Here is a 144,179-nt window from a genome sequence, read left to right on the forward strand (position 1 = left end):
GTTCTGCTGCGCTGAGAGCCCCTCATTCCACTGGCTATTTGTGGCATGAAAGGATACAGCCTACCTGTGGGAGATGTAGGGAGATATATTTTAGGATGACAATAAGACCCATAACAATAACAGGCCATTTTTTTTCTCCCACAAGTAAAGCATCCCTGCTTTCATTTGCTGACAGCATGCTGGCCAGTTCTTGAGGACAAGCTACTGTGCAACATAATACTCCCATTTCAAAAGAAGGTGATGGTGAATAGCAGGTGCAGAAAGGTTGTACTCAGAGAGCCGCTTAGTTCTAAATGCTACGATGCCCCCGTGGCCTCGGGAGCAGCACTGCCAGGGCAGCTACATACAGCTGGAGCTGCCCTCGCCTGTTTCTTCCTGCCCCACAGTTGGGGGCAAGGTCAGTTCCCCAAATCTGGCCCATTACCTATAGAAAATTCAAAAGGGAACAAAAATAATTGATTTTTTAAAATAATTCCTTCATAGGATGACCAGCTGGGGCTCTGAATTTTGATATTTGGAATAGGCAAATACATGGAAAGAGAGAGACAGAGGGAGGGAGGGAGGGAGGGAGGGAGGGAGGGAGGGAGGGAGGGAGGAAGGGAGGCAGGGAAGGAGGAAGGGAAGTAAATTCTTTAATCTTCCTTCAGAATCGAGAGCAGGTTTGACCACTTCTACAATCTAAAAGATCTGCAATTTTATGCAACATGTATTTTGACATTTTTAACCACCTTCCCAAATCCAGAGCATCTTTATAATAGTTTCTTCACGTATCCAAGTGGACTCTAAGAGCGAACAGCATACCTACCACGCTCATCAACATCAAAAGTATAAACGGTTTCTGTTTTCACTCTAGAGGCAAAGCTGGATTTTGAAGCTTCAAGCAAAAGTGTATGGGGAGATAACTCTGCACCCTGTCCTTCGAGATACCAACACATACACACACGCTAACCACGGTGGAAACAGTCCCCAGGAAAGCAGTGTGTCGTCCAGCTGCCCAGGGGCTAGAGTTTGCGGCCACACTGCCAGCACTTGAATCCTGTGCCTTGCCCTCACGAACCCTGTGACCTCCGCTTACTTTCCTTCCTGGGACTGCACTGCCTCCTTTGAAAGTGGGGATAAGCATTATATCCACTTGGTAGGGTTGTGAGCATGGAGGAAAGGCATTCACGTAAAAGTGCCCAGCTAACACCGGCCATGTCATACATGCTCAATAAATCACACCATTGACATTTTTTAGCAAGTCTTGGATTTCGGAGGCTTTCTAGGTCATCTGCCTCAATAAATAGAATAGAAGAAATTACCTGTAGAAATAACCTTGAGTCAGAGTGAGTCAATGGCTACACTGGAACCCTTGGCTTTTGCCAGGCTCTTCTCACATTGAGGCGTCACTCAATATCGCTTTGAGAGAGATCCTCCACAGCCCCTTTCCTCATTTCATTCACATCTTGGCTTAAGGGTCACCTCTACAGGGAGACCCATTCGACCCTTCCCCCCAATCCTCTATCATATTACTCTGTTTTAAATTTCTGTATGGCACATGACTCACACTTTTCTTCTGTATCATTATCTGACTTTTCCCCCGACCCAGGCCTTGCCTGTCTTTTGGTCTTCTTTTTCCCTAGTGCCCAAAACACTATCTGGCCTTGGTTAAGTCCTAGAAAAATCCCTGTTGGCTGAATGAGTAAGTGCTTACACAAGTGCATGATGAATGTGGGCACTGGGTTGTTGGCTTGATAGCAAGGGCATATAACAATATGATGGCCTAGTCCACAAAGTACCCAGCAGGGGAACTAAAGTAGGTAACCCAGGCCAAGGCTTTAAACCATTGTCTCCAGAACTGTTTCTAGGGACAACCAAAAGAAATACTATTGTCTGACTTCTCATTACTTTCTAGCCATACCACCTCTCCTCCAGATACTGAAAGCTAACGTCTACCACAGTCATCATCAGTCCTTCTTCCAGGGAATCCTCTCCTATCAAACCCTCAATGACTGCTGGCTCCGGCCCATCACTCGGCGACCCAACTCAGAGTTGCTCTGCTCACCATAAAACAACATCCTCCTGACCGCTATTGTTACTTTTCAGCTTAGCTCCTTCGCTGGGTCTTTGATGGCCGTTGTCACAACTCGTAATTATTCAACCTGTTTGCTTTCTTTTATTCTAGTTTGCCCATCAGAATATATGCCTCATGAGAGCAAGCCCAATTTTGTGCTATTCAGTATGGCAGCCCTAGCACCTTATATAATTCCTGGTACATAACTTGAGTTTGATAAATAAATATGAGAGGAAGAGAGAAGAAAGGGAGCCAGGATGAAGAAGAAATACTTGGAGCAATCCATCTTATCTTATGAAAGTCGTCCCTAATTCCACTCAGTATTCCTTTGCTGAGCAGCTACTGTTGTCTGCAGGAAGAGAAGCCACCGTATCCTGTGGAACTGAACACCATTCTCTCCATGAAGAAATTATAGATACTGTAACTGTTACATGAGTAGCACTGTACCTCATTGTTCTAGCAAAATCCTAAAAGCAATAGCCACAGCCTCATTTCTTGACCACCGATCCACAGCTCTTTGTCCTCCAGCCCAGGAACGACAGGAAATGGCAATGAATCACCTACCCACCAACTTCTGTTTCTCATTTTCTTGCCACTGGCTCTATTCACCCACTTCAAGAGTCTCAAGTCAATCAAACGTTTATAACCAAATCTCCTTAACAAATGCAAAACTCACTTCCCACCAAACAACCCTAATTTAGCACAAACTTTAAATTTCAAAGGAAATTTGAACGTGCTCTGCTTTAAATGTCAGGACTGGATATTCAGATGGAATAATTAAGGGGGAGGAAACATTTCCTTCCAATAAAAACAGATTGCTAGTTTGTGCAAAGTACTAAGAATATTACGTTTTAAATATGTCTGCCTCCGTCCAGGTACTGCTAATGGGCATCCTGATGATTCGCATAAAGCAAGCGTCTTTGTCCTGATTGCCACAAAGACGGAAAGGCTGGCAATGAAGTTCAAACAGACACCGCCTCTTAAAAGGCAGATCCACCAACCTCCACCTCATGATATACCTGCAATTTTCCATTTTCATTACTCACGTTCACAACAATCTAGAACCTCTTCCCCATGTGCATGGTGCCAAAGGATTCAGATTTTTCTTGCTGTTATAAAAGTAAGCAGTTCTTAACACATAATTCTGTATTATTTAGAAATGACTGAGATTCAGGCAGTTTTATAAATAATATTTTTATAGAGTTTAGAAATCCTACTCAACTTGATTATGATTTTCCAGATTTGCTGTTGAGAACCTGAAAATCGTGTCTATGAAAAGTTATGTGATATATTAATGTACACAGTATAATCTTCCAATTCACTGGACTGAAGTTAAACTCTAAAGATGCCAGAAAACAAATAAAAAAGCAGATCTTCAGAAATTATTTGCTCACAAAACTTTTCACCCAACACCTCATCTCACAAGCCTGCTTTCCAAAGGTCCTTCAATTTCTCTAATTTCAGGGAAGACTTCTCAGTTACTAAAATGTAGTTAAAAGGCCTCTTCAACACTTAATCTTAATGTATTCTTGCAAGGAAAGTAAGCCATGGGTTTGCTGCCAGAGTCAGAGAGACATAACCAGCTCCTATGAGGTGTGGACAACGGGATCTAATTAAAGCTTAGATCAAAATTGTGAATCCTGAATCCATGAATCCAAAGGTCTTCCAGAATGAACATTTTTATCATGATTTTTGTGTCTTACCAGGAGATGTAATATTAACTTCAAGTGCCTCTAAAGACTTACTGAAATATCAGTGATACACCAAGTGAAATAAATGTACCCCATACCTGTGCCAATCAATCAGGGCATGGAAAGAAATATATTTAGCTATTTTCTCTTGTCCTTTTTTTTATTTTCTAATATTTATAATGTTCATTATATTAAGAAAATTAAGGTAAATGTATAATAAGTGTTTTTGTTTTATAGAGTGTGAGTGCTCAAATGATTATGGTGTGGTGATGATCAAAACAGTTGAAGACATTCGAAAGACTAAAGTCACAGAATAAGGAAAATAGGCCAAAGCCCTAATTTTCCTTTTTTTTAATTTATTTTTATTTTTTTAGGAGTGGGGGGTGTGGGAGAGAGGAAGAGTGATAAAGAGAATCCCAAGTGTAGGGCTTGATCTCACAGTCCTGAGATCATGACCTGAGCTGAAATCAAGAGTCAAACGCCTAACTGAATGAGCCACCCAGGTGCCCCTGAAAGCTCTGATCTTTTTTTTTTTTTTTTTTTTTTAATGATAGGCACACAGTGAGAGAGAGAGAGAGAGAGGCAGAGACACAGGCAGAGGGAGAAGCAGGCTCCATGCACCGGGAGCCTGACATGGGATTCGATCCCGGGTCTCCAGGATCGCGCCCTGGGCCAAAGGCAGGCGCCAAACCGCTGCGCCACCCAGGGATCCCCGAAAGCCCTGATCTTAATCAGAGATATCCCAAGTAGCAAGCTACTGACATAACTGTCAGCTTCAGGACAAAGCCAAAGTAAAACATTCTTTTAACAAAGAGAAAACTCCTTTCTTGTGCAAAAATATAGACTCTAGAGATAAGCTACAAAGTAAATGCTATGTTAAGGATAGATGATAATTGCTGGGGACAGAGAATTTTACTTTGCAAAGATGCCACAGAGAGATTTTAAATGGTGGAGTGTCCCCTCCCTCCATTTACTTTACTAAATAGTTTCAGACGCAGACTTAGGGGGAAAAAATGAATATTCTCTTTTTTAGTGATTACCATGCTTAAGGAAATTATGCTAAATTCATTTGCATGTAGATGATTCAGTCCCTTGAATAATGATTTCCTTAACTAACATGGTTATTATTATAGATGAGGTTATATAATAGAAAAACTTAAAAGAGGCTGTACCCACCTTTGATATATTCTAACCGACAAAGAAAACGTTGCTGATGATCGAAACCACTTGATTTTGCATAGAACTTGCTTTTTGACTTTCAAATGTAAACTTCGAATAAAACACTCCTCTGCTGTTTCATTTTTAGTTGTTCACTCATGATAGCTCCTATTTCGATAGCACTTAATATGTGCCAGGTACCATTCCAACTGGTCCATGTTGATGATTGCGTTTTATTGCCATAACAACTCTATGGCTCATGTTACATTAGGTGTGATTATTATCACCACTTTGGAGAATGGCAATAATAGAAATAAGGCAGAGAGAAGTGACTTATCCAAGTTCTCAAAGATAGTATGACCCAGAACTAGGATTTAAAACGGAATCATCTGGCTCCAGGATCTTCACTCCTAACTCTACTATACCAAACTGACTGTGAATAAGGATAAATCAAAGATGGGTTTAATGCTGTGACTCATACACAGAATAAGTTAAGGAAAAAAGGGAGGAAATTCGGCCAGAATAATTACTTAGGAATATTCTCCGTGGAACTTTATGTGTGTTGGATAATTTTTATCTTTTAACAAAACAACAACAAAAATAGAACTGTTGACTAAATCCTCACTTCCCTTGCCTAGACTCATAGGGATTAGCTACAGTAAAGATGGGTGAAAACCTTAAGTCCATATTTCTGTAATAATTTTGTGACCAAGAGCCTGTGAGCCCAAGAGGAAGAGGAGAGAAAAGAAAATAAGAAAGATACACAAGGGACACCTGGGTGGCTCAGGGGTTGAGTATCTGCCTTTGGCTCAGGGCGTGATCCTGGGGTCCTGGGATCGAGTTCCACGTCGGGATCCTTGCAGGGAGCCTGCTTCTCCCTCTGTCTATGTCTCGGCCTCTCTCTGTGTCTCATTAATAAATAAATAAAAACTTAAAAAAAAAAGATCTATAAGACTACTTGAAAGCCCAGGTGAGGGATCCCTGGGTGGCGCAGCGGTTTGGCGCCTGCCTTTGGCCCAGGGCGCGATCCTGGAGACCCGGGATCGAATCCCACATCGGGCTCCCGGTGCATGGAGCCTGCTTCTCCCTCTGCCTGTGTCTCTGCCTCTCTCTCTCTCTCTCTATCATAAATAAATAAATAAATAATAATAGAAAAAAAAAAAGGAAACCTGTCGTAAGATGTTAGTTTCCTTAAAAAAAAAAAAAAAAAAAAAAGAAAGCCCAGGTGATCAAGAGCACTCTCATCTATGACTGTTTTCACCCTCAGTTGCAATCATACCAGAAATAGTTAATTACATGCCCTCTCCTTTGCTATTTTCATATTTTGTATGCTCTATCATATTGCACTAACTATACTATTATAATTATCCAGCTTCTCATAAAGGGCTTCTGTTCCTGCCTCAGAACTGGTCTAGAGCTTCACTCTTCGCGATTCATACAACTGCTCCAGGCTTTGCCTCCTAATCTCCAACTTGAAACTTCACTCTCTCCTGTGGGTCCTTCTAGTCTCCTAGGCTTTAGTTTTATATCCAGTTTGGTTCTTCATTTCCAGTCAAATGGATCACCCATGAGGTTTTACTCCTGTATGAATAATAACAGTTACCTGCAAGCCTCATGCTAGGCACTCAATATTCGTTTACCTCAAATATTGATCAACCATGAAAAGTAAGAACTGTTATCCCTACTGTCCTAATGTACAGGGAAGGCTAGACAAGATTTTTCTTAGGACAGTCACACTAAGAAATTAAGTGTAAGAATGGTTTCAACTTGGGGCCCCTGGGTAGCTCAGTTGGTTAAGCATCTGACTCTTGGTTTGGCTCAGGTTATGAACTCACAATGGGGGGATCAAGCCCCCAAGCCCTGTGCTGGGCTCCACGCTCAGCACAGAGTCTGCTTTGGATTCTTTCTCCCTTTCCCTCTTCCTACTCCTCTGCTTCTCCTTGCTTAAACTCATGGGCTTGCTCTCACTGTCTCTCTCTTTCTCTCAAATAAATAAATACTCTCCTTAGTGCCCGTCACCCAGGCACCACACTTGATAGGATGAGCACTGGGTGTTATACTATATGTTGGCAAACTGAATTTAAATTAAAAATTTTAAAAAGAAAAAAAATTAAAGATTTTTTAATTAAAAAAATTTTAAATGACTATCACAAGCACATAATATGTGCTCAATAAATCATCATTGCCAATATGACTGTGGCTACTACTTTGAACTCACACACACACACAAATAAAAATAAAAATAAATAAATAAACCACATCTTCTTTATGTAGACAATGGAATATCACTCAGCCATTAGAAACGACAAATACCCACCATTTGCTTCAACGTGGATGGAACTGGAGGGTGTTATGCTGAGTGAAGTAAGTCAATCGGAGAAGGACAGTGTATGTTCTCATTCATTTGGGGAATATGAATAATAGTGAAAGGGAACATAAGGGAAGGGAGAAGAAATGTGTGGGAAATATCAGAAAGGGAGACAGAACATAAAGACTCCTAACTCTGGGAAACGAACTAGGGGTGGTGGAAGGAGAGGAGGGCGGGGGGTGTGGGTGAATGGGTGACGGGCACTGAGGGGGGCACTTGATGGGATGGGCACTGGGTGTTATTCTGTATGTTGGTAAATTGAACACCAATAAAAATTAATTTATTAAAAAAATAAAAATAAAAAATAAAATAAAAATAAAATAAAATAAATAAATAAAATCTTTAAAAAAAGGATTTCGACTTCGGAGGCTCAGAGACAAAACTACTCTAGGCAGAGGGGTCAGCATATGCAAACATCTTTAAGTAGAAAAAAATCCTGGTACTTAGAACAAGTTAGAGTGGTTGGGCAAGGGGGGAAATGTGTGAGGGGTGTCTTAAGATAAAGGACCTGTGGGGCCACGTAGGCCTGGTAGGAAAGAACAATGCCAACTTCAGGGTATATTTTCCTCCACTGAACTATATACTCAGTAAACTCATGAACCATGTTTTGTGTGGACTCTGAGATCCTTAGCAGATTTGTTGATTCTCATCCGTTTGAAGATTCATTTTGGAATTGCTGGTGGTATCGGTGATGAAATTGCTGGTGATACAGGAATTGGTGGCGGGATTTGTGGTGCAACTAATGGTGGATTTATGGTAGAGTTATTGGTGCTCACTGTGGCAGAGTTGCTGGTGGTGGTCCTGTTCATTGTCGTAGAAGCACAGTCTGTTGCTGGTCACTTCCGAAACGAAGGCCGACATCCACTTTCCATACAGTTCAGACCATTCAGAGGAAGATTAACTCCTAACACAGAAGCCTATAGACTTGGAGGGCAAAATCAGTAAAAATGGTTCAGCTGCTTTTATTCACGCGTTTGACCTGAGGATTTGGAGAAAGCTGCATTTAAATATTTTTTGCTCCTTAATGATTACCTCAACATAATTTTTCTGTACTTCTAAAAATATACCTCAACTCTCATGCAAAACAGCCTGATTCTTTCTGAATCTCCTAGCTGTGATGCCGTTACCTGCGACAAGCAGCTTCCTCTCTCATGGGAATGCCATCCACCAGCCAGAAGGACTTAGGTAACTCACAAGGCCTCTTAAAAATTTACCAGGGCCACTAATATAGCACTGTATGTTAACTCACTAGAATTGAAATTAATTTTTTTTTAGAAATGTACCACTTTCCTCCCACCAGACATTATAGGGATAAATAAGACATAGTCCTCAACCTTTAGCAGCTACTAATGACACCATGTATTCAGTACCAGAAACTTACATGAGGCTCATAATTCTTTTAGGTTCATAATAGCTATTATATTATTTAATGTAATCGAAATGTTATTATTCCAATTTGCACTTAAGAAAAGTGATGCCTAGAGAAGTAATTATCTTCCCTATTGGAAAATGCATGCACATGCCATTAATCAATCATATTTCTCCTCCCCGGCTCCTTAAAGATGTCGGGAAATATTCAACATAACTTAATGACATCATTGAACTTTAAAGCTAAGGATCTAGGGTCCATGCAGGAAAATATGAGAGGAAAGGTCCACGGCGGCCTTAGGATCCACTGGAAAGGATTCTGGGGCAATCAAACACCTAAAGGATGGACACTGATGATATAACTGAAGTCATATGAACACACTCTCCAAGCAGGCTGACAAGGCTAACAAGTGCCACTTGGTGTAGAATGGGTCTAGGACCTACAGGGGTTAGTAAACCGCTCTAAGTACACATGGTCAAACAACAGTTACTAAACCAGTAGCCAATTAATTATTTTGCATCTCCTCATAACATTGCATCCCAAAGAACTCAAAACAAACTCTATGATGGAATAAGAGAAAACCATTTGGTTAGCTCTGCCTAGAATTCTCTTATGCTCCGAAATTCCACAATCAGAAAGTTGTCCCTTTAAAATCAAGGTACTATCCTTTGGAATAAATTAGGCATTACTAGACGTGGTATACCATAAATTAATTTTCCCTTCCTTTTCTTCAAGGAGGTTTTGATTAATAAAGTTGAGTGTGATGGTAAGAATTGTAATAAAGAAAAAGTTTTTGGAGGGAAAAGCTAGAGGTGATTTGGAATAAATTAGGCATTACTAGACGTGATATATCATAAATTAATTTTCCCTTCCTTTTTTCAAGGAGGTTTTGATTAATAAAGTTGAGAGTGATGGTAAGAATTGTAATAAAAAAAGAGAAAGTTTTTGGAGGGAAAAGCTAGAGGTGATTCCTGCCAACTTACAACTTCAAAATTATAATTTGACAAGCTCAGAGTTTTTTGAGAGATAAACCCAATATAAAGATATACATGTTCACCAAAGCTGTGCACTGGAATGTTGAGAGAGTGCTCTCAACAGTAGGTAAAAACTGGAACTATGGAAATTTCCACCAGGACCAGAATGGATAATAATCATCGAAACACAATAAGCAAGGAGGGCAAAATAATCATTACTGCACAAAACAGCATGGATGAATTTCACAGATGTAATGATCATTGAAAGAAGCCGTACATAGAAGAGTTCGTATTGGGTGATTCTATTTATCTAAATACAGAACAAACAGGTGAATCTAAGCAATGCAGGTATAAATCCAGAGAGTGGTTACTCTCATGAGGGCAAGGCAGTCAGGGGATGGGAACCACAGGAGGACATTGGTGGGGCTGGTTACATGGGTGTGTTCAGTTTGTGAAAATTCACTGGGTTGTACACAGGGACAGGGCCTTTTTTTTTTTCCCCTGTATGTATATCATGGCCAAAAAAAAAAAAAAACCTAAAAAACAAAACAAAACAAACAACTTGGGCCTCTGCATCAGAAGTCTAGATTTAAAGTCAGGTCCCTAACCACTAAAACAAAACAAAACAAACAAAAAACAATTCTAGGTAATCACTTAACCTCTCTTAAATCTTGAGTCCTTTGTCTAGAAAATAGGAGTGATGCCTATCATACCAGATTAAAGGAGATTAAAAACTGTGACCTGCTTTATAAATTATAAAGTTGTTTTTTTTTTAAATAAGTTCTGTACAACTGTTAATCACTTAGACCAGTGGTTTGCAACCCTAGCTGTGAGTGAGATTCACCTAAGGAGATTAACAGCAACTAAATAGATGCCTTAGTCCCACCAACCCTAGACATTTGGACGCCTTGAGTCTGGGGAGGGGCCAAATCATCTCTAGTTTCAGAAGCTCAACAAGTGATACAGCCATAATCTTGGACAAAGATTTAGAAAACTCCTCCTTATTTCAAAAGTTAATATGCCATTTCAGGCTCATTTCTGGGATCTGTGCCATGCATCTATATTTTGCCAATCACAAGTTACACAGAGATGTGAAGAATTTTCAGAAAGTCTAATACAGTTGATATAACAAACACCTGGGGGCACCTGACTGGCTCAGTTTGTTAAGCGTCTGCCTTGGGTTGAGTTCCTGGTCCCGGGGTCCTGGGATTGAGTCCTAGGTCGGGCTCCGCACTCTGTGGGGCGTCTGCTTCTCCTTCTCCCTCTGCTGCTCCCCCTGCTTGTGCTCTCTCATTCTCTCTCTCTCTCTCTCTCTCTCAAGTAAATAAATAAAATCTTTATATATTAGAAAAAAGATATAACAAACACCTGAAGAGTAGGCAAGGGCACTTACGAGCAAAAAGGCATCTCATATTAAACCAGGTGCCCTGAAGTGAAATATTTTTTTTTTACTTGTGAACAAATCACAAATGAATTCTAAGAGCAGAACATCTTCATAGTAATATCCAAAGTCTAAATATATGCCATCGCATATCCATGCCAGGAATCACGATCCAATTTATGCTTTGGTTTTGTTTTTCCTCCACTTATGAAACGAACACCAGATGTCAGAACAGTTTTTGATAACATTTCTTTTGACATGCTTTTTTTTTTGTTTTTAATAGTATGTTGTTTCAACATCAAAGCTCTTTAGACTTATAAAATTGCTAGACTCCAAGAAGTATATCAATTCCTATCCATAAAGTAAAACACGTAAAATCAGAACGGTTTGAAGTTTTTCTTTGAATTCTTACGGTATTCAAATTGCTTCTTTTCTCGTCCCCTCATTTCTAATTTTCTCCTTAGATACATTCATTACACACAAGAAAGGGCTCACGGCAAGGCATCCAACATTCGCATGTTGCGGGTGTGTGTGTTGTACCAACAGTTCCATCCAGTAGGTACTGAATAAATAATTGCTGAATTTAACAGATTAGTCATTTTGAGAGTAGATCATATTCTATAGCCAAAGATAAGACTGTAGATTTTATGTGGTCTCACTGTTAAAATGCAGTTAAAACTACAATTCTTCCTTGAATCTATAAAGCCCTATTTGCATGAGACTTGTATTGGCCAAAATACAGTGCTGTAGTGGGTTACATCTGAATTGAATTTCTAAGGCCTGTTAAGGGTTGCCTTTATTTCCTGTTTTAGGATCCTGGTTAGCATTATTCATAGCCTGAAAAGAATCTGTTCTAGTTAGTAGCATCCCACACTTTTATCCTATACACGTCTGCAAGAATTGCCACCTAGATGACAATTTGAATAACAATAACTTGCTGAATTTAATATGTTGTACTCAACCACTTCTCTACTGCTCCTTGAAGCCACCCAGAGGTCCTCTAGCCTGCCCCCCTCCATAACTTATTTCTTCAACTCTCATTGCCCTTTGTTGCTGTGTTTTCTTAGGTCTTCTCTCCTCTTGCCTTGACATTTTCCTATTATTTTCCATTTGAGGAGAGGACCACAACCTTTGTCTCCAATTCTAAACCATGAAATGAGCGGGTTGAAGAATTTAGTGGAAAGTCTTTGATATGGATGTCTTGCTAAACTGAATATTAACCCCCCTTTCCTTTTCTTTCCTTTGTTTCAATGAACAATTAATCTTGATTGAGCCAACATCCAGGAAGATTGGGGTCACTTTTGGTCAAACGGGGACAATTTATTTCACCATTTCTTTTTTTCTTGATATGTGGTAAGGAAAGAAGATAAAACTCTCTCGTGGCAGTTGGAATCCAGATTCCGCAGTGTTATAAACAACAGGTTGCCTTCAGAACCATTTCATCAGCACGGTGCAGTGGTAAAAGCATGAGCCACTCAGAGTTACACTTTGTAAATTCAAACCCCAGCTCTACCATATATTAGCTGAGTAACCAAGGCAACCACTCAAATGCCTCGGTATTAGGAAGGGTAATAATCCTATTTCATAAGATCACTCTGAGAATTAAATAAGTTCATACATTTAAGACACTTAGAATAGGGCCTACCATAACAAAAGTGCTCAAATGTTAACTATTATTAATAGCTTTTAGATTTCATTAGGTTAGTGAGAGTCAGAGAGTGAGAATCACAGTAAGATGAATGTGCTGTGCCATTCATGTATCAAGTAATACGCTTTTTATAAACAAAGAGAAGCTACTTAGGAAGTGGCCTGTAACTTCTGCCTTCAGATCAGAATGGGAATAGACCTGCACTCTGTACTCTTCCATAGGGTGTTCATCCAACAACATTCAATAAAGCCCAAACAGACTGATTGGTATCTCCCATCTTTGCATCAAAGCACCTTACCTTTCCTTATTAATAAATTATATGGTGTCGTCTCTGAATCATCCAGGCACCCTGAGAGAAATGGTGAGCAGGTGGAAAGGATGACTGTCTAGTATGTATTGCTGAAGCTTTGCCAATTCCACCAACAATCCAGGGCTCTAAGTATCTTAAAACAAGTCCTTTTGCTCTAATCTACACTAAGCCCTTTCCACAATTTGTCTCCCTTCCTCCATATGACTTTCCCATGCAACAGAGTCTACAATTTTCCCCCTTTTACACATGAGCATTTACTATTTGCCTGGCATTTAAAACTGAAGATCCAGACAGAAATCATCACTACCCCCCTAGGATTTACATTCTCAGGGAGAGGAAAAGACATCTAACTCTATTAACAAAATGATTTACTTACAGTTGTGATACATAATTGAAGGAACAGAGTGAGGTGCTAGAAGTTCATATTTCAGGGGCTCTGGTTCTAGAGAACCAGCCAAGAACAAGTGTATACTAACAGATACAGGTAGGTAGTGGCCAGGGGTGGGGTGGGAGGCTCTAGGAAAAAGATTTGTGTGTTTTGTTTGTTTTTGAAAGATTTTATTTATTATTTATTCATGAGAAACAGAGAGAGAGGCAGAAACACAGGCAGAGGGAGAAGCAGGCTCCCTATGGGGAGCCCGATGCAGAACTTGATCCCAGGACTTCAGGACCACGACCTGAGCCCAAGGCAGACACTCAACCACTGAGCCACGCAGGCGTCCCAGGACTTGTGTTTGAGTGAACCTCAGGTAAGAGGTAACATGGCCCATTCTAGGATATGAAAGAAGATCTGGCTGGCTAGAACCCAGAGAGGAGAGGAGAGAAGAGTGGCCGAGGTTAATGTGAGCAAGGCTCATTACTCATTGTGAGTAATGCGGGGCTTCATGACCATGTTAAGTATTTTGGGCTTGACTCAAAATACAATGGAGAGTCACTGCAAACTTTTAATAATGGGAATGACACGCCAATACTTATTTATATACCCTGGCTAGAGTATACAGATTGGATTGTGCCTCTCTTTTATATTTAACTCTTCAGCCCATCTCATGTGGTATTTCATGTAAAGCTCTATATAAAAGATTATTTAAATATATGCTTTACTTTCAAAATAATGAAAACAATATGCCTTTCAGCCACATTTTGTTTTTTTTTAAACTATATTTATAATCCTTAAGAAAAAAGAAACAATAAAGGCATTTGCCATAGAAATATGGATTTGGGGAATAAGGAGAGATTTGTTTCCCTTTTGCCAACATTCTAGTATTTCAGGAATTTTGATAAGACAGCAAAAGAATAGCTTACCTTTAAAAACAGGGTTCTAATTTACATACCAACTTAATTGGCCATGAGATCTTCAACTTCACTTTCTTCTAGCTCAGTGTCAAAGTTTTTTCCTTGCTGTAAAAACCCTCAAAGAGTAAAAAGATTTATATAATGCAAAGAAGCTCTTCAAACTTTATCCTAGTCATAATTCAGTGTTAACTCATTTATAAATAAGTTCTAGGGAACACGCAGCAGTGTGAAATATGAAAGTGAAAAAGACACATTTTCTGTCTTTTAGAGTTTGGAGGGCAAGAAAATTAAAAAAAAAAGGCACAAGAGAGAAACTGATGAGTCCTCCTTAGAATGGAAAATCTGTAGAACTTCCAGTAATCAAGCTAAAAGACTCAGAATTCTTTTGAGACCAGGAACATATATATCATCGTTGTTTTGCCCCATAAACTACAACATAGGTACTAAATCAATATTTAATCATGAATCCTTCAGCTGTGTTCCCAATAGCAACAGCTTTTTTAAGTGGTGTTTTGGAAAAAAATCTGAAGCTGACATTTCAAATGTGAAAAAGTATCAATAATTCTTATCATTTCTGAAAATTTGGACCCAGAAAATTAACACCAAGGAGGTCTGCTGATGGATCATGAAGATATGTCAGAATAAAAAATGATTGGAAAAATTTGAGGAATCTTAAAAAAAAAAAGTATTAGGGTCAGCAGAAAACCACAGTGTCCTAGCTAATAAGGCTGGTGTGAACCTACTAACAGTGGTTGAGGTTCTTGGTTGGCTGATTGGCTGATTCACTTCCTGAATGAGTAGCCATCACCTTTGTCTTCATGGTGGCCAAGTAAGAGGCATTCTCATTCTTGCATGGAAAAGAGAAAGCAGTACCAATCCACAGACATGGAGTAGACTTGGCCCCTTGCACTGAAACTGCCATAGTGTGTGTGTGTGTGTGTGTGTGTGTGTGTGTGTGTGTGTGTGTAGAATCGCAGAGGCCATCAAGAGACTGAGAACCAGAATTCTGCACATTTCACTCATTAATTGCATTTTATTATTTATAAATCATTCTTAAAACTTCTCTATAACCATCCTTTCTATATACTATACAATCATGATTAAGTAGTTTAATCCACTGTTCAACAATTAAGGTATGTCTCTACACCTTTACTATAATAATACTGGAATGAACACCATTTCCCACAAATTTTCATCTGCAATTCATGCTACCTTCAAGATAGAATCCCAAAAGAGAGATTGAAAGATCAGGAATACATTCAAGGCTATTTAGATATATCACTAGAAGTTGTCAAAGTGGTTAGCAGGAAACTGCTTATGACAAAGTATTACTTAAAATGCGTGGGATGAAGTTTGACATACTGTGTGCTCTTTATCTTTGGGGTTCCAGGTGGGCACATGGAACTGAGTCTGGCTAGGAGAGGACTATTTCATCACTGTCACCATTTAGAATTGCCCAAGCATCATAATAACAAAATGCAGACCCACTTTTAGTGGGTATTATTATTGTTATTATTATTGAACTCTCTACAAACAATGCACTACTTCCTTATGAGACAAGGCACCACCTCCTTATGTATACACCTTAAGCAGGAATGTATAAAATTGTTGACGCTGGCAACGTATGGGTTCTTTTTTCTTTTTTTTTTTTATAAATTAATTTTTATTGGTGTTCAATTTACCAACATACAGAATAACACCCAGTGCTCATCCCGTCAAGTGTCCCCCTCCGTGCCCGTCACCCATTCACCCCCACCCCCCGCCCTCCTCCCCTTCCACCACCCCTAGTTCATTTCCCAGAGTTAGAAGTCTTTATGTTCTGTGTCCCTTTCTGATATCTCCCACACATTTCTTCTCCCTTCCCTTATATTCCCCTTCACTATTATTCATATTCCCCAAATAAGTGAGAACATACACTGTTTGTCCTTCTCCGATTGACTTACTTCACTCAGCATAATACCCTCCAGTTCCATCCACGTTGAAGCAAATGGTGGGTATTTGTTGTTTCTAATGGCTGAGTAATATTCCATTGTATACATAAACCACATCTTCTTTATCCATTCATCTTTCGATGGGCACCGAGGCTCCTTCCACAGTTTGGCTATTGTGGACATGGCTGCTAGAAACATCGGGGTGCAGGTGCCCCGGCGTTTCATTGCATCTGAATCTTCGGGGTAAATCCCTAACAGTGCAATTGCTGGGTCGTAGGGCAGGTCTATTTTTAATTCTTTGAGGAACCTCCACACAGTTTTCCAGAGTGGCTGCACCAGTTCACATTCCCACCAACAGTGTAAGAGGGTTCCCTTTTCTCCGCATCCTCTCCAACATTTGTTGTTTCCTGCCTTGTTAATTTTCTTTATTCAACATTTATTATGTACTTGTCATGTGCCCACATCACACAAGTGCCAGAGAGAGAATGTTGAGGTTCATGCTCTCAAGAGGTAAAGTGGGGGTTGATAGGATGGGTGATTTTTCTTATTCCCTTCTACATACTTAAAGTGTCTGCATTTGGAAAATGAACAAAGTACCTTTATTATCTAAATGATGATAAATGCATTTATTACTAGAAGTTGCAACTGGTAAAATGAAATCTAGTGATACTCATGCTTTTTAATCTTGCAAACTTGATTCAATGCTCCTTCAACAAACTTGTTTTCATAAAAGGAGCTATTTGAAAAGCTCTAAGAGAGAGCATATGAAAAACACAAATTATAGAATGTAGGTTGAAAAATCCCAGGAAGTTGCTAGGTCCTCTTTCCTCTTCCTTTCCCAGGGCCCATTTATTTGCCTAAGGACATACATCAAAAAGTTCCATGATGGGACCCCTGGGTGGCTCAGTGGTTAAGCATCTGCCTTCAGCCCAGGGCTTGATCCTGAGGTCCTGGGATCAAGTCCCATAACAGGCTTCCTGCATGGAGCCTGCTTCTCTCTCTGTCTCTTTCTCTCTCTCTCTTGAATAAATAAATAAAATATTTTTAAAAAAGTCCTAGCCTCAGCAAAAAGACAACAAAAAGAAATAAAAAGCATTCAAATTGGCACAGAAGTCAAACTCTCCCTCTTCGCAGATGACATGATACTGTACACAGAAAGCCCAAAAGACTCCACCCCAAGGTTGCTAGAACTCATACAGCCACGCGGCAGTGTGGCAGGATACAAAATCAATGCCCAGAAGTCAGTGGCATTTCTATACACTAACCATGAGACTGAAGAAAGATAAATTAAGGAATCAATCCCATTTTAATTGCACCCAAAAAGCATAAGATACCTAGGAATAAACCTAACCAGAGAGGTAAACGATCCATACCCTAAAAACTACAGAACACTTCTGAAAGAAATTAAGGAAGACACAAAGAGGTGGAAAACATTCCATGCTCATGGATTGGAAGAATAAATATTGTGAAAATGTCTATGCTTCCCAGGACAATTTACACGCTCAATGCAATCCCTATCAAAATACCATGGACTTTCTACACAGAGTTGGAACAAATAATCTTAAGATTTGTGTGGAAGCAGAAAAGACTCCAAATAGCCAGGGGGGAATATTGGAAAAGAAAACCATATCTGGGGGCATCACAATGCCAGATTTCAGGTTGTACTACAAAGCTGTGGTCATCAAGACAGTGTGGTACTGGCACAAAAACAGACACAGAGATCAATGGAACAGAATAGAGAACCCAGAAGTGGGCCCTCAACTTTAGGGTCAACTAATATCGACAAAGCAGGAAAGACTCTCCACTGGAAAAAGAACAGTCTCTTCAATAAATGGTGCTGGGGAAATTGGACAGCCACATGCAGAAGAATGAAACTAGACCATTCTCTTATGCCAGACACAAAGATAAACTCAAAATGGATGGAAGATCTCAATGTGAGACAAGAATCCATCAAAATCCTAGAGGAGAACACAGGCAACACCCTTTTGAACTTGGCCACAGCAACTTCTTGCAAGATACATTCATGAAGGCAAGAGAAACAAAAGCAAAAATGAACTATTGGGACTTCATCAAGATAAAAAGCTTCTGCACAGCAAAAGAAAAGTCAACAAAACTAAAAGACAACCTACAGAATGGGAGAAGGTATTTGCAAATGACATAGCAGGTAAAGGGCTAGTATCCAAGATCTATAAAGAACTTATTAAATTCAACAGCAAAGAAACAAACAATCCAATCATGAAATGGGCAAAAGACATGAACAGAAATCTCACAAAGACATAGACATGGCCAACAAGCACATGAGAAAACGCTCTGCATCACTTGCCATCAGGGAAATACAAATCGAAACCACCATGAGAGCCCACCTCACACCAGTTAACAGGAAATTAACAAGACAGGAAACCACAAATGTTGGAGAGGATGCGGAGAAAAGGGAACCCTCTTGCACTGTTGGTGGGAATGTGCACTGGTGCAGCCACTCTGGAAAACTGTGTGGAGGCTCCTCAAGGGGTTAAAAATAGACCTGCCCTACACCCAGCAATTGCACTGCTGGGGATTTACCCCAAAGATGCAGATGCAGTGAAACGCTAGGACACCTGCACCCCGATGTTTATAGCAGGCATGTCCACAATGTCCAAACTGTGGAAGGAGACTCAGTGTCCATCAAAAGATGAACAGAGGGCAGCTCGGGTAGCTCAGAGGTTTAACATTGCCTTCAGCCCAGGGCGTGACCTTGGAGACTGGGGATAGAGCCTCACGTTGGGCTCCCTGCCTAGAGCCTGCTTCTCCCTATGCCTGTGTCTCTGACTCTCTCTCTCTCTTTCTCTGTGTGTGTGTCTCATGAATAAATAAATAAATAAAAATCTTTAAAAAAATAAAGATGAATAGATAAAGAAGATGTGGTCTATGTATACAATGGAATATTACTCAGCCATTAGAAACAACAAATACCCACTATTTGCTTCAATGTAGACAGAACTGGAGGGTATTATGCTGAGTGAAATAAGTCAATTGAAGGACAAACATTATATGGTCTCATTCATTTGGGGAATATAAAAAATAGTGAAAGGGAATGAAGGGGAAAGGAGAGGAAAATGAGTGGAGAATATCAGAGAGGGAGACAGGACATGAGAGACTTCTAACTCTGGGAAACGAACAAGGGGTGGTGGAAAGGGAGGTGGGCAGGGGGGGATGGGGTGACTGGGTGACGGGCACTGAGGGGGGCATTTGATGGGAGGAGCACTGGGTGATATGCTATATGTGAGCAAATTGAACTCCAATAAAAAGTATACAAAATAATTAAAAAATAAAAATAAAAATAAAAAAATAGTCTCATGGAATGCCTTAGATACAACTACTACAGATACTTTACAAATTTGATAGAACCACAATTACAACTCGCTTTTGGGTGACATTGCAATTTGTACTGGGTCATTGTAAACTCACCAGACATATTATTTGAAGCTCTTAAAATGCTTCAAAAGGATGTGCTTTCACAGGAGTCCAAATGAAGGAGTGGGATAAGGATCGTCTGAAAAAGTTAAGCAAGAAGGAAAAAACTAGAAGAAATGATAGCTGTTCAAGGGAGTGTAATTTAAGATCTGGGACTGACCCTTCACAAAAACAGGGGACTTCTTCCCATCATGCAGAGGATACCATCACCCACTTATTTATTTCACAAATACTTTTCAATGCTGGGCACACAGAAGCAAGTTAAGTAGGCAAAGTTTTGCCCTCATGGCCCTTATAGTTTAATAAAGTCCAGTAAACAAGGAAACAAAGTAAAAATTATGTATTTTCAAGTTTGTTGTAATGTAAAAGAACAGGGTGGTCTGAGAGAGGAGGATAGGAACTCCTGTGTTAGATGGAATATGCACAGAAGGCCTCTCTAGAAAGGTGACATTCCAGCTGAATCCTGGGAATTCAGACACAGAGTAAAGGAAGAGATTTCAGGGCAAGGAAATGGCAAGTAAGAGGCCGGTAAGCAAGACTGGTAGCAAGTGAGGCCCCGAGAGACCAGATGGCTGTAACGAAGTGAACAAACAGGAGAATGGTGCAAAATGAAGTTGGAAAGGTGGGCATGGACAAAGTTATCCATAGAGAGCGACTGAGACAGAGACACAATAATACGGTTGAGGCTTAGAAGGATTTGCAAAAGGTTAGGAGAGACTTAATAGAAGTAGGGCCACTGTGAGTTATTCCACATATGAGAAGCCACCTGATGTTCTCCTGCATGGGAAGGACACAAAGAGATGGTTTCACACGGAACCACACCATCACTGCTGCAGTGCATCCGTGGCATGTCCCAGGTACCAGGCACTGGGGGATGGTGGGGAACAACCAACTAGACTCTTGGCCGTCCCATCTAATGGCTAAACAAAATGGCGGTACATGGTTACCACATAAACCAGAGTGACAATTTTCACTTGGGTCTACTGTGTCACATCACGCAGCTACCAGTGCTGACAATTGGTTCTAATGCCCTTGAGGGGGGAAAGAAGTAAAAATGAAACTCAACATCTCTGATCTATGATTATGTCTGTGACATGCACAGTCTGCCTAAATCTGATAGAACTCTGGATGGAATGAGGGCTCATCTCTTTGTTCCTTCCAAAGTCGTCTACATCTCAACAGAGGACTGTTTTGCTACAGGTAATGCAGGTCAGAGAAGCAACGCACATCCCCTTTAGATATACTAGGTCTGGGGATACAATGACAAACAACTGAAGTTCAAGACCCTCTCAAGCAAAAAGGAGTATCATTAATTACATGGAAAAAAATGCTTTTTGTTGCTACGTGAGTTCTGTTACCAATAAGATTAGTACAGAAAGGATTGAATGTTGCCACTTCAATATTAATTGGTCTTTCAAAGCTCAAACAGAAATGGTTATTTAGAAGCAGTTTAGGGAGGCTGAAGGCACTGATTTTTTTTTAAATAGTGCTATGAAAAGGGAAAAAAGTAAGTGCTAAGAGGCTTGAGAACATTATTAAACTCATTTATTATCCATTTTTTAATATAAAGTAAATTACAGAAATCTTACCAAATCAATAGAGAGAAAGATAATAGGCCATAATGAAATATGCAATTTATTTTTTAAATGGGAAGAGAACTATTGAATCATAAATGGCAGACCCATTAGGACATTATGTAAACGCTTCCCTTTCGAGTAATATGAATTCCGTATCGCCCTAATGTCTACGCCCCGATAGTTTTACTCATTATCATAAATTTCGGAAGTCTCATTCTTTCACAATATATTTCAAAGAAAGACATTTTATTTTCATTTTAACAATTAAACAATTTTATTGTCTCGCATCTTCAAAATACATTCAGCAGTTTGTTCAAATAAATGTGACTTGCTTAAAAAGGAGAATGAGTTTTCTCCAAACCTTGCTTTGCTGTCATTGCTGTCTTATATATTAAGGAATCAAACGTGTGAGGCTAGAAACAGGAGTCCACAAGAATGGTTCACAACTGCAGACATCCTGCATACTTCTTAAAACCATCCTGTTGTAAGGATTTTTGCATTAAGAATGAACAGGAAAAATCAGAGAGGGAGACAAACCATGAGAGACTCCTAACTCTGGGAAACAAAGGGTTGTGGAAGGGGAGGTAGGCAGGGGGTTGGAGTGACTGGGTGACAGGCACTGAGGAGGGCGCTTGATGGGATGAGCACTGGATGTTATACAATATATTGGCAAATTGTATTTAAATTTTAAAAATGTAAAATAAAATCCTATTCAAAAAAAAAAAAAAGAACGAACAGGAAAAATAATTATTCAATTCCCCCTCTAGCTTTGGCTCTCGACAAGAGAACAGATTTGTGCCCTAACAGGTGACTAGGTTTAGAATCAGACACACCTAAATTCAAATTCTTGCTCCATTTACAACTAAGTCACTAAACAACTTCTAGACCTCTGTTTTCTACTCTGGAAAATGGACACGGGGATACTGCAAAGGAACCCTGAATGATCTGTGTAATGGGATCCAGATCCACACCTAAGGTAAATTAGATGTTCCATTAACATTTATTTAGCTTTCCTTAGAAGTCGGTTGGCATACATTTTCATAATCTGGCTCATTGAACCTCTGTATCACCAAATATCTTTGAAATCGAGCCATGCCTTTGTGTGTTCAGGAGGCTGTAACAAAATACCAGACGGAGTGGCTTATAAACAACAGAAATGCACGCTTCCGAAGGCTGTAAGGCCAAGATCCGGGTGCCAACACCGTCAGGTGAAGGCTGTCTTCCTGGTTCTTAGAAGGAGCCTTCTCACTGTGTCCTTGCATGGTGGGGGGGGGGGGGGGGCCTAGGTGGCCTCGTGGAATCTTCTATCAAGACCACTAATCCCATTAACAAGACTCCACTCTCACAACCTCGTCACTTCCCAAAGGACTTTCCTTCCAACGCCATCACTTCAGGGATTAGGATTCCAACCTGTGAGTTTTGGTGGGGTGGGGGAGGCGCAGGGGGACGGGGACACACAAATATCCAGACCTAGGCAACCAATCGCCTATAAAAACTAAGAGTCAAAATAGAAATCAGACTGAACTGTCTTGAACAGGCCACGTAAACTTCCTAAGCCTGTGTCCTCATCAGCAATATAGGGACACGGCTTAGCTCACCGGGTCAGAGGAGAGTTGCTCAGTCTTGGCGCTGCGCACGTTCAGTTCGGATCACTTTTCGTTGTGGGGGCTGTCCTGTGGGTTCTGGGTTGTTTAGCAGCGTGACCGGTGCCCACCCAGCAGTAACTCAACCCTCAAACTGGAACAACCAGAGAATATCCCCAGGCATCGCCAAGTGTCCTTTGGGGAATAATGTTGCCCCACCGCCCCCATTGCAAACCACTGACATAAGCACAATGAAGTAACTTGCAAGTTATTTAACAGTATGTGGAACAGTTATGCTCGATAAATGTAAGCTATTAATTGTTACCTACAAATGCTATTTAGGACTGCGTTTATGACCACTGGTTTATGTCTTCAGTAAAACACAGAAGCATTGGTCACAATGAAGAGACTACTTAAGGAGAAGCCACCTGTTTCCACAGTGGCCCCAAAGCTGCCAGAAATGATGTATAGGATTCTTTTCATGCCAGTCTTCATTTGAACCTTGGACTTAGAGCAATCCTGGCATCTCAGTCTGCCTGAACTCCTTCTAGGGGCCATCCTATCTTCCCTGGTTGGTGCCCTGCTGCATCCCTTAAAGCAAGGCAACATCATGCTGCTCAGGAAGCAGGAGCCCAGAAACGGGGATAAGTCTCAACTGTGCATTGAGTTGATCCCAGTCTTTTTGGTTCCATGTGGGTCTAACGAAGGTTCAGATGTGTTTGCAGTTTCCTTCAGGCTCTTTCTTTCAAAAAGTCTCCTGCCAAATTTATCGGGTCACCACAATCTTGTACATCTTCTGTATATGCTTCAAAGGCACAGTTGTCACAAAGTAATGATTTCAATATTTGGGATGGTTTGTAGATTCTTGAACGGCTTTCCCCGAAAACTAGAAATGTCTTATAACAACAGATACACGTGTGCATGCGGCTTCATAAGCTTCACCCCGTGGGCACCGGAGACCAGGCTTGGTAGTGAGTCATCGATTTTACCCCAATAGCTGCCACTAATGAGTCACATACAATACTCATTTGCACAGACCACTAGGACTACACACTGTAGCACCACACACAAACACAACCCCTCATCTGTTTTAGAAATAAAGTTTTATTGAAACACAACCAGTTTGGGGCCCCTGGGGAGCCCAGCAGCTGAGCATCTGCCTTCAGCTCGGGTTGTCATCCTGGGGTCCTGGGATCGAGTCCCACGTCGGGCTCCCTTGCACGGGGAACCTGCTTCTCCCTCTGCGTGTGTCTCTGCCTCTCTCTGTATGTCTCATGAATAAATATTTTTTTAAAAAAATTTTAAAAAAAAAGAAACAAAACCGGTTCACTGGGTCTTTTAAAAATCATCTACAGCTTTCAGGCAACCACAGCAGAATTGAGTAGTTCTGACAGATACCACTGAGGCCACAAATCCTAAAATATCTGCCCTCTGGCTGCAGTAGTCTGCTAATGACTCCCAGCGATGTACCCACATCCTGTCCTGTGACTAAAACCTTATTGGGGAAAAAAGAGTCTTTGCAGATGTAATTAAGAATCTTAAAAAAAAAAAATCTTAAAATGAGGAAACCATCCTGTTTTTTGTTTGTTTTTTGTTTTTGTTTTTTTCTGAGTGGGGCCTACAGGACATCCTCTGTGTCCTTATGTGAGTGAGGCAGAGGGTGACACACACAGAGGAGAAGGCAGTGTGAAGAGAGGCAGGGACTGGAATCATGCAGCTGCGGACCGAAGGATGCCAAGGGATGATGGCAGCCATCAGGAGCTGCAGGGGCCAATGGAGGGTCCTCCCCCAGAACCTCTGAAGGGAGCATCCTCCTGTCAATATCTTCATTTTAGACTTCTAGCCTCAAGAACCATGAGAAAAAAATTTTTTTTGAAAGCCACCAAGTTTGTGGTAACTTACTTCAGTGATTCCAGGAAACTAAGTCACTTGGCCTCATACAGAAAGAGCTCACTGACTTTGATGTGCTAGTGCCCCCCCCCCCCCCCCGCCCAGGAATCGTGCAGCATGCTGGCAGATGCAGCCCTGAGCTAAAGGCCTTGAAGGCCGTGGTGGATGTCTTCCAGCTGACGCTTGCATCCGTGTTCCTAGGTATTTGTTATGCACTGAGTGTGTGTGCGTCCCCAAAATGCATCTGATGTAGAAATCCTCACCCCCCGGGGTGACGGCATGGGGACGGGCCTTCGGGCCTTCGGGAGGTGCTCAGGGCATGTGGGTGAGAAGACAGCGCTCTATGAATCAGGACACCGGCTCTCCCCAGCCACCGAGTGTGCTAACAACTTGATCTTGCATTTCCAGCCCCCAGAACTGTGAGACGCACATGTCTACTGTTTAAGTCACCCGCTCTCGGGTATTTTTGCTACAGCAGCCCAAGCGGCCTAGACGGTATTGTCCTACCACTTTGGGAAAGTTTAGAAAAATACTGCGTAGAGCTGTGACAATCTTTTTATATTTCTATTTTATCCTTTCACTTTATGTAAAACCTTGCGTATGTGTATAGGTTCACGCACACACACCTAAGAACAGATACGTACCTACTTCCCAACTTAAGAAACATTAAAAATCAACATTACACATGTCTGTAAAGGCCATATCCATACCTTTCCTGGATAGCGACTCAATGTGATGCTTACCAAACCTGTCCACCTCTTTTCACATTTATTGGTAACGCAATTATCCAAAACCAGTGACCCAGTATTGTTTACAACACAATTTCACACGTCACATAACAGGTGTACTTTCCTGCATCCTTCTAAACCTTGCTTCTCTGGTGCACTCAACATAATATTTTTAGGATTAATTCACTTTGCTCCATGGTGCTCTAGTTCCTGCCAGCGTTGTCGGTACCACGGTGCCTGTAGCCACTCCCCTGCTGGTGGACACTGACACCGTGGGTCGGGTTTCATCGTGATAAAAGCACCGCCATAAATGTCCTTGGACATGTCTCTTGCCTACAGTCTTACTCAGGAACGGACCACCTTCTTGGAGCCGTATTTTTTTCAAAAGGGATAGAATGATTCACCCTGCAAGCAGCGGTGTTTAAGCGTTCCTATTTCACCGGTCCTCACCCAAACCTGACATGGAAAGGCCTTTTAGGTAGCTGCTAATTTCACGTAGATGAAGGGAGCATTTTCTCTTTCCTGTAAGGAAATGTCACTCCCCAACCCCATACTCAAAAGAGAGAAACAAGGGAGTCTTCCACAATAGGAGCACTGACATCGGCACACCTGCGTGACTCAGTGGTTGAGCATCTGCCTTTGGCTCAGCATGTGACCCCAGGGTCCCAGGATCGAGTCCTGCACCGGGCTCCCTGCAGGGAGCCTGCTTCTCCTCCCTCTGCCTGTGTCTCTGCCTCTCTGTGTGTGTCTCTCATGAATAAATAAATAAAATCTTAAAAAAAAAGGAACAGTGACATCGAAAATAATGAAAAGGAAAAGAAAATTTTCTGAACTATAAGCTGTCTGAAATGGTATCCGGTGTGTGTGTTTGCAGAACTGGGCAAACCCTGGGTTAAGAGAGTGGGACCTTAGGTATCATTCCAACTCCAGTGCAAAAGCTTTTTTGCTCATTAAACAGGTGGCTAAATTACACTCTCGGCAGCTCTTCCCTGCTCCAAAAGTCTCTCCTTGTATTAAGAGATAAAAAGAATCCCAAGCAAGGCTGGCAATTCTATTTAACGCCTCTTTTCTTCAGAACGTGTGAAAGCCTGCACCAAAGGGCCTTGCGTCCCTGGGGTGATTTTCTACTGCATCTGCCTACAGCATCCCCATCCAGTGGGAGCTAGTGCAACCCTCCCCGCCTTCCCGCGGCCCCAGCTGCTCTTTCATTCCCTCTTGCCCCAGGGACCCCCACATGCTGAGCCCTGTGCCTGGAACCCTCTCCCTTCCTGTCTGGGCTTAGTGAGGGCGTATCCTCCTCCTTCGGTCTGGTCTCAGTTCAGGTGTCACCTTTCTAAGGAGCTGTGCCCAGAGCTCCCCAAAGCAAGATCCTGGCCTCCTGGTCAACCAGCCTATCCTTTCAGCACTCAAGTCTTCCATCATTATAGAATAAATGAGGCTCAACACTCAATCCTACAAGATGTGGGGTCACGTGTGTATGAAGTCAGTGAAAAAAATAACAATACTTTTCAGTTTCTCTCGACAGTCACAGAATATAGAAGAATGAACAGTGAAAGGGGCCTAGCATACAACGGACCAAAGTGAGGGTCCCCAGGGGTCACACTGTGGTCATACCCTAACGAGGTTCCCTCTCAGAAATGAAGGGCCGAGTGCATAGGCTGAGCAAAGCACAGCGGCCAGTCGTGTCACACGATTCTGATTCTACCAAATTTGTTTAGTTCGGGATGGTTTTGGGGGGCTTAGTCCACATAAACTCGAGTCTGCATGCTATCAGATTCCTGTCCACCTCCTACCTGGAGTGTGGACCCCACGGGGGTGGAATTCTGTGAAATGCAGGGTAAACGCTCAGGAGTTATTTACTGAAAGGGAATGAAAAGAAAAATGTACCATTAAAGTACTTTGTGATGGGGAAAGACAAAGAATAAGAAACTACAGAAATGGTTTCTCGTTGAATCTAGAACAAGCTCCAGAGTCCTCACTAAGCCCTCAGAGGCACTAAACGTTCCTTATCGCCTCTCAACCTTGAATTGCCCTGCCCCTAACTCACTGACCTCCACGTAAATACCTCTGAGTTCCTAAGTCCCATCAAACTTCTTTCTCCTAGAATTTTCTTCCCCAGGTCTTTACCTGATTGGCTCTTTCCCATCTTTCAGACCCTTGGATGAACATCACCTCCCGAGAGAAACCCCATCTGAACAACCAATCGAAAGCCAGTCCCATCCCCCTCCAGTCCAGCTACTTTCTGGCCAATCCTCACCCTGGGCTGAAAATGTGTTGTTTGTTAACTTGCTTTGTGTTTCCTCTTGTGCTGACCTTGTTCTCAATAAGGCTTACCTCTCTGTATTCCCAGCCCCTATTGCCATGCGTGTGGCTCTGGGCACATACTCATCCATATTTGGGAAGTAGAGATGTAGAGATGACTCTACCCTAAAGCCTCAAGGAGAACTCAGAGGCACCACATCATTCCCCTCCAACACATCATGCACACAATGACCCATCCCATCCAGGGGGAGACCAAGGTGAGATGTGGGGTCTAAGCTCCCCTTTGACAAGCAGGGCAGGCCACTCTAGTCCTCAACATCAGTACAATCACAGTCTGTGTAAGGTCTAAAGGATATCAACTCTTCATCAAATGAAAACAAAAAATAACCTTTATTTTTTTTTTTTACAAGTGGGCTCCACATCCAGCATGGAGCCCAATGTGGGGCTTGAACTCATGACCCTGCGATCAAGATCTGAGCTGACATCAAGAGTTGGATGCCAAAAAAAAAAAAAAAGAGTTGGATGCCAAACAGACTGAGCCACCCTCAAAAAATAACTTTTTAAGAAAAAAAAAAAAAACACATAAGCAACACACACGAAAGTGTTTTATTTCAAGCGGCGTAAATGGTTTCTCGTGAAAGTCTGGATCTCTTTAAGATCATCCAAAAATAAAGCCAAGGCAGACTAGATGCTTCTACAAATCCAGTCTCCTGGTTTCATCATAGAATTAAATGTGTCTTATTTAGGAGCAGTTTGTGGAGCCCCAGAGATTCCCCAAAATTCATTCTGAAATTACAGATTTTATTTCTAAAAACAACCACGATTAAGCATGACATTTACAGATGCCTGCTCTTCAGTAAAGCTGCAATTTGGGAAAAACCAAAGCCATAAGGAACTAAATTACGTAAGGGAGGCTTTTCATTATGCTCAATCTAGCTCGCTCTGGGTTAAGAGCAAATGAAACTTGGTTATTCGGCCAGTTACTTTACAGCTTCTGCATCTAATTTACTTTTCCTCAGAAGATTAAAAAAAAGTCTTATGAACTATTATTAAATGTAGATTTGAACTTTTTTTTAAAGCTCATTTCATAAGTGATTAGAGTTTTTAAAGAGCAAAAGCTCTTCGTTTTGCTATGATTTACCCTAGCTCGGCCAATAAAATGCCTTAATTAAAGCCTAGCTGAAATCCACTATCCATTTTTTAAAAAGCTATTCAAAATAAAAGTGAAAAGAAACCTTATTATTTATTGACTGTTTAGAGTTTTCTTAGTGCATGCAATGAGTTGACAGTCTACACAAAGAACAGATTCTTCTTTAAAAAAAATCAGTTTTGGTAACTTCACATTGAAAAGGCTTCTATTAAAAAGTAGCTCAAAATGTAGTCTCTGCAAAGATGTTGCTGCCTTTTAAATTCAGATTTAAAATAAGGCAGGCTTATAAAAAGACAGCCAACCCCTAACATCTTCTGCAAACACTCCTGTACTTGTCAATTAGACAAGATGCTAGCTCTCTGTACATAGGGTGGCATCTATTTATACAATCTGCAAAAAGCTTTAATGGCTTAAAGGAGAAAAAGTTATTAGATTTTCTCATTTTAAACTGACCAGTACTTTCTAACATCTCACCCACGCAATGGAACCACCGGAACTTCAACGTAAAGAGAGGATTTTTTTTTTTTTTTTTTTTAGAGCTTTGATCCTGAGATGCACCTAGTGGACTTTTTGTGATGGACTTCCCAGAACTTTTCCTAAGCTCTGATAGCCATTAAAAGTGTGTATTCAAAGACACATACAGACACAGACACACATCTAAGTCTGGGATTTGTAGCACACTTGTACCTAAAACCGTAAGCAACATTGGGGGCCCTTGCAGCGCAATGCTGGGTTCCATCTTTTAACTCAACCATTAGCATTTTGCATGGTTCCCAATTCCATCACAGCGGGACAGTCCCCCTGAGTCATTGCCTGTTTGACCCAAGTGCTCTCTCTTCTTAATTCTCATGCTTCTACATAAAGATTCTCTTTCCATCTGCAGGTGCATACTTTCCCTAATTCCACAATTTCTGCCAAGCACCAATTCACCCACAAGGATCTCCTGGATTACATAAAAGCAAGGTGGTGACGTGTCTTTACCCTCCCTCCATCTAGCCACCGATCTATGCTCTAAGAATATTTATCGGGTCCTTACTTTGTGCTAAATATTGTTACGGACACAGGGGACACAAAAACGGTCATGGTATTGTCCCTGCAGTCTACCTGTTTGCTATGTCATTGGGGGTAACAGAGAATCGTATTATGGTTTATAATAGTGCGTGACCAATTCCACTCATTCATTTATTCAATGATATTTGAGCACTTCTTATGCACCAGTCACAGTACCAAGTATTAGCTACGCAACGGCAAAGAAATCGGTCCTATCCCTGTTCACGTGCTCCTGGAGTTTACAATCTGGTTGTAGGAAACAGATAATCAGTATGCAAGTGAACACAAGTTTAAAGTCAAATAGGAGAGCTGTGAGTGAAACACAGAAAATGAAGGAATAGAAGATACGGGGAGGAACAGGGCTGCACAGAAAGGGGGATCTGAGAAAGTGGGGTCGAACTCATCCTGGGAGCCCAGCAAGGGCCGGCCACGTCAAGGCCAGCCATGCACAGGCCAAAGGAGCTACGCGTGCAAAGATCCTGAGGCTGACAAGAGCCTGCCATAGGCAAGGACTGGCACGGCCAAGTCACACTGACTGTGTGACGAGAGCTTAGCAGAGAAAGCAGAGAGTGTAAGATGACAACGTGGCGAGGCATGCAGACCACGCAAAGATGACTTCAGAGACAGACGTGTACATTATACTAAGTTGCATGTGTTACATCCTACTGCATTATGACCTAACATGTACACACTCCGCTTCAACAAGAAATGCTGGCTTCTTTTAGGCGGTGGACTATCTCCTCCAGCTCATATACATATTTTTAATTCTCTTCTGAATGTCACGTAGGAAGTAGACCGGAGAAGACAGAAGCTGGTGGGGGGAGGTGGCATGCAGTAGTCCAGGGGGTGATGACAGATTAGACTATTCACTCATTTAGCAAGAAATTACGGAGTTATTTATTCTGCGAAGTACTGGGCCAGGGATGCAGCAGCGAAGAAAGCAAAGTCCTTGCTGTCAGAGAGCCCTCGTTCTAGTAAGAGAGATGGAAGATAATAGAAGTAATCAGGGAAACATAATGTGGCAATAAGGGCGAAATCAAGGCAGGGTAAGGGATCAGAGCGGTCAGCTCAGGATGTCACGGGGGCTCAGAGAATGGCCTACGTCAGCGAGAGAAGCCTTCTTGGAAGATAAAACACTTGAGCTAACACTGAAGCATGAGTAGGAACTGGCCAAATAATATTAGGAGGGGGAGAGGGATGGGTAGGGGGGTGGGGGGCAATGGATGAGGGAGGCAGTTCAAGGAACTGGAACCTGCAGGCCTGAGTGAAGGAAGAGAAGACCAGAGCCAGCACAGGTCAGAATGTGAAGCAGGGGTCCGTGCAAAGAACCATTTGGAAATTTATCCGAAGGGTGTGCGAAGGATTTTAAGCAGGGGAATGAATAACGACTATCACATACTCAGCACTGCGGAGGATGGTCGGGAGAGAGCCAACCAGGCTGGCCTGTCTGCAGACACTGAGCGTGGCCCGGGAGTAGGGCGGGGATGGCTGTGAGGATGGGTGGGGAAGGGTGGCTCTGGCCCATATTAGAGACGTGGAATGGACTGAACCTGATCGCTGCTTGGCAGTGTGCACAGGGCTAGAGGGAGAACAGGCCCGCGTGCCTGCGTGATATGCAAAATTCCTCGAAACGTGCCCTTCCATCCTCTCTGAGCTCATCTCTACCAGGACCCAAACACTGTGGCACGGCTGGCTTCCTTTCAGCCTTTGAAGGTGCCAACATCCTTCCCAGCTCTGGGTCTCTTTGCCCCCAGCGCCCCCTGCGACTTTTCCTTCTCCTTCCACCTCACCCCTACCCCCAACGCCCCTCGACCCCACCTCCTGTGCCTGGAATGCTCTTGCCCTAGGTCTTGGCTGGGTCTCTGCCAGGTCTCTGCTTGCATGTCCTCTGGAGAGGGCTCCCCTGATCTTCCCCAGACCAGCTTAATTCCACGTAGTCACCACACTCTTGTCTCTAAAACCATTTTCTTTTAGATATTCAGGTGTTAATTTTCTTGGAGTTTTGTTCATCCACACTTCCGTTGACATATTGTTTATACATATGGGCCTGCTAAGCTCCAGGACCTCAGGGGCTCCACTTTCCTTGTTCAGCACTCTGGCCCCAGGCCTTAGAGACCACTCAATACCTCTCAAGGAAGGAAGGATGGACAAATTGCACAGAGCTTAAAGCTTAGCAGTAAAGCTGCCATAAATTAAAAGTTCTTTTGGGAAAAACAACTAGAATACAGATTGAGAGGTACACATTTGAAAATAATACACAAGAAGAAAAGAAAGAAAATAAACCCACTTTAATCTTAACCTCTATTAAAATGTTGGCTTTAAACCAGAGGTGAGTAAACTTTTCCTGTAATGGGCCAGATAGTAAATATTTTAGGCTTTGTGAGTTGTAAGGACACTGTCACAACTGCTCCCCTCTGTCCCTGTAACATGAGAACAGCCATAGGCAATACATAAGCATGCATTGATGCGTTATGTAAATACATAGCATAAAATTTTATTTACGAAAGCAGTCTGAAATTGGCCAGAGAAGTTGCTGACTCTTGCTTTGGACTAATCCAGTCAAAGGAAGATAGGGCACCCACAGCTGAAACATATAAGGAAGAGGAACTGACTTTTACTGAGAATCAGACCTTTGTACAAGATGCTTTGCACACACATCTCACCCAATCTTTTTAACAACTCTGGTAGGTCAGCATTATTACACCTATTTGGCGATACTTAAGAGTTCCAAGAGGAGACATAACCCGCTCAGATTATATTAAGGAGCCGGAATTTAAATCCAGGGAGTCTTTCCAACTCTCGGATTTCTTGTTTATCATTTATCTTTTCATCGAGTTTCCTCTTAGAGCCACAAACCACCTCCCTACCCCATTTTTGGAAAGACGTATAAACATCTGTGCACATAATGTAAATACACGGATTCCAATTCCACAAACATTTACTGGGTACATATTATGTTCCAGGCATTGGGATGGGGCTGGGGGGATTTCAAAACTTTTTTCTCAGAACGTCTTTCTCCAAGATCTAAATTGTAGCTTGTTGCTATCAGATATTGAATTTCAAAGTCTACCACATGCCACTCCCACCTGATGTCCTTCATTTCCCTAGACTTGCAGATGGTGTCTTCCATCATATTAATGGTGTCTTTTCCATGGTCCTGTCTGCCTTCCGTGAACAAACCAAGGTGTGGATTTTGTTTTGCCCGTGTGCAAGGCCTGCTGCTGTCTGTTCCCTTGCAGAGGAGTTTCTCCAGCAGACTGCTGCCCACAGCACCGGCTGCTCTGTGCAGCTGATTCCCAGCTACACAGCTTCCCATTACTTCAGACAGTGTGATTCATGGTGTCCTTGAAGCATTGCTTCCATATGTTTGGGTTAAATACCCTTCCACCCTCACAGGGCCCACATAATAACCAGAGTGTTATGGCTGTGTTTTTGGATGGATTTAAGAGTAAAGATATGAATATTTATACTACTGGTGTCAAATCCTGAAAATATCTCCTTCCCCCCAGCATCTCCTGTGGGACTGCCAGTTTAACCAATAAAAATCCCCTAGATCTCCTATCTAGGGAGGAAAATTGTATCTTAGAAAAATGCTACAGCCTAGTTTTTGTTTTTCAACAAACTTCTATGTAATAGCATCAATACTGGAGAAAAAGGGTTGAAGGCAAGGAAAAAGTCTTTGTTTTCAGCTGTCTCAGACTGCTTCTCCCTACAACCATTCCCTTTACTTACTTGGCAGTCTGTACCTACCCAATTTAAGGTATGAGTTCATTTAGCAGAGATTCTTGATGAATACATGTTTCCCTAACCCATTACATTAAAAAAAAACAGAATCAATATCTCACATCATCTGTGTACTGGCCATCAACACCCTTATTCTATCTATAAGAGGAAAAATTCATTTGTGAAACTTAGTCTGTCACTTTCAAAGAACTACCACCTTTAAGTATTTGGCAGTGATCACAATGTCAGAAATCAAAAGAAATGCTATTCCAGGCAAAAGCTGGGCTTTGAGACTCCACAAATAACAACCCACATGACCTACTTGTTCCCCACCTTGTCTTGGCCAGAGTTCTGTCTTGAGCAGAACTGGGACCAATCAGGAATCAGGATTTTCTTTCTTGTTATCAATATCAAAGCTCTTCCCTCTGTTTCATCTTCTGAATCAAAACAGTCAACTGAATACTGTAGACTCTCTTTCCTGTAACCTGAATTGTTCTTATGTCATCTCGTCTGCCTCTTTCTGCCATCAGCCTGGCCTTTGACATTTTCTCAACTATGTGGATGCAGCAGACCCTTCAAATGGCTTCTTTCCCTCAGGCTTGGTCTCTTGATGTGCCTCCTCTACACACACAGACTAGAATGATTTGGCCTGGCCATTCATAATAGTAATAACTACTATTTATTGGGGCTTTATATGCATAACTCATTTAAGTAAAATGGGCACAGACACACACACACATGCCCCCAAACCAGTATCTCTCCCATTTTTCACATGAGAGAGCTAAGCTTTAATGAAGTTAAAAAACTGACCAACCCCATAAAGCTACTGAGGTATAGAGCTACGCTCTACACCTAGGCTTCTCTAACACATAATGTGACCTTGATTGTCTGTCATTCTATTGCAAATATCTTTTCCATAGATGCAACATCTATTAGAATAATTGAGGTCAGATGCCACCTTTTTTTCCAGGGAAGATGAAGCATCTTGAGGGATAGTTTTATTAACATTCTATCCAGTAAGAGAGAGAGAGAGAGAGAGAGAGAGATCCCCAAATAAAATGAGGTTGCAGTTACAAGGACAGTGGCAAAATTGGCAAATGGAGAACTGGCAAAAACAAGATAGCTTCTCTTTAGAGTCAACTACAAACTCACTGAGAAATGACCTCAAATTCTGTTACCAGACAGACAGAGCAGATGCTATTCCTTACAGGTGGAAATATCACTAACAGACAAAGAATGTGGTTCTTAGAGAGACTAAAACGTGGATTAGCTGAATGAAGTTAGTTGATTTAAGGACAGGGGAGAGCCGAGTGGTCCAGGCTAGGACACTCAACACCCTTACCAGGTGGTGGCAAGATATTTGGTCAAACTGTCACCTAATTTACTTCAGCGTACAGAGTTTGAGCCCCCTGAGGTGGCAGTGTTAGGAAAAAATAAGGATGTCGGCCACATCTTGCAGCCACCAGAGATGTCCTACAGGAAAAATGGCCCTGCATCGGAACAGAAAGGCTAAATAAAAATCAAGGAAATATACCTATGATAAAAGAAGCACTTTGGGTGCTATGCACCCAAAATTTAGAGTTTAGTGGAATCTCACACTAAATTGAGAGATTTGGGAAAATGTGGAAGTCATTTCATGACCATGAACCGATGAATGTAAGGATAAAATATTCACATGCTGGGAACTGAGGAAGAAGATAAGAAAATCGGGGACCATATTTCTCGCTATGAAAACAAATCAACTTTATAATTGATGCTATAGCTGAGATTTCTGTACAGTTAAAAACATGTCTAATTCACAAATTCATCATATACTGTGTGTAGGATATGGGAGAAGGACCTTTGTGAAGAAAAGAAGGAAGTGAAGAAGATAGATCGTCACTGAATCATAACTTCTTTTTAAGATTATCTCTCCTTTTTAAAATGGTTATTTTAACAAAGTATTATTTCTTAAACTGACTCTCAATGTATGTAGTATGTAGAACTGTTAATGAATATACAAATGGCCAGAACGCTACCAAAATAGTCAAAACCAATAAGTGCTAAATACAATTGAGTGTTTGTTGAACAATTATCATTGGACTGTAAATATACTGAGATGCCAGTAGAAACTTACAGTTGAAAATCTGCCAAGCAGTTTACCATGCCTTTTCTTTTGTTCGTTTAAATGCACTTCCTAGGAGCTAATTCTATCTCATGTTGATCTTTTCACATCCCACAGTTTTATAAAGTTAGAGTTTATATTCTGATAAGTATTGTCGCCTCAATCAGTGAATTTCTAATTTAAGACCAGCTTTAGAAGACATTTTAGTATTAGGTGTTCAGCCTCTTTGTTACTTGATTTACTCTTAATATCATACTTGTTTTTATTCATTCATTCTTTTATTCAACAGATTATTTGTTACGTCTCTAATTCAAATTCTCAGCAGTACTGACTCACCTGATCACTCTGTCCTTGGCATCAGTGATAACACACTCTACTGATTCGTCTCCTCCATCTCTGACCTATTACCTTCGGTGTTGTTTGCTGTGTCCTTCTTTGCCCTATCTCTAAACACTAAGGAGTCCCAGGATATAGTACTCATCTCCTTCTCTTTCCTACCCATGATCTTGCCATGGATGATTCCATCCGGTTCCAATTTTATTTTATTTTATTTTTTTATTATTTTAGAAATTTATTTTTTATTGGTGTTCAATTTGCCAACATATAGAATAACACCCAGTGCTCATCCCGTCAAGGGCCCACCTCAGTGTCTGTCACCCAGTCACCCCCATCCCCCGCCCACCTCCCCTTCCACCACCCCTAGTTCATTTCCCAGAGTTAGGAGTCTTTCATGTTCTGTCTCCCTTTCTGACTTTAAATAAAATGTATAAGACTCAAACATTTATATCTTTAGCCCTAACATCTACCCTAAAAATCTGCTATATTTGAAGTCTCCACTAAGATGTCTGGGAGATGATGGAATGAACCCTAATGGTTATATCCAAAGCTGAACTCCTGATTTTTCAATCCCTTCCCAACTTCTTCTTCCTCAGTTGTCCCCATGTCCGTAAATGATACCACCATGTATGCTGGAGCTAAAGTCAAATACCTAGAGATCATCCCTAATTCCCCTTTATTCCCCACATTCAACTCATTAGCACATATGGTCAACACCGTCACTACTGTATAGTAGATCTTGAATCCATCTACTTCTCTCTTAACATTCCGAACCCAATACGTCTCCTGCCTGGGATATGACTATAGTTTCCCAATTCATATTCCTGCCTCCATTCTTTCCACTTCAGCATGCATTTCCCATAAATTGGCTAGAGTGCTCTTTTTAAAAAAAATGTAAATTATATTCTGTTGCTTCTGTGCATAAAGCCCTCATAATCGTTTCCGATCACATTTAGAGCCAAACCCAAACATCTTCTTCTAGCCTTCTAGGTCTTCAGAATGATCTGGCTCCCACCTACCTCTCTGACTCATCTCAAATCTTTCCACCTTACTCCCTACACTCCAATCTCCCTGTCCTTGTATCTGATCTTTGAACAGTCCCAGACTATTCTGTTTTGGGGCTTTGGCAAAGTTGTGTCTCCTATCTGGAAAGTTCTTCCCCTAGATAGTCACACAAATGACCATTTCTTATCATCCAGGCTTCTATTTGTAGCTTACCTCTTTACCTACTTGTAGCAGACAGGTGTTCTCTGACCGAGTCTCAAGTGGCCACCCTATTATTCTTAGTTCATCATACCGCTTTCCTTCTTTCACAGCAAGTATTGCTAACTGATATATTCTTGTCTATTTATCACCTGTCTTCCTCCAAAAGAACATATACTCTTTGAGACCAGGGACCTTGCCTGACTCTCACTACTGTGTCCTTACTTCCTAGACACTCCACAGGCGATCAATACGTATTTGAATTGCTGAAATTTTTGAGCTCCTAGGCACTAGGGAAACTCTAAAGCTCCATTCAGCTTCTTAGCCTTTAAAAGAGGGGTTTTCTGTTATATTCCTTGTGGGTTTAAGATTAATCAGGAAATACATTTTGGAGTCAATTCTCCTTTCATTCAATCAAGAAATATTTACTGTGCCAAGCATTTTGCTATACAAAGAAAAATGAGACAGCAGATTCATTATCTAGTGGTAGAGAATGACATGGGAATGAATAAGTATAATATAAATCGAGATCAATCAAACTACTAAGAAATCTACCAATGTTGCCTTGTGCAAAAGGGGTCAGGAGTGGAGAGAAACAAAATCAGTGACAAGTACAGAGGGATTGATGACATTTGTTACATACCAGTGAATCAGAAGTTGACTTCTACAAAAAGGAGGAAAATACTGCACTGGTTTCATTTCTCAATCCCATATAATGATGCTCCCAAACGGGACAATGACAAAAGAAAGGTTTTGTATGTCATAATGTAATTACAACTTGAAAGTCAAGTTTTACCAAATTCGAGGACACTACTTCCAAATGCCCGTGCAATTCAATCACATGCAATTCTATTTTAGCATTCTGCAAGGTAAAGATCAAGTAGGACTATAATGAAACAGTCTCTCAAGTTCTCCTCCCCTCTCACAGCTACCGCACTACTCTCTACCAGTTGCCACCCCACTGTCTCCACCATCGCCCACTGCCTGTGGCTCATGACTTCTCGTTCCTCTGATCTCTGATACAAAGGAAATTCTACTAATCCTGGACCAATGGAATGGCCTGTTCACTGGCCCTCACATGTGCCTTACTCCATCCCACTTTCTCAATCCACCTATCTACTTGAAATATCTTTCCCTCTTGCTTCTATGATCCAAATGCTGCCAATTCTCAAACTCAAGAGAGCCCCACCTCCTCCATGAAACCTTCCTCTTGAGCCACCAGCCACGGTGAGCTCATCCTTCTCTGACTACCTACAGCATTCACTGCCTTTGTTATTTGGATATTTTTTTAAAATAATTTTTTATTTATTCATGAGGGACACACAGAGAGAGGCAGAGGGAGAAGCAGGCTGCCCACAGGGAGCCCATGTGGCCCTGGGGCCAATGCCCTGATCCGAAGGCAGATGCTCAACCATGGAGCCACCCAGGCATCCCTGGCTATTTGAAGATTTAAAAATACCTCTTGAAATTGCCCTTTATCCTTTCATTTATCTGGGTTTCAATAACTTCCTAACTAGATTACTGAGTTTTTTAATACAGTGGTTCGGTCTTCCATTTTGTCTCACCCATACCCATGGATAACAATGGTACTGCCAGAGGAAATGACCAGTCCTGTAACGCCAGCATTTTGCCTGCAAGCAATCAGATATTCCCAGAGTGCTACAGGCGAGGGCCAGGCATAGTTTTAGCTGATGATCAGGTCCTCCACCATCGCAATGCAGATTCTTGTATGTTAGACCAGCAATGTAGGGTGTCAATATCTCACATATCAAGAAAATCAGTAGATACAAACATGCTCCAAGATAAATCAGTTCTGATTAAAATAAAAAAAAAAAAACAACTCCTCTGACTAAATAGCTATCTATCTACAAATAGTTTTTTGTAGACAAGGGAGACAATTTCTATTTATTGGTAGATTTGTATACAACTCAGCTGAGTGGTCTTTAGATGAGGCCTTTGGCTTAGAAACAAAAATGGTTTTTCCTCTTGTCTCCAAGAAGCAGAGTACCACCATCCTCTGTATCAATTTCACGAAGGTTAGTGTTGACTGGGGTAGATCAATTGTGATTTCACATAATTTCCTTCATACTCACAATGGAAAGAGTTCTTCAGGACACTGGCCCAGGGCCTTCCCTCCCCTCCCCCACCTCTCCTCTTCCCTCCACAACTTCTCCTCTTTAATCTCATTGCCCTACCATTTAAATTTTTAAATGTGAATCTGATCCTGCCCCCCCCCCCATTGGTAGCTTTTGCTGTCCCTTAAGTAAATGTCATGGGTTCTTAAGGTGGTGGTAAATGATCTTTAGGATGCCTTTTTCTTTCATCATCTCTCATCCTTCTCCTCCTTAATCATTCTACTCTGGCCATACAGGATTTCTTTCAACTCCTCAAAGATGTCATTTCACTTCTAGCTTTCAAGCTTTCCCTCATGGGATTCCTACTGCATGGAATATCTTTTCCTCATCTTCTATGGCCAACCTAACTCTTAACTTCTCTTTCCAAATAAATGTTATTTTTGGGGGGAATGTCTCTAGAAATGGTTATTCTCTAATGACCATCATGAACTTTCCTTGGTAATACTCATGAAAATAATTTGATTTAATATCCAGAGGCCTGCTATATTTAAAGGCATATGATAAGAGAGACTGCATCTGTCTTAGTGACTGCTGCATTCCAGCAAACTGCATAGTGCCTTGGCACTCTATTCATGCTCAAGGTGTTTGTTGAATTAATGAATAAGAATAGAGACATTAGGGAACCCTGGGTGGCGCAGCGGTTTGGCGCCTGCCTTTGGCCCAGGGCGCAATCCTGGAGACCCGGGATCGAATCCCACATCGAGTTCCGGTGCATGGAGCCTGCTTCTTCCTCTGCCTATGTCTCTGCCTCTCTCTCTCTGACTATCATAAATAAATAAAAATTAAAAAAAGAATAGAGACATTGGAGCTACATTAGAGCCCATTTTTGCTTACTGTCACTTTGGGAAAATCACTTCATCTCATGTATCCTCAATTTCCTAATCTTTAAAAAAAAGTTTTAAGGGTGCCTGAGCCCCTTAAAGCATCCAGCTCTTGGTTTTGGCTCAGGTCATGATTTCAGGGTCATGAAATTAAGCCCTGTGTTGGGCTCTGTGCTCAGTGCAGAGTCTGCTTGTCCCTCTCCCTCTGTTCCTGCCCCCACTCATTCCCTCACTCTCACTCTCAAATAAATGAATAAATTTTAAAACTAGTTTTTAAATGGTTTTATTACCACTGAACTCTAGGATTTTGAAGAAACCAAATGATACATGGTCAACCAAACTCTAGGATTTTGAAGAAACCAAATGATACACGGTCAACCATACTCGGTTTATAAGTTGGAAAATATTTTTATAATTATCATACATGGTCAGCCAAAGAATTTATAAATTGGAAAAGATCTATATAATTATTTTTTATTGAATAAAGATACTACTAAAGTTCTTTGATCTATATATCTATCTGTAGATAGATAGATAGATAGATAGATAGATAGATAGATATAACAATTATTTACTGGTAATTGCTATGGCTCAAAGCTTACATGCATTTCCTCATACAATTCTAACTTCTACAATACTTCTAGAAGATCTGCATTATTAGCATTAATCCCATCTAACAGGTAAGGACAATGAAGTCACAAGTAATAAATGACAGAAATGTAATTCAAATCAAGGCAGTGTGCCTGCCTCCCATTACAATAAAATTCTCCTCAATTTCTTGGAGGAAGTTTAGCTTCCACCAGAGACAAATTATACTTACGCCTAGGAGTCCAAGTGTGGATTTTAATAAAGTAGATGGTTTCACTATTTAAATAACTGATAGGAATTCAACACATTAGAACCTCTTCATTGTCACTGTGACCATTTGTTAAACAGGCAATGTGTGCCAGGCACCAGGATAAGCACTTTAGTTATCAATCCTAAACTTCATAATAACTCTCACTTTAACAACAAAAATGAGACTTGGGAAGGATAAATCAAACAACCTGTGTTCCTAGAACTTTAGTTTCAATGCAAGGGTTGGGCACACTTATCTAACTGCAGCTTTGTGCGTTAGCCTACTAAAGTCTATTAACTGCCTCTAAGAAGCTATGTTGAGAGGCATTAGGAAAATATATATCCTTAGCAAGGCTCTTTCTCTACCTATGTTGCTTAAATTATTATAAAATATTAGTGAAACAATAAGATAACCATATGAACAGGCATCTTCACTCTCTATTGCTGTTATAACAAATTATCACACAGTTGTGGCTTAAAACAACATAAAGCTATTATCTGCTAGGTCTGAAGTAGGACATCGGACAAAGCTGTCAGTAGAGGCAGATTCCTTTCTGGGGGCTCTATGGAAGACCTATTTGCTTTTGTGTCTTCTGGAGACCACCTATATACTTCAGTCCATGGCCCTCTTCTTCCATTCTCAAAGCAACAGCTTTGCGTCTCTCAGACCATTCTTCCTTGTGACATCTTACGGTGATGAAAGCCAGGAAAGGATGTCCACCTTTAAGGACTCCCAGTGATTGTGTTGGGCGCACTTGATAATCCAGGAAAATCCATATCAAGATCCTTAATGTGATCACATCAGCAAAATATCCTTGACCATGTAACTAATGTATCACAGTCACAGGTTCCAGAGATTGAAACGTGTATGTCTTTGGGGGCCTGTTATACTCCTTACCAGACCAAAGCATCTACTAGGGGCACACTCTACCTCCCTACCTAAAATTCTCTAGGAAGAGGGACAATAATCAGGAAGTCTGAAAAAGCAGGGGCGAATTAAAATGCTAGAACAGAGGAGAAAGAAGAGGCCTAGATATTAGGAAGAAAGCAAAAAATAAGAGCTGCTGGAGATGAGTGCCACAGGTTCTGGCCTCTGTACCACCACACTCCCTCTAGAGCTAGGGCGTCCCACCAATATTTTTTAAGATAGCGTATTTGCAGTTCTGTAGCTAGGGAATGAGTTACAAATCATCAATTTCCTTTTTTATTTCCAATGCTTAATATCCAACTCACGCGATCTTGTTTGCAATTAATATAGCAGAACTATCAGTCATCTGTATAAACCTGGAAGACAGATGTGAAAAGTAGAAAAGACCAAAGGCTTTGGAGGTGGATGGACATGGATTGAAACTGGTCTTATACATGCCCTGACACGTGCTGTGTGACCTGGAGCAGGTTGCTTAAGCTTTCACAGCCTCAATCCCTGTATCTATAGAATTGGGATAATTCTACTTACAGGATTCTAGATGTGAGGCTCGAACGCAGTCACACAGGTACACTCTAAAACAGAGCCCTGACGCCTTCTGGAGCAAAATAATCATCAAATCCTCTCCAACCAGTCTGCCCATGTAGGTTGCAAGTAGAACGAACAGAGCAAGAATATGATCTTCGTTTTTGGATCCTTTTCTACTCGCCCACTCAGCACTTGGAAGAATGCCTAGTCCAGAGTAGACATCCAATATATATTAGTTGAACCATATTAAAGTTTGCTTTTCCCTTTGAATCTTGAGAACAAACCTCTGGTTTGGATCAGTGATGAATTATATAGCCAGGTTGGACTAGAAAGACCTAATTCCCTGAAACACACTCTGGAGCTCTTGGACACTCCTGGATGGCTTCACGATACTCAGACACACACTGTGAAATGTAAAAATGGTCCTGCATATAAGCCATGGTGGATTATTAACACACAAAAGTACATTAAACTACATAAAACAGTCCAGTTCATCACATCCAGTATAAAAATATCTTTAGTAAGAGTCCAAGTGACAGCTAGATGAATGCCTTCCAGAAACCTTAAGGCTGATTTAAATCATGAAATAGTCTGTAGTCAAAGAACAAGCCATCTCTTCCCAATGCTAAAGGAACATATAAACTAGGAAAAGAAGGATTTTGGGGGAAAAAATCAATATTTCAGAAGTCAGATAGTGTTTTCTAGTTCTGGTCACCCATAAGCTCAAAATTGAAGGGAGTCTAAAGACTATCCCAAATAATCATTTGGGATAATCTCCCCAATTACGTTAAAAGTTATAAATCTATACTATACTGATCAAACTTTACCCCACCCTCTTCTCAGAAGATGACATTGTTTCACAGAATATGATCAGGTCAAGCATGACATCTCCCCCAAAATCTAACTTGTTCCCTGCTGTGTCAAAAAAGAGACTCACTACTTCTTCCCAAGTTCCACTTAGATACCTGCCTACTTATCCATTTAGTCAATAAATATATGGGCACTGAGTATCCCAATATGAACAAACCATCCCTGGACCAGGACAACTCTTAGGGGAAACCAACAGAGCAATAGAATATTGCACACAAAGCATTCAGCGCTTTAGAAGAATGAACTATATCAATGTGGCTAGGTCTCCAAGATATAATATTAAGTGAAAAAAATATTAAGAAACAGCATTTATATAAATTTTAAAACATACACATCCTATGGTCTGAAGTCTATACCCCCAAAATTTATACATTGAAATCCTAACCCCTACAGGTGAAGGTACTAGAAAGTGGGCCCTTTGACAGGTGGTTAGATCATGAGAACTGAGTCCTCCTGAATAGGATTAAAGCTTATAGAAGAGACCCCCAGAGAGCTCCCTAACCCCCTCCACCAAGTGAATATACAACAGGGTAGGTGCCCTCCCCTGACCTGCTAGTACTCTGATCTTGGACTTCTGGCCTCCAAGAATGTGAGCAATAAATTCCTGTTGTTTATACGTGACCCAGCCTGGGAGATCTTGTCACAGCAGCCTGAATGGACTAAAACATACAACACCCTGGTCCCACGCACCCCCACGTACAGACAGAGGGATGTTAAAATGAAAGGATACATACGAAATTCATGGCAGTGGCTGTAACGCCGAGGAGAGGAGGCTGGAAAGGGAACACAGAAGGTGGCAAAAGTGATGACAACTCTATTAACATTTTATTGCTTTTATGTAAAGAAGTCTGGAGGCAGATATTTTGTAAAATTATTAACCATCCATTTTAGGGTAAGAAACCCTCATGGGCTTATTATTTCCACTCTCCCATAGTTTTACAAGTAATTGAAATTTAAACAGACAATGGCATTGCAGCACAGTAAGCATCTTCCAGGGTATTTACAAGGTACAATGGTGATAGAATGGAAAAACGATTCTCTCTAGTGCATTCTCAGAACTATTGCTCTCCACGGCCCTAACAAGGTCTGTGCCAGAAACGCATGCAAATGTCTTTTTTTTTTAAGATTGTATTTATTTACTCATGAGACACACACAGAGAGAGGCAGAGACATAGGCAGGGGGAGAAGCAGGCTCCCTGCGGGGAGAGCCTGATGGAGGACTCGATCCCAGGACCCCAGGATCACGCCCTGAGCCAAAGGCACACTCTCAACTACTGAGCAACCCAGGCGTCCCCACTAATGTCTTCTGTTTGACAAAATAATCTGCCAGCGGTTCCTCCCTCCAGCAGCAGCCCTCACCGCCCCTTCTCTTCCACAACTCAGCTTCTTATTAGAGCTGCTTACACTTGCTTCTCTTCATTCCCTCACCCACACCCCAGCACTTCGCCATCTGGCTCGGGCCCCACTAAACTGCTCCAACCTCCTAATTGCCACATCATTTCAGTTCCCATCTTACTTGACCACGCGAAGCACTTAAGATAATTGACCAACTACTGGAAAAGTTTCCTTCCCTTGGCATCCGCTGCACCACTCTTGGCTGTCATTCCTTTTCCCTTCCCATATGGTCCAGCTCTGACCCCTTCACCAGTGCCCTGTCCCTGGCACAGCCACGTAATGTTAGGATTCCCCCAGGATTCCATTCTGAGCTCTGCTCTCTCCCCTGTTCCCACGACTTTACCTGCAACACGCTGACTTCTAAATCTATGTTCTAGCCCCTCCCGAGATCTAGATGCATGCCTCTGGTGACCAGCCAGCTTTTTCCCACATTCTTCACCACTATTTCAATCTCAGTAAGTCCCAAAGTAGCCGTATCATCAAGATTTCTCACTGAAGGGTACAGCTAGACACATGGACACTTTGTTAATCTCCGTTTTTCCTGCTTTCATCCCAATGCTTAATGACTTGTTGATTATAACTACTACATCTCTCTTCAGCCTAACACTTCCTCTACACCTGCCGCCCTGCTTTATTCAGATCTCCCATTCCAGTTTGGCTGCACGGCTTTTCCAACTAGTCCTCTTGACTTCTATGGAACTACCTCCACCATTTCCTTCTAAAACACAAATAACTGCTCAACATCCTTCAATAGCTCCCCATTCCCCGCAGATCTTAATTTAAACTCCTCAATCATTAATGGCAGCCTCTGAAACAATCTACCACCACCTACACTTCCAGCCTCGCTTGTGGATGCATCTCCCCACACTGCCAATACTCAGGCCGCAGGGATTTTCTCACTATTCCCTGAATGTGGCTTGAATTTTCCCATAAATCTGAGCGTTGGCATGTGCTCTTTCTACAGCCTCAGAATCCTTTTCTCTCCCTTCCACTGGATAAACCCCAACACACTTCGAGACCTCATTGAGATGCCATCTTCCTTAAGGGTTCCTTAACCTCTCTAGGCAGGTAATTCTTCCTGCACCTTTGCTCCCACAGATCTTTGTACGTGCCTCTCCTTTAGCAGTTTAGTCATGCTGGTCTGAGAATGACATGCCCCTCCCTCCCAATGGACAGCAAGTAGGAGGTAGATTTCCATGATGCTTTATTCAATGGACACATATTTGAGAGCTCTACTATTGGAAGGCTCTGCTCTGGAATACACAGCAAACAAAAAAGACAGTATCTATATTCACAGAGTCCAAATTCCAGGGGACTGAATTGCAATCCATAAATTCAAGTCGAGATTTGGAGATGTTTGTTTAAATCATCAGTAAGGCCATCATGAAATCAGAACGCTAACACCTATCGCCTAGGTGGCCTTGTGTGTCATCCTAGATCATCACCTCAAGCAGATCTCATCTTTTTCTTTGTTGCAATTCCACAAGCCCCAGATGAGCATCTTACAGGATCTTTAAATACTTAAGGCTCAGGTTTTTTTTTTTTTTTTTTTTTTGATAAAACACTCTCTTCTCATGAAGGCCCATAGGAACCTTCCACAACAGGGTACACCATCACACATCACAGTTAGGTAGACAACGTCAACTCCAGTTCCCCACAAACCAGCAGGTGTCAGACCCACACTGCATGGATTCACGAAATAGAAAGAACAGCAGATGAGCTCTCTGTGGTTGAGGAAGAAAATGCCCATATGTTCGTGCTGGTAACCTGTACTGTATACCTTTCTCAATTTATTAGGCACTAGCACACATGGGTCTCACGTAAGTACTGGAGTATTTGTAGCCCAAGATTGAGGCTTCCCTGGAATTGGTACATCTACTGTGGATAAAACAGAAACTCAGAATGCAGAATGAGTATGCCAGGGGCCAATCTAGACAGAGACTGAACAATGCAAGAAAGTTCTCAGCCGGATGGCGACAGATGCACTGGTCCCGAGGGCTGGGGACAGATGAAGAGCCAATAACAGCATGGCAAGGTAGCATCATTTAACACCTGATATTTCTATAAGCGAACACACAAATATACGGAAGTTAACTGCTGATAAAACTGCACAGTGCATATCACACGTCGCTGAATGGTTCCTTGCCACTCACTGCTTTGTCCTAGGCTCCAAAATCTAGTACACTAGACTTTTCTCTTTATAAATCAGAGATAAACAGAAATGCCTGTACGTGAGGTCACAGGGATCAAACCTTTTGAGTTTCATATTACTTTCTAGCATGTCTATTACCTAAGAAAAGAAAGAAGCTGTACTAATAATTTGTACACATACTTCTAGAGTATATGTGCAGGGATCCCTGGGTGGCGCAGCGGTTTGGCGCCTGCCTTTGGCCCGGGGCACGATCCTGGAGACCCAGGATCGAATCCCACGTCGGGCTCCCAGTGCATGGAGCCTGCTTCTCCCTCTGCCTGTGTCTCTGCCTCTCTCTCTCTCTTTCTGTGTGTGTGACTATCATAAATAAATAATAATAAAAATTAAAAAAAATAAAGTACATGTGCATAACTTATGATTAAACCTATAAAAATGGAGGTACATGCTCAACTTTTTAATTAATTAATTAATTGATTTATTAATTAATTTATTTATTTTACAGAAGGCAAAAGCACTTTGGAGACGGCCAAGTTCTAGACACCAAAAGACTAGCAAGGAATTTGAAGTAACAGACCAAAGTCAGATTTTGGAAGTTAGGTAATGCAGAGAAGAAAAGGTCAATGGAAAAAGAAAAGAAAAGAAAAGAAAAAAAGTTAGAAGAGAAAATCATTCCAGATCTCACAAAAGCTGGCAGTACAAAGCCATGGCCAATGGTTTGCTGGTCATTGGGATAACGGCCCTGTGCTTTTTGCTAAGTGGAGAGACCAAGGCCAGACATGATGTGGCTATTTGGTTAACTTGTTCCCCTGGTTGAAACTCCCAATTACTTCTCATCTCTGTAGGACCAAGTTCAAATCCTTAATAAAAACCTCAAACTCTCAACCATCTGGCTCTGTCTCCCTCTTCAGCACTATCTTCAGTCCTTTTTTTAATTTTTTTTTTATTTTCAGACTTTCTTCAGGTCTTTAAGTCGGCTCTCAACTCCTGCTTTTGTCTACCTCCCAGTGTCATTCAGATATCAGCCAAATTCCCATTCTTTTAAGGAGTTATTCTCTGACTCCTAAGACATATCCCATTTCCTTCCCATATGCTCCTGTAGCATCTCTTATTCATTGTTCTAATGTTCTCAGCATGCTGCTAATGCATTGTTGAAGGTCTTCCCTCCTTGATAGCCATCTGTGAGGACAGAGAAGGTATTTGTATTCCCCAAGCACCCAGAACAATGCTTGATCTCTAATACATGCTACATAAACGTGCTAATTGGAGTGAAGTTGGGTGAAATGTGCCCTGAGATCCAGAAAGAAAGCATTTCTTTGAATTCCCTATGTACTTGCTTATTACATTCCATGATGGCACAATTATGAGGCTTACCTAATAGTTATAACAACATTTGACTGTTTTATTTGTAAATTTAAAGACATTTCATTATCCAGTGGTCAACAAATATTTGAGTGTCCCTGTCTGGGTCCTTAAACTGTGCACAGTCTCCTTATTCTGGGTTGGCAGATGCCAAACAATTAATTAAAACTGCATTCATTAAGGAGTAGTTTTAAGAGGATTCATGACTTATTCTGGCAGGATGTAGGATGGCTGGAGCTCACTGCTTCCAGTAATGTTATATAGTCTCAGCTGGTTAGTCTCAGCAAGGTTGCCTGTGCCCCGTGTCCACAGAGTGGGTTGGAGATGTGGCTGCGGGATCAAGCAGTGGAGGAAGGGGAGGGAAGGCAGCTATGCAAGTAGCACACTCTGAATCAAAATTGTGTCTTTGGAGACAATAATACATATATCCTTCAACAAAAGCTCCCCTGTGCACTGAACCTTCAAAGCTCCATCTTGACCAGACCCTTACCTGGAGCTGGCTCGCCCACAAGAGTCCCTTTCACCAGCCCTACTACTCAGCTCAGGGAGGCCCTGTGGGTTACTTTCATCAGCAAACTCTTCAAACACCAATGGTTCTTCTCCAACCCACAAGGCGGGTTATCAAGGCTTCCTCTTCCCATATACGATCACTTGGACTGGGCACTGGCTTTGGATCTTTACCTTAGGTATGATCTGGAAATCCACAGGGAGATTTTTCAGGTCATCTGCCCTTCACCCTATTTACCACCCTACTGGATAGTAGGCACACTCTCTGCTGAGCTGAGCCCAGCCTTCCCAGAACCACATCAGGTTGGCCCAGAGTACCCTGCCCAGGCAAGAGAGAGAAAAGAGTACAGAGGACAGGCTGTGCATTAATTAATAATGCCATGGTTAATACCTCCACTACCCTAGTCACTAGCTGGAAGACTTTGGATAAGTTACCTAACCTCTTTGAGCCTGAATTTACTCATCAACAAAAAGGATATGTAAAACTATCTAGTATCCATCTTACCAGGATATCCCTCACACACCCCCAAATAAATGAAATGTTTGACCCTACCCACATGCACAGACATACAATTTTCAGATAGTAACTTTCTAGCACCATAAACAAAGGCCTTTACTCGGTTGCCAAAGTTGTACTTATGAGCAGCTTCTCCCACCTAACTTCACGTCCACATTTCACCATCCATAATGCCACAAGAATTTTCCACATTCATTTTCTTCTCCACTACCCCTACAAAACTGGCCAATCCTACTGAAAAGTCTGGACAAATGCAATTTGCAAAATGCAAATGCAGTTTCCTCCATGGACCTTTCCACCTGAACACCCCCCCCCTTCCTTAATCTTTCCTGTATAGCAGGACGAGACAAATCTTCCCAAGGTGTCACTTCCATTATGCCATCACCTTCCTGAGAAATCTTGAATGCTTGCCTACTGAATCAAGTCCACGTTTCTGAGACTCTCCCCAACCTCGTTTCTCAGCGTTGACACTTCTCGGACCACCATCTACTCCAAACTGCGGCACCAAGGAATACCTTGCTGCCACCCACTGAATATTCCCTTACAACCTCTCTAGACCCCAGTAGTCAAGTCAATGCCCAGGTCATGGCCCAGCCCCTTCATAGGGGCCTCCCCTTCTCCTCCTGCATCAGAGAACAAGATCATGCCTTCCAGAACACCTCCTTCAGAACTCATGTCCTCCAGAACCACCCATGTGCTCCCAATCTCACCACTCTCCTGACTTCCCATCCTCAGGATTAAAAGAACTGCTTCTTAAAAAAAAAAAAAAAAAAGAACTACTTCTTAAGCCAAAATTATTATGTAAAGGATCCCAGCCTACAGGCTCTATTTGTCAGGCACTGCACTGAGCCCTTTAGAGACATTAGTTCATTTACTTCTCAGTGCAAATCTGTCAAAATGAGTCCACTCCATTGATTGACCATGCAACACACATTTCAGTGAATTTTAATAGGAAAAATACTAAAAAATAATACACAAATTATAGGTATCTATGTAAATATTACAGTATATATAAATGATTTTCTAGTACAGTAGTATAGTACATACATTTTTTCTTTAAAGGATTATATTAAAGCTATGAATGAAAGTAAAATAAGGTAAGGGAATAGGGAGGCACATGTGAGTTGTTATATCAGATGGAGTCATCAGAGGATACTATTTTAATGCAGATCTGAACAAGTGAGGGGGCAAGCCAGTGGAGTGTATGAGGCAAGAATATTCCAGGTACACATAAAGAAACTACGTTACAGAGAGGCCATGTGGCTTCCTAGGATCACAAGGGAACAGACACAGTATCTAAACCCTAGCTCTGACTCCCGAGTCTCATTCGGAGACCCCATTAATGCTCTGCAGGAGTTCACTCCATTAACTTGCTGGGGCTTTTTGAAATTCTTGTAGTCCCCATTAGTTGGCACACATGGGTCATCTAATGGGCCAGGCACTGACCTCCGTGACATCTTCCTCTCCAATTTCTTCTCCAGATGTGACATGCTTCCTTGGTTTTATGTCTATGTCTCACCTTTATTCTCCATGGTACCGATCCTGAAGACTCTGCCCCTTATTCAGTGTCATGTCTTCAATTACCTTCGTTCTCTGCAACTGACTCCCACACTTGAGTTCCCAGCTTAGTTTGCTGGCAGCTTCTTGGGAGTTAGGGCCAAGCCTCATTCATCTCTCTATTCCTCATACCCATCATGACATTAGATGCTCAATAAATGTGTGCTTCTCTGAAATCAATTAAACTTGAACTCCACAATCCCAACTGCCTTTGGGACAGTTGACCTGGATTCTTTCCCAGTCGAAATCAATATTTCCAAAAATGAACATGTTATCCTGCTTCCAAAACCTGTTTTCCTCCTGCGTTCCTTGCTTCTCATCACAACATCACAAGGGCCCCGTCACCAGTCTCCCCATCTTTCTCCTTCCCCATCCTCCCACCCTTCCCATTCCAACTGCCATGACTCTTGTGCAAACGTTGTCTCTTGCCTAGACTAACGCAACCACTTCCTAATGACATCCTGGTTGACGATGCATCCTAGACAGCTACGCAAAATTAATGTTCCTCATTCTGTCGCTCCTCACAAATTCAACGGGCTCCCTGCTGCCTGTAGAATGCCACCTCACTCTCCTGTTCCAGGCCTGTATAGCCCAGCAACTACTCCATCTGCAGTTTGAAGGAGGCCCTCCTTAAAGGCGGCCTTAAATTTCCATAGTCCCAAAATTGATCTCACTCCCTTTCAACTAAACCCCCCTTGTATTTCACGTCTTAATAAATACATGCTGCCCATCGGTTATCCAACCCAGAAATCTAGAAGGTCTCCCAGGCCCCTTCTTCTCCCCCACCCCCAATTACTACCTGGCACCACTCACTCCCTGCTGGTCTTGTCCTCTGCTTACCTCACACACACCCTTTATGCTCCACCATCTCACTAATGCCTCCACCAACTCCCCGATCCCATATTACTATGTCCCCCAATATGCCTCACCTGCAATTCCACCTCAGCTGGTACCCTTGCCCGCTGCTCCACCCACTTGTGGCCATCTGTCCATCAGTGCACTTATCTTCCCCACATGGAAATAAGATCACACTGTGCTCTTGATTGGAATTTATCAGTAGGACCCACTGACTTCATGCCCTGATGCTTCCTCATTCTCCAGCTCCCATTTCACTGTTCCCTTCTACCCCCCGCCACGCCCTCAAGCTTGACCGCAAACACAGAACTCCTCACTATTCCCTGACTGTACCACATGTTCCCTTGGGACCAGCCATTGAACCACAGCTCTACCCACCTAAAACACCCATCATCGCCTCCGCTGCCTTTCCCTGGAAAGCCTGCTCTCATCTTCCAGTCCCATCCGGTGTGGGGGACCTTCTTTGACCCGGCCCAGCCAGCGTGAGTGACTCACGTCTGTGTTTCCAACGCACTCCATGCTGGACGCTGTCATAGGACTTTCCACGTGCTAATTACCATCTTGCATGTCCACCTCTTTAACGAGATTCACGGCTCCCCATGGGATATTTTCATCTCTGTCTTCCAGTGCTTTGAACAATACTTGACAAACAATAGATGTTAATATATGTTTCTAGTACGTAGAGCAAGGCTTGACAAATAACAGATGTCTATGTTTTATAGAAGAATAAATCGGCTCACATGTGAAGAATCCCCTACTGATGTGGGGAGTAGTCATATTGTCTAGACTATAGGTTTAATGCTGTTTGTTTTATATCTTCTGCGACTCTGTGAAACTAATATCACTTAATAACGAATCATGTGATTATGCAAGGTCCATGCTGTGCTCCCTCAGCTTATTATTTCATAGCAGACAAGGACCTGCCACTATCCTCCATCAAGGACACAAAGCCGGGGTCCCGTGAAGGTATTTAGCAAGTGCCTTGAAAATGAGGTAGACTAACTTGCAGTACCCAATCAATACACAATTCAGATGAAGTAGAATTCTGGGGTGGAGAAGGAAGACAGGATTTAAAAGCCTGATTCCTGTACCTTAAACCACTAATATGCCTCTTTCGATTCAGAAATATTTACCAGCAGCGCCCCTCCTGCAGTAGGTAATTGACAAACATGTTTTAAGTGGATGGCTGTTGAATAACATCCTCAAAACTATTTATAAAACCATCAAAACAAACTGCATTAAGATCAAAGTGATAACTGTCACTGCTTGAGATCCGAAATTCCATTCCAATGATACTTATGAAAATCTCAGGCTCAGGGACCCAAAGATAAATGTTAACTGTTTTAAATTGCCGTGTGTCTAACAAATTACGTCCACAGTTCAGTCTTCCCGCTTTAGCGTTCGTGGATTTTGCGCTGTCAGTACGTAGCCTGCGAGCCGAACAATTTGGAAACTTATTTTAATGGTGAATTTTCATCTGGGATCTACATTCCCCACTTTGATTAGGAAGGTTTCTAGGGTTCAGCTGCAAATCTGGTTCTTAAATCACATCAGAAGTGCAAGTATGTATGACTTTCCAGCTTTGCAGTTTCAATGTTTTGCCTTTTTAAAACCATCTTACAGGGCCTCCATCGAAAATAGAGTTTGTTCTAGAGACACATAGCAGGAGAACTCCCTTTCTCCACGTCCCTGCATGCTGCTGCTGTCTTCTAAGGCTTCCAGCTTGCTTCTCCCATGTTTCTCAATGTCTGGTTCTGAATGCTCACTGGTTTATACGTGGCCCCCACCACTTTCAAACTAATGTAATGCGCCTGTGTTTGAGACCCTGCACCAAACCTCTGATCACAGCATCCACAGGAAATGATGATGAAACCAAACCTCGAAAGGAGAGGGAAGGGGACAGATAGCAATAATACGGTGCATCTCTGTAGGAAGAGACTTGGCTCTCAATTAAAGAGAGTTTGGGGACATAGATAGTATGGAAAGAGTGATTGAAGAATTATTGGGAAAAGAGTGTGAGAAAGGTTCAGCAGAATCAGATTTTCACAAATGCTCAAAGTAACTCAGGCATATTGTTCTTATGGTCAATGGTTTGCACAAAATTAAATTTAAAAATTAGAGTGATAGTCTACTTGATTTTAAGTACTCTGCAGTAATTGAAAGTGGCCCTGTCTTTACCAGAACATTATTTAAACTGGCAGTAAGAGAGCTGGGAGTTTTCACTTCCTTTACGAGTGCCTTTAAACAGAAGTTATTACTCATTTTGTTCTCTCCAAGCTTCAAAATCATATTTGTTTTATGAGAAAAAGTGTACTTCTTCAGAGACTCCCAGCACAACAGCTCTTAAAAATCCTTAAAAAGGCTTAGGTACCAGCACATCTTTAAGTGGCCAACAGATAAACCCCTATTACAGATGGGAAGATAGAAGGCAGAAAGAAACTGGACAAAAGAACAAATACAGAATTGGGAGCACAGTTGTTTTAATAGCTTTATTCTGTAAGACCCCAGAGAAAGAAAGGTCAAGTTCAGTTATCACTATTTGCTTTCACCCCATCTACTTAGAAGGGAATGGTACCTATGCCAACTGGACATAATCTCATTTTTCAACATCCATCTCACTTCATCCTCTCCTCTGTTAGACAACGAATATTTTAAAATATACATTTAGTCCTTCCTTTTCTCCCCTACTCAGCTATACACACCTGGTACATACTAGGCAAATCTCTCTTGGATAAACAGTAACCTTTCTGAAGGCCAACTCCACATCTCATTGATCCCAGCACCAAGAAGTTTCTTTGTAAATATTTGCCGAACTAAACTCATGTTATCATTACAAAATCCATTCCTCTAATCGAGAAGCAGATATGATCACCACCGTTTTATAAAAGGAGAAGAGCAGTAATTGTACTCACTGGCTATTTTACATGCTCTTGCCTTGGGGAACTAAATTAAAATTGCTCTCAATTAAACTCCTCTCCAAATCAAACTTGTTCTCAGGACTGGATTTGCCGGGTGATTTCTGAAATACCTGTTATTTTTTTAAGGTTTTATTTATTTATTCATGAGAGACACAGAGAGAAGCAGAGACACAGGCAGAGGGAGAAGCAGGCTGCTCAGAGAGAGCAGATGCGGGACTCGATCCCAGGACCCCTGGCATCACGCCCTGAGCCAAAGGCAGATGCTCAACCGCTGAGCCCCCCAGGCGTCCCTGAAATACCCGTTAGTTCTCTATGACCGTTTTGTTTTGGTTCAAATTCCCTGCAGAAACAACAAGATCTGAGAATCCATTTCCACAGGACTGGATGGGCTGGAGTCCAAGAGTTTACTTCCACCTTTACATATGACCAGGACAGAAGATATTTTAATGCCTACAACGTTTCTCTGGAGCAGCTACCACATACAAAGCACAGACACACGGTTTGAGCAAGACCATTTTTTGGTAAGTAGTCTCTCATGCTATTCTAATGGAGATTCACTAAAGTACAAAAAGTCACAACCCAAAATAAAGCCCGACAGCATATCCATTCTGGGTTGTAGATCAGTTTAATAGTCACATGCGCTCTTTTCACCCAATTTTATTGTGAAACTCGTGAAGACATTTGGAAGTCTCATTCCCTTATTAAAAGCCCATCATCAGGAGATCCCTGGGTGCCTCAGTGGTTTAGCGCTGCCTTCAGCCCAGGGTGTGATCCTGGAGTCCTGGGATCGAGTCCCACATCGGGCTCCCTGTGTGGAGTCTGCTTCTCCCTCTGCCTGTCTCTCTGCATCTCTCTCTCTCTTTCTCTGTCTCTCATGAGTAAATGAAATAAAATCTTTAAAAAAAAAAGCCCATCATCATCATCATATTGGAGACCTTTCCTGGGGACACCTCAGTATCTGCAACACGGTGCACAGACGTTTTACAGGAAGACCTGAGAGGGGGTGCACAGCCATATAGACTGTGCTAGACACTTTATCGGTCAAAGCTGATTCCAATTCCCATTTGGGCTGCAGATAATGCCATTTCTCAAGTAAACTGCTTTACTCAAAAGAGCCTTCAAAATATTAAGGAGTGTTGACATCTAGAGATGAAAGTCTATTTTTCCTCCAAAACGTTTTTAAAGACCTATAAAAAATGTCAATTCTAATTCCCTAAATACTTTTTATTCACTATTCATGAGCAGATTCTACCCAAGTACAGGAAGGGACCTTTCCCTGAGCCAACCCCAACTTCAGCTAGCCCAAGAGTTACTGGCTACTGTTGTAAAATGGGTTGACTACTTGTTTTTACCTAAATAAGTAACTGAGGTGGAATGTGTAGGGGAGAGAAGCTTCTAAAAGGTCAATAATATGTCCAAAGGGTATGTAAATATATCCAAAAGGGCATTTCCAATGGGAGAGCCATGCAACCACCCTGGCTGTGTTTGCTCAGAAGGAAGAATCAGCCCATAACATAGGCATGAAGGCCAAGTGCTCAAAATGGCAAATTCTACATTTGTACCTCTGTCCAAATTCTTCCTCAGATTGTCAGAGTGTGGGTAGAACTTTTGCGTCTCAACACCATGAGCCTCTCCTTTTCTAGAGTCCCTAATGTCACGTGCATATGCACACATCTAGAGCTGCCCACGGAGCACTCATTGGGCAATGAGAGGGATACAGCCACGGAGGTGAGAGGAAGAGCTGAACTCCATCTCTTCTCAGCTAGCTCTGTCACAAGATCCACCTCCCAATTACCTCGCAATGCAGCCTGATGCTCTCTGTGGATTGTGATATGAAAGAATATATACACACTGAATGATATTTCAGGTTTTTTTTTTCATTCCTTTCCACAGTCACTGCTATACTTATAGAAAAGATTTGCCATCTGATAAGGATAATGATGAAGACACTAATAGTGATGGTAGATGTGGCAGGATGGCCATTCAGGCTCTGGGCTGGGAAGCATTAGGAGGGGCCACTCTCCGTAACACGAACTCAGACTACAATCAGAGTCACGATTCAGAGGGATTATTTAACTCATCTTTGCACTCTTATTTGTAGGGGGAACCAAAAGAGGTCATAATCACTCATTGGGGGCCCCTCAGACTCCTGAACCCTGGAGATGGAAACCATAAGTTTGGAAAGCATTAAGGATGAAGGAGAGTCATAGCAACAACATCTAAAGACAATCCTGACTGTTGCTCTAAATACACTGAAAACACTGGGTACTTACTAAGCCCTTCTTCAGAAACAATATAAACTCTCATAGCACAGCATTATGGATGCAAAAGCACGCACAGGGCGGAGACATACTATTCCGATGTTGCATTCCCATCCATACAGACCTGGCCCACAGAATGAAAAAGAGAACCAAAAAGGAATGTCACTTCCAGTAGACGGCTTAACAAGCAATTGAATGTGAATTATAATGCGGAGTCTCTAATGGATCTACCACTGGGCAACACAGGTTAAATTCAATTAACTATGCCTTAAGCAGGTTTTTTGTGAATCATTGTACCAGTACTTACTAGGGGTATGAAAATGGGTAATTCATGTATGATACCATCAAGGAGTCACCATTTAACAGCTGCAAACGAGACAAATATGCATAGCTTATTCCGTCTCACCATTCAGATATAGGTCAAAATAAAAGAAAAATGACCTGAGAAAATTCAAAGCAGAATTCTTTGGGGAAGAGACAGGGAGACATCAGTAAGGCTGCACAAGAAAGATTCTGCATTTGCAATGAGTCTTGAAGGATGCATTCAATGTTAAACATTTAGCAATATTCAGCGGGCAATATTGGGGCAGAAAGTTCATTCTAAGCAGTAGGCACAACGTGAGAGAGGTTGGAGATCGGTACAACCAGAGGAAAGTCCAATTTAGAACATCATGGTGAAGACCTAGAAGTCATAGAAGATCACGTTGGGATGGAAGACGGTCAACATACTGTGGGAACCCTGATGATCAAGCTCAGAAAATAGTATTTCCAGTTTTATAAGTAGTGGGAAGGCATTAAAAGATTTTCCACAGGCAAAAAATCTGACTCCAATCAGTTTTTAGTGAATTTGATTGGTCTGGAGTGGAGAGGCAACCATCACCAACCATCATGGTCCAGGAAATGACAACATACCCTTGGGGGTACAATGAGGACTGGAGTGGGAGCTGGACATAAAGCCAGAATAAAATCAATAAGGCTTGGTGACTGACTCCCCCTGGAAGAGGAGGCAATGATAAAAGGGGAGAGGGTACCATGGATGAGAAAACACATAAAAAAAAAACCCAAAACTGTATGTCTCAGAAAATGATGCTACCATTAGCAAAATTTGGGAGTTTTTCTTTCCAAAATTTGGAAAATCTTCTTTAAAGAGAGGAAAGGTCTTTTCAAACATACTGACTTTGAAGTGCTAGTAAAATTTGGCTGAGAGGTCTGCTCAGCAGAGCATGGAAATGAACCGGAAAGGGATCGGGACAGAGCTCTAGAGAAGGGACTTCTGGTTCAGAGATGCACCGAGACCATGGTTTGATTCAAGAGAGAATGTAGATGGAGAAGACAAGACGGAAGTGTGAGAAGTTGCACAAAATGCACAAAGAAAGAAATAAGGCTCAGAAAAAAAAGATCTGAATGCAGCCACAGAATCCAAGGGAGGCTCCATTCAACAAATGATCTGTTGTGGAGCAAATGTCCCATGTCAGGTCTCGTGCTAGATGCTGGAGATGCAGGGTAGGAAGAACACAGCAGCTCTGCTCCCACAAAGTTCAGAGTTCTCTGAGGAGTGTTGACAAACAGCACGAACCACCCCAGTGAGTTTGGGATGATGTCAATTAAGACCACGAGGGCCTTGAACCAAATGAACAACTAAAAAATAAAGAGGTGATTCAACGCCCAAGGATGAATACATTTATAGTGGCAGGTGTACTTACAGAAACTTAAACCACTTTTAAGGGAGGTAAGGGCCCATTGAACAAAATATACACTCACCCTCCCGTCCTTATTCCCTCCGCCCCCCCCCCCGTTCTCTCACACACTTTAATCTGCTTGAAATAAGAAGGGAGGCTATTAAGTAAACAAGCACACTCTGCTATGAAATATTGAAAAGCAATATTATCCACATGTTCTAGAAAACCCATGAGGACAAGGAAAACAAAAGGACACACACACACACACAAAAGAATAAGAAGGACCATATACTTTATCTTCAAAAGATTCAACCATATTTATTTGGTCTACGATTCAGCAGAAATCTTGCACATACATTTTATATTACGTGGCTCATTAATTTCCAAACCACCCATAGCCTTATTTTATGAAACTTTGCATAAACATCACCCAGAAAAGAAAGTGCAGCAAAGGAAGGGGGGGGGATTGTTGAATTTTTAACACTTCATCCTATCGTTTGCTTAGTACCTTCTTACATTTAATGGCACAAAATAAATAAATAAATAAATAAATAAATAAATAAATAAATAAATAAAACGAATGATGCCCGTGTGATAGAAAGCTTTTCCCGAGCTACTCAGAACACAGGGACTTTTCACTGTTACCCGTGTGAAATCACTAATTTCAGGTCTGCTTTACCCTTGATAGCACAAAATTTAAACCAGAGCCATCACCCCTCCATCAACCACAATACAAGAATCACGTAGGTTGTTCAGTCCAGTAGGGCTGGTTCCCAAACTCAGGACCTTCCCTGGTGAAATGTGAAAGGGCCCCCATACACGAAGGACAGGGAGACAAAGGACTGACCCTCCAGTCTGGTAGGTGGCAGAGGCAATAAGCAAGGGGACTTGCATCGGAGGCTTGTCGTGGGGGCTGCAAGACAAGTAGATCCCCACCCACACCTGCCAGCAACTTTAAAGTTTATATAGAGGCCTCACGAGGGCTCAGGCGTGTACGCCATCCAGATGGCCTCAACAACACCTGTCTCTCTCAGCCTGTGTCCTTGAAACCAATCCCTGCTATGGGGAGCAGAACACACATTCCAAGGGCAAGGGAGGGGGTGAGGAGCCTCCAGTCGCCCAGTCCAGCTGGTGGATCCCACAGTAGTCACGTCCTCTGGACGACCTCCCCTAACACCGATTAAAACACACATGCCTTCCCCTCCCCACTTTCAGCTGCGGACTACATCACATAACATATGCCATCCCTAAGTTAGATGGTACAAATTGAGGACACCGATGAATAATCTCACAGGGTTGTTTTGGTTTTGTGTGTGTTTTAACTCCAACTTTATTTCTGATTCTCTTTCAAATAAATATACTGCTGAATTATCATCTCCCTCTGTCTCTCCACTGGTAGGTAGCAGGATCATGTTTGATTTCATAGCCAGGGAGCAAAATAAAAGGAATAGACAATTTCATGAAAAATATATTCTGGGCAGGCTTTCGATTCACTGTGGAAGCTGATGACAGGGAGGCTAAAAGTGAGCACTACAACTTGTAGGAAACCTTTTCTATTTGCACCTATTTCCAGTGCCTCTATTTCTGGGCTCCGTGGCACTAACAGTGTTTCAACTGCAGCCACGCAGAGGTGCGGTTGATCAGCTAACGTACTAAATACATCACCTCCTGAAAGAGAGCAGGGAATAAACTTTTTTTAGCTATATCATAAAGTTTTGGTGACCCAATTCAACCTTGCTTCCATCTTTCCTACTTTTTTCCTCCTGTTTTTCCTTCCGTGTGGTTTTCTCCTTTGTCTCTCAGCAAACTGCTTTCCATAGTATTCTGGCTCTAGAGTCCGGTCCTAGAATACGCACGTGCACTCGTGCACACGCACACTCACACATACTTTTCTGTAATTCCTGATTTTCCCTCTCTTCTTCAGACATTCCTCTCAGTCCAACCCTCCAGTTAAATTGTGTTTAAATGCTGATTGAATCATTCTATAATCCTCCATCCAAGAGGCATACATATGTAAGGGAAAACCATCGTGGACATGTTGGGAGTTCTGCAAATGTTTCACATATTTGAAAAGGAGGAGGAGGAGGAGGAGGAGGAGAGAAATCAGGAGCCATTGCTTTATAAACAAGAACTGAAGGTAGAGTTCAAATCTTTAAAAGTGACAATCTTTTCTTATCCCAGGCTTAACGAGGACCATCCTATACCTGAGAACAAATAACCCAAGTATTTAAGCACATATTTTGTGGAAATGATATAGACTACACGTTCAGGGGACCAGTCTCCAATAATATCAACCTTGAAACAGCAACAAGAAGAACAAAAAGATGCTCCAAGCTCTCTTCTCTTTACTCTTCTGACAATTCACTCTAAAAACATGCAAACACAAGTCAAGAAACAGGTGTCAAATCAATTCAAGCCAGAAAACTCTTCCCTTCTGGCCTCACCTTAACCAAGATATAAACCAACATCTTTCTATTCTCCAAAGGAACAATGAACACACGCTGATTTTAAAGATGGCATTATTATTATTATTATTTTACTGTATCATATTCCCCAGATGTGATTTCATCTTTGTTTCCATTTTATCTAACAAACAGAGATTATGGCCACCTGTGGCACTGCAAATAGGCTGGACAGGCTGATTTGATGCCCATCTGGCCAATTAAGGACCTGGCCCAGCCAAAAAGCTGTTATCACCGAGGAGCCGAACAAGGCAAGCCACCCAGTTCCCCAGACTTTCTCTCACTCATGTACCCTCAAGTTCCCACCGCTGCATTGCGCACCAGTGCAGTTCCTAAAAGAACAGCTAGCCCTCTACCCTATTCCTAGTCACAGGAACAGCAAAGACAGAGACCCTATAAGCTTACCGATTTACTTCGCACTCTACACTTAAAACGCCCCTCTGGGAAAAATCCAATTTCTTAACGATTATCAGTATCCCTCATAAAATAGATCCTAGACAGACTTGGTTCGTAATGAACTATTGCCATAAGTGAAACCAGAACTAAACATCAGTACAGGTCAAAACTGAGACTTTAAAGGTAATGGTCATATTCTTTTTTTTTTTTTTCCTTCCCTCTCCCATCCCGTTAAAGGCCAAGACTTTTTTCAAAATTTCACGGTCAGAGGCTAGCATCCTCCCACTCACAACGACCTTAACTCCCAGAGGGAAGGCAAGGAAGGACACATGTCCATTTCCCCAAGTCCAGGTCAGAGGGGGCGACTCCAGTTGTCCGAAGTGACTGCATTTCCCTGGATAGAAGCAGGGAGAACGTGGGCATCCCTCTTCCCCCTGCAACTCAAGTCCCAATGTTTCATCCTTTAAGCCCAAACTATGCTACCGCCCTACGTGCGACCCCTCATCTTACATAACCTGGGGAATGTCCAGCTTTGTATTAGCCTCGCGTCTCCCGCAACCGCCTTCATTCTGAGGATTCCTCCCCTAAAAACCCTGCCCACGGAAGCCACCTAAAAACAAACCGATGCAACCCGAGGTGCTTCAGGGGTGGCGGGGCCGGGGGGAGGCGGGATGTCTGGGTTTGACCAGGGATCCCACTCAACTCCTCAGAAGACGCCCTTCCCTCGCTCCCGCAGGGTACAGGATGCTCTGGGAGCCCAAGGGCTTGCACGAGAGCGCCAGGTCCCTTTGCAAGGCTCTGCCCTGCGTACGCACCAGCTCCGAGGGCCCCCCAAGACCATTTCCCCGAGCACCCTGGACCCGAGCTGGCAGGGAAAGCGGGCGCACGGTCCTGCCCAGGGGCGCTCCGCCCGCGCCGGGCCGGGGAGGGAAACGGGAGTTTTCAGGAGGGAACGTTCGGGAGCAAGTGGAGGGGGGCGGCCGAGGCTGGCCCTTCATCCCCGGGGGCCTGGGGACGGCGGCGAGGGTCTGCATCACCTGGCAGCTGCACTCGCAGCCTCGGGCGCTTTCAGAGAAGGCAAAAGTAGGCACAGGATCGCACCCCCCCCCCCCGGCTTCCACGCGCGCTCCCAGCAGCGCCGCCCCCCGGCCCCTGCCCCCCGGCCCCTGCACCCCACCCCGCCCGGCAGGCATGCAGCAGGGCAGCAAGCGTCCCCCCCCCGGCCCGCGGGGGCCCCGGCTCGGCGGGCGAGGGAGCCAGGGCACGGGGCGCCCGCCCGCCCGCCCGCCCCGGCGTCCTACCGCCTGTGGAGCTCGCCTCCTCCAGCTGAGCCGAGATGCTTTCCACCCGCCTCACGTTCATCTTCGGGGACGCGGGCTGCGGGAGCGGGACCAGCTCGGCGGCCCGGAGGCGTCTGTCCACGCGGCTGCCGGCGGAGCGCGCTCGCCCTCGGCCGGGGGCGTCGGTCCGCGGCGCTGGGAGCGCGAGGCGGCGGCGGCGGCGGCGGCGGCGGCGGCGGCGGCGGCGGCGGTGGCGGCGGGCAGGGCGCGCGGGGCGGGGGTGCGGGTGCGGGTGCAGGTGCGGCGGGGGCCGGCGGGGGGCGCCGGGGGGCGGCGGGGCCGGCGGGGAGTGCAGGTGCAGGTGCGGCGGGGCCGGCGGGGGGCGCGCGGGGCGGGGGCGCGGGTGCGGGTGCGGAGGGGGCCGGCAGGGGGTGCAGGTGCAGGTGAGGCGGGGATCCGCGGGGGCGCGCCGGGGGGCGCGCGGGTCGGGCTGCAGGTGCGGATGCGGTGGAGGCCGGCGGGGGGCGCCACGGGGCGCGCGGGCTGCAGGTGCGGCAGAGGGCGCTGGGGCAATGCGGGGCGGGCTGCAGGTGCGCGGGCTCCAGGAGGCGCGCGGGCTGCAGGTGCGGCAGAGGGCGCTGGGGCAATGCGGGGCGGGCTGCAGGTGCGGGGGCGCCGGGGGGCACGGGGCGGGCTGGCAGCGGGCGCGGGGCACTGCACTCCCCCTCCTCTCGCGCGAGCCGGCGCCGCCCTGTCACCTGCTCCGGGGCACCTGGAAGAGACCCCCGGGGGCGGGGCGGGGGGTACGACGGGTGGGCAGCGGCGCCCCGGGGCCCCTCCTTGCTGGCGCCGGTGGGCAAGGGCAGGTGGCCTCCCCGGGGACCCACCCCCCCGCCCCGTACAGCTGGACTGCAGGTGGGGCGCGGGGTTAGGCCGAGGCCCAAGGGCCCCCGCGGGGAAGCGCAAGGAGATGCCCTTCTCCGTCCGGTCCCGGGCGCCGCGCCAGGAGCTCCTAGAACCCGGGACAGGACACTTCCCCGCTTGAAGCGAGAACCCGTCACGCGCCGTGGCGAGGTGTTGGGAGGCGCTGGCTGCACGCTCAGGTGTGCGGGCTCGCGGCCTGGACGAAGGATGCAACCTGGGCTGGGGCGCTGGGGGGGCCTCTGGGACAAGCTTCCCCAGGAAGGTATCCCTCACCACCCGCACGGGCAGTGCATTCGTCAAGTAGGTCACCTGCCCTCTTAAGCAAACCAAGGCTGGGAATGTTTGGGAAGATAAAGACCAACAAAGCACTCGTGACCATGGTTACTACTTGAAAAAAGCAAAATTAAAATGCTCACTACTGTGCTGCCAAGGGTCAAGTGCACGGAGCTTCTTTGGAGAAGAAAGGTCAAGTTGACCAGTTCTCTCTGCAAAATGAATTCAAATTCCCGCTGGGTTGAAGCCATTTCAAAATGTTTGCAAAACCATCCACTTTCCCTGTATACACTCTCTCTGCCCCTTGCAGCACACAGTGTCCCCGGATGAGATCCTGCCCCTTATTCCAAGGTCTCAACTGACATGTTCTTGCCCTACCCCCAATCCCAGGAGTGACACACTTGGCTGTCCGTGAGGCCTCTTCTTTTGGTTCCTGCTTCAGGGGATTGATGCTAACACCACCAAATCCCAGTTCCACTAATTTTGTGATCTGGTGCAAATTATTTACATCAGTGGTAACAATGGGATAACAATGGGATAATGGTACCTATTTGACTAGTTTGTTGTGAAGATTTGAGGTAATTGATAGGTGTAAAGGGCTTAGGGCTGTGCCTGGCTCGCAATCCCTAATCCTAAAGCAACTCTTTCCAGAGAGCACTCTCACAACTTTTACTGTTACATGATCACTAACACCTACCCAGCTCGACATTCCATCATTTTCCATCGCATAACATCTAATGCAACCTTTGGATATTGATTGGGGTCCAGAAGCCTGGGCGAGAATCCCAGTTCCTACTGTTACTAGCTGTGTGTCCAAGAGCTAGTAACCTCCCTTTCTTATATCTAAAACATTAATAATGATGATGATGATGATGATGATGTCTACTTCAGTTAACTGTTGGAACTGCTTAAATGGAGCAGCATATGTAAAGTCTTTAGGATGGTGCCTGGCACAGAAGAAAAAAACTCAGTAAGAGCTACCGTCATTATTATCAACATCATGATAGTTAGCAGTCATCGTTATATTTAGTTGGAATGACTCAAGGAAGAGAAGGCATCCCTGCATTTCCTTCAACAGGTCTACCCAACCTTCCTTCACAGTGTGGGAAGGAATATACAACTCCTCTTCCATCTACAAAATACACAGAACATTTTGTTGGGCCAACTCTCTTCTCAAATCTTATCCAACGAGCATCTGTCTGTTTTGATCCTATGAAGTGTCTATCCCTGGACTAGTTGTAGAGAAGGCAACAAAGTCCGCTGAAGTGGACGCGGTGCTCAATAAGTTTCTAATATATTGTTTCTAAAATATTCCTGTGGGAACCTGGCTACCGTGACACTCATTTCCAGAACCTCTTCACACAAATCCTCAGTCACTGCGGGATATCACAGGGAGAGCCATCTTTTTGTTGCCACTTTTACTGTCATCTCTAATATTTGGGACTGAAGGGCCAGGATGGATGGCTTGCTTGTGTAGCTCCTTACTGGCACTCTGGATGTCTCCCATGGTGATAGGGGAGAGATGCAGATGCCACAGCACGTTGTGCCATCCTGTTGCTCCTAGAAGTGATGGCAATCCTCGCCTCTGCCCCACTCTGGGCCCCCAAGAGGTCTGCGCAAAGATTCCTACCTTTCCTGTAACTTTAGACTACCCTTCATGTAACATGGATGCATATTGTTCCCCCCCAGAGGAACCATATTCTAAAAACTTCAGAGAACAGTAAACTCATTATGGGCCAGCCTTTAATCTCAGATCTTATAAACATCATTTCATTTCATCTTTACAAAACACTACAAAGTAAGCACTGTTATTATCCTTATTTAACTAGTGAGGAAATTATGATTCATAGAGGTGAACTGCTTTGCCAATTTAACACCAACAGCAATCATGATCTCTGGGACTTGAACCCACCAGCCCCCCTCAAGAGGCCTCAGATTTAATTACTACCCAGTAACACAACCATGAACTAGGATTCGGATGCTCTGGGCTCTGACATTTCCCAGCTCTGTGTCCTTCAGAAAATTACTGATCATTCCTAAGCTCCGGTTCCTCATCTGTAAAAAGGGGGATTTCTGCCTCACAAGGTCATTGTCAGGATCAAGTCAGATAATGAAAGTGAAAGCTACATATAAACCATGAAATGTTGTGGAAGGATCTAGGATTACTTTCATGATAGTTCTGATCTTTCATTGCCTATGTTATTGCCTGGTCTTTTCTAAAAGCCCCCCTTTTAAAGCACGATTGCTTCTTGTGTACCAGGACTCAGACAATAACAATAATAGCAAAACTTTTCACATCTGATATTTATTGAAGTGCTTCCTAGGTGGGTTCTGTGTGAAAAACTCTACCTCATTATATCACTCAATACTCAGAAGAATTGCTGTATGGAGCTATTTTTTGCCATGGTTTTAAAAATATATTTATTTATTTACTTGCTTATTCATGAGAGACACACAGAGAGAGGCAGAGACATGGGCAGAGGGAGAAGCAGGCTCCCTGTGGGGTCCCCAGGATCGTGGGATCCCCAGGATCCCAGGATCAAGCCCTGAGCCAAAGGCAGATGCTCAACTGCTGAGCCACCCAGGTGCCCCCTGCCCTGATTTTAAAATAAGACTCAGAGAAGTTAAGTAGCCCACGATCTGCCAGCTGTGAAGAGGTGCTGCTGAGATGTGAAACCACATCCATGCAATAAGACTGGAGCTTTTAGTTTCTACCCAGTGGTTCTACAACTTTATCATATGGAAAAATCACTTAAAGAATTGGTTTGAAAGCATCTGTGCTCCAGCCTCCACAATGGATTCACTGAGTTTGAGAGAGAGGTCTTGAAATCTAATTTTTTAAAAAATTAATAGACTATATTTTACAGCAGTTTTAGGTTTACAGAGTTCCCCACACCCCTTTGCCACTCTCTCTCCCCATCCCCTGCCCAGCTTCCCCTATTTTAATATCTTACATTAAGATAGTACATTTGTTACAATTGATGGACCAATGTCACATTATTGTCAAGTAAAGTCCGTAATTTATTTTTTTTAAGGTTTTATTTATTTATTCATGACAGACACAGAGAGAGAGAGAGCCAGAGACACAGACAGAGGGAGAAGCAGGCTCCATGCAGGGAGCTCGATGTGGGACTCGATCCTGGGACTCCAGGATCACACCCTGAGCCGAGGGCAGACTCGCAACCACTGAGCCACCCAGGAGTCCCTAAAGTCCATAATTTAGGTAGTACTGATGGCCTTATAAGAAGAGAGGTCACTCAGAAGAAAGGCCGTGTGAGGACAAAGCAACCATTTACAAGTCAGTAAGAGGGAGCCCTCACCGGAAGTCAAATCCTGCTGGAAACTTGATCTTGAGCCTGCCAGTCTCCAGAACTGTGAGAATATGAATTTCCATTTTCAAGCCGTGCAAGTCCGTGTTATTTTGTTACGGCAGCCCAAGCCGACTAACACACATCTGAAGACCATACTCTGAGAAATCACCGCTCTGCACCAGAAGTGTGAGGTCGGCCATCCAGAGCTGGGAGCTCATCAGAAATTTAGAAATTCAGCCCTGCCCCAGACCTCCTGAATCAAGTTTCCTCATTTTGAAACGTCCTCAAGTGGTTCCAGGTACGCAGATTAAAATGCAAGAGGCTCCCCTCAATGAGACACTGTTGTAGTTTACTTGGGCTCCTTGGAGGCCGTCAGAGCTCATTGGGCAAGAGAGAGGAGGCTAGTGTTAAGATCACAACCAATTCAATTCACTGCATCCCCCACCGCCACCGGTGAGACAACCCTGCTGAACTTTTTGCGGGCCCCTACTCAAGAGGATAGAATTGTTTATTGCCTGGTTAGGTTTCAAGCAGCAACTGTCCTCAACCTTGACCATCTGACTACACCTGCAAATGTATTTGCAGTTCTTGATCTCTCAGTACTGTAATAATCGAGGAAAATCAGCTGCTCTGAGATCCTCACGTTCAACGGTATATTAGCAGGCCACGATAAGACAAAAATGAGGTGGACATTTTAGGGCAGGAAGGCGAATTCCGACCTTCCTGTAGAACTTCTATATTCACCGGTGGATTTGGTCTTCACCACCCTGAGAAGTAGGCAACACAGATTTCATTATCCCCACTTCACAGATGAAGAAACGAAAGTCAATGGGAAAGTCAGGGACTGACTTGGATTTTCACAAGGAGCATGGGATGCAGCAGGACACAGACTTTCATCATCTGACATCTTTCAGCTCTCGGTGCCATAAGCCTTGCCAAGTTTATATAAGCTGGATTACTGCCAAACCAACTGCAGTTCTCTAAGCACCAACATTCAGATGTGCCTTGCCGCTTCGTCATGCAGGGTAAGTCCATATTATAAATGTAAAGTTATTATATCGTTTAGCCACATTTCCCCAGACTTGTGGACTTCAGGAAATCCACCGGCTCCATTCTCTATGTGGCGGGAGACATGATTAGGGGATTTGCTTCACAGCAGAGATTTAGTTTAGCCAGACAGCTTGCAACAACTTACAGTATCATCCATGAAGTCGATGCTGAAAAGGCTTTACCTACATTCCATATCTCCAGGTTCCGTATTGGAACTATATGTTCTAATTGGGTGAGAGGCTTGCTAAATTCCAAGCCACCTGATGCCTTTTATCCTTGTACTTTAATTGCTCACCACCGTACTGCATTTAGATGGAAAATAGGTCCTTGGGGAGGAAAAAATCTGCCAGTGTATCTACTGGCGCGGGTTGAATGCAACGGTCCACAAATAACTTTATTGTAACTAAATAAATGTGCTTCTAGAGTGTTCTTTTTAATCAAAAGTTGGGGAGGGCTGAAAACTAAATTTCATTCTAAGTCGCTTTTCTTCAAATATTTGATTCAAATAGATGAAGTTCTTTTTAAGAAACAGGATAAATTTGCATTTCTTTGTGTATGTGTGTATATACAAAATACTGCATTATACGGCTGATAAGGAAGTTATTTAACTTAGTATATTTAGGATTTTCCAATAAACATTCTGGAGAAATATGGTCAATTCGTTTTAAGAATGTGTTCACAAAATTAAAGTTCTTTATATAAATTAGAAAGGTTGTAGGGAAAACAAGAAGCTTTTTTTCAGATTAAGGTAAAAAAAAAAAAGAAATGCCACAGCTCTCAGCCTGGGTAATTCAAAACTAGGTTGACAATCTGTCAGAATTGAACAGTGAAACTGTCACATGCACACTTGTCAAAATAAATGAAGTATTTGATGTTCAAGTTCAGGTGTTAGTTAACCTGTCAACAAATGGACAAAAGAGAGGAAAGAAGACAGACCTTCAACGTCTCAGCCATTGGGTTTCCCGAAGCCCAGACTCCTTCAGATGGGTGATGATAGCAAATGGTATCAAAGAATGAAAACCCAAGTATGCTGGAATGGTGAGTGCTCATAGAACATGCACTTGCAGATTTGGGGAGAGTCTGGGGAAATGCAACGAAAGGTGCATCCTTAGTCATGGAAGGAGACTCAGCCATTGACGAGAATTTGGGGCACGGGTGGGGGACATGGGCATAAAGACATAAGATCATGTGGTGGCGAGACTATTGGATAACAAGGTGGTCTGACATGACAAGTCATTTTTATTTCCCATATTGATTTTTGGCATGGATGTAAATTTTATCCACAGTGACCGGAACACCTATCACAATATTCTCTTCCATTCATTCATATGTAACCAAGGTCTGGTGAAACAAAACTCATAAATTACTTGAAAGATCTGTATTTCCATCTTGGAAAGGGAATCCTTGGGTAAGTCAGACAGTACGATGCATACATAGCAACAGGATTACACTGGGAAAACGCTGGTAGTAGATTAACTTCGATATTATCAAATCCAGTGTTCTTGGTAGATAAAAGTTTGGCACAATAAACTAGCATAGAGCGGTCAGACTGTCGGAGATGCACGAGTGAATGGGTGTGTTTCATTATTTCTGAACCTTGGTTTCTTCATGAATAAAGGACCTGTGCTCATCAACCAAATCTCAACAACATCTATTCGTCACTCGGCTTGCATCAAGCCCGGCACTGTGTGATATGCAGAGGAGATCATGAAGGAAAGAGAATTCCTGCCCTCAACGAGCTGACAGTCTAGAGGTGGATCCATACAGGTTAGCAAGTGACTGTGGGAGAAGGATGAATGCTTACCTAGCCCTGACTGCGAACTTTGTATGTTAGTGTTAACGTATCCAATTCACACAGCCCCGTAAGAGCACCAATGCTAGTTTTGCCATATAAAATCCTGCCCTAAACCTAGCAGCTCACCCTAACAATCACTTGGTTAGCCACAGCTCTGTGGTCTGCCCACTTAGACAGTGCTCAGCTGGGTCGACTCACGCATCTGTGGTCAGCGAGCAGCGACATCGTTAACTCACGTGTCATGCAGTTGGAGTAGTGGGGACAGCTCAACATCCCCATTGTATTGGGGGGCCCCCCTCATCATCCAGAAGACTGGCCCGATCTTCTTCATTTGGTGATATTGCAGAGTTTTTAAGAGCAGCAATGGAAAGCAGGTGACACCGTACAACACTTCCCAAGCCTCTGCTTGGTACCCATTTGCTACCATTGTCTTGTTGGCCAGAGTAGGTCACAAGGCCAGCCCAGATTCAAGGGGGAAGCGAAAGGTTGCCTTTGACGGAGGAAATCATAAAGTCGTATTATAAAAAGGTTTTATACAGGGAGAGGAAGAATTTGTGGCCAATTTCTTACCTACTCTAGGGACGTATGAATAATATCTCTGTGGGGCATAGAGTTTAAGTGATCCCAACTCATCAAGCCAGAGGAAGGCCCAGGGTTCAAACCAGGCAGTCTGGCTCCATAGCCAGTAGGTGTGTCCCCTACACTATAGTACAAGTGCCACACAGGGCTGACTCATGTGCTAGGGAAGATTTAGGAAGAGCCCCTAACTTAATTTTGGGTATTAGAGAAGCTTTCACAGAAGAACCAACATCAAATCCAAATCCTAATGGGCAAGGATGAATTAATCATCTGAAAAGGAAGAAAGGACAGGAACACCCCACATAGGCAAAGTACTAGAGAGCACTAGTTAATTGATTGAGACAGTTAATTGTACATCCAGAGAATTGCAAGTAGTTCCCTGGGCTGGAGCATAGGGAGCCAAGTTCTGTGGCGGGAGAGGAGAACTTCGGCCGTGCTGTAAATGTATTAAGACCAAAGGTGTAGACTTTCATCAGAGACATAAGCAGCCCCTTGAAAGGTTCAGTCTAGGGATTCATAGGTTCAGATTCTGCTTTCGATTCTTCTCCATGGCACCTATGAGGAGTAAGGATCAGAATCAGGTAACATTTCATGCAGGGAAATTATTTGCAAAGGTCCTGCAGTGACCAAACAGGAAATTAGTACCTGAACTAAGAGAGACACAGTGGGGATCGGGGAAAAAAAAAAAAACGTATTGGAAAAATATTTAAAAGTGAATATATTGACTAGTAAATGTTGTGATGAAGGGGTCTTGATTACATCCAGGTTTTGGCTTAGATGCTGCTTGGAGATGATGGTACCATGACCTGAACTGGGGAAGTCACAGAGTGAAGGCATTTCAGGGAAAGAAATGATATCTTTTGATTTACATGTGTCAAATCTGAGACATCTACAGGACTACGTCTAAATGAATATATTCAACTATGAGGCGGGAATGAGCCTAGAATTCCAGAGGGACTGGGTTGGAGGAATAGATATAAGGGTCATCTGAATATGGGAAATAGTATCCAAGGAGAATATGTGGAATAATATGAATAACATATAGCATTTGTTAGGCATTTGTTCGGTACTGAGAACAGGTTTAAAATACTTTACATTATTTGACAAATTTAATTCCCACAACCATCCCAGGAGGTAATACTGTTTTACACCCATCTTATAGATAAGGAAATTAAGGCACGCAGTTCAAGGAGTTAGAGCCAGCATTCAAGCCTGAGCAATCTGGCCCATGCTCTGAAGTTACACCCCTCCAGTTTGCAAAATAAGGGAAGATTCCTGTGCAAAACCCTGCACAATACAAATACCATTAAACTGTGGTAAATGAGAGGCAAAAATCCAACCTTGAAATATAGAGGTTCATAACAAAGTAGGGTCATGTCACTAGGAGGTAGATGGGAAAAATACATGTCTCAATCGTAATGCACAATCATATACACACAAAAGTTCATTACTAAAAGAGAGTGAAAATGATATCAACTGATGGTCCACAAAACTGGGAAAGTCCCCTCAAAAATCACAAGGTGCAGGCTAGGGGAGGGAGCATATTCTAACTCCATCTCGCCCTGCCCCATCGATGGCCCCTCCTGTAGAAGATGATCACATTATCCTGCCCTATTGCAGAACCGGAACTCAGCGCAGGATCGGAGCCAATTTTCAAATGCATTTTATCAGAATTCTGGCCAGCCTTGTACCATGGAAACCAAGGGAGGAGAATTTTCCAGGGAGACCGTGGCTACAGTAACAGGAGGTAACAGGCTGTCAAGTACACAGAGGCCTAAAATAACTTATCCATTGTATTTAGGAGCAGAGAGATTATGAGTAACCTTCTTAAAATGATTAGCAAGCAACTCTTTGTGTATTTAAGATTGCTCTTTGAATAGTAACATTTGCAGACAACAGTTACATATACTTGGTATTTCTGGATAGTAATAAGAGGTATCATTTTTGAGTGCCTTTCATATGCCAAATTCTGGAATTGACACTTTTTAGTATTGTCTAGCACCTACCTACAAGGTAGCAGATCTCCTTTTCTTGATTTTAAAGATTTTATTTATTTATTCATGAGAGACACAGAGAGAGAGGCAGAGACACAGGCAGAGAGAGAAGCAGGGTCCCTGCAGGGAACCCGACGTGGGACTCGATCCCAGGACCCCTGGGTCATGCTCTGAGCTGAAGGCAGGTGCTCAACTGCTGAGCCACCCAGGCGTCCCTAGCAGGTAACCTTTTGACAAGTGAGGATACCCACATTCAGAGCAGCGACCTGAGATCACAAGTCTGATCATTGGCAGAGCCAACATGCAGAGTCAGAAATCACCAAATTCACAGACCTTGGTTTTTTTTTTTTTTTTTTTTTTTTGATTCTCTATATTGCACATGCAGTCTCCACTGAGTTTCTATGACAAAAGAGGGTAGGATTGTCATAAATGGTAATCAGCTAGTTCAAGGATCTCCTCATAATCAGTTGTTCCAACTTTGCCTTCACCATTTTAACTGGCATTTCTAAACCATAGCAGTTCAAGCAACCTCTGGCTTCACTTGTAGAGATATTTTAATAAATAATAAAAGGGTCAGAAGCCGAAGACAAGTTGAGGAGAAAGAAAGGGTATTGATTGAGGTCTTATCCCCTTGGTTCTGGGGAAGGGAGTTGGGTGGCAGTAGGCAGTGCCCCTTGCTGGTAATTTCTAAGCCAGGGAAGTTACTGAAACCAGCATTTGATGATGGGGCCAGTTCAGCAGTCCAAATCTCCATTTTATCTACTCAGAGTGGGCGGAAGTCATTATAAAGGTAAATCGGGGACTGAGAAAAACCTCCAAAGAGGAGTTTTGCTTGGACTCTGGTAAGTGGAATCTGGATTTTTTTCAGATGTGAACATCCCGTGACTCGGCTCCTTTCTATCCAGTTCATACGCTCTTAGGATTCGGCATTTTGATAGCATTTAAAGGGCGAGGGGTCTGTAGTGACTGAGAGATAACCCATAACGTGGAGCATTCCTTCTTGAATATCCGCATTTTTTAATACTTTTTAAGACATTGCAAAACCATGGTTGGGAAAAAAAAAACCTAATGAGTTTCTTCCTAATATTGAAAGATAAAGATTAAAAACCATCCTTTGCTGAGCAGTGATGTAGCAGGCAATTTTGCAAACATCATATATATATTTATATACATATAATATGCATTGTAAATTATCGAATTTAATACTTACAGGAGGAAGGTGCTACCATTTTACAGAAGAACACAATGAGGGAAAGAGAAATGAAGTATCTTACCAATGCGACTGGCTCCATGGAGCAGTGGATAATCTGGAATTACCAGCTAAACTGATAAATAGAAATGAGTCCAAAAAGAAAAGTCTAAAAATTATTAATAAAGCCTATCAGGTCAAGAATAAGCACAATATGAAAGGCCACTAGTCTTGAAAACAAACCTCCATGGGAAGCAGAGAAAGTGGGACCAGACAGGAAAGCATCTCTGACCCTGGGTCTGTGAGCTGGGTTTTTACATCGGCCAGTGGTATTTGTCTTTCAGTCTTTTTTCTTCGACCATGAGTTTTCCGATCTGTAAGATGGGAGTGGCCATGCTTCTCAGCAATGAAATGGGGTTTAAATGTGATGGTGTGTGAAAAAGACCTTAGTAATTTGCATATCTTTATCTGTTAGATCTTTGAACAATTGGGAATGATCCATCTGTCCAATGAATTAAAGGCCCACAGGGCCTTACAGTAAGTATCATCAAAAGAATAATGCTAATGAGACAATTTGTGATGCTAGGTGAGCAGGAGAACATTCTTTTTTTAATTAATAGAGATTTAGCTAATGGCACATCATCAAGGATCAATAACGAAGCAGATGGTAAAAGTAAAACATAATCATTGTTTTTGGTAACCCTCCCCCCAAATGCAATGGTTTTAGATTGTTCAAAATGAGAACACACTGTGCTTGGGATTAAGGGTCATTTTCAAATAATGAACAGCAGTGCATAAAATCATAATAGAGCCGAAAAGCCTGATGTGAGCATTCTAACAGGAAACGGTGCTTTGTGAGTGCAAAGTTCCTGCCTGCCCCATGGAAAGTCGGACAGCTACCCTCCCTGTTTTGCCCCAAGTTCCTTTTCTCTCAAAGCATTTTATTCATTTCCTATTCAGGACTTATCACGAATTTTCAATAAGACTTTTTTGTGCATTTAGTTGTTTAATGACCATCTCCCAACACACGCACATGTGCCAGACACACATCTGGAGTCTCTAAGAGGACTGGAATCCCATCTGGGTTTTGGACAAATGGAATATCCAATGCCAGCCTGAGTGCCTAAGGAAACATAAGCACTCAAAAAAAAAAATCTGTTGAATGAAAGGCTAAATGAGTCTCTGTTGTTTCTGGGTTACCCTTTCTGCTACTCCTCAAGGCACAAAGCACAGAGAGGACACTTCTTTTGTTTTCACACAGGAGAAGGACCACGCTTTTGTACGCTTTACCCGGAGCATTATTGCTCTGATATGCATGCTACCTGTGTGTGTCCCAGGGAGGGGGTTTGCAGAAAGCTGATTTGGAGCTATTCGGGGAAGAGAAAGGAGTCTTATTAGAGGGTCCAGATCTCACTGCTCCTGTTGAGGCATGCCCAACTCAACCTCCAGGTGCAAGTGACTTTCTCCAACACCACACGAAGTTTTGGGGTTCCCCTGGCTCTTAGTGCAGACTGTGCTCTCTGAAGAGCCACTGATGGCTCCTCTCTTTCCCCAGAGGCTGCCCAGTTGGTCTAGATGCAGACCTAAAAGGTCCCATTTGCAAGCCCAGATGGGTGAAATTCTGAACGTGAATCTGGCCTTGAACTCATGAGCAATGCCCACAACAAGTCCTCTCAATCCCCCGGACACACGCTGGTATGCAGCACTACCTTCACAGCGCATTCCAGGACCTGATGGCTCAAATTCTCCTTCTACTGTCCCTTCCTCTGGGCCCCCAACCCAGAACATACCTTATATCCCTGCCCTTATTATCCTCTCTCTCTGGTTTCTAACATTGAAATCTGATGGATGATCGAGAAGGTTCTCATCTCGCCTGGCCCAAATTATGAGCAGCAGGAATGTCAGATCCCTGTCCCTTGGGGAAAGAAGAGATTTTTTTTTTTCCTTCTGAAGCACAAACTATATTCTCAGTGTTCTCTGTAATTGGATGATAATGAAAAAATGTTTGCATTATCTACTGGGGAAAGTCAAAGCCCCACCCTCCTCCCGATAGGCCACATGACTCCATGATGCCCTGAAGTAAAAGCTAGCTGCAAATTCTAACATGCTTCCCACATTCCATCTACCTCTCAGATAGAGGGAACTATCACCTGGATTTATAAAAAGATCAGATCCTCGGAATTAAATGCAACTATATTTCTTGGGAGGCAGTCCCATCTCAGGAATACTTGGAAAAAGAGAATGAATGAACAACTAACACCCAGATTATGATTTCCCAGATCTTACTATTCACCTGGCATTATATAGCAACCCGTTCTAAGGACTCTCCTTGGCATGCCAAGTGCTAACTCAAGGCCCCGCTTCCCTGTGTCCCATTAGACGAGATCATGTAGTTTTTCTGGCAACTTTCTTGGGGACCTGAGCTGAAGCTTTGTTGGCTGAGGCACAAGCTTGCCTCATCCTGACCTTTCTCCCTTCTTCCCTTGTTCTGTACTTCCTGGGGATAAGTTCTTCTGGGTGGTGATGACCAGTTTTAAAACCTAGGAAAATATCCCATCAACAAACAAGTAAGATTAACAGGTATCGATCAAGGTGATACCATTGCAAGAGGTCAAAATCTAGTTGGATCTTCAAAATGGCAACGTAAAGCCCTTTGTAATTTTTTTAGTCCTGGCCATTATTAAAAATAAATCAACCTCAGGGCTCCTGGATGGCTCAGCTGGTTAAGCATCCAACTCTTGATTTTGACTCAGGTCATGATCTCAGGGTCGTGAGATTGAGCCCCACATGGGGCTCTGTGCTGAGCATGGAGCCCATTTAAGGTTCTCTCTCTCTCTCTTTCCCTGTTTCTTTCTCTCTCTCTAATAAGAAAAAAAATCAACCTCATTGTTGTACACACATGCATACACACTATATATATATAGTCTATACGTATAGTATTAAAGGAATTGCCTTCATTAACATTCTTTTACTCTGATGCATCTAGTATATTTATTTTTAATTTCACTCACAATACTGTTTTTCCTCCCTGGAAGCATACTGACTTGTAATTAAGAAATTATAATAAGAAAGTTCAGCAAATAAAACTGTAAAGATAAGCAAATGGGAAGGCAGAGTGTAGACAGTAGCCCCGAGGGTGTACCTCGCCTTCCGTCACCTGGTATCCACTTAACCGGAGCCGATGAGAACGCGAGCGAGGACTGCTATAGAAACACTATTCTTAATTTCCCCCACGTGGCAATCATTTAACAACAAACAGCAAGAACAAAAGTTCCGTTTACAACGTGGCTTGAAGCAAAAGTTCACCAACAGAGGCGGCCCAGCCTGTTCCCTCCTGCCTCATGACGACTACGATGAAAATGGGGCAAGACAAATTGGAATGTCAAAGATTAACTTTAGATCCTGACATTCCTGTCTGAATAATCTCGAGCTAAATTCTCCCTCTTTATGTCAAGGAACACACACTCTCTAGGCATTTCGGTTAGCAGCCTCTCCACCCACCATCCAGATTCTCTTTTTCTGGGATGTGTTTAGGTGTTGGAGAGACTCACATGGTTTTCTCCAGAAATCATCCTCAGCGATATCCAGTTATTTTAAATCATCTACCCACAGCAGACGCTGCCGGAAACTTAGAGAAGGTGTGAAGTCCACGCTGGCCGGGTCCTCCCGGCTCTTCACTTTTCCCACTTTGAAAACAAGATTTGGGGCAGGAAGCTGAACATCAGAGTGGCCAAGTTGGTGCATGCAAACCCGCCCCGTACTTTCGCAAGTGTGACATAACCAAGATGATCATATCTACCCTGTGGGCAGGAGGCCTAACAAGTCAGAAGCAACATCTTGAGGTCTCGGGGTAGGTTTGAGATCTTCAGAAGTTGCACTGACTTTCTCAGTGATCCCTTAAAAGTGGTCTGTGGGTGGTGGTATTTGGGGCTTCTTCCTACCGACCAGCCTACGGAGCCACAAGAGACAACAGAAGTAACAGCCTCGCCCAGAGAGCAGATGCTGATGCATTTCACTGCTCTGCTCCTCCTGGCATGCTGCATAAATTAAGTCCTCAGTAAATATTTGGTCAAAACCAAGGCTTTTTCAATAATTGAAACAGACATTCCCTTTACCATTTTACTCTTCAGGTGACAATGCAATTGATAGGTCATGCTTTTGCTTTTGATTTCGGGTATTAGAGAACACCAAGCTTAATCGACTCCTTTTACAAGATACCGGAAGTCCAGAAATGTTGAGCAACTCAACCATGATCGCCCATCTGGTTCCAGTTGTAGTCAAGACTATACAAGCCTGTAGGTGCTTGACGTCCTGGCCTTCTCAAGGTCTGCCCCTGGCCCCTGACTTATTCAAGCTCAAGGGCCTTCTTTCCAAACCTGCCACACAATATTCCCTCTGTTGGGAAAGTTCTGCTCCCTGTTTCTTTTTTTTTTTTATTATTTTGTTTTATTTATTTATTCGTGAGAGACAGAGAGAGAGAGTCAGAGACACAGGCAGAGGGAGAAGCAGGCTCCATACAGGGAGCCCGATGTGGGACTCAATCGCAGGACTCCCGGGATCACGACCTGACCTGAAGGCAGATGCTCAACCACTGAGCCACCCAGGCATCCCTCTGCTCCCTATTTCTGAGGTATACCTTCCCATCTGCAGGTTTCATTGCAAATATCACTTCCTCAGAAAGCTCCTGACTGTCCAGGCTAAAGGACACATCCTCATCTCTAAATTCCCATTTCTTTCTTTCCCAGCATTTACCACCAACTGTAAATAAACATTCTTTGCAAGTATTCATTTAATATCTATCTTCTAAGATACACACACACACACACACACACACACACACACACACACACTAGTCTCCTACAGGACTAGAATCACTTTTGGTTTTTTTACTAGTAGATACCCAGTGCCAGGCTCGGTGCCTCACACAAAATAACACCTCAACAAAAATCTATTGAATGAAAGGATGAATAAATAGTTCTTCTCTTTCTGGGTTCATCCTTTCTTCTACATCACAATGCACACTTGTCTTCCCTTGGTAAAAAGATGACTGATGCTACTACAGTCAGCCTCTGAGATGATTTTTTTGTATTGTGTTGCATTATACAGGGGGTAGGTAGCTTGGAGATTGCACTTCTAGATATGACAGCTGATCATCAAAGGGGGCAATTAAAGAGAAAATCAAAGTGCCACTGCATTATATCTGGATCTGTAGCAGGATGATGCTTTCCTCAAGGTGGGCTAATAAGGGAGCCCAAGTATCAAAATAGTGCAAATGATCCCTTGAATATATACTCCAGAAAACAGTAGGAGACAAAACTGGGAATTAGAAAATAGGAGTTTATAACTCAGATCACATCTCAGAAAGAATGATCTCAAAAAAATGATCTATTTTTGGTACATCAGGTAAGACAAGTTAATTTTTTTTCGTTCTCAATAGCGTCTCTTCATTTCTGGATCGTCATCTTCTTCACCATGAAAGCCCTTCAGTGATCCCTTGATGCCTTCAGGATAAAGCCCACCTTCCTCTGAAGGATGCCTATGTCCTTCTAGAATCTCTTCCCCGCTCTTGCTTTTGGATCACACCCTAACACTCACCGACTTGTCTCCGTGCTCTAAACATACAGGAATGCCACGGTTCCCACCAACCTCAGTGTCTCACAACCCCATGCTCTTGCGTGTGTCATGCCCACCCAGGGGGACCAGTTCTTTAGTTCGTTCTGTATTACCTTCCCACTGCTGCTGAGACAAATCCCCATAAATGAGTGGCTTAACCAGACACAAATGTATTACCCTGCAGTTCCGGGGTCCCGAGTCTGAAATGAGTTGCACGGGGCTAAAATCAAGGTTTTGGCAGGGCGTATTCCTTTCTGAAGGCTCTAGGGAAGAATTCATTTCTTGCCTTTTCCGTCTTCTGGAGGCCACCTATTTTCGTTGGCTTGTGGCTGGCCTGCTTCCACTCAATGCCAGTAATGTCTGCTGGAATCATTCTCACGTTGCATCACTTTGCCACTGACTCTTCTACGTCCTTGCATGTGTAAGGATTCTTGTGATTACGTCGGACTCTCCCAGATAATCCTGTGTGTCATCTCCCTATTTTAATGTCTGCTGATTAACAACTTTAATTCTGTCTATAACCTTAGTTACCTTTTACCATATAAGGTAACATAGTTACAGAATATGAGGATCAAGACATGGGGGGCCATTATTCTACCTACCACAGATTCCAAGTATACCAGATGTTGCGTATCCCATTTGATGCCATTTGCCCTTTGAGTGACAGTTAGGTGCTCCTCATCTCAAATTTTATCTCTGATTTATTCTGATATGATATGTAGCTGGGCTTATTATTTTGTGTTAAAATCACTTACATATAAGTACAGCTTCATGTGACCAAATCAAGGTTGCACCCCAAATATAAATGGAGCTTGCCGGCGAGTCAGGGAGTGCACTGTATATTTCGCATCATTTGATTTTTATATTGGCACTAGGGGACAAAGGGACATCCATTAAATAGACTGAAAAACTAAGTGTCCGCGTGGTTAAATTCATCACCCAGACATGCATCTTGCAAATTAAGGCTGAGATTTGAACTCACATCTGTCTGGTTCTTGTGTAGTCAATTCACTACTAAACTACACACTCTCATCTTGAGGTCCTCTATGACTCACACTGAGGTCCCAACACCCAATAGGTTTTCATTAAAGGTTTATTGAATTTTGAGTTTATTTATTGAATTTTGAGTTTATTTTGAGTTGAGTTTGTTAAATAATTTCTTTTCCTATTACTATTTCCCTCTCTATCTTGATGATGAAATTAACCTCTTCTCTACATCACAAATCTTATCCTGCTCCTCATCTCAAAGACAGACTTTTTACCAACCTTGAACCAACTTGAACATCTTTTTACCAACTCAACTTTTTATAAACTTGAATATCTTTTCTCAGTTGACACAATAACTATACATTGCTTTAATTTTTGGTAGATTATCATTATCCAAAGACAATGAAAGCTGCTTAATAATCAGACTGTATCTTTTCTTGAAATGTCAGTGCCCTCAAGCTCATCACCTACTCCTCTGGAGAAAAAAACTTAAGTAAGTGTCTTCCAGCTGCAAGAGGTCAGAAGGTCTAGAGTGGAGCTGGAGCATCTCTACATGTAAACATCTTTGTAATCAAGTCTGGTGATCAACTAGGTTTGAGAATAGAATCAGTGTTTTAAAAGGCATCAAATAATAGTCTTTAATCTATATCACCTTATCTTGTGGGTCCTCATAAAAAAACAAGTCTCTGCACATTGTGGAAATTCAGAAAAAGCTTGATAGTAAATGAGTCAAGCACTACAAATTAGTTAATAGCATTACATGTTGTAGGTAAACATGTATAGGAAGGACTTAGCCATATAAAGAAAATTCTTGCAGTTCGGCATGAGAATTTGTCCAGTTTATTCTAAGGCATGTCATTAATGGAATGCCCCGTTATAACACAAATACATTTTCCTTTGTAACAACAACACAGGAAAGCAAATAAATCAATATTCCTTTGGATACTAATGTGTATGCTTTTTTTTTTTTTTTTTTTTTGCTTCACATAGAACTGTCACCTTTATTAAAGGCTGTTTGGGCTAAAAAAAAAATCTATTTACCAATACATAGGCTGACCCGCATGTCTACTCAGCTGAAAAAGAAATGAAGTCTATTATATTTTTAAAATATTGAGAAGGACACCTGGATGGCTCAGGGGTTGAGAATCTGCCTTTGGCTCAGGTCTTGACCCCAGGGTCCCGGGATCAAGTCCCACATCAGGGTCCCCACAGGGAGTCTGCTTCTCCCTCTGCCTGTGTCTCTGCCTCTCTCTCTCTGTGTGTGTCTCTCATGAATAAATAAATAAAATCTTTAAAAAAAAGTACTGAGAAGTAGAAAACTTTTTTCCCTATTTTTTCTGGTTGTTTGGGGTAACATTTATGACAATAATTGAGATTTTGTACCAAGCAACTATGATGTGCAGTACACTCAAACAGGAACTGCCCCTGTACAGACATTAATGCAAAGAAGCATGGTTACCTTTCATATGTGCAGGGGCCCAGCAAAACATATCCTTTTATACCACAGAGAAGGAGAAAAGCAGGTCTGGCAAAGCATGCACAGTTGTCCTTAATACTTCTTTTTAGAATTTACACGTCTCTTCTGCTCATATATGATTGACCAAAGCAAGTCACATGACAACAGAGGTAGGTAGAGTCGACAAACACAAAGGGAAAAACTCCAAGCAGAAAGAAAAGCACTAGCAGAGTCTAAGAAGCCAGAGGGAGAATGGGCTGTTGAGGTTAGTGGTTAGTGAGTTGAGGTTGGTTGGTTAGGATTTAAGCACTGAGTGGTAAGGAAGAGGGTGATAATGACAAAGATGACAGTAATGGCACTAACCTAAGGACACATAAAACTCCTCAGAAACCATATCAAAGACTTTGGATTTTATTTTGCCTTCCAGATAAAATTAAGTCAAAGGTCTAAATAGGAAAGTAGCATAATCTAGTTTGTATTATAGATTGATAACTCTGGCTATTGCATAGAGACTTTATTTTTGTACATCTTGAGCTACCAGGAGAATATTCAAGTGGAGATATCTAGGAAAGAGTGGTATACATAGGACTGGAAGGAATCATTAGCATATACACTTTAGAAGATGCAAACATGTAGTGTTGAACAAGATGTGGCCCTTAGACCTGACTTGTTTGCCTCTAGATGCATGAAATCTAATTTGAAGGTCTTCTAATAGGGCACATGCTTTTCAGTCAGCCATAATCCCCACCATTATTTTTCTTATACTTTTATTAACTAGCTGACTCCTAAAGGCATTTGATTTGGGGACTTCTGACATAGTTAGGGCTGCCAGATGAAATATATGACATCCAATTAAATTTGGATTTCAGATGAACAATGAATAATTATTTTATTGCGTCTTATATTTTTATCTGCTAGATCTGGCAACACCAGGCACAGTTGATAATTTAAGTGATGGAAATGGGTGACATTAATAGGCACAGTGTCCAAAGTCAGAAGTGAGGCAGGTGCTAACCAGTGCCTGGCATACAGAAGAGAGTATTTACCGTTAATAAATAAGAGCCAAGGGCACAGAAAGACAAACATCAACATTTAGAGAGCATTTAAGAGAAAGAAGACAGAGAACAGAAGTAGAAGGAATTCCAAGAGTGCAAAGTAAGGAAAACCAAGGCCAAAAATGCCTCAGAAGAAGTCAACAGTGTCACATGCTGAATGGAGATCAAGCAAGATAACAACTGAAATTTTTCCACTGGATCAGTGACAAGGTCATCATTGGTGTCCTTGCACAAAAACATTTTAATAGAGTGGCTGGGGCAAAGTCAGTTACCTTCAATCCAGGAAGAGAAGATAAAAGAAGAGACAATATATAACTCTTCAAAGACTCTTGTCTATGTTGGCAGTGAATAAAAGAATTATAGCTAAAATAGGGAGTCAAAAAAACATTGCCTTTTTTAGGGGGCAAAAGAAGAAATTGAGTGGTAAGAATTTTGAATGTTGTCAAGAAGAAACCATTATAGCAGAATAAGTTAAAGATAGTTAAAGATAAGAAAGACAAAGAAATAATCACTGTAGAAGTTTTCTTAAGGAAGCAGACCAAAGAATGATCCATGGCACTGTTACAGAGATTTTCTTTTTTTTTAAGAGAAAGGGCACAATAGTAGCAGAAAGGATGAGAAGCATGGGTGTCCATGCAGTGAGTTTTGGTTGCAAGAATTTCAGAGGATTTCTATATGAGGACTTCCACTTTTTTTTTTTCCCCAGGGATAAGCTCTTCTATTGACTTTGGGTGTGTCAGAAGCTGGGGAATGTTTAGGGGTGAGGAGAAGTTTGCAATAATCTGAAAATGGCCAAGTAAATCCTAAGAAAGAGCACTCAATTAGGAAACATCTGAGGATAGTGAATAGAGTTGAATATTCTGTTGGATTGAAAACTACACCCAACTCTAGAGTTGTCTGCTGGGGTCCCAGCAGTCTGCTGGGCTCTTGGCCTCCCTCTCCATGGGGACTTCAGCTTTCTCTTAGGGTCTTATTTTAATACGCAGGAAATCTGGACCCATGTGCTATGCCCCCATTATTAACTCTATAATATTAAGTAACCAAGTGGTGCTGTGTAGTGATAGAAATGAGCAGCCCATGAAGGAAAGAAGGGAATGAAATCAGGGATGAGCCTTTCCTGCCTACATCTCCTTACAAAATTTAGAGATGATCCATTTGTGTTCAATTAACTTTTAAAATATTTTATATCCTTAAATTTTTCTTCTAGAACGTTTATTTCATCATTGTTAATTTGAAGAGACGTTTACTACTTAATAGCACAACTAAAATTTAACATATTTCATATTTTTATGGAAAGATTCATATTTTTAGATGATACTATAGTCATTTATTCATTTCAGCAAATCATTGTGAATGCCTTCACATGCCAAGTGCTCATATTGGTGGGATAAACAGAACACCTGATCTCAGAAAGTTTTTAAAAATTCAACTATTACAAGGTAGTCTACACTTCAGGAAAAATTAGTACATAAAATGTGACTTAAAAATCCAATGCAAAAGCTGAAAGTGAAATAAATTAGCTAATTACTAGCCCCCTTATAAATGGATTTACTGTAGGTTCCTTTAAACAAGCTTTCCTAAAGCATTTGGAATATATTTCAATTTAAAGACCCTCAGTGTATCTACAAAGACATCTGTTACATTGAATGAGATGTGTCTGTACCTACCAGGTTGCCTCTGTGATCATGGATATATGTTTGTGCACTCATTATAATCTACTTCTCTTGCCCTCCCTGCAAGAGCCTTGGTGAAGAAAAGTGGAAATTGCATGGTTCCTTCATTGGAGAACATCTTAATTTTGGTGAACTCTCTTCCCGTTCAATTTTCCCTAGGTTTTTTTTTTTTTTTGTATTTACTCTATCAAAATCTGCCTTGGGTGGGTGGCAGGTGGGGGGAGCTCCCTTGGGAACATGTTTTATTTGGTGCTTATACCCTAGCAATGCTATTAACCAATGAAGAATTATTGGCAAGATCATAAATGCCATCAGTGTAGAAGCTATGTCTCTCTTGCTCAATATTTTCTCTTATTTATACTTTACACAGTGTTTATTATGCTGTAGGACCTGTTCAGAAATATCTACAAATATGACTTCATTCTACCCCCAAAACAACCCTATGAAGTAGGTGCAACCACGATTTCACAAGAGGGGAAATTGAAGATGAGGCCACAAAGCTAATGAATGAAAATGTTTAGACTTGAACCTAAGCTGCCTCCAAATCTTGGGCTTGTAACCACTACTGCTGAGCTGTCACCTCACACCATGATGTCACCATTGAATTTTCAGCACAAAGTATGGTGTCTGTATTTCATAGATGCTCAATAAATATGTAACCAAATGATAGAGGAAAAGTAACAAGTTACATTCCCATAGTCCTTTCACTAAAGCACTAGTTCTCTAAGATCAACATCTCACCTACCTCAACCCCACTCCCCACCCTTCAGAATAAAGGATAACAACGTACTTAGTGTTTCCTTCATTGAATAAATAATTATTAAGTGCTATTGAAAACCAAAAGTCAACTTTATAAATCTTAAAGATCTTATTGGCTTTATTTAGAATGATTATGGCATGATCAATTGGAGTATTGCTGGGAGAGGGCAAAACTGTAGTTAAGTTTCAGTTTGGTGACATGGGACTTGGAATAAGTGACTCCACTTTGGGCCTGTGGTCTTGTTTTAACAACACCTATCCTGAGAAATGCACTGATGATAGATGGTTGACCCTTGAACAACACAGGGGTTAGGGGCACTGATCCCTGTGCAGTCAAAGATCTGCATGTAACTTTTGAATTGCCAAAAACTTAACTACTGATATCCTACTATTGATTGGAAGCCTTAGCAATCATAAAAACAGTCCATAAATACATATTCCATATGTTATATATGTTATATACTGTATTCTTACAACAAAGTAAGCTAGACCAAAGACAATGTTATTAAGAAAATCAAAAGGAAGAGAAAATGTATTTACTATACTGTACTGTAAAAATCCCATATCTAAGCAGACCCATGGAGCTCAAACTGGTGTTGTTCAAGGGTCAGCTTGTATTTAATTGACCTGCCAAATAGTAAGGGTGAAATCTCATTGAGGTGAGATGGATATTATTCTGGCCTAGGTGTGTCAGCTGCTGAGACCAGCCATCATTTACCTCAGGGATCATGACAGCCTATCACCAAGTAACTACTAGACTATTCTGAGATTGGATTCAACTAAAAGCAGCCAACCTAACAATGCCTCAGCTACACATTTGCACCTTTTCAATGATTATTGTCAACCACTAAAAGCTTGGAACACCATCTGAATATTATTACTACTTCTCATGAATGAAGAGGCATTTTCATCTAGAGATCAAGCACCACGGAACCGCTACAAAGCAATCTGAATTGGAAGGTACTGGGAAAATAGAGAGAAACACAAAGAAAGGAGGACAAAGGTAGCAGTAGTAATTGCCTTCTCTGCAAAGAGAGACAAATCAAGAAAGCTTCTGTTTTAAGAATTTTTATGGAGGGGAGTATTTCCATGACAACTGAGTACTTAGTTATTCTAATTGCAAGAGAAACAAAGCATCTAAAAAGTCGGGCAATATGTTCCAGGCACACAGAATAAATCCCAGCTAAACAAGAAACATTGATGTTTCATTGGGTGAAAATTCACCACCAGACTTTCTCTTTTAATGTAATATAAAAAATTGACAAAATCTCTTGAAATTCTCTAGATCATTTCTCACTAAATATTAGCTCTTAAAATTGGCTTGAGGTGCATGTAACTCTGCACATTAATAAACCTTTTGAATTTTGACCTTAATTATTGAAGATCAAATTGATTAGGGAAAATAGAATACATTACTAAACTGAAATTTATGTCTGTGACAAAACCATGGAGTTCAATTTAAATTGATGTTAAATGAATGGTATGATTTATCAGAATGAGTTGTCTCCCTCTTATATGCATAAAAGATTGCAAACACAATTTTATTTGTTTATTCTAAGATTTGTTTGAGAAATATACTGGTTAATGTAATTGGAGGTGCAGCAAGCTATCCTAAATCAATAAGGCTGGTCTAAATTTACCCAAAATATACACAAGAGAGGGAAAAAAAATGACTCTTTTTAGTGCAAAATCACTTTAATCCAAATGGACCATTATCCCTTTGAGGAATTCTATTGTGTTTCAGATCGTTGCCTCAAAAGGCAATGGACTTCCTTTCTCATTCTCTTGAAATATATTCCTTCTGACCCTTTCAGGAGTTCTCCACTGGGAGTTAAGAGTGTGTGCTGTTGGCAATAAATGCATACAATTGAAGTGTTGATGAATGCATGGTCTTTAGAGTTGGAGAAGGGTTCAAAGCTTGCTTCAGTCACTTCCCAACTCTTGATAAAGGGGAAATCATTCTATCTCTCTGAGCCTCATTTTTCTCATTTGTTTAAAAGGAAAAAAAAATATTAATCTAAGAGGTTCACTTGACAAATGTTATTGTGCACCAGGCAGGACATTAGACACTGGAGATAAAAATATCATTATCACTGTCATTGATCATTATCACTGTTTGAGAAATACCTAGTCAAGAAGATATTTTTAAATAAAATCTTTTTTGAATACTCCATGCTCAATTATATTATCAAGCTATAAACAGAATATTCATTGAGCTTAACGGATAAGAAGATGTCCTTTCTCAAAGAATATGAAAACAGTTACTCAGAGGCAATGCCCTTTGAGCTGTTTTAAAGAGTATGCTGAATGGAGGGAAGCCGGGAAAGACAGGGAAAGAAGGAGCCTCAATAAAAGAACAATGTATGTCCGGTCTCGAGACTTGGTGAATAATTTAAAGTTCAGCAGCATTGGAATATGATAGAGAGTGAGGAGGAAACAAGGACAGAGAAGTTTGGGACAGATTGTGAGGTTCTTGACAGCCATGTTGAGAAACTGGGAATTTTTCCAGAGAAAAATGAGAAGATGATATAAGTTATGGCAATGAGGAGTAACCAATTGTATTTTTTCCCTTAAAAGATAACAAAGATTTTTATGTGAGGATTGATTCAACTAGTCCTGGAGTATGAGTTTACTCAAATCCTCCATGATGAAATCAGAATTTGATTAAAAGTAATGTGACTGGGGCACCTGGGTTAAGTGTCTGCCTTCAACTCAGGTCATGATCCCAGGGTACTGGGATTGACTCCTGTGTTGGGCTCCCTGCTCAGTGGGGAGTCTGCTTCTCCCTCTGCCCCTCCCCCCGTTTGTGCTTCTCTCTCTCTCTCAAATAAATAAATAAAATCTTAAAAAAAAAAAAAAGAAGAAGAAAGAAAGATGACCAATTCATACTCATGCACTTTCTCAGCTCTACAACGAAAACTCTCACCTCCTCCTAGGAAACTCCTCAGTCTTAATCAAACTGTGATTTAATAATTTAATAATGATAGATCCATTTTGGGACCCATTCCAATGTAATTTTATACCAAAACAGCAAAAGGACTTCAATTCAAGATGGTTTCCCCATAAAGATGTTCCAGCTGCATAAACCACCAAAACAGCATTTCAAGTGGACCCCAATGTGTTTACAAAGTTCAAGGAAAATGGAAAGTATAGAATATGAAGTCTGTTTGTTTTGGGGCACTTATATAATATCTTTCCTCCAAGGAAAGAGCAAGAACACTTTCGTACCATCAGCAAAGTGTGGCTGCCAAGTTGGGTTTTTAATTTACGCCCTTGATTAAATAAATAAATAAACACAGAAACGACCAAAAAACTAATATTTAAAATTCTAAAGCACTTCTTTTTTACTGTTCCCCGGGGAATCTATTTTACTTTTGAGGCATTAGGCTGTCTGTAGGCTAAACTGAGAGGCAGAAGAATATGACAGAAAATTTTTCCCCTAAAACTTTGTTGTTATATTTTGGGTAGCATTTATTAAGGGTAGCATTTTCCCTTAACATTTCAGTGACTTAAGTGTTATACTAATTCCTAATGAAAATATGTATGTGTGTGTGTAAAGGCTTTAAATTATTCACATAAAAAGTCTATATTAAGGAATTAGATAATTATATTTAAAAAGCACAAAGAACTATTAAATATTATTATATCTAAAATGTAATAAGCAGTAAAAAGTATAATATACTGTCATAATATTATTATAGTTGGTGTTAAAATTATGCCAAGAATTAACAGTACTAAGCAAATTGGAAAAATAATAAAAAAGAAAAACTTTATATAATATGTAGTGAACTATTATGTCTAGAAAATATTAAACATATGAATTTAGTATTTACAAAATACATTCTAACTGACCACTATAAATAATCCTAACCCCAGTTTATTCAGACAGGGAATTAATGTAAAATGTCTTTTCCTGGGGCATGAACAAATTAGGATAGTAGTATAGTTTAGCAGTTCTAACTCTAGTTGTTGCTGTTTTAAGTAATTTCTACACCCAATGCCGGGCTCAAACTCACAATCCCAAGATCAAGAGTTGTATACTCTTTTCTTTTTCTTTTTCTTTTTTTTTTTTTTTAAGAGTTGTATACTCTACCAACCAAGGCAGCCAGGTGCTCCTAACTCTAGTTCCAAGGCATTTTTGTCTCACAGGATGATGGTAAGATCAGAAATTCTGAGGCACATGGAATATCATAATATCTGCCCCCATCAAGGGCTATCTACTGATATCTTGAAAGTCACTTGTGTAGCATTGCTAAAGGCAGTCATCAAGAGGACATAACCCCTGGTGGACATTCAGCTGGACCTCGGCAATGGGAGGCTCCTCACACTCCCCTCTGTCTTTGGAATGTATGTTCTACTCCTTATTCCACACTAGGTGCCGTTTCAAAAATGTAGCCTTGAGAGAATTTGGTGTTATTGAGACCATCTGGATAGTACATGTGACTGAACCCAGTGAAGGATTCTGTATAGACTTAAGATTCTGGAGGGTGAGTGTGCAGATCTATTCATCCTGTGGTTGCCCAAGATAAGCCTCATAGGTAAGTTACCTTACAAAATCGGCCACCTACCAACCTGGAATGGTCTGCTTCTTTCTTCTGTCTTCCCTTGTCCTCTGTGTAGCTGGGCCAATTTGCAAACCGAGAAGCATGGAATGCCATTTGCCGAATTCTGGTTAAATTATGGCAAAAATCCCCATAAAGTGTATCTTAAAAATGAAATTTAGAATAGAAGGCCAATTTGGCCGATGGCTTTGCCCCACGAAATCAGTATATCATCTCATCAATTTCAATGCCTGCTTATACATTTGAATGATGCATAAATTAATATTTCAGTTATGTGGAAAAGGATTTATATATGACTATTCACATGATGTTTTGATTTTGATTTATCATGAGTACCTGCCCTAGAGCCCACGGAGGCTGTTAGAAAATCCAAGGATGTGTTCAGGTAATGAAGCTGACCTGTAAGCATTGGTAAGGGCCACTCTGTTCACTGCTTGCACCTTCATAAACCATGAGCCCTACACCTTCTTCTCGTAGGTTCTGAATCAATTCATGCTCTTGATGGGACTGAGGGCCAATTCAGCCTCCATTCTCCAGTGAAATAAATAGTTGTAAAATCATTCAGAATGTTTAGCTTGAAGAAGGCAGGGGCATATTACAACCGTCAAGTTGTTAAAGCAGCGTCAAACGGAAGAAAGTCTAGACAGATTCTATTTTGCCAGAATCAGATAAATGGGCAGGGGATCATCAACTGAGAGGTGACGACATTCCCTCGGTATAGGTAAGAATCCCAGCAATGAGAAAAATGAGGAGGTGTTCTTGTACTGAAGCCATCTCCCTATCATCAAAGTTCTCACAAAGAGAGCAAATAGCAATCTCTGAAATCTCTGTGGCCCCATCCATCACCCATTAAAAAAATTGACATATTTTAATCCCTTCAAGGAGTATTAAGATGGCACACCACATAGACTTATGTGCTTAGTTATCATGTGTCCCTGCTATCAATTGCAGGAGGAAAAAGAATCACTGCCAACAAAGCCTAATACTGAGAGTTCTGAATCCATGTGTCCCACTACCCATTTTGCCAGTAATCATTTTTAAGCCACATTTTCTACAAGTAGGTTAGCAATCCAAATACATTGGCTTTGGATCACTATGGTTTGCATACCTAGATCTATTCATTTTTGTTGGATTTTATGTTAACACTCTGTCCAAAAATTATTATCTCGATATGCTGTTTCTCAGCAACTACTATATCATTCTCCAGATGGGCTATTGCTACATTTCTGGATGAAGAGCAATGGTCTCTGTTTTATGTTTAAGCTTAATTATGCCTTTGACAACTATCTGGGCCAAATAAGATCACATTATGTGGAAGGACACCTGCATGCTGTCAGTTGGTGAGCTGTTTGCCTCCCTAACAGTAGTTTTGGATAGATTCTGTGGAATGTGATCCCTGAGTACCTTATACTGTCAATTAAAGCTAAATTAAAATAGGGCTCGGATCAAATTTCTACTCTGTGCCAGAGAAAAGCATGCTTCCCATGTTTGGGGTGAATGAGAATGATGAGAATGAAGAAAATTTCCTCTCTTGCCCCACAGATGGATTATGGCACACCTATAATAATAATAAAAAAGAAAAAAATAGCTAATATTTGCTGTGTAGTTATTATATGGCAAATACTGTGCAGAGCACTTTGTCCATTCAGATGTTCAGTCAACAATTTTCTTGATTGCCTTCCTGTGCCTGACAGTGTTCTTAACACTGTGGAGTCAGTGGTGAATAGGACACAAATAATTCTTGTCCTCATGGAGCAGGTGGACTGTGGGGGAAAACAGAAAATAAATTAGAAGCCAAAGAAATAACGGAAGGCTGGGAAAAGTGCTATGAGTAAGGTCAACTGAAAGTTATGCAATAGAAAAATTAAAGAGGAAAATGGATGGTCAGGGGAGGCCATCCAAGGTGGTGACATGTAGGATGAAGAGTCAGCTGTGTCAAGAACATTTCAGACATAGGAGAGGGCAAACACCAAAGTCCTGAGCAGCAATGAAGGCCTTGAAGCTCTGTGTGTATTATTTTGACATTTATTCCCCCAAGGAATCTTAATATGTGGGCATCACCAGCCCTGTCGAAAGGATGACAAAGCTGATTAACTTGCCCAAGTTAATAAAGATGAGAAGTAGTACAGCTAGTGTTTCAACTCCCATCTAGAATTATTCCATTTGAATAAAAGTATATCACCCTCATTTCCCTAATAGTTTTCTTTTTTTTTACTTGACAACATATCCTAAAGGTCTCTACAAATGGAAGTAAACTTCACCTGTTTCTCCCCTAACATGTGAAGAATGGATACACCGATGTATTAGTTTCCTGAGGCTGCTATAAAAACATGTCGCAAACTAAGTGCCTTAAATAACAGGAACCTTTTGTCTTGTGGCTCTGAAGGGCAGAAATGGAAGGCAGAGTGTTGGCAGTGCTGGTTGCTTCTGAGGACTCAGAGGGAAGGGCCTGTTACAGGCCTTTCCAGTAGCTTCTGTTAGCCTCAGGCAGTGCATGGCTTATAGATGGTCATCTTCTCCCTTTGTCTTCTCAGATCATCTTTTCTGTGCCCAAATGTTTTGCTTTTAAAAAATATATTATTTGTTGGAGGGAAAGAGAGAGCGCGTGCAGTGCAGGCGTGCATGGGGTGGGGCAGGAAGGGAGGGAGAGGGAGAGAGAGAATCTCTTAAGCAGACTCCACACTGAGCAGGGAGCCCAATATAGGGCTCAATCCCACAACCCCGAGATCAGGACCTGAGCAGAAACCAAGAGTCAGACACTCAACTGACTGAACCCTCAGATTTTCTGCTTTTTATAACACCAGTCATACTAGATTAGGGCCCACCTAATGACTTCACTGTAACTTGGTTTCCTTTTACTTTAACTTTATAGATAGAGACCCTATCTTCAAATAAGTTCACATTCTGAGGTACAGAAGGTTTGGAGAAGACAATTCAGCCCATAACAACCCATATATATTATTTTACATAAGTGGGGCTATTTCACATGCTTGGGTCCTTTTGTTTATTAGTATCTAACGTTCTCTTATATTTTGTTTTATTTCCTCTTCCAACTACATCCTCTACCACAACCACCATACCACTATGCTAGAGTAACTCATGTTAACACCTGGGTTATAATTCTCTTACTTGTTTTTTTAATTTTATTTTTATTTTATGATAGTCACAGAGAGAGAGAGAGAGAGGCAGAGACACAGGCAGAGGGAGAAGCAGGCTCCATGCACTGGGAACCTGATGTGGGATTCGATCCCGGGTCTCCAGGATCGCGCCCTGGGCCAAAGGCAGGCGCCAAACCGCTGCGCCACCCAGGGATCCTGAATTCTCTTACTTATACACACACACACACACACACACACACACACACACCGTGTAGGGAGATGTTTCTATGCTTTATAAATTATGAATTGCATTATAAACACTATTTTTCATCTTACTTTTCTCATTTAACAATGCCACTCATAGAGGTTTATATTCAAGTCAACGGGTATAACTTGATTATGTCTTTTAACAGCACTAAACTTTTCTATCATGTGTGTGGATCATAATTCATTCTACCCATCTTCATTGGTTAGGCATTTTCAAGGACTCTGCAATACTATTTCTCTCAGTCTGAGCTTTGTATGGGTTTTGTATAGCTCCCAAAGAGATAAGCAGCTTGGATGTATTACCATGTGACAGCCTGTGTAACCTATCATCAGGAATTGGCCACCCTTGTCCTCAATCAAGCTCAACACAACATTACATCTTTTCAAAATGTAGCCATTCAATAGATGGCCAACTAATCTTCCCCAAAACAAGAAAGAATATCCAATGGAAAAAAGACAGTCTCTCAAACTGGACAGCAACCTGCAGAAGAATGACACTGGACCCCTTTCTTAAACCATCTGCAAAAATAAAATTAAAATGAATGAAAGACCTAAATGTGAGACAGGAGACCATCAAAATCCTAGAGAAGAACACAGGCAGCAAGCTTTGGCATGGGCCTTAGCAGCTTCTTACTAGACACATTCCCGGAGGTGAGGGGAACAAAAGCAAAAATGAACTAATGGGACTTTATCAAGATAAATGTAACTATGCAAGGAGGACTTCGGGAATCAGGCTTTCTCCCATCTAACTGGTTCATGGAATCATTCATAATAGAGATTTAGCCTTTATCTTCATGACCCTCAGTTTCCTCATCTTTAAAATAATAATGGCTGCCTCCTAGGTTTATTAGAAGAACTGATTTCAGGAGGCCTTTTCTACAGTCAGCTTGATGAGTCAATAGTAAGCATTCAATAACACTTACCCTTTTTATTATTATTATACATACTTTCTTCTTTCTTATTTTGACCAGTTTTATAATCCCAAATGACTTTTATTATCCACTGGTAATAATTATTATTACTAATAATTATTTAGTGGTATTTTTTTAAGATTTTACTTATTTATTCATGAGAAACAGAGAGAGAAGGAGAGAGAGGGAGAGAGAGAGGCAGAGACACAGGCAGAGGGAGAAGCAGGCTCCACGCAGGGATCCCGATGAAGGACTTGATCCCAGATCTCCAGGATCACGCCCTGGACCGAAGGCAGTGCTAAACCACTGAGCCACCTGGGCTGCCCATAGTGATATTGTTTAATAGTTTCTGCATTTCCAATGATACCAGTATAATATCTGTGCTGTTGAATTTCATCACTGAAAAGTTTCTTCTGAAGAGATGCAGAGAAATTGAGAAAAATGGCAGAGTGGACAACAATCAAAGGTTCTCCAGTACCAACTGCCATTCACATGGAGGCAAAAACTGTGTTTGAAAACACTGGAAAAGGAATCAAAGTATTTAATGATGCCCAAAATAAAAGTTTCTTAGATCATTATATTGCTTTTTCTGTGTTATATAAGCAAGAGAAATTATTGAAGAAATTCACTGTGCAGTCTGTCAAGAGGGGAAAAAACTAGGATTTTAAGAATTAGGAAGGGGATCTTATATAGCTATGCTTATCAGGCATAGAAAACACTTGAATGGCACAGAAGAGGTCTAGAAGTCTATCATGTTTGACTAAATAATTTTCATTGTTTATTGGTTACAAGAGGATCTTCAATTTGGTCTAGTTGGTCTAGTTGTCTACTGGAATAGGGGGCTGTTTAAAATGCATGGTGGTTTATTAGTTCAGGTAATTAGGGTCAATGGTGGTAAAATATAATATCCCATTTGATATCATCTTAGCAAGTGTTCCTGTACCTTGAAGATATTTATTTTTCAGGAGAAACAAAGAGTCCAATTTCTAAATGTTCATTGTGTCTATTAATGTGCTATCCTTACTTTTAGATCAATGATAAAAATGCTAACCTATTTAGAATAAAGTCTAAAAATTACTTAAGAATCCAAACCTATATCTGGGATTTTTAAAATCTTCAAATTATTTTGAGTAGGTGTGATAGTTATAGATTTATGTTTTAATATTCTAATCCATGACAGGTATTAGGAAATGCAGTAAGAAACATTACTTTCAGCATTTTTGACACTCTTGAGAAGATATGCCTTATAGTAACTCAAAAAGAAGTCAAAGTTATAAAGCTATGTAATTCAGTATCCCTGACAGGCAGTAGATTAGGGTAACTTCCTGTGACATGCTTAGTCAAAGGGAAACAGGTATAAAATGTGGATGTCTGCGAGTGGGAAAATGAATGCAAGAGGAAAAAAAGCTCACATTTTACAAGCGAAAAGGCTTGCAAAATCTTTTACAGCAATCTATGTACGAGAAATAATCTCTATGATATGAAACAGTGAAATATTCATAGCAGAAGCAACTTCTGTATATTTAAAAATATTATCAGCAACAATAACTCCTTTAAATCTACATTGCTGTATTTTTTATTCAGTTATGTATCTTTCTGGTCCTTGTGTCTCTCTAATCAAATATAGCCTTTCATGGGGCATAATATCTTTCTTTAGCCAACTTACAGAGCTCAGTGCCAAATGAGAACTTAACTGAAGGAGTCATTTCATACAGGCCTTAGGATAGTAATGCTATTTTGGTCTCCAGAAAAATCAGCTAAAGATAGTCTCAAATTTTAGAAACAACATCATGAGCTTATGTTTTCCCAGTCTTCATTTAGAAATAGAACATTCTAATATTTCGTTCTCTTTTGTGTTATTATATATGCCAAGATCTATGAATATAAAATGAACAGTATGTCCAAAATAACAATGACCAAATACAAATACACTTTGGTTTGTCTTTCAATTTGTGTTATTTCCTAGAGAACACAGTCAACAGAAGCATCTCCATTCCTTGTAAAGTTCTCAGTGAACGAAAGTGGTGGGTGCCAATTTAGCTCAAGTGACTTCCGTGATAGGGAAAGCCACAGGATGAGAGGAATTCCAATAAGCAAGTCTTTAATATTTCATTCTGAAAGAGAAATTACTTTTTTTGGCTATTATTCCAATATTTAAGCATATTTTACCACTGAGGAAGAGAGCGTCTAGATTTGTTTTTTGAGGCATCTACACACACTGAAGAATTGGCTGTGTTTCTGTCTGATTATTTCTTAGAATACCTCCAGGTCTCTGTTGAGGCAGGGATAGAGCCTGTCCCCTCTCCAGTATGTACTGAGTTAAAGGGATTCTTCAGCAACACTTCAAAAGCACAGTCTCTGAGGCAAGAAGATGCTACTCTGATTTTTTAGAAATTAAGGTATTTTGTAAAGGAGTTAATGAGTGAAAGAAAAGAAGACATGCACAATGTCTTAAACTGAGGTGTCAACATCTAGACAACATCAGCAAAGAATTCCCACAATCAGCTGGAGGAGGATCACAGAAAATGGACAAAGGAAACAGACAGTGTACAGAAGAAGAAACCCAACATGTTCATAAGAATTTCAAAACACATTCAAAATTATTGGAAATCAGAAAAAAGGTAAAAAAGACATAAATGAAATATCACATTAAACCTTTATATTGGCAATCATTAGAAAGTTGGATATTGCCCAGTACTCACAGGGATATGGAAAACCTCACCTTATGAGCTGCTAATGAGAGTGATGACAACGGGTGTAGGAATTCTGGAAAGAAATCCAGCACTATCTGAGTGTATTTACATATATACGTATAATTACTTACATGTGCATATGCATATATTTATGTATTTCCATATCACATTTTTCTATATCATAGTATGCCAGTCCAGGATGCATATCCCAGGAAAATTTTGACTCACTTCATAAAGATTGGTTCAAAACATTGTTTGGGTTGGTAGAGGCTTGGAGGTAACCTGAGTGCCTATCATGGGAAGAGAGGAATGGCAAAGATGGTGTTGCACATCATAGAGAATTATTCAGTAATTAAAAATACATTTTTAATAAACTTGGCAATATAGATTGATCTTAAAAACTTAGTGTCTACTAGGAAAAAGTAAGATACAGTACAAAACCTACAATATATCATTGATGTGAGTTTAATATATGTGCACATAACATTTGACAAAAATGTATGCATATTCAAGAATATCCTTTTTTATTTTTTTTTAAAGATTTTATGTATTTATTCATGAGAGACACACAGAGAGAGGCAGAGATGTAGGCAGCAGGCTCCATGCAGGGAGCCCAAAGCAGGACTCGATCCCAGGACCCCAGGATCAAGACCTGAGCCAACAGCAGATGCTCAACCACTGAGCCACCCAGGCCATCCCAATGATATCCTTTAAAAAAAAAAAAAGACTTTATCTGTTTACTTAAGAGAGAGAGAGCAGAGGGAGAGAGAGAGAGACCATGAATGGGAGGGGTAGAGAGAGAGGGGCAGAGTGGGAGAAGCAGACTCCCCACTAAGCAGGGAGCCCCATGCAGGACTCAATCCCAGGACCCTGGGATCATGATCTGAGCCACCCAGGCGCCCCTCAGGATATCCTTTAAATACGCTAAAATAGCTGTTTAAGGGAGTATGAGATATTTTTAAGTGCAACCTTTATCGTGAAATAAGATGTGTGAACAACCAAAAGATAGATGTCAGGTCCAGGAGACTATAACACTCTGAACTCTTTCACACTCATCTCTAAAATCTACCTATTTTCCATATTTCTCCAAACACAGCAAATTTTATTCTTAAAAAAGGCCTTGTGGATTGGGGATGAGTGTGGGGGAAGCAGAGAATGCGTGTTGCCTGAGTGGATGTGCGTGGAGATATATTAGGGAGAAAACCAAGGAACACCATCATTAAATCATCATAAAAACCTAGTTCCCTTCCTAGAACAATAATCCCAATGGTTATAACAAAACTTGGATTAGTTGGTTATTTTCCTTTGAATAATGATATTTATCATCATTATCACTATTCACAATTAGATATAGTGAATATTCTTTACTTGTGACTTGAGTAATCAACAAAGCAGGGTTTATCAATAATCAGGACTTCCTGTAAACTTCTGTTTCTCACTTATTTGCATGCCTTATATTCTTTTAATTTAGATACTTTCCCCCTTTCAATTCCAGTGCTAGTTTCACAAAACGGTCACCATCTCTGCTGAAATCGATCCTCTCAGATTAGTCGTTTTACGGGTGTGTATGTGAGTGTGTGAGGGAGTCATACACATACACACACATTCACTGTCCCTCCCTGCCCATCAAATAATACTATGGGGATCTTCATCATACTTTAATCGTCTAAACAGGGCTAATAGAATGGCACCCCGGAAATGAATCCAGGAGCAAACTCTTTTGTCCCCCCAACCCCAGCCGTTTGGGAGGAAACATGTTTATGCATGAGTGAGAAACAAGGCTTGTGGTATTTGTGTGTATATGTGTGTGTGCATATTCCTGTGTGCACAAAGTGGATATGGATGGAGACAGGTGTGACTGTGGAAACCAAGTAACATCAGAGCTTTTAAAATGTATTTGCAGGGCTCTTGGGGGGCTCAGTCAGTTAAGCATCTCCTTTTGGCTCAGGTCAAGACCCCAGGGTCCTGGGATGGAGCCCTGCCTTGGGATCCCTGCTCAGCGGGGAGTCTGGTTCTCCTTCTGCCCCTCCCCCCGCTTATGCTCTCTCTCTCTCTGTCAAGCAAATAAATAAAACCTTTAAAATTTTTTTTAAATAAAATGTATTTGCATAGTTTCAGGGAAGCATACACTCTCCCCTTGAAACAGCCCCTGTCCTTCCCTTTAGCTCATTTACAAAGCATCACCCTTTGTATCACCAGCCTGTCCTCAAAAGGCATTAATTAGACTCTGTACCCCAGCTTCACTGTCCTGCTCTGCAGCGGTCTCCCAGATACTTTGAGCCCTTATAGAAATTTGAGGGGAGACCACTGAGTAGGCATAAGCCTGAGGGCACTGGACAAATTGACAGCCGTCCGTCTACGGTCTGATCAGACTAAAGAGAAAGACACAACCCCTGCTTGAAGGAGCTACAATTCTGCACATTAAAAGTTGCAGAAAAAGTATATGTGACATGGCTTTCATCATATCTTGCTTGCTTGAAGAGCATGGCAAAAGAAACAGATGAGCAAAAGGACAGAACCTAATTTTTTTTTTTGGTTCACTTTGAGCCATTTACAAAATGACACATCACAAGAAGATCGGAGCCAATTTTCAAATTTGGATCTCTCAGTCAGCTATCTGTACACAGTCCGTGGAAAGCCAGGAGTCCCTTCTTGCCAGCTTTAAGGGATTTATTCTGCTGATGAAACCTTTCCAAATGGACAGATGTATGAGCGCTGTTTCATGGGCCAATACTAAAATCAAAACTCCGTCTGTAGAGTCAAAAGCAATGAAATTGTGTTGCAAATGCTGATTAAGGGGGGAGGGAGTGCAGGCGGCCCTGAAGGATTAGTGCAAATGGCACCATGCTCTCTCTGGGTTTCTCTGCAGATGCAGACCTGGGCTTTGTCAGCAGAGACCCTGTGGATCCCCACAATGGCAGGCTGTGCACTATCTTATCCCTTTTTAGGGATAAGCTTATACCTCTGCAGTGTAGCATAAGGTGTTAAGCGAATTTACCTGAGAAGAAATCTAATCCAGTAATATCATATTCCTACTCATGTCCCATTCTCAATTTACCATCCAAAGGAATAGGAAAAAGTAGGGAAGGATTCATAATCCAATAACCAAATTTTAAGAATTGTAATTAGAGGAGAGCTTTCAAAGTCATATATATATTTAAGTATGTACATGCTAATCCTTGCCTTTAAAACCACTCATTTGTTAAACTCTATGTGTCCACCGATTCGATTAACCTTTATTAAGTCTCTACTGTGTGGCACTCATGGTATTAAGTAGTGTGTGTGCACGTGTGTGTGTGTGTGTGTGTGTGTGTGTGAGAGAGAGAGAGAGAGAGAGAGAGAGAGAGATCGCATTTAATGTTACAACAACCTGTAAGGGGGCTTTGATATGCCTGATGAAAAAGCATTAAATTCAGGAATCTGTTGCACCATCTCATCATTCTTTAATCAGTCAGAGTTTATAGAGAAGTAACCACATCTAGGTATATGGGTATATACACACAGAAAAGAATCATATTTCCCCACATAATGTGCAAGAATGTTCATAGTATCATTGCTAATAATAGGCCCAATTGATAACATTAGAATGGATAAATAAATTATGGTTTATTTGAAAATGAAATACTATACAGCAGTGAAAATGGGTAGACTCCAGGTACTTGCAATACTTTGGATGAACTCTATAGAAACAACACCATATGGAAGGGTATGAGCACAAAACGATAAGTGCTACATGATTCCATTTGCACAAAGTTCAAATAGAGGCTAAATTAATCAGAGGAGGTACAAGCCAAAGTAGTGGTTTTTGGGGATGAGCTTGGCACCTGGAAGGGATCCCAGGGTGGAATCTAGGGTGCCAGTAATGTTACGATTCTTTTTTTTTAAATTAAATTAAATTTATTTATTTAATCAATTTATTTTTTATTGGTGTTCAATTTGCCAACATATAGAATAACACCCAGTGCTCATCCCATCAAGTGCCACGATTCTTGATCCAGGTGCAGGTTCTACGGATCTTTACTTTGTGAAAATGTGAGCTGTCCCTTTCTCTGTGCATTTTGTACTTCAGTTAATTGTGTACAGAGAAAGAACCACATATTGGATATTAATGGCGAGAAGTATTTGCTGTATGATATCCAGTTAAAAAAAAAGTTACAATTTTACTGCGTGAATAGAAGTCGGTGAATATGTCACTGTGTCCTCGCAGAGAACATAGAAAGTAATAAGAAGATGGTAAGGTGTTGAAATTAGTATTAGGCGTATTTCTTTTTGAACTTCTCTTGATGTTGGCATCACATTACATAATTCCTTTTCAAAAGGGAAAAACAATGTGCTATGTGTAAGACTCCTCCAACCTGCCTGTCCACTATAAAACACCCCCAAAATAAAGTTATCTTGTAGCTGGGACAAATGTGCCCTGAAGAGACATAACTGCTCCACAAAGCAGTTTTCATCTGTACAGCATGCATTTATCATCATAAATGTTGTTTATGGTGTTGTTTCCAGATCACAGAAAAATATCAGTAATACTCCCTGATTGGTTATTCACATGACAGTGGTGTCTCAAGCCCAAGAATTGGGGTCAATGACTCCTTTTCTGGCACTCAGTATGAGAAAAGGAATGAAAACATGCATACGTGAATATGGCCGGACTTTCATAGGAGGTGCAAAATCTATAATCTGCATGGAAGCCCTTGTCCCCTAACATTTCCAAAAGGGGAGATAACTTGTGCTATTTCAAACTCTAAACTGAAAACGAGAAGTTGTGTCCTTTTAAGTAGCAGATATGAGTACAAAGCAGGCATCCAAACAGCAGGTGGCAATTTGGTATCATAACCGTAGTGAACAGGATGAGTGGGCAAATTCTTCAGTACCACCAGAAGTGAATCCTCATGGGCATCCAAGGGTGTTCCAGGGAGAAGATCTTGTTTTCCATTCCCTTTTGTTTTGTATCCCTCCTTCTGATTTATGTTCAGAGAAAGCAGAGTTCAAACAGACTGTGAAATTGAGCAGGGCGTCATCATAAATATGGGGACCTACCAGTGCTGTATGACATTCCTTTCCTTTCTCGTTCCCTTGTTCTAAGTGTACTCAGTCCTAAATTTTATGCATAAAGATGTCCCCAGTAAATTTACCTCCATCTGTTTTACTCCAATCATGCTTTTCCTTTGGCTTCTTTCCAATCAAGGTAAGTAAGTAAAAGAAACATACTTAAACTAGTTTAAGCAAAACTACAGGATTTGTTGGTGAGCTATAGAGAGGTCCCTTGGAAAGAAGAGTAGGAAGTCCTTGTGGACTTGAAGGAAAGTGGAGACAGTCACATAAGAGCTTGGCCCAGGTTCTATTTTCCTGCATATCTGCTTTCCTCTACTTGTTTCATTCTTCCTCTTTCCTCTTCCCTTTCTCTTCCTCCTCTTTCTCCTCATCCCCCTCTCCTCCTCCTCTTCCTTCTTTTTCTCCTCTCTCTCTCTCATTCTCTGAAATGGTTTACATATGAACCACATAAGGCTGCCACCATGACTTCGGCTTCATATTTCCAGCTAGTTGGCTACAGGCGTCAAATCCCAATTCTAAATTATTGTTAAAGGTTATCTGATTGGTCCTATTTAGTTCTAGTGACCTGGAGTTGTGGAAGGTGCCTTCTTGGGAAAGAATACGATGAACTCTAAGACTATGAACTTTCGATATTTTAAGACAGTAGACCAGGGACAACACCCTACAACACCCTTCCAATCCTCAAAGTAAAGGAGGGAGGAGAAATCAGATTGAACCCTATGAAATTCTCTTAAGAATGTCCAGGACAGTGTGAGCCCCATGGGCGTGACTGGAATCCTAAATATAGTGGCAGAAGAATCAGTAGTGAGAACACACATTGCACTGCAATTTCCTCAGGGTATTATCCTGCCTGAACCTTCTCGTTGCCCTCAAGTCCTGAAGTCTTGCTGCTGTATGGAGTCTTGCCTGCCTTTCTAACTCTTCTTCTGCCTCCCTTTGCTTGTTCTCTATGGTTCCCTGCCCCCTTATGTACCTCAAACGTGCTGAGATTCTTTCTATCTTAAGACTCTGGCTCTGCTGTTCCTTATGCCTCAGAATGGCCCCACCAGCTTTTCTTCACATACCTGACTTTCTCTCATCCTGTGAGTCTCCTTTCAACAGTCACTTCAGACAGGCATTCACTGGCCATCCCATCCATCAGAGTTTCTTACCAAGATAGTCTCTATTGCATCACTTCATAGTATGCCACTAATCTCCACCTAAATTGTCTTGCCTTCTCAAAATTTTGTTTATTTTCTGTCTCCTATTCTGTACTATAATAACCTCCATGATGATAGAATTTGCTGTTTATTCACTGCTTTTATTTTCTTCATCACTATAGAATGTGTGCCATGGTAGGCAGACAATAAATATGTCAAATGAATATAAAATGTCAACTAAAAATTTATAAATTTATAATCCTAAATGGAAAATTAAAGCTACCTTAGTTTCTAATAGCAGCATCATAATGCCCCACTGGTTCAAAAATGGCAGATTCACAATAGATCACTGTTCTCCAGCTTTCTTTGTGATCTAGGTCTGAGACATATGGAGGAAAGATATCAAGAGGGAGACCTTAGGTCTATAGCTTTGACATATTCCTTCAGGATCCACACTGACAAGTGTCAGCAGACTACTCTTATGTCACCTTCACAGGAATAAACATGAGGAAATCCAGAAAATGGTGCAGCTTCCAGAGAAAACAATTTGGCAGTTCCTTAAAAAGCTAAACATAGAATTATCATGACTCAGCAAGTCGACTCCCAATTATATAACCAAACGAATTAAAAAGAGGGACTCAAACAGAAACTTACATATTCATTGTGGCACTGTTCCCAATGGTCAAAAGCTGGAAGCAACCTGCGTGTCCATCAGAGACAAACAGGTAACAAAGTGATATATATACATGCAGCGGAATGTCAGCCAGGAAAAGGAATGCTTCAATGTGGATAAACCTTGAGAACATTATAGGAGGTGAAATAAACCAGCCACAAAGGGGCACATGTCATATGATTCTGTTTATATGAAACACCTACAATAGGAAAAGAGATAGGGACCAAAAGTAGGTTGGAGGTTACAAGGGGCTAGGGAGTTTTCGTTCATAATTACAGATTATTTGTGGATAAAGAAGATACTACATGCCATAAGCCACAGATGAGGAGAAACATTTGCAAAGCATATTCGTGATAGAAATCTGGTATCCAAATATACAAAGAACTCTTAAGGCTTCAGGGTAATAAAATAAACTCTGTTAAAAGGTGAGCAAAAGACTGAATCACAGACGTCTCGACAAAGAAGATCTGTAGATGGCAAATAAACTCTGGAAAAGAGGTTCAACATCATATCTCATCAGATAGCTACAAATTATAACATCTACACCCCTATTAGAGTAGCTAAAATCCAAAACACCGACAATATCACGTGCTGGCAAAGATGTGGTGGTGGGAGTGCAAAATGGTACGACCATTTCAGAAGGCAGTTTTACCTCTTCCTTACAAAACTAAACAATCCCTTGCTGTATGATCCAGCAATTCTACTCCTGGTATTTATCCAAACGAGTTGAAAACATGTCCACAGAAAAACCTGTACATGGGTGTTTATGGCAGCTTCATTTATAATTGTCAACACTTGGAAGCAATCCCAAAGTCCTTCAGTAGGTGAATGGATAAATGAGCTGCAGTACATTCATACAATGGAATAGTAGTCGGTGCTAAAAACGTATGAGCTAAAAGACACAAAAAGACCTGGAAGAACCTTAAATACATGTTACTAAGTGGAAAAAAGCCAACCTGAGAAGGCTACATACTATATGACAAATCTTATAATATTCTGGAAAAGGTAACACCATGCAAACAGTAAATATTGCCAGTGGTTGCCAGGAGTGTGTGAAGGAGGGAAGAACAAATAGATGGAAGACAGAGGGGTTTTAGGACATTAAAACTAAATCTGTATGAACAAATAAATGGTGTATACATATTATTACACACCTGACAGTGAAACTACTGTTTGATCCTATAAACAGTGGATGAGTATTACTACACATCTATATAGACCATACACCAAGAGTGAAACCTAACTTACGCCAAGGACTTTGGGTAATAATGATGTGTCAGGATTGGTTGACAGACTGTAACAAATGTACCACTCTGATTTAGGATTTTGTTGGTAGAGAAGGTCCTGCACGTATTGGGGGAGAAAACACATGGGAACTTTCTGTACTTCCTATTCCATTTCGCTGCGAACCTAAAGCTGCTCTAAATAATAATATAATAATAAATAAATAAATAAGGTCCATTAAAATTAATTAATTGCTTTAAAAAACCCAAAGTTTTGGAAGTGGTGGTGATAATTGCACAACATGTGAATGTAATTAACGCTACTGAATTATATACTTCATAATGCTTAAAATGATAAACTGAGCACCATTTGGTGGCTTTGTCATATTCAGAGCTTTGGAATTCAGCATCTTAGATAGCGGGTGTGTTTCTCTTTGGAAGACCAGCGCACTAGAACATGAAAAATCTGTTACTGGACACATGAGAGGATCCTGTGGCTGTTCAGGAATAACTGGAGGAGACGTGGGGGCTAGTGATGCAATTCTGGTTATGACTATTAATACGACCTAATTTACTGCCATATACAGAGGACACCTGCAGAAAGGTGAGTTACAGAAACATGTCAGAAGGCGTAGACAATAGGTCATCTTTCTTTGTAAATCCAAACACTACTTTGACTCCCTTATCTTTGTTAAAGGCCCTAACATGTTCACCGTCCCTCAGGTTCAGAACCTTAGAAAAAATTTGGGTTCCCTCTTTCCTTTGCCCCTCAACTCTTATATCCTATCAAATCCTGAGTTCCACAGATTCTTCTTTTTCAAGTCTCTCATATTCTACTCTATTTTTCCTTTAACTTCTTGCAGGCATCAGTACACCTTCTTTGTTGATAGCAAAATTTTTCACCTGTCTTTATCCCAGCCTTAATTATCTGCTTTCATCTCTTCTATATATACTCTTGCTGAATTTGTTTTTCTACAATATATCTCTAAGGAAACCACTTGACTTCAAGATAGACTTGAGCCACTCCTTATTGTAGATCCAAGTAGGTATATGTGCCTCACTCTAGAATTTGAGATCCTCTGCAACGTACATATCAATTCATAAGATATTTGCTAGGGATTGACACCTGCAAAGGGAAGCATGGAGAAGGGGAAGAAGTCAAATGGACGCAGGCCTGACAAAGCTTTGGCCAACCCAGCAGAGAACTCACAAGAGAACATTGCCAATGAGAGTGTCCCTCATCAATGCTTCATAGCAGGCTTGTGAGTGGGATGTGGGTAGAGAAGCTCCATTCTTCTCCAGACTTCCTTCACATATTTGCATGTACAAAGAATACTCTCCTAAAATCATTCCCTCTTGTGTTTTCTACCTTTTTTCTTTTTTTTTAATATTTTTTATTTTATTTATTCATGAGAGACACAGAGACAGAGAGAGGCAGAGACACAGGGAGAAGTAGGCTCCATGCAGGGACCCTGACAGGACTCGATTCCAGGTCTCCAGGATCACACCCTGGGCTGAAGGCGGCCCTAAAGCACTGAGCCACGGGGCTTCCATCTACCTTTTTTCTTATATAATTTCCTTTGGTCATTATGAATCCCACTAGCTCCCTTCCTTTTGGTGATTTACCATCAGCCAATGTCCATATCAAATATTGCTTCTTTCAGAGAACTTTTCTTTAGCTGATCAATTGCATATGATCTTACACCACGTGTGCCCCAAATTCCTTTGCTCATGCTGCCAATAGCACCACTTCTTAGCATTCTTTCTTCTTATTCTCTTTCCTGAATCTAAGTGTTTTGCATATACTATGTTTAAATTCACCTTTGTAATTTTTAAAGAATCTGGAATAGTACCTTAGGATGATAGGACCTCAATAAATAATTTATAAATTGAACATATGCACCCATGTGAGTACTGTCCACTCAAATTAGAGAAGGCCATGAGACAGGACACTTAGAAGGGAAATTAAAAACAAAGCTGAAGTTTGGTTCCTCGGTTTACCATTAAAATGCCATTGAAAATTTCTGAAGTGCCCGGTTCAAAGGTCAAGGTGGGATTTCAAGTCTAAATTCAATCATTCATGCCATCTCTGCTCGAGTGGTACAACCGAGTGGAGACTCAAATATCAGCTCTATCCATGTCAGAGGTAGATTTTAGGGTGCTATGTGAGTCCAAATGGGCTTCCTTGCTCTTTCCTGATTAAATTATAAAGACATATACAGCTAGGTTCAAGCTAAAATGTTAGAACTGGGAGGGAGTTAAGAATCTGAGCTGGCTTAGCAGAAGAGTGAGAGAGGAAATGAATAGAAAGATCAGAAATTTGTATTTCAATATCACTCCTTCCTTCTTAGAAATATGAGAAGCAGGAGGAAAAGTTGGGACAGTGTGACTTTTATTTTGTTTTTTAAAAGATTTTATTTGAGAGAGGGAGAGAGAGAGAAAGCTCGAGGAGGGGGAGTGGCAGAGGGAGAAGGAGAAGCAGACTCCCTGCTAGGCAGGTAGACACATGGTGATGATGATGATGACGATGACATGATGATGATGATGTGGGCTTCATCCCAGGACCCTGAGATAATGACCTGAGCTGAAGTCAGAGGCTTAAATCACTGAGTCACCCAGGTGCCTGTAAAATGTGATCTTTATTTCAAAAATAGTTTCTTTAGAGCAGTGTTTCTCAAAGTATGGTCCCTGGACCAACAGCATCAGAATCACCCGGGAAATTGCTAAAAGTGTAAATTATCTATCAGGCCTAGCCCCATACATACTAAATTAGAAACTGCACATTTAAACAACACTTCTAGGTGATTGCAATGCATGCCAAGGTTAGGAACTACTGCTTTAGAACCACGTATTTTTCTACAGGATATTCCTGGACTGTATAATTATCTCATCTATATCTAAAATGTTTCGGTAGAGCTGGTTTAAAATTAGGAAATAACATACATTCTTATACTTTTTTTAATGCAAAGCACTTCTTTTTAATGAGGAAAAAAAGCCCATTGATTACCATCCTATAGAAACAGCTGTCTATTGCCCAGGGACATTTCAGTTTAGAAAAGAAAAATTCTGTAACAGAACAAGTACATTGTTTATGCAAGGATGAGCGCAGGAATCGTTTGCTGGTTCATTTCTACATAAATTACATTTGTTTATTATATTAATCAATCCACAGCATTAAATATTTCGCTTTCTTGGGAACACTAGGAAAAAAAACCCCACTCCATCAAAGACAAAAGTTACGTAAGGACAGAAACATTGGAAAATTGCACACAGTACTCCAACTGGTGAAATTTCTAAATATTTTAACATGGGAAGATGTATAAGTCAATATACACTATCTATATTGACTATAAGTCAGCGTACCCTCTGAGGCCTGATATGCACAGGCATGTTTTATTCTGCTACTTAATAGGCAGAACTTCCATCTAAACCTGAGATATTATTAGATTTCATAAATTAAGTGCACTAGGGTTGGTGAAATACTCAAACACATCTCTCTTCACAGGGTGAGCCAGTTCATCTTTATCTCTTTCCCTTTCATTTCTAAGACATAACCTATTATGGCTGCTCTGGATGCCTAGGGAGCTGTGTATTAATAGTTAAAAAACGATGTCCTTTAGATTTCCATCACAGTTAGAAGTCTACTGCAGTGTTGCTTGCAAAAAGAAACCCTATTCTTACTGCATTTGTATATTTATATTCTTTTCACTCAAAACTAATTCTATTAATTTATACATGCACATCTACTCAATCCCATGAAAGGGAAAACATGATGATTGGAAAGAGGTAAATATTACTAATAGAAGCATAAGGTGCTCAGAAGGATCAGAGTTTAAAACTGACTCTGACACCTTTTTTTTAGTTTTACAATCTTAACCTTTACTTAACCTCCCTAGGTCCAAGATTCTCATTTCTAAAATGAGAATTTTAAATGTATAAAACTTATAGGACCATTATGAGTACATCAGAAGTCTAACTGCTCTTCACGTGAGCCATCTCAATGACACTCTTCTCCCCATGTGCAAAACAGTCACGAAATGCTCGTGTGGCTTTCTCCTGGAACCAGTGAAGGAAATGGACTTTTCTTTCAGATGTGTGCTGTCTGGGCAAAGAACAGAACCAGCAGTATAGGGACAGAGAGAAGCATATGATGTCAACTGTAAGATATCCCAGAAAATGTCAGAAGCTTGTGTCTGCTGTCAGACCACGTACGCTATAGTCGAAAACAAATTTAACCAAATTTATGAGGGGGCTGGGAAGTGCCAGCTGCCATCTGAGTCACATGTAATAATAAACTGCAGTCTCTGTCCTCCTAAGTACCAACACCAAATTCTTGCTCCCCTTTCCCCCATCAGCAGCGAAGGGTAAGAAACACAGACTTGGAGCCATGGAACTCTTTCTTGTCTAAGCTCAGAGTTTGTACTAGGGCCTGGGAGCAGACTTGCACTGTCAGCAGCATGCCAAGGCCTCCAGTTGTGGGGGAGGCAGTACAGGCTGGTGAGGAGGGAGGGCTGGACATTCCTACATTATGCAGACATTCTCCAGCGTTGAATCTCATCATGACTCTAGTCCAGGAGTCAACCAGTTCCAACAGATTGCTCTTTTCAATCACCGAATGTTTCCTGGCCTCAAGTTCAGAAACCTAGCACAACCATATCTGGCACCTAATATGTCGAAAATAAATGAGCTCTGATAAATGTAGGATGCAGGGGGTTATATTGCTCAGAATAAAGCAAAAGCAAAAAAAAAAGGCAGATACTTCTTTAATTCTTTTTGATCACTTTTACTTTAAAGAACACTGACAAAAGTCTAGTTTTTAATTTTAAAGTACATATTTTCCAAGAGAAAATTATTGGTCTTTTCCAGGTTGGGAATATCTGATATCTAAAAAGAGCACATCTGTCGGATAATGATTTCTATACTTTTAAATATAAACTTAAATACATAAATATCTATATACTTAAGGATATATAGATATGTTCATACATATACAGGTAAGCAATCATTTTTCCATTTTATTCCACAGCATAGGTTGAAGAACCTATTTTGGGACTAGAGACAATTACAATATTAAATAAATTGACCAAAAAAGTATGTGAGTGTAATAGTGAAAGTTTCTGACAGATAAAAACTGTTACAGTTTTGCTGATTTTTTGATAGTATCTGCTCAGACTTAAAGCAAAACAAGTAAATAAGTCACAAAATACATTTAAATGATCTTACGCATTTTAACTCAATGATTGGATTTAACAAGAAACATTTATTAATATAAAAGGGGGAAATTATATCATATTATGACTACAGGTAGTTTTATAGAATGGCATCCAGAGATCTTTAACATTGAGTAACGTCACTCATCCCTTATTCTGAGGATCGATAACCTATCACAGGAGAATCAAATCCAAATGAAAGACTGAGGAAAACCTTTGCACTAAATGTCAATGGATTAATTGCCTTACTATTTAAAGAATCCTTTTAATATGAAAAAGGCTAATGACTCAGTAGAAAAATAGGAAAAGGACGAGAATAGAGAGTACACAAAAATTGCAATCGTTTTTTACTTTATTTTAGTTTTTAATTCCAGTCAAGTTAACATACAGTGTTATACTACTTTCAGGTGTATATAGTGATGCAACAATTCCCTACATGACTCAGTGCTCAGCATAAGTGTGCTAATCCCCATCCCCTGCTTCCCCCACCTCTTCTGGCCCCTCCCCTAGTAACTACCAGTTTTTCACTATAGTTAAGACTGTTTTTCTGTTTGTCTCTTTGTTTCTTAAATTCCACCTATGTGTGAAGTCATATGGTGTTTGTTTTTCTCTGACTGATGTATTTCACATAAAACTGCAATGGTTTATTAACAGACATCATAGAAGACATGTAAATTTAAAAAGTAATAAAGTACCACTTTTGTCTTATATTAGCAAAGATCAAAAGTGTTAGTGTAGATGTGGGAAAATAAGCCCCCTGCTACATAGCTAAGGAGGGGTATGTAAATGGTCAAGAAATTTGTCAATATCATTACAATTAATATGCACATCAACTTTGACCCAGCAATTCCAATTTTGGAAATTTACCCAGTATATATATTATACACAAACATGCATAAATGCATTTAAAATAATGAGCTTTTCCAGCATTGTGACTCAAAATTTAAAGGCCCAGGGGTGTCTGGCTGGCTCACTCAGTACAGTATGGGATTCTTGATCTTGAGATTGTGAGTTCAAGCCCTATCTCTGGCATAAAGCTTACTTAAGGAAATTAAATTAAATTAAAAAGACCAGAAATAACCTGAATATTCAATAATGGTAGACTGATTAAATCAATTGTTAATTATAGTGCAATTAAATACTACATACACATAAAGATGAATGGTACACCGAAATAAAATGCTAAGTTAAAAAAATATCCAAGAAATGTGTGCAATATACTCATATCTGTATTAAATTTTTGTAACATCTATGTGCAACGTCGGTTTTAAGCTATATCCACATCATGTACCTCTCGTATGAAACAGACATGCTATTCTTGACAAAAATATACAAATACAATCTAATCAGGACAAACATCAGACGAACTCAAATTGAGAGACATTCTCTAACATTGCTGATCAGTTCTCATCAAAAATAGCGAATGATGAAAAACAAGGTGGGAGCACTTGGGTGGCTCAGCAGTTGAGCGTTTGCCTTCCGCTCAGGTCATGACCCCGGGGTCCTGGATCAAGCCCCACATCAGGCTCCCCTCAGTGGTCCTGCTTCTCCGTGGCCTCTGTCTCTGCTTCCTCTGAGTCTCATGAATAAATAAATAAAATCATAAAAAAATAAACAAAATAAAAGAAAAGACTGTGGAACAGTCCCAGATTAGAGAACACTTAAGGAGACAGAACAAGTAAAAACATGAAGGGACCCTGGATTCTATCCTAAAACAGAAGAAAGACACTAGGGGCAGAGGACCACTGAAATTTAAATATGTCATTTAGCTAATATATTATTGACCTTACGTTAATTTTTTGGTTGTGATAATTATACCATTTTTCCACAAGTCGTCAGCATGAGAGAAAATTAGTAGAAGATATGCATGAACATTCTGTACTATTTTTGTGACTTTTCAGTAAATCTAAAATTATTTCAAAGGAAAAACTTGAAAAAGGCATTGCATATATTATATATGCTTCTATATGCATAGAATGTTTCTAGAGACACAATTAACTATTGACAGTGATGGCCTCTGGGAAGCAGACAGACCTGAGGGTTCTGAGGGAAAAGTGGGTATTTCCTTTCATTGTTTATCTTTCCTTCCCTTCCTCAATCCTCCCCACCCCCAGGTGCACATATCCTTTTCTTAAATAAAATCTAGTGAATCACAAGTAAAAATAAAGCAATTATTTAGTATATCAACATTATTTCTTAAATTTTCTTAAATTCTTTAAAAATCAGCTTTGATGATATTTTAGGTTTGGTCCTCAATAATTATTGCAATGCCTTTGTAAAAAACATCAAAGGAAAACGTATAAACTATTGTTCCATGTGCATGTGTGTGTGTAAAAATACAAAACGATTAAAAGGGTAAAAGAACATCAGAAACAATATTGTTTAAATAAACTTTTGTGAACAAACATATGAGCTTCTGATAGTCTTTATAACATTTTAAATAGAACCCAAAAGCAATTCTGTAAGATGTGACATGGCAATGTAACACACTCTACCTATTTGAGCTGAAGCTACTGTTTTTTGGAGCAATTTTGAATCCTGGTTCTCTGGCTATGGGCATGAAATCAGAATAGGCACTCCATAAGAATTCATGCCCAGTGAGGGTCTGATCCTCTTGATGTGGTTTGAAGTGGTGGGGTTTGGCCAAGAGAGAATTCTCAAGACGTCTTTGGTACAAAAGGTGGTTTTATTAAAGCACGGGGCCAGGATCTGTGGGCGGGATGAGCTGCCCTGGGGTTCTGAGGGTGGCTGACTATAGAGGATTTTCTATCCTATGGAGGGGAGGGTGATGTTAGGGCTCTAGGACATTGAGTCTATAGGTTTCTGAGGTTGCTTTTTTCTTGCAAATCATTAAGACAGTTGAAACTCATGGAGATTCCCGTCCTGCAGGAGTATGATATCTATCAGTTAACTAGTTGTGTTTCTCTTTCCTTTGCTCTAGGACAGCCAGGAGTGCCACCCACTGGAGGGGTGGATGTCACCACCTGGAGGAATGTCACCACCTGGAGGGGTGGGTGTGAGGTGTTAGCTTGTGCTTTGCTCTCAGCTCGCCTTCTCCTTCATCTCACTTTTGAGTTGTTGTCCAATTGGAGAGGGTTTGTTTTTTTAAAGATCTATTTATTTATTTGAGAGAGAGAGAGCACAGGCACGCACATGCCAGCAGGATAGGGGCAGAGGGAGAGAGAGAATCCCAAGCAGACTCCACACTATGTGTGGAGACAGACTCCACTGGGACCTCCATCCCAGGTACCCTGAGATCTTTACCTGAGCCAAAGCTAAGAGTCCTCCACTTAACTGACGGAGCCACCCACGCTCCCCATAATGTAGAATTTAACACACCTTGTTATAAATATTTGCTGAACAAATACAGTAATATAATAATATTTTGTGCATTTTAAATATTTGTCTACTTTTAATCATCCAGTTTCAATACAACCAATCCATACATTGAGATGTGTAAGTTTACACAGCAGAGAAAGTCCCACAAAGACAATTTCTGTAGTAGGGAAGTTAGTAGAAGGTTATGAAACAAAGCAGAGATCCCCGTTTCGTTGAGTACTCTTCCTGTGTTCAATAAGATGTTCAGGGCTGAGTGACACCACTGAATACAATGGGAAATGCTGAGTGTTTTGTCTTTATTAGCATATGTAATGCTTCAGTTTGCAGAAAATATGTTTAATCTGCACTGCACAGTCTTCTTTTCAAAAATATATGTTATCATTACTTTTTCCAATACTAGACAGTGGTGTTTCGTCTAGTGAATCATAAGTTGTTGCCAGCATTGTTCTTCTCCAGCAATTGATTTTCTAAAAAGAAAAAAAACTAAAAAATAAAGTTTTCAAGAGATGTTCTGTTTTGTGCATAAGATAAAAATCCAACAGTGTTTTCATATTCTGGGTTGTTTGTTAAATGGGGCTGAATCGGTACTTAATACTGAGGAATAAATGAAGACAAAGAGGGAAGGACAATATCACACTTCAGTTGCTTAGTCAATTACCTATTTTCACATTTCACCATCTTGAGAAATAAAATCTTGCTACCTCTGTCTGTCCATAGCATAATGAACCTCTAAAGGCTTATTGTAAGCTTTTGTTATATGGGTGCTAGGAGACCACATGGTGAATGACAGTAATGAAGTCGCCTGCAAAAATCCAATTCTCCCGAGACTTTGGCCATGACTCCCTTTCTCTAGGCCTACTTCTTACTGCAGGGTGTTTGGGTGTGAAATATACAGTAATTTCTTTTAGTTTTGTGCATGACATTTATAAAGTGATTAGAAATAGATGCTCACGGACATTCAAAGCAGAAAAGCTCATCGGAGATTCAGAAACTTGCTCTTGCTAACGTGCCCATTTCAAATGCTAAAAGGGAGCTGTTCACTCCAGAAGATCACTGGGGCCAATGGTGTATTTGCAACTGCAACATGTCATAATCTAGTGACTTCTCGTCTATCAGGAAAATAAAATGAAACTCCCTACCAGCTCTTTGTGGGGGAGTTCTCTCTCTGTATATGAGTTTCTCCTATGCTTGTCACAAATACTTTAAGGATGCGTGAATTCTGAGTTTCCTTAACCTAGCCACTTGGGAATAAATTATTATTTTGATGACTTCACATCATGTGTTTCAGTTGTACACTCTCAAGTATAGGTGAGAAGCCGGTATAGACTAACCTGCCTCTTCCATTCTAGGATCTTTGGTTTTCCTTTGAGTTTAAAGAGACCTTTTATTTCTTGAGTCAAGGACTCTAAGAACCTTTTCTATACGACCTCATCCATACTTATGAATTCAAATTCCATCTTCATGTTGATGATACCCATATTTATATTTATACACCAAATGGCTGCTACAATAAAGTGCTATAGACTGGGTAGCTTATAAACTTTAGATTTTTTTTTTCTCGTAGTTCTGGAAGCTGCAAGTCTGAAATCTAGCAGCATGGCTACGTTTTGGGGAGGATTCTCTTCTGGGTTGTGGAGGATCCTAATCCCATTCATGATAGCTCCATCATTATTACTGAGTTACCTCCCAAAGGCCCTACCTCCTAATCCCATCACATTGGGAATTAGGATTTCAACATATGAATCTGGGAAGGGGGGTGGACACCAATACGCCAACATTTGCTTCATATACACACCTAACCTCAATCATTCATGGGTTCTATGCTTCATGATGTCAGAACCTACATTTATTTTCACTGCTATACCTCCGCTGCCACACACCATGCCTACTCCATAGTTTGCTCAAATATTTATAAAATAAATTAGTTAATCCACATAGGTCTGTGAGCATCAGGAGTTAAGCAAACTGTGAGATTGAGGGCACAGTTCTCCAGACTGCCAAGTGTGCTAAAGACTTTTAACCCAAATCTAAGGAGTCAGGATCCAACCACAAAGGTAGGGAGAGAAATTCATACAAGACCATGCTCGCTTTTGACACTAACTGCAAATTCAAGAGCTTCCCCAAATCAACCTATTTTCATAGTTCACTAGAAAGCCTCACAGAATTCATGGAGAGCTATTATACTCAGAGACACGGTATATTATAGAGAAAGGATACAAATTAGAACCAGCCAAAGGAAGGGTGCATAGGGTGGAGTATAGAAGGGTTGCAAATGTGAAGCTTCACAATTGTAGCTGTCCTCAGGTTGCTTTACCCACTACCATTCATAGGTGAGAATGTGAGCAGAGTATCGACAGTCTGGGAAGATTGCCTGAGGTTCTATGTTCATTTTTTATTACGGATTTGTTATATAGCCCCCTGATTGATTGATTGGTATACCCCATGGTGCACCAAGAGTCACTTCATTAGTATAGACTATGAGGTGTGCTCTGAGGAGCCCACCATGAGTAACAAAGACACTCCTATTACTTGGGAAATTCCAAGTTTAAAGGTTGCCTCCCGAGCCAGAAACAAAGATCAGACCCCTCCTGGGGCAAGGGCAAATTCTTTATTGCACAGCCAGTATATCCATTTTATAGATTTTTAAAAAGTTTTTATTTATTTATTTGAGAGAGAAAGAGAGAATGAGCACAATTCAGGGGAGGGAGAGAGGGAGAAGCAGTCTCTCCACTGAGCAGGGAGCCCAATGTGGGGCTTGATCCCAGGACCCTGGGATCATGACCTGGGATCATGACCTGAGACAAGGGCAGATAACCTACTGAGCTACCTAGGTGCCCCACCATTTTATAGGTTAAATAAAAATATCATATACAGACTTTCCTTGACCTACAATGGGGTCATGTCCCAATAAACCCATTGTAAGTTGAAAATTTCTTAAGTCAAAAATGCATTTAATACACCTACCAAACATCATAGCACAGCCTCACCTACCTTAAAGGTGCTCAGAACACTTCTGTTAGCCTGCAGTTGGGCAAAATCTTCTAACACAAAGCCTATCGTATAATACAGTGTTGAGATCTCATGTAATTTATTGAATACCATACTGAAAGTGAAAATTAGAATGGTTGTATGGGCACAGAATGGTTATCCGTGTATCAGTTGTTGACCGTTCTGACTGCTGAGTGACTGGGAGCTGTGGCTGCCCAGCATCACCACAGAGTTATGGTACTGCATGTCCCAAGCCTGGGAAAAGATCCAAATTCAAAATTCATGGTACAGTTTCTACTGAACACATATTGTTTTCACACCATCATAAAATTAAAAAAATTATTAAGTCAACCCATCATAAGTTGGGAACCATCTGTACAATAGCTGGAAAAACTAGAGTAGGGTCACAGGACTATTTGTTCCAAAAGTCTAACTTGTACCTAAAATGGAAATTCTCTCCCCATCTTGCTTGCCAGTTCTACTTCATGAATGTTTTATCTTGGTTAATATCCCCTCTGTTTTTCTAATTCCCAATATATGAATGTTGACATCTCTTCCCCTCCTACCTGTACCACATTCCCACAACCAAGTAATTGCTGAGTCACATCAGTTCTATTTGTTTCAGAAACGCCTCTCAAATCTGGCTCTTTTTCTTCACTCTTTACTGCTACTATGTTAGCGTGGGATTTCCATCATTTCTGACTTAAAATCCTGCATGTTGCTTTAGCCAGTCTTCTCTCTACCTTGTTTACTTACTCATTATTTTCTAGCTGGTCATCAGATTGATCTACCAGAGTAGCAGAAGTGTTCACATCACCGTCCTTCTTAAAAATTTGCATCGGATCCCTCATTCTTGTACATACAATTCAAACTCGTTGGTATGGCTTACCCAGCTTGGAATAATTTAAGCCTAAACTATAATCCAACCTCCTCTCCCATCTCTTTCCTCCATATACCCTCTGAACCTACCCCTATGGGCTTTAATCATCACGAGCACACAATGGGACCTACCAAAAATTCACCTAATGGTTTTGCAAGAGTTGTCCTTGTCTCCTTCTCCACCAGCCTCAATTCTTTAATGAAGATCCAGTTCAAATGTTACCTCAGGGGTGAAGCTCTCATTCACATCTCCAGGTAGAATGATTTGCTCCCTCTTCAGAGCTTTCACCATTTACTGTTCCTATTTCCATAACAGTGTCCAAAATACTGTATTTTAATTTTTTGACTTATGTGTCTTTTCCATTACCCTATTTATACTTTATGGCAAATGACTAGAGAGGGCCTTGCACTTGCTGGTGATCATGATTATAGTTTCTTTTTTTTTTAAATTTAATTTATTTATTCATGAGAGACACACAGAGAGGCAGAGACACAGACAGAGGGAGAAGCAGGCTCCCTGTGGGGAGCCCGATGTGGGACTTGATGTGGGACTCAATCCCAGGACTCCAGGATCACACCCTGGACCGAAGGCAGGCACTAAACCACTGAGCCACCCAGGGATCCCCAATGATTATAGTTTCTGAGTCAATAGAAGCCCTTTGGATGAGGCACTGTGTCTTGCTTTCCATCAGATCCGTCAGGGCTACCACACGGTAGGAGCTAAATAAATTCTTGTTGAAAAACTAAAGTTAACAAAGGAATACAAATAAGTGAGTGAAGGAGTGAATACTGAATCTCTAGCAGATCATCAAATTTGGCATTACATCACCCAGGTCACTGGGCTTACGAGTCTTAATTCTCTTTTTTAGGGTTAAAGATAAAAATAGCTATCCTAAAATGTATCAAAAGTAGTTTTTTTTTTAAATTAACATCCTGGAGATAATTCCATGAGTTTTAATAAAATTGTATTCAATTTATTCTGATGGAATAAGTCTTTATGGGGGGCATAAGTGCAGAACCTTTTCTCAGAGACTAAGTAGTTTGCAAAGATAAAGAGCACACAGAGCCTCCTCCCTTTTAGAAAGCTCAGACTATAACAGTGATGACACAATGAGAGGAATTAATTAGAGGAACATTAAAGGAACAATGTTGAATTATACGATAAGACGTTCAAAATAGAGTTGGGATTCAGGGTGGGAGTAATCAAATCTATTTTGAGGGTCAGCCAATATATCACACCTTGGGGAGCATAAGATCATGGAGGCAGAGGTGAGAGAGAAGAGCATTTCTACATGAAGATATTCCCCAATGTGGAAGGAAGCAGTGCGTGGACACAGGTAGACAGCTTGGCGGTTACACCTGACATGTAGGTACAAGGCCGCGCTTCTCAATTTTGGTCTGTGAGACTGCCAGCAGGCCCCAAGACTCTTTCTCAGAGAATTCAAGAGGTGAAAACCATTTACTGTCTTGACTTTTTTTTTTTTCTAATGATGCGAAAGTAGTGGGAGATAAAACTATTGGCTCCTTTGCAGAAATTAATGCCAAATCACCAAAATGTATTAGCAAGTAATTTGGTTCTTTACTGACATATATTCACAGGAAGAAAAACAAAAGAGGTAGTTTCACTTAAGTATGTCCCTTAAGTATGGGGGCACCTAGGTGGCTCAGTCCGTTAAGCTCCCAACTCTTAACCTCAGCTCAGGTCATGATCTCAGGGTTGTAAGTTGGAGCCCCATGTTGGGCTCAGCGCTCAACTGAGATTCCCTTTCTCCCTCTACCCCTCCCCCTGCTTGCTTGTGTGCTTTCCCTCTCTCTCCTTCTCAAATAAAAAATTAAAAAAAAAATAAATCTTTAAAAAAAAAGAGTGTCCCGATGAAATAATTAAATATTTTAGTTTTATTAAAGCTTGATCCTTGAGTATATGTCCTTTTAATCTTCTATTTGATAAAATGGGAAATATGCGTGAAGTACTTCCATCTACATAATAAAACAGTTATCTTTAGGGAAAGTAGTTGTACGGTTAGTTGAATGAGAGTTGTAGTAGCTGCTTTTTATTTTTTAACATAGAACACATTTTTAATTGAAAAAAAACTGACAAACTATGATTATTCAGACTTTTCAGTATCTGGCAGAGACTGTGTCAAAATGAATGAAGTGAGCCTCGTACTTCAAAGAAACAACTGATAGTGATCGCTGCCAGCGATAAAACTTGAGCTTTCAAATGAAAATTAGAATTTTTGAAACTCATACCTAACACAGGAATGCCATACCCAGGCCTCATCACATCCCAGGATGTTCTGATCAAAATTGGTTGTTACATTAACTCATGCGTGTTTTATACTGTACAGTGAAATGTGTCGACATTTGGGAGGTCTTCATAATTTGAGGGATCGATACTTTCCAAATATCCACTACATGGACAAAAGACCCATTTAAACAACAAAACAGATGCACAGATTTTAAAGCAACAGGATGAAGAGGTAATTGATATGTTTTCCAATTGCGCATCATAATTAGCCTTTAAGAGAATACTACTTGTCAAGTTTTGGAGTAATATCAAACAACAGTGTCCACCATTTTCTGAAAAGGCTATCGAAATGCTCTTTCCTTTTCTAACTAAGTGTCTGTGTAAGAACAACTATTCTTTATATACTTCAACCAAAATAACATATTGCAACATATTGGATGCATTAGCAATAGAAGCGCCCAGCTGTCTTTATTAAACCAGACACTAGTGGGATTCGCAAGGAGTTAAACAATGCTATTATTCTCATGAAATGTCATTTTTATAAAAAGATGTGATTTATGTTAATGTGTAATAGGTTCATGTTTTTTTAATGAATTAATAAAGATATGTAAAATGTTTAAAATGTTTGGGAAATTATTGGTTCGTATGACTACACAAGTTCTTTGGAACCCTCAGTGATTTTTAATAATTTGATAAGAGGATCTGAGACCCAAAAGTTAGAGAACTATGGGGATGCAGGAATGCCCTAAACATTTTTAAGCCATTCTATACATAGAATACTCGCTGCATGCTGGGCACTGTGGCAGATGCTGTGTTTATATCGGGAAAGTGAAAAAGCAAACCTAATCTTTGCCCTCATGAAGTTCAGGTCTGCAGTGGGATATGAAGACAGTAATCGATTACGAAATTGAATCTGCAATTACTACTATCATAGTGCAAAAAGGCTTTGAATAAAATGTCTGGATGAGGAGAGAGAGGGAGAAAATACTAGGTATAAGTGCTTCTAAAAGCAAGAGGAAACTGCTGAAATATTTTCTTTTATTCAAGCATTTTGCAAGAAATATATTCAACATCCTTTAAATCTTTCTGCATTTCATTTTAAGGTACATTTATTGTGATTGGCACGTGGTTACTTATTTTATCCAGGCACACAATCATTTTCAAAGCACAGAATCTGTCCATCTATATGTAATGTAATTACTGATAGAATTAATGATCAATTCACCATTCACTGACTTCCTTTCTCTATGTCCCTCATGATCTATCTTCCTTTTTTCTATTTTTTTCTTGTCACCATATGGTTTTGTTATATTTATCATTTTTGCTCTTTCCATTAGCCGAGTCACATGCTTTGACTCTATCCTTTGGTAATAACTCTAGGTCAGGGGTTCTCAATCTCAGCACTATTGACGGCTTGAACCGGAGAATCATCTGTTGCGAGAGAGGCTTTCCTGTGCATCGTAAGATTTTAGCAGCACCTCTGGCTCCTACTGACTGAAAGGCAGCCGCATCTAAGTTGTGACAATCAAAAATGTCTCCAGAGATTGTCAGACGTTCCTTGGAAGACAAAATCACCCTTGGCTGAGAACCATTGCCCTTGACTTTTTCAAATTTTAATGTACTACGTACTTTTTTCTTTTCCTAGGTGTGCAAAGGCCTTTCAACATTTATAGCTGTTGATCCCTCCTCAATTGTTCCCACAAGCCTGCTGCTATTTTAACTCTTTACATATTTCAAACTCGATAAGAAATCCTATTGTTTTACACTATTGACATTCATTTAGTCTTAGCTACATGTTTACTGTTACACTTCTCTCCATATGTTCCCACAACTCTGAGCTTCAAAGCATGATCATTTTCCTTTTACCTGTACAATAGTGTTTTTTTTTTCAATTTTATTTCTTTATTTGAGTGAGAGAGAGAGAACAAGAGAGCCTGGGTGGAGGGTGGTTGGGAGGGACAGAGGGAGAGGGAGGAGCAGACTCCCCCCACCCCCAGCAAGGAGCCCTACTCAGGGCTCCATCCCAGGACCCCTGGATCATGACTGAGCCCAAGGCAGATGCTTAACCGACTGAGCCAACCAGGTGCTCCTTCCTGTAGAATATTCTTATATTCTCCAGGGTCACATACTGCTGATAAATTCTCCTGGTGTTTCTCTGTCTGACAATCCCCTTACTTCACTGTTGTTTTTGAAGAATATTTCCACTGAGCACAGAACTATCAGTTGACGGGTACTTTTTATTTTTAACAATTTGAAATTTCATTTCTTTCACTTTCTTCATACATTCCTTCTGTTGAGAAATCTGCTTAGTCAAATTGTTACTCTTTAAAAGTAACATTATTTTTTCCAGATGCTTTGAAGAATTTTTTTTTTTTTTGGCTTTTAGCAATTTGACTGTGATACACCTCAGTGTGGTTTCTTTGTATTTATCTAGTTTAAGATTCATAGTGCTTCTTGAATCTGTAGCTTGAAATTTTTTATCAATTTGGAAAATTTTCTTCTCCATTTTTTTCTCGAATATTACTCAGCCTCATCTCTCTCTTCTTCTGAGACTCCAATTACATATATACGTAGATATTTTCACTGTATCTCAGGGATTTTTACATTTGTGTGATGTGTTTTCTATCATTTTGTCTCCCCTTGCTGCATTCTGTATGTTATCCTCTGAGCCACCTTCTATTTCACTATTTCTCTTTGTTTTACTAATTTTATTTCCAAGCAGAATCTAATCTGCTGAGAAATCCATGCATTGTATTCTCGATACAGTTGTTGCATCTTTTAGTTGCATAATTTCTACTTGGTACATGTATAAAATACATTCCAGTTCCTTGACAAAATTCTCACTTTTATCTTTTTTCTATAATATCCTAAGCTTAGTTATTTTAAATTCCATAACTGATAAACCCATTATCTGGATTATCAGTAAATCTATTTATATTATCTAATGCTTATTTTAATCATTAATCACATCTTTCCTCAAATGTCTGTATAATATTTTGGGGGGTCCCGGACACCACATACAAAACATTGCTGGGATCATTTGAGGTCTTACATGATACTATCTTCTTCCACATTTAGGATGAGCAATTCTTTATTGCCTTTTAGCTTTGGGAGGCTTTCAGACTATTTTTTTGGTACAGTTATTTTTTTTCAAACTATCTGCGGTAAGAGACCAGTTTTCTCTCTGTCTTCTTTTTCTTTTTTTAATCCTTGACAAATGATATGTGGTTCAACATTGTGATAACACGGTGTGATCTACTGTGCTGTATTAGAATGCAAATGTGACAAACGCAATCAGTCACACAATTTCAAGAATACCTGAAGGAGTTTATATATACCACGTTCAACAAGATCAAGGCCCTGAATATTTGGTTGTTACAAAAATATTTAATTGCTATTAAATTGCTAATATTTAATTGCTATAAACATAAAATTAAACCAAATATTTGGTTTCTTGCTCATCTGTAGTAGTTGAGGGGCCACACGTTAAGGACACTGTTATAGGCGACACTTAGAGACAGAAGACACAGACCAGAGATCCTGCAGTTAAAGGAAAATATCTCAAATAAGCAAGACCTACTTCATCTTGAGTGAAAAAGTCTATGCTTCAAACTAGATTAATGTGATTTCAATAAATAAATGGGCTAATCCTTAAAGCCTTTGCTCTAAAAAGATTCAACAAACATTTGCACAACTCTCCCACTGGTAGAAGAACCACTATGCCTTGAGGATTATTTAAAGCAAACTAGATAATGTCATCTGCATATGTACTAACACCTCATTAAGTCAGAATCTGTGATAATTTGGCCATGTAAATTTATAGTGTAAGAAGAATTGCAGTAAAGTGCTTAAAACCACTTAAAGAACTGCATTTTCAATCATTCTCAAATACTTGAGAAGCATCTTGTCTCTTATAGAGATAAAGCATATGCTAATTACAAACTCTTTCCATGTATTCTTTATAGCAATTAGCCTTAAGGAAATGGAAGCAAAGCTTAGTAAATTTGTTCTGTTACAAACCCACATGAAATTCACTTAAAAGAAACAGAAAGAAACTTCTTTTAAATGTTTCTACAAATGTAGCCAAAATTTCCACCTCCCAGTTTAGTTCAAATTAGAAGCTTTAACTAGAATATTACTATATAAAGTATAAGGCTTTTTAGTTAAGTATCTGGGACATCTGTTGCTTTTGTTTGACCAGCATCCTCTATTCCTCCTTTTTGGTAATAGAAACCTAACTTTTCTTGGAATTTTCTGTAAGTTCAAGTGATTTAGGTGGTTTGGACCTGACTACTGAACCCAGAGGAGATGTGTGAGCCAGGTATGCCCAGAGAAACCCATCTCTCTCTGACTACCCTCACTGGCTCAAAGATCAGCATGTGACCACAGTAGGCCACTGAAAGATAGACTCAGAGTTTTACTGGGACCCTTAGGAAAGAAACTTTTCTTTGCAGACATTGACAAAGTAGCAGGTTATAAGCCGGAGACCATACATGAGCAAGTTTCTACCACCTTTGGGCAAGTAAGACCTGAAAATGAAACTCACATTGAGTAAAAGAGGAAAAGAGTGTCAGGAAGAGGAAAGAGATCAATATTTAATGTTCATTGAAAGCTAGACCCTGAACTAAACTTGCACTAACTTGTTTCTATGAGTCAATAAAATAAATCTACGCTGTCGTTAAAACCAGTTGGGTCATTCACTCGTAAGCCTTGACTAATTTGGCTGCTTATTTGTTATGTGTAGTGGGCCATCGCAGGTACAAAGAATAAAAAGCTCAGAAAATGAAGTCAGGGGTGTCTGGGTGGCTCAGTTAACTAAATAATCCATTCTTTTTTTTTCTCTCTCTCTCTTTAAAGATTTTATTTATTCATGAGAGACAGAGAGAGGGAGAAGCAGGCATGGGACTCTATCCCAGGTCTCCAGGATCACGCCCTGGGCCAAAGGCAGATGCTGAACCACTGAGCCATCCAGGCGTCCCTAAACAACCCATTCTTGATTTTGACTCGGGTCATAATTGCAGGGTTGTGAGACTGAGTCCCGTGTCAGGCTCCACGCTTAGCAGGGAATCTGCTTGAGGTTTTCTCTCTCTCTCATTCTCTCTCTCTTTCTGCTCCTCTCCCCATCCATAATCTCTCTCTAAAATAAAGCTTTAAAAAGAAAAAGAAAAAAGATGAAGTGAGTGTCCAGGAAACTATAGTATTGTTACACAGAAAAGATGTTAGTAGTCAAGTCCTTAAAAGCAAGAACTTTTACTATTTTTTATTATCCTGGGTGCCTAGCAGAATAGACACTCAATTAGTTTGTCGAATGAATGGATGAATGCATTTGTTTGTGTACTCATTCATTCAACAATATTTATTGAGAGCCTACTATGTATCGGGCACAATTCTTTTTTTTTAATTTATTTATGATAGTCAGAGAGAGAGAGAGAGAGAGAGAGAGAGAGGCAGAGACATAGGCAGAGGGAGAAGCAGGCTCCATGCACCAGGAGCCCGACGTGGGACTCGATCCCGGGTCTCCAGGATCATGACCTGGGCCAAAGGCAGGCGCCAAACCGCTGCGCCACCCAGGGATCCCCTCGGGCACAATTCTAAGAGCTAAGAACACAGCACTGAACCAGAAAGTTCCTTGCTCCAAGATTCTCAATTCTAGCTTTTAAAAATATTTCAAAGTTTCAAAATTCCTCTTGCTCTAGTTTCTGACTCTCATCCATTCTTCTTCTTCTTCTTCTTTTTTTTTTTTTGCTCTTCTTAGCACTTACTATCTAAATTTCTATGGACTTTGTCTACTTATCCTTTTAAATTTAGGCAGCCTCCACTAAAGTATAAACTCCTTTGCTTTATTTGGTTTTATATGACAGAGTATCGACCAAAGCCCTGGAGAATGGAAGACAATTTATCTTTTTGGTTCACTTTACATTTCCGGTATCAAGATGTGCACCAAATATCAGGGTCTCATTAGAAAAGAGCACACTCACACTGACTAATTATGACAAATTTAATAAAGGGACAATTTACAAAGGCACAGGCAGTTAGAGGGTAAAGAATCTGGGCTACTACTGCATTGGAGAGACATTATCCGCAAGTGCATAAGCTGGGGACAAATACCAGAACTCAAGCATAAAAGCTGCCATCGTAGAGGACTGCTCAGTAAGAACTGTGGCCACCAGGGGAACCCACCAGTCCTGCAAGGAGAAAGCCAGAGGCCACAACCAACCCTACCCTCCTTTCCTCTCTTCCATGTAGAACTGATTCCTTCCACTGACCAAACCATCTGGAAACCCAAAGTAGACAAGGAGGGAATAACATACCTAGCACACTGGGGCTTAACAAAGTTGTTGATTGAAAGTATACACATGCCTAAAATATATAACATTAACTGGGGAATGGGAGCAATAAGACTTCACTGCATGACTGAGTGACTAGGAAAGATTTCCTGCATGAGGTGTATCTGATTTAGTTTGATCTGATTTAGTTTTCAAAGAAACTTACAGAAAGGCTTATGTGGGCTGAGAAAGTTCCAGACACAGTGGAGAGGTAGGTAGAGCCAAGGCCACAAAGGCACACACTAGGTTACATTGATCATGGAGCAAATCTGCTTGACAGAGTTTATAAAGCCACGACTTCAGTTATTCAGGAGTGATGTGATGAAGACCAGAAGTAGGATAGTGGCATTACCAATGGAAAACAAGGATATGCATGGGAGTGAGGCAAAGGGATAGCTAATGGGAGAATCACATTGAAGACCTGAGATCTGTTATTTTCTCATCCTACTTCCCCAGGGTATTGGCCAATACTGTATCAGATAAAATAATATACAATCAAATAAAGGCTCAGCTTTCTTTCTAACTCTCTCAAAAAGATGAAATTGGACAAAAGTGGCATCATCTACGATCATTCCAACTCTAGTTTTCTGGAATTGTCCAACAATCATTTATTCACTCAAATAAAAAGAGTAGAAAGCAAACTGGACCAAAAAAACCCACAAAACAAACAAAAACCGACATAAAGCAAGCAGAGAGTCAGCTGGGTTTGTCAGAAGTCAGACTTTCTGAATTTACTTACGATTGGGAGACAAGGGGTGCAAGCAAGCGCTATGTTTCAGCACCAGCATGTTCAAAATGCCAAGAAGGAGCCAGAAGGATGTTCTACCTTTGTTCTCTTAGATTCTGTATTTCTCTATTTGTCATCCATTAAACCCAGGACCCATTAGATTAACTATACTTTCTTATTTTCTATATTCCTGATACGCTGGCATTTAGAAACTTACAGGCCCAGGGAGATATTGTCTTCCCAGGGCTAATTCCTAAAGATGATATCTTGCCTCAGAGCATGTCTTTTTCTGCAAATGAATCAATCCTGGATCCATGGCCATCTCCTTATCTGATTCTTACGAAGCTGGTATTCCCCCTGCCTTAAATCATCTCAGAGCCAAGGACCAGGCAACTATAGCTCAAGGCTCACTGGAATTATTCAAAGTGGCCAAGCCTACACTGTTGACTTTGCCCTGCCTCGTCTTTCCCATGGAAACTCCAACAGAGGCTCTGGCAACGTGCCCTTCACTCTTGTCTTCTGACACTCTGACTGCCCTGATGCTTTCTCTGTGGCCTTGCATGGCATGGCTACTTCTCTCAGGAAATATAAGTGATAAATTCTTCTTTCAATGACATTGGCCTCCATGTTACCACTCACTCATACTTCGGTAAGTTAAGTCCCGGGTATCGTTTTAAAACAAAGGATGGATTTTAGCTTCTGAGGACCACATCAGAATCAATAGGCAATGATTCTTCTCACTTACCAATTGGGCATAAAGCTCTTCTTCCTTATGAGGAGCAAGTGAAGGAGTGCAGAGAGAGAGAGAGATAAGAATGACTGGCTCTATCACTGCCTTTGTGCCCTGGTCAGAAAACAAAGACTGACCATCTGGATGTGATTTATCTAGAGGGAAGAGGAGTTCCAGGCTGATGGCAAAATAATCCTGTGATTCTGCAATGCATCTGTAAGAGAAATGGGAACCAATGAGAGAGAGAGAGACACTATTAGTTTAATTTAGCAAACATTATGCGGTTCCTGATATGATAAAAGTCCTATTCTAGATTGAGGAGTGCTGAAATGAACAGAACATATTCCTCAGCTAGAGGAAAGTTATAAATGTTCATAACCATCTACAGGCAAGTTGAACAGAGTTAAATGCTATCGTGGAGGTATGATCTTCCATGTGAGGACAAGGACATGACAGGTATGGATGGAAAAGTCAAAGGAAACAACAGAACACAAGGAATGCAACTCTAGAAACTGGAAAGGCGAAGAAACAGATTTCCTTCTAGAGCCTCTGGAGGGAGTGTGGCCTTGCAGACACCATGTTTTTGAACCAGTGAAACAGATTTTGGGCTTTTGGCCTGCAGAACTGTAAGAGAGTTAATTTGTGTTGTGTCAAGGCACTAAGTTGGTGGTGATTTCCTTCAGGAAGCTAATACAGAGAGAGAGGAAAGAGAAGGAAGGAACAAAGCTATCAGTCAGCTCTCTTGCAACTGGGGAAGCTGTTTCACATCCCGTATCCTGTTTGACAAACTATACCCAAGCACTCAGTGAAGAACAAAGGAAATAGTTGGTGCAAAGGTGCAGCCCTTCTCTGAGGTAAGAGGTCCCCAAAATTCTAATCATCTGTCGTTCCAGGCCTCTCATGGTCATTAGATATTTATTGAAGGTTCAACTCTTTTATTCTTGATCCCCATCTATGGGCCTTTTCTCTCTTATGAGGGGTTAATTATGTCCTATATTTTAGTTGATTTAGGCTTTTCTGATGAGTTATTAAAAATATGCTTATCTCATCTGTTTTGGTCACTAAGGATCACAATTTCTGGCGAATTTTATATCCTAATTAGAAATCTCTATATGGCATATGTTTTTTTCTGCTTCTGACAATAAATTTATAAATGCTTAAATCAAGACAAATTGGGGTCTCCCCCCCAAAAAAACTGCTAAAATGTACCATAACACAGATATAAGAAGTTCTGAAAAACTAAAGCAGGGTAATTACAAGAAAACTCATATCTAGACACAGAAAAACTGCTGGCAAATAAACAAGTAAAAGCAAACATATAAAAAACTATCAGAGAGAGTCAATACTTATGCCCTCTTAAGGAAAAAAAATGAGATTTACATTTATTTTTTCACTAGCGATAATGAAAGTCAGAGGTTGATGGAAGATATATTTAAAAAGCTGAAAGAAAATACTTGCCAAACCAGAATAATATATTTCAAAAAGACAAAAAAAATAAGGTAAAATATAAGCATTTTCAGACAAAACTAAGAGAGAGAACTAATTAAGAGTAGGTCCACATTAAAGGAAACATTGGGAAAGTCCTTCAGGCAGAAGAAACATGATCTAATGTGGATTTTTTAAACGGAATAAGGAATCAAGAAGAATAGGAAAGTAAATATGCAATTACATATTAACCAAAAGTGAATCTATAAAATTTAACAGTTATCTGGTCTTAGGGAGGTTAAACCACATATTGAATTCAGTTTCAAAGAAACCACGGAACAGAGGGGAGGTCCCTGCGGTAGACTGACAAAACACGCCTATGTTATTTTGCTGCTCCTTCCATGAAGTGGTGGAGTTTCTTTTGTCAGCCTCAACTCTGGTGTGGCCTTCTGACTTCATGTGAAAGTAGAATGTAGAGACATTGAACTTGTGCCAGTTCCAGAGCGGAGGCTTCAAGAGACCTGGAAGCTTTCCCCTTCGCTCTCTTGGGACAGTCTTTACACAAGGGAAACAAGCTCACTCTAGACTACTGAGCGAGGAGACACTACCTGGAAAAATAATTCTATTCAACACAAATCAAGTGCCTGGACACTGAATGAAGCCATCCTAGACTTTCCATCCAGACTCAGTTGAGCCACCAGATATCTATAGGTCCACAAATGAGCCCAAGCAAAAATAGCATGATACCCATCCCTCCATGCAACTCAAATCGCAGAACTATGATCAAATAAATCAGTAAGGTTTAGGGCAATTTACGCAGGAATATATAACCTAATGAGTATATTAAATAACAGTGAGATCAGTTCATTTTTTATTTTTTTAATTTTTAAAAGATTTTATTTACTTATTTGAGAGAGAGTGAGTGAGTAAGTGAGAGACAGCACGAGTGCAGTGGAGGAGTAGGGGCAGAGAGAGCAGCAGACTTCCCACTGGGCATGGAGCCTGACATGGGGCCCAATTCCAGGACCTTGAAATCATGACCTGAGTCGAAGAGAGATACCTAACCGACTGAGCCACCCAGGCACCCCTAGTTAATTTTTTAAAAGATTTTATTTATTTATTAGACAACAGGAAGAAAGAGAGTGTGCACACAAGTGGTGAGAGGGGCAGAGGGAGAAGAAGAAGCAGACTCCTTGCTGAGCAGGGAGCCCAATGTGGGGCTCTATCCCAGGACTCTGGGCTCATGATCTGAGCCAAAGGCAGATGCTTCACTGACTAAGCCACCCAGGTGCCCCAAGATCAATTAATTTTTAACTGTGGTTAAACCCCTGAAAATTTAGAGGTTTTATAAAATGTGATAAGCTTAGCATATACTTCATATTTTAGGGAATTTTGCTACTGTTTTAATAACATTCTTCCAGAAGGTCAAAGATGTTTAGGGCCCTTTCAACCTATAGTAGGAACTAATTTCTAAACCCATGTGTGCCCTTAGAAAGAAAGTCTAAAAGAGAAAAACTCTGCCCATAAAATAGAGACTGATGCAGAGCCACCCATGTTTGGAAGAAAACTTTGCAGACAAATCAAAATTAAGATACTATACCCCCAGGGTGAAGAAAAGGTACTTATTTATTTCATTGCATTCATCTTCCTCTTGAGCCCAACTTCAATAGTAAGAGGAAATAAAACTTTAATTTTAATTCCATTAGGATGTAATGGAATAATTTAAGACATCTCCTCAAGTGTCCCAATGTCTTTAAAATGACTTTTTTTTTTTTAATTTGGGCCCTCACCCAGCTACTCTTCTCTTCCAGATAGCATTTGCATGTTACTAGGAGGCTTAAAAAAATCTCATTCTAATTTTCTCAATTAAAAAATTAGACAAAAATGGGAGTTCCCTGGTGCCTTACTGGTCCCCCCTGTCTTGCTCTTGTTCCTGAGGTGTGCATGATCTGATCTTCTCTGTGCACGTCCCGCTGGCATTTGCTGCTGACGTCTGCAGTCTGTTTACCTCTCTGCTCTTGTTGCTCAGCCCAATGGAACCCCAGTGGTCCCTGCTGATGATCCAGCCTCCTCATTCTCATCTCTCTCTGTAGGACTCTGCAGAGCATCTATCACAGCCACTCTGACCCAGACTCAGGCCGTCCAGCTGCAGTGTTGGCTTTGATAAAGGGTCATCAGTCTGCCCATTTCATGATTGGATTGTTTGTTTCTTTGCTGTTGAGTTTAATAAGTTCTTCATAGATCTTGGATACCAGCCCTTTACCTGCTATGTCATTTGCAAATACCTTCTCCCATTCTGTAGGATGACTTTTAGTTTTGTTGACTGTTTCTTTTGCTGCGCAGAAGCTTTTTATCTTGATGAAGTGCCAAGAGTTCATTTTTGCTTTTGTTTCTCTTGCCTTCGTGGATGTATCTTGCAAGAAGTTGCTGTGGCCAAGTTCAAAAAGGGTGTTGCCTGTGTTCTCCTCTAGGATTTTGATGGAATCTTGTCTCACATTTAGATCTTTCATCCATTTTGAGTTTATCTTTGTGTCTGGTGAAAGAGAGTGGTCTAGTTTCATTCTTCTGCATGTGGATTGTCCAATTTTCCCAGCACCATTTATTGAAGAGACTGTCTTTCTTCCAGTGGATAGTCTTTCCTCCTTTATCGAATATTAGTTGACCATAAAGTTCAGGGTCCACTTCTGGGTTCTCTATTCTGTTCCATTGACCTATGTGTCTGTTTTTGTGCCAGTACCACACTGTCCTGATGACCACAGCTTTGTAGTACAACCTGAAATCTGGCATTGTGATGCCCCCAGCTATGGTTTTCTTTATTAAAATTCTCCTGGCTATTCGGGGTCTTTTCTGATTCCACACAAATCTTAAAATAATTTGTTCTAACTCTCTGAAGAAAGTCCATGGTATTTTGATAGGGATTGCATTAAACGTGTAAATTGCCCTGGGTAACATTGACATTTTCACAATATTAATTCTGCCAATCCATGAGCATGGAATATTTTTCCATCTCTTTGTGTCTTCCTCAATTTCTTTCAGAAGTGTTCTATAGTTTTTAGGGTATAGATCCTTTACCTCTTTGGTTAGATTTATTCCTAGGTATCTTATGCTTTTGGGTGCAATTGTAAATGGGATTGACTCCTTAATTTCTCTTTCTTCAGTCTCATTGTTAGTGTATAGGAATGCCACTGACTTCTGGGCATTGATTTTGTATCCTGCCACGCTACCAAATTGCTGTATGAGTTCTAGCAATCTTGGGGTGGAAGCTTTGGGTTTTCTATGTAGAGTATCATGTCATCGGCGAAGAGGGAGAGTTTGACTTCTTCTTTGCCAATTTGGATGCCTTTAATGTCTTTTTGTTGTCTGATCGCTGAGGCTAGGACTTCATGAACAAAAATCTCACAGAGGAAGACATAGACATGGCCAACATGCACATGAGAAAATGCTCCGCATCACTTGCCATCAGGGAAATACAAATCAAAACCACAATGAGATACCACCTCACACCAGTGAGAATGGGGAACATTAACAAGGCAGGAAACCACAAATGTTGGAGAGGATGCGGAGAAAAGGGAACCCTCTTACGCTGTTGGTGGGAATGTGACCTGGTGCAGCCACTCTGGAAAACTGTGCGGAGGTTCCTCAAAGAGTTAAAAATAGACCTGCCCTACGACCCAGCAATTGCACTGTTGGGGATTTACCCCAAAGATGCAGATGCAATGAAACGTCGGGACACCTGCACCTCGATGTTTCTAGCAGCAATGTCCACAGTAGCCAAACTGTGGAAGGAGTCTCAGTGTCCATCGAAAGATGATGGATAAAGATGTGGTTTATGTATACAATGGAATATTCCTCAGCCATTAGAAACGACAAATACCCACCATTTGCTTCGACGTGGATGGAACTGGAAGGTATTATGCTGAGTGAAGTAAGTCAATTGGAGGACAAACATTATATGTTCTCATTCATTTGGGGAATATAAATAATAGTGAAAGGGAATAGAAGGGAAGGGAGAAGAAATGGGTAGGAAATATCAGAAAGGGAGACAGAACATAAAGACTCCTAACTATGGGAAACGAACTAGGGGTGGTGGAAGGGGAGGAGGGGGGGTGGGGGTGACTGGGTGACGGGCACTGGTGGGATTACTTGACGGGATGAGCACTGGGTGTTATTCTGTATGTTGGCAGATTGAACACCAATAATAAATAAATTTATTATTAAAAAAAATGGGTCATCAGTCTGGTAATCACTGTTGTCAAGCTTTCAGCAGCCTCGATGTGAATGTTAGCAGAGCCTGTGGGAACTCCAGGGTTCCTTCCATGGTTTAGGAATACAAAGTCAGTCTCTCCTACTCTATCTAACACTGTTTCTCCCAATGTGGTCTCCTTCATCTCTCCATAATCCCCCGGAGAGATGGGAGCCTGGTTTCCAGGCTCCGCTAGGAAAGCTCCCTGTATCATGACTTTAGACCTATTCCCTCCCCTTTTCCCTAAGGACACCAGTTAGACAAAGTACAGGAACAGAGAAATGGGCATAATGATTAGGGAACAAAAGTGAGAGGATACTTCAAAACATGCTCCTCCTTACATTTATATTTCAACCAGCAGGTGTGTGTAGAGCCTGCCTGATGAAAGTGTGTAGTTTCTGAGCCAATTTACCCATGATCGGATTTCTCTAATCCTATTCTCAGCCATGCAAATTCCTAATCTCTGCACACCTCAGTTTCCTCATCTGTAAAGCGGAAACAATTATAGTGTGACAATTAAAGTATCTCATGGGGTTGCTGTAAGAATTACATGAGTTAGTTTAGGTAACTAAATGCTCACCAAACAGAATGTTTGGAAATGGGTCTAATACTTTGTGAACTCTCCTTAATCACTATAGAAGGATTTGTAGGGGTGTATAAGAGGTCTGCCTCCAAATTAAGATGAAACAATAAGTTGACATTTGAAGTGCTAATATTATTTCAGACATTGTTTCTGCCATTGGCCTGTATGAGTTGTTATTAGAGTTTGTGAGAGACTGAGTTATTTGTTTTTAGGTTTTTTCCCCCAAGGTTTTGACCTTCCCGATCACTGGGGTTTAAAACGAATCTGCAAAAAGCCTTATTATTTGCTCTGACTCAGTGTGGGATAATTGTTATTTAAATAGGACTGTAGGTGTGTGCTGGAAGATGCTAGGTGAAACACTGAGGAAGCCAAAGAGAACAAATAACCCTGCCCTTGAATTGTTTACTGTTCTATTATGGGAGACATTGAAAAAAAAAACAGACCAAAAATGAGTCAGTTCCAAGAGGTAAGTGGCCATTTACAATTTCACTGAGCAGATGCAGTTCCATCCAAAGGAGAATTCACCAATTAAATCTGAGACAAGATGATAGTATATTGGGCTTTCTGCTTCCCATTGCCTCCATCTAAATAAACAATGCAGGACTCAACTAAGTGCTATCCCAGTGGTAGAAATAAAAATAATACAGCTCTCTAGGTACCTAACTTAATTATAGAAGCACAGAGTGATGTAGAAAGGCCCTGGAGAGAAATAAGCTCAGAGCTTGTGTAAGAGGTGTGCTGCATGTGGCACCTCTGTTGAATAGGAGTTATCACTATAACCCAGCCTGGAAAAAAAATAAAAAATAAAAAAAAAAATAACCCAGCCCGGGCATGAGGTGCTCAATCAGATCTGCTCTGGCCCTTTGTGGAGATTGCCCAGTGGGTGAATTAAAGCAGGATCTTTGCAGGATCCATACCTGGGCTCCTGCTCTGCAGAGCAACTCTCGAGGATGACCCACTCTACAGAACTTTATAAAGAAAGTTTCATTCTTTTCCTTCCAATTTTAGGGACCCTCAGTGAGTGCCCTTTAAAATGATAAAAATTAGAGCCAACCATTAGACTAGCTCTGGTTTTCAATGCCGTGTATATGCATTTCCCTTTCATAAATATCCCCATGTTAATAGAGTGTCAAGGAATGAGATGAAACAGAACAAAACCCACAGAATCATATATCAGTGAATTGATCTAACACAGTCACCAAAAATACCTCCATTTGACAGATGATGAAACTGAAAAACAAAGAGAGGAGATTCGAAAATAAAGAGCCTATATTTAAATTAGTTGTAAATAATTTTTCTCATTAAGATTCAACACTATTTCTCCATAGATACGAGATAAAATGAAATGGGGGGAAATATTCGGTAGGCAGAAGTATTTATGTTTCATTATCTATTTTAATGTCTCTTTTTTATGATTTCAATTTTACCACAGTGTTTCTGGAAGATGCTTGCCTTTTCTGGAGACTGATTTTCAGCGGTGTGTGTGTGTTGATTTAAGATGTTTACAATTCTGATTATTTATTATGGCATCTTTTTTAAAGTAGTTTTATTCATATAGGTCATTGCACAACCAAGACAAAAGAAGAAAGAAAGAAAGAAAGAAAGAGAGAGAGAGAGAGAGAGAGAAGAAAGAAAGAAAGAAAGAAAGAAAGAAAGAAAGAAAGAAAGAAAGAAAGAAAGAAAGAAAGAAAGAGGTCTATGGTCTGCTGGTCTGTCACAACAATAAAAGAAGATTTAAATTATAAGTGTGGCAAAATGCTTGGAAATTGAGTTGGAAAATCAGTTCAATTCACTCACCTATTAATAAAAGGAAATAGGTTCTAAAAATGAATAGCTTGAAGCCACTGAAAAAATACAGAAAGTATTTGTATGTGGCTTGTTTTTCCTTTTGAAGCAATAACCATATGTGCAGCCAAGGGAAAGAACTATAAAAAATAAAGAAAAGGAAAAAAAAAAACCAGCCTCATTTACTTAAGGGTAGATTTGTTCAGATGCAGGGGATGGAGGGAAGATGTGACGAGCAGGCCACTTGGACTGTTAGTTTCAGAGGCAGAGATGGGGAATGCTAGTAGAGCTATCTAGCTTCAGAGTGATGAACTTGGACCACACATCAGGTCAGGTCAATATGAAGGGCAGCTCTTCCTGGTGGGTGTATTTTCAGAAGGGAAGTTCCTTCTAAATACAACAGAATCGGTATTAAATAAATTGTAGGAGATTAAGTACAAAAAGGATTTTCAACCCTACTTACAGTCAAACAAATGGGTTCAGAATGTTTCTGTTTTACTTACGTTTTCATTCCTCATAGAATCCTTGGTACTCATGCAACTCATTTTCTGGAATGTTCACTTTCCTAAATTCAATTTAAAAATTATCTTTGAGGCTATTTATGCGCCCGACACTCCTGTGGTGGAATAGGAGTATAATTGTGAATAAGCTCTGCTTCTGACCTTCTGTAGACTTTTCCCACATTGAACTTCTTAAGTTCCACCTCAGTTTCAACCTCTTTCATGAAGACTTTTGAACTATTCCATCGTATTGTACATTTCCCATCTGAAATCCTATTTGAATCTGAAGTTCAGTATTTGTTTTTTTCTGTGATGTTTTTCTAGATCCATTTGACTATCCATTTATTCAGTCAATAGTGGTCATTTAATACCTGTTCTCATGTTCTAAGAGACTGGGGACATAACAATGAAAAAGAGCAAAGGCCCTTCTATCAAGGTGCTTATATTTTACCATACAAAGGAAAAGAATAAGTAAGGAAAAAATAAATAAGAAAAATGAACAATTGACAGAAACTATGAAACAAAAGTCACAGGACTGAATGATGGAAAGGGGAGATAATTTAAATAAAGATAATAACGCTCATACAGCACTTATTCTGTGAAGCACAATGGATCTCTTAACAAAGACCCTGGAATCGGAAACCATCAAACTCAAGATGGCCTCATCACAGGAACCTTAGCTGCATTACATTTGCAAATATGGTCAAATTCACAGGTTTCCAATGGACAATATGTTTTGTTGGGACCACCATTTAATGCATTCAAAGTCTGAAACCAAGCTTCTGATTGTCATCTTCTTAACAGGTGTAGACACTCCATTACAGCGTGACTGCTGTGGTCACTTGGCCAGCGTGTGGTGGAGCTGGGATTTGTCCTGAGATGCTGACTTCATGGTCAGTGTGCTTAACTACTATTTTACATGGTTTCTCTGTGGGAACAGCATTTGGGTTGAGATCCAGGTGATGAAAGAGCACTCCAAGTAGGAGGAAGTACAACTGCAGATAGAGGAGTTCTGACTTCTCAATCAGATGGTATTAAGGTTTTGAAATATGGACCCTGATGTCTTAAACACTCTTCCTATCAATCTGGGGATCGACATCCCCTCCCTTGTATCCTGATGGCCTTCTGACAGTAATTGACTAATAGAGTTCAGTAAAATTAACCCTATATGAACTCAGGCTGGGCCATAAAAGGAGATGCAGCTTCCACCTTGTTTGCTGGCTCAGGCCTGGAGCCCCGAGCCACCATGTGAGAAGTCTGACTGCTCTGAGGTGCCATACTGTGAGGAAGCCAAGCCACATGGTGAGAACACTTGTGTGCACTCTAGTATGCAATAGTATAGACATTATATACTATATGGTAACAGACAACAAGTCCTCCCAGCTCACGTGCCAGACACACAAATGAATAAGCCTTCAGATGTTGAATGCCACTAGATTTGGGGTGCTTTGCTATAAAGCAAGTAGTTACCAGATGTCTGCTATGCCTTTTCTTCTACTGGGTCTTCTAAATCACATCCCACAGGGCTAAACACAGAATAGGTATAGAGTGGTGTTGCGGCGGTGGGGCAGCGGGGAGAGAAAACAAGCATTTATCAGGTGTTGCTCAGGAGACCAGAAATCGCTCTAGCTATTTTAAGTAGGCAGTAAAGTGCTTACAAACTTGTGGAAGAATTGGAGAGTAAAAGGTCAAGAATCTCAAAGCTGATTTTTAGGAACTCAGAAACGGCAGGAAAACAGGAAAGTTGACATCAATGGATTCTACTGCCTGTGGCACAGAAGCAGGTGTTCTGCAGGAGTTCACCAGGAAGCCACTGCAAATTTCGCGTCTGCTATCTTCCCACGTGTCTGCCAGGAGCTGCTGCCAGAGGATAATGGTTTATCTTTCCCTCTCACCTTCCAAGTCTCGGATAAGTGCCAGTCATTGGCAATTCTGTAAATTAGATCCTGCCAATGGGGGAGGGCCTCGATGGGTAAGAGTGGTGCTGAGATTCAGCAACATAGGCACTGTCTGCCATTCTGGATCCTCAGTGTCCATATATAATCTCATATAAGTATTTAAGCCTTAGAACCATAAGCCAACATCATTCCTCTGAATATGATCCAATGATTTCTCCTACAAATAATGATATGTTCATTTTCTCCCCACACAAGGAAACCCCAAACCTTATTAGTAAGTGTATCCATCTCTGGATGATGTTCATTCCTCTTGTAGGTCAGTTATATTCCCCTTCTTTAATGTAAAGACTACCTTAAAAAGCAACTACTACCAATACCCTTAACACAACGAAGAGGAGAAAAAAAGAAATTGATAAGTGTATATACAAAACATGCAAGAAAGAAAATGCATTGCTACTATGATCCTCCATTCTATGACTGGTGGCTCCATGTTCCCTATGTGCTCAATGACAATCTCAGCTAGTAATGGCTTTTTATTTGATAGAATAACTCAAACCTTCCTCCCGAGGGAATGGAACATCAGTGGTCTTGACTGTACTGAGTTGCTTCAGTCTTCCACTAACTATGACATCTAGACATTGAAATACTAAAAAGGAGTCTTGTAAAGTTCCCTGGGTTCCAAAATTTTCCTTTTGACCCTGTTGTGTAACAGCTAACTTATTTGTCCTTGATAATCAGGATCAGTCACTCCAGACAACAAAGTAACTCCCTTTCTTAACTGTCAGTTGACTGGGATGAAGAACCCAAATGACCAGCTGATAGTGTAACCATTAGTGTGTATCTGGGAGACACTTTCTCCTTTAAGAACTAAGACCTAAGAATCAGTGGATCCAATCATTGCAGGAACAGGCAGCACAATTTTACAGGTAGACCATTAAGGATAATAATGACAAGAAGGCATTTCCCTCCCACCTTTTTGGTTCTAAGATCTCTATATTTTGAATATAGCAAAAACATAAATTGGTAGAAACTCCAAAAATATATCTCATTAGATTGGACACATCCCAAGTCTGCAAGGTGTGGTCAATCATTTCAACATTTCATTCCACTAATCAATATTCTTAGTTGCTTCCGGATGAGTGGGTATATGCAAGGCAGTGAGTTCCAAAGATATGAGCCAATGCCTCATTTCTTAAGCTGTGAAATAAAAATAATGTTGTATGGGACATCATGATAGTGACTGAGGCATTCAATACATCTATACATCCACATTCTCACTAACACTCATCTTCTTTCTTCTTTTTGATAATAGCCAAACCGGTGTGAGGTGGTATCTCATTGTGATTTTGATTCACATTTCCCTGTTAATTAGCGCTGTGGAACATCTTTTCATATATCTGTCGGCAATTTGAAAGTCTTCTTTTAAGAAATATCTATTCAGGTATTAACCCCTTATCAGATGTATGGTTTACAAATATTTTCCCCATCCTGTAGGTTGTCTCTTCACTTTGTTGATTTTTTCCCCTTTGTTCAGCAGAAGTTTTTTAATTTGATGGAATGCATTTTGTGCATTTTTTGCTTTTGTTGCCTGTCCTTTGGGAATCATATCCAAAAAATCATTGCCCAGACCAGTGTCAAGAAGATGCCTCCCTATGTTTTCTTCTAATAGTTTTATAATTTTTGGTCTCACATTTAAGTCTTTAATCCATTTTGAGTTGATTTTTGTACATGGAATGAGTTAAGTGTCCAACTTCATTCATGTGGAAAACCAGTATTCCCAACACCATTTGTTGAAAAGGCTGTCCTTTCCCTATTATATGTTCTTAGCACTTTTGTTAAAAATCAATTGACCATAAGTGTATGGACCTATTTCTGTGCTCTCTATTCTGTTTCATTGGTCTATATGTCTATTTTAATGCCAGTGCCATGCTGGCACTGATTACTATGAAACTATAATATCATTGATTATTTTACTTGTGTATTTTGAAATCAGGTAGTATGATGACTCCAGCTTTGTCCTTCTTGATCAGTGTTGCTTTGGTCATTCATGGTCTCTTTTGATACTATATGAATTTTAGGATTTTTTCTCCCATTTCTGTGAAAAATGCCATTGGGATTTTGATAGGCTTTGCACTGAATCTATAGATCACTTTGGGTAGCACGAACATTTTAGTAGCATAATTCTGCCAATCCATGTACACTATCTTTCCATTTATTCATGTCCTCTTTGGTATCTTTCATTAATGTTTTCAGTTTTCAGTTTAAGGATCTCTCACCTCCTTGGTTAAATTCATTCCTAAGTATTTTTTTTGATGTTATTGTAAATAAGATTACTTTAAAAATTTTTTTTGGATAGTTCATTGTTAGTGTATAGAAATGCAACTTTTGTATATTGATTTTCTATCCTGCAACATTACTAAATTTGTTTATTAGTTCTGATAGTTTTTTTTTGGCATAGCTAAAAAAAGAATTATCTCTATACAAGATCATGTTATCTGAACATAGAAACAATTTTTCTTTCCTCCTTCCCAATTTAGATGCCTTTTATTTCTTTTTCTTACATAATTGCTCTGGCTAGGGCTTCCAGTACTATTTTGAATAGAAATGGTGAGAGCGGGCATTCTTGTCTTATTCCTAATCTTAGAGAAAAAGCTCTCAGTTTTTCACAGGTTAGTATGATGGTAGCTACAGGCTTATCACATATGACCTTTATTGAATTATTTCCTTTTATACCTAATTTGTTAGATTTTAATCCAAAAGCTCTTGGGAAACATAGCTCTCAAATCCATTTTATTTGACCTATCACACCCTGCCTCTTTCTTGACAGAATGGCTCATGTTTTGAGGCTATCAGATTAAAATGAACCATATAGATAACCTGTTCTTTTCCTCAAGGTGGGAGCTTCATGAAATTTAATTGCTCAAAGTATTTCTCAATTGTGTCTTCTACTCTGAGTGATATGGGAAAAAATAGTTTTTCTAATCCTTCAAGATTTCGTATTTCTGGAGTCTTTTTTATATCTTTTCATTTCTGCTAGAAAACTGGCACATTCTCATCTGCGGTAACTTACACACTAACACTTAAATTCTTTTCAATCACTTTTCCTAGAACTGCTGGCGTAGGAGGCACATTGTCTATCTTCCACATTATTATACGAGACAGTTTTATCAAATGTCTTTCTACTGCATAACATGGTTGCCATCTTTCCATCTCTGCCCCAAGTTTCTTGTCACTTGCTTCTAGACTGCTAAGTCAAAGATAACTCTTTCAGGCTTTTCATATGGCAGCACTCTACTTCTAGTGTTCATTTCTCTATTGGTCAGGAGAAATAACACCAGACGATCAAGTAACTAACTTCAACACCTCAGTAGCTGAGGTTTATTATCTAATGCAAAAGTCTGTTACTTAATCCTTCAATGTCCAGCAAGGTTGGAGCAGGACTCTTCTTTATCATATCATTCAGACGCTCAAGCTCTTTCCATTTGATGATGACACCATTCAACTCATGGCTTCTGGGTCCACCATGAGGACAGAAATATGTAATAGGGAATTGTACATGGAATATTTTTTTGACCAGGTACACATCATTTCTGTCCATTCTACTGGCCAAAATTTAGCCACAGAGACAAATCTAGTGAAAGGAGGCTGGCAAATGCAGTTTATCTTTATGTCCAGGAGAAAAATGAGATGGCTACAATGAACACATAGAATTGCCTCTGATTTGCAGTTGGTTCATTTCCAGTTAGACAATTTACTAGTTCTGCACTGCTCTGAAGGGGTTTCCTCATCTGTGAAATGATATTTATACCACAAATTGCTTTCTTGTGGAAAATTCTAAACTCAGCCAAACTATTAATTAGATAAGGGTAAAATAAAGATGTTTTCAGAGTTGTAATATGATAGAAATCATCTTTCCTTTCCTGCCTTGAAATTAAGAATGCATATGTCGCTAATGTTGGCCAATAAAATCTGGGAAGAAGTAAAATTTGCCAGTTCTGAATGGAGAGTGAAAATTACCCTACTCCTTAATCTCTTAGCTCCTTGGACCTTAGTATATGATTATTGTGCCAATAAAAGATGAGAGCATGTCTGTCACCTTGGGTCCCTGAATAATTATATAAATTAATATGAGGAACAGAGTGCTACACCAACACACATGCACATATACCATGAACCAGCAACAAAAATTTGTTCATTAAGCAACTGAGATTTGGAGGTGAATATGTTTACTGAGCCCAGTGGTCTTCGACTGGAGTTGACATTGATCCCCAGGGAACATTTACCAATGTCTTGAAATACTTTTGCTTACCACAACTGAGGGAGAACTACTGGTATCTAGGTAGTAGACCCTGCAATGAACAGGGCATCTTCAACAAAGAATTCCCTGATTCCAATGTCAACAGCGCTGAGGTTGGGAAACCATGATAGACTATCCTGCCTAATAAGCAACATCTCAAAAATGTTAACTGCAGTCCTTCTTGGGAAGCTGCTAAAAGTGTACTGCCACAAAACAAGGATGTAAAACAGAAAGTGGGACTCAGGAACCAACAGAACCAACCCAGAAGAGAGGGAGTTCTCAGGGAAAAGTGATGGAGTGATCCCAAATGCAGAGGCCTACACAGCAGCCAGTTGGAAGTGGAAAAACAGACACAGGGTTGAGGAGTGAATTCCTTTGGGAAAAGATGATATGCTCCTTGATGAATTTGAATGTATAATAACAACCTTCAAGTTTTGCTCAAAAGTTTGGTAATTAATTAGTGACAGATACAGAGAAAATCAAGTAATTAAAAAATAAGAGTATTATGTACTCCAAGCAGAGTTGTACGAGACAGAGAACAATACATGATAAAATCCATGGTACAATATGTAGAAAAGCTGTGAGTTACAGTGAAATTTCATAGTAATAAAACAAAGATATTGACATAACCAAAAGCTATGATGTGACTGTATTGCCAGGCTAAGAGGAAGGGAAGTGTGTATTTGAGAGTGTATATGCATATGTGGAGGAGGAAGGAAGAGGGAGGGAGTTAAAAAGTTAAAGCCTCATCTTCTCTCACAGAAGCCAAAGGATAGTATTTAAAGTGGGGGAAAGAAAACGTAAGCATATTACTTAGCTATAATGAAAGGAAATGCCAAAAGAAGCAGCTAAAAATAAATTAAGACTAATTACTTCTGTAGAGGTGGAAATTGGAAGGAGGGAATAATTGGGTGAAGACACTTGTTTTTCATTATCGACTACTACTTAATAGTACCACTTAACTTTTTTTAAAAAGTAAGGGCCAAATACATGACTTTTCAGGCATTACAATATATAATACATAAGAAAATCTTTTGTAATGTGCAAGTTGCCATGTGAATGCTAATCATGGTAATCATGATAGATGATGCTGAGGATGGTGTTAATAACTGGTGCCAAGCCTCAACATAGGTGTGATCATGTATTTGCTTATCAGCTGGTCATCTGCAGCAGGAACCAAGTGCTACTGTTGTTACCTAATTACTCTGAAGAAAGAAAATGTGATTCTTGTCAATCATCCAATAAACCTCCACTCAGTGTCTGCCTTGTGGTAGGCATGAACCCTACCCTTTGTCCATGTAGCACAGTAAAGCTGTTTGACCATGACCACAGGGTCTGACCTTGATTTAGGATACTTCCTGCCCAGGAAGTATTCTCCACTGAGCCCACTTCTTAAATTCCCTTTTATTAAGAGCTTGTTATAATTTGTATATCAAATTCCTTTCCTGCCACCAAAGCCTCCTGCCAATCCTCAACCTGTCCAAAATCAGAATTAATGGCATCTTTTGGTTTGGTATTCTTTTGTCCTTATGTCATAGTTTGATCTATTGGTGTCTTTCACTGTCCCCTCAGAGTTGAAAATAATTCATATTGTCAACACAGCATAGTGGCTAAGAACATGGACACTGGGAATAGAAGATGTGAGTTTGAATTTGAGCTTTGTTACTTTCTAAAGCTGTATAGACATGAGAAAATCATTTAACCCCTCTGTGCTTCATGGAGAACCATCTATCATGCTAATGGACATAAAAAGAAAGCCGGAATAGCCATCCTTATGCCAGACAAACTAGATTTTAAACCAAAGACTGTACTAAGATATGGAGAATGGCACTAAATCATGATAAAGGGGTCTATTCAACAAGAAGATTTAACAATTGTAAGTATTTATGCCCCTAACTTGGGAGCAGCCAAATAGGTTAATCGATCAATAACAAACTTAAAGAAACTCATTGATAATAATACAATAATACTAAGGGCTTTAACGCCCTACTCACAGCAATGGACAGATCATCTAGGCAGATCAGCAAGGAAACAAT

This window comes from Nyctereutes procyonoides, unplaced genomic scaffold (assembly GCF_905146905.1).
Source record: "Nyctereutes procyonoides isolate TBG_1078 unplaced genomic scaffold, NYPRO_anot_genome, whole genome shotgun sequence".
Lineage (NCBI taxonomy): Eukaryota > Metazoa > Chordata > Mammalia > Carnivora > Canidae > Nyctereutes > Nyctereutes procyonoides.